This window comes from Salmo salar, chromosome ssa15, assembly GCF_905237065.1.
Source record: "Salmo salar chromosome ssa15, Ssal_v3.1, whole genome shotgun sequence".
NCBI lineage: Eukaryota > Metazoa > Chordata > Actinopteri > Salmoniformes > Salmonidae > Salmo > Salmo salar.
The window spans coordinates 99747331-99891509 of NC_059456.1; the positions used below are offsets into that span (position 1 = coordinate 99747331).

General features: G+C 45.9%; 1 protein-coding gene across 1 annotated transcript; it reads left to right on the plus strand.

Annotated features, from left to right (window-relative positions):
• Positions 1–6698: 6698 nt before the first annotated feature.
• LOC106572818 (ski oncogene) lies at positions 6699–111357 on the plus strand. The gene is made up of 6 exons (XM_014147322.2): positions 6699–8277; positions 99698–99924; positions 102171–102472; positions 102566–102921; positions 104392–104622; positions 105792–111357. Exons 1-6 carry the CDS (start codon positions 7372–7374, stop codon positions 105969–105971), a joined length of 2202 nt encoding a protein of 733 aa, XP_014002797.1. The 5' UTR covers positions 6699–7371; the 3' UTR covers positions 105972–111357.
• Positions 111358–144179: the final 32822 nt, after the last annotated feature.

A 144179-nucleotide genomic window follows, 5' to 3' on the forward strand; every position in this document is an offset into this window, starting at 1 on the left:
TAGACTAGATACCAGTGTTCAGTAGACTAGATACCAGTGTTCAGTAGACTAGATACCAGTGTTCAGTAGACTAGATACCAGTGTAACAGTAGACTAGATACCAGTGCTCAGTAGACTAGATACCAGTGTAACAGTAGACTAGATACCAGTGTAATAGTAGACTAGATACCAGTGTTCAGTTGACTAGATACCAGTGTAACAGTAGACTAGATACCAGTGTAATAGTAGACTAGATACCAGTGTTCAGTAGACTAGTTACCAGTGTTCAGTAGACTTGATACCAGTGTAACAGTAGACTAGATACCAGTGTTCAGTACACTGGATACCAGTGTTCAGTAGACTAGATACCAGTGTAACAGTAGACTAGATACGAGTGTTCAGTAGACTAGATACCAGTGTAACAGTAGACTGGATACCAGTGTTCAGTAGACTAGATACCAGTGTAACAGTAGACTAGATACCAATGTTCAGTAGACTAGATACCAGTGTAATAGTAGACTAGATACCAGTGTTCAGTAGACTAGATACCAGTGTTTAGTAGACTGGATACCAGTGTTCAGTAGTCTAGATACCAGTGTAAAAGTAGACTAGATACCAGTTTTCAGTAGTCTAGATACCAGTGTAACAGTAGACTAGATACCAGTGTTCAGTAGACTAGATACCAGTGTAACAGTAGACTAGATACCAGTGTTCAGTAGACTAGATACCAGTGTAACAGTAGACTAGATACCAGTGTTCAGTAGACTAGATACCAGTGTAACATTAGACTAGATACCAGTGTTCAGTAGACTAGATACCAGTGTAACAGTAGACTAGATACCAGTGTAATAGTAGACTAGACACCAGTGTTCAGTAGACTAGATACCAGTGTTCAGTTGACTAGATACCAGTGTAACAGTAGACTAGATACCAGTGTAATAGTAGACTAAATACCAGTGTTCAGTAGACTAGATACCAGTGTAACAGTAGACTAGATACCAGTGAAATAGTAGACTAGATACCAGTGTAACAGTAGACTAGATACCAGTGTTACAGTAGACTGGATACCAGTGTTCAGTAGACTAGACACCAGTGTAAGCGTAGACTGGATACCAGTGTTCAGTAGACTAGATACCAGTGTAACAGTAGACTAGATACCAGTTTAACAGTACATTTACATTTACATTTTAGTCATTTAGCAGACGCCTTATCCAGAGCGACTTACAGTACTGAATGCATACATTTCATACAATTTCATACATTTTTTTCTGTGCTGGCTAGATACCAGTGTAATAGTAGACTAGATACCATTGTTCAGTAGACTAAATACCAGTGTAATAGTAGACTAGATACCAGTGTTCAGTAGACGAGATACCAGTGTAACAGTAGACTAGATACCAGTGTTCAGTAGACTAGATACCAGTGTAATAGTAGACTAGATACCAGTGTTCAGTAGACTAGATACCAGTGTAACAGTAGACTGGATACCAGTGTTCAGTAGACTAGATACCAGTGTAACAGTAGACTAGATACCAGTGTAACAGTAAACTGACTAGATACCAGTGTAACAGTAGACTAGATACCAGTGTAACAGTAGACTAGATACCAGTGTAACAGTAGACTAGATACCAGTGAAATAGTAGACTAGATACCAGTGTAACAGTAGACTAGATACCAGTGTTACAGTAGACTAGATACCAGTGTTCAGTTGACTAGATACCAGTGTTCAGTAGACAAGATACCAGTGTTCAGTAGACTAGATACCAGTGTTCAGTAGACTAGATAAAAGTGTTCAGTAGACTAGATACCAGTGTTCAGTAGACTAGATACCAATGTTTAGAAGACTAGATACATTTTGTAACAGTAGACTAGATACCAGTGTTAAGTAGACTAGATACCTGTGTTCAGTAGACTAGATACCAGTGTAACAGTAGACTGGATACCAGTGCTCAGTAGACTAGATACCAGTGTAACAGTAGACTAGATACCAGTGTAATAGTAGACTAGATACCAGTGTTCAGTAGACTAGATACCAGTGTAACAGTAGACTAGATACCAGTGTAATAGTAGACTAGATACCAGTGTTCAGTAGACTAGTTACCAGTGTTCAGTAGACTAGATACCAGTGTAACAGTAGACTGGATACCAGTGTTCAGTAGACTAGATACCAGTGTAACAGTAGACTAGAAACCAGTGAAATAGTAGACTAGATACGAGTGTTCAGTAGACTAGATACCAGTGTTCAGTAGACTAGATACCAGTGTAACAGTAGACTAGATACCAGTGTTCAGTAGACTAGTTACCAGTGTTCAGTAGACTAGATACCAGTGTAATAGTAGAATAGATACGAGTGTTCAGTAGACGAGATACCAGTGTTCAGTAGACTAGATACCAGTGTAACAGTAGACTAGATACCAGTGTTCAGTAGACTAGATACCAGTGTAACAGTAGACTGGATACCAGTGTTCAGTAGACTAGATACCAGTGTAACAGTAGACTAGATACCAGTGTTCAGTAGACTAGATACCAGTGTAATAGTAGAATAGATACCAGTGTTCAGTAGACTAGATACCAGTGTTTAGTAGACTGGATACCAGTGTTCAGTAGTCTAGATACCAGTGTAACAGTAGACTAGATACCAGTGTAACAGCAGACTAGATACCAGTGTTCAGTAGACTAAATACCAGTGTTCAGTTGACTAGATACCAATGTTCAGTAGACTAGTTACCAGTGTAACAGTAGACTAGATACCAGTGTTACAGTAGACTAGATACCAGTGTAACAGTAGACTAGATACCAGTGTTCAGTAGACTAGATACCAGTGTAACAGTAGACTAGATACCAGTTTAACAGTACACTAATTTCAGATATCCAGAGCACTTACAGTACTGAATCATCCAATTTCATATCTTGGCTAGATACCAGTGTAATAGTAGACTAGATACCAGTGTTCAGTAGACTAGATACCAGTGTAACAGTAGACTAGATACCAGTGTTACAGTAGACTAGATACCAGTGTAACAGTAGACTAGATACCAGTGTTCAGTAGACTAGATACCAGTGTAATAGTAGACTAGATACCAGTGTTCAGTAGACTAGATACCAGTGTAACAGTAGACTAGATACCAGTGTAACAGTAGACTAGATACCAGTGTAACAGTAGACTAGATACCAGTGTAACAGTAGACTAGATAACAGTGTGACAGTAGACTAGATGCCAGTGAAATAGTAGACTAGATACCTGTGTTCAGTAGACTAGACACCAGTGTAATAGTAGACTAGATACCAGTGTTCAGTACACTACATACCAGTGTTCAGTAGACTAGATACCAGTGTAACAGTAGACTAGATACCAGTGTTCAGTAGACTAGATACCAGTGTTCAGTAGACTAGATACCAGTGTTCAGTAGACTAGATGCCAGTGTTCAGTAGACTAGATACCAATGTTCAGTAGACTAGATCATTTTGTAACAGTAGACTAGATACCAGTGTTTAGTATACTAGATACCAGGGTAACAGCAGACTAGAGACCAGTGTTCATTAGACTAGATACCAGTTTTCAGTAGACTAGATACCAGTGTTCAGTAGACTAGGTACCAGTGTTCAGTAGACTAGATACCAGTGTAACAGTAGACTAGATACCAGTGTTCAGTAGACTAGATACCAATGTTCAGTAGACTAGATCATTTTGTAACATTAGACTAGATACCAGTGTTCAGTAGACTAGATACCAGGGTAACAGCAGACTAGAGACCAGTGTTCATTAGACTAGATACCAGTTTTCAGTAGACTAGATACCAGTGTTCAGTAGACTAGATACCAGTGTAACAGTAGACTAGATACCAGTGTAACAGCAGACTAGATACTAGTGTTCAGCAGACTAGATACCAGTGTTCAGTAGACTAGATACCAGTGTTCAGTAGACCAGAGACCAGTGTTCAGTAGACTAGATACCAGTGTTCAGTAGACTAGATACCAGTGTTCAGTAGACTAGATACCAGTGCAATATTATAGGCATGTTGCCAAATAGATAAAGCCCCAGGCCACACCTGGCTCATTACAAAGGTCACTTTTCCTTCAGCCATGTTTGATATAGCTCGCCACCATAGCTCCAGATCTGGCAACCCCCCCTGACCAGTTGGCTACTCTGGATGGATTTTTTCGGAAAGTGGAATGACTAGCCTTTGTTATCATTCCACTCCTTGCCACTCCTTGTCATGTTTGGCATTGCAATGAGTTGACATGATAGCGCACCAACAGATATGGGACCAGGCTCGAAAAAAGACCCTTCTCTCAACCCAACTGTGTCATTGATGGTTCAAAATCTATCTTGTAGAATGAAACTTCATTTGTACAAGGCTACGTCCACTTGTATTCAAACATTGTCATAATTGTCATTTGTTTTAAAGACGATTGGACTGATCCATTGTGGAAAACGGTTGAGATTGTTGGTGTAGACTTCTTTAGCACTTGAATTGCCTATCTAGAGGGTAGCTTATGATTGGCGTATAAACTCCTTATAACAGATTGGTCATTGGTCTCTGGGTCAGAAGATCCATCACATTGACATTGATTCCTACTCATGATTGCGTTTTCTATATGCCAATATTGATTCAATTAATATCTGCAGTACTAATGTATGCCATAATTGATATTGTAATGACCTCTATGAGGGAGCATCTCTACAATTGCCATTAGGTTGCATTTACATTGCCTCATGGCTAGGGGGAGCTACAGTAACAGCAAACAATAGCCTCACCTTTCATTCTTGGCTCACATCACATCAAGTGTTATTTCTATTTTGTATTTATTTAACTAGGCAATTACACCGGCCAAGTCCTAACCCGGACAACACTAGGACCAATTGTGTGCCGCCCTATCACGGCCTGTTGTGATACAGCCTGGAATCGAACCAGGGTCTGTAGTGACTCTAATGACTCTATCACTGAGATGCAGTGCCTTGGAATGTTGGAGACAGGGGCGTCATGTACCCCAAAAATTTTAGGCGGCACAAAGTACATGAGGATGACAGTGGGGTGGTACGGAGGGGGGCTAGGCCCCTGACTGTAAATTGGAGAATTTAGCATTTTTAAAACAAATGAAACAGCTTTTTTCCTGCAATCTAGAGCCATAATTGTTATGCTTAATTCTGTGTAAAAAACCCATCTATATCTAAGCATACCTCTTGAGCTGTCTGTATCCTCTTGACTGGTGTTTCTTTTTTAAAGAACCTAAATATGCTTCTCTGCATCTCTGCTAAAATCTGGGTAAAATATTTAAAGGAATGTGAGTCTTAATCAGTAAATTTGGTTTTTTCTTGCTTTTCTAAAGTTTGCCAACCAATGTCAGCAGGTATGCCAGCTAAAATACACAAGCTAGCTACTCTAACTTGATTAAGAAGGGTTGGGTTAAATGCGGAAGACACATTTCAGTTGAATACATTCAGTTGTACAACTGATTAGGTATCCCCCTTTCCCTTATAGGCTGAAATGGCTTCTTGGTAGCTAGTAATGAGGTTGGCAACCTATCTGAGCTAGCTATAGCCAATTTCATAAAATTGCTAGGTGGCTAGCAGTATTTTTTAACAGGACAAATCCCCCCTATGCGCCATGACGCATCTGATTGGAGATAACAGCAAACAACAACAGAGCTGACCAAATGAACAAAATTGCAATGCCTGGTGCAGACTGGCATACAGTTAGTTTTATGAATCTGTTGAAGCCTTATATAAATTGTGTGTCATGTATTATTATGTAGCATAGGCTACTTCACATGGGGGGAACATGAAGACCTGTAATAAAAAGGTAGAGGTCTATTCTCCATAAATGTATTAGGCTGTATTAGTCATTCAATTACATTCATGGAAGAAATAGCCAAATTAACAAAGTTAATTACAGACCAGTAACAACGTACATTTTAAATGCACAGTGCAAATTCAGTTTGCAATTTGTTCACTTTTTCCAATTATTTTCAGCACAATAGGAATGATTAGCTGGACTTGATCGTAACCTAACACCCACTGACTGCACTGCTCAATTGTTCATAAGTTTGAAGTGTGCGTATTTCATCCCATGCCCTCGATGTTGCACATTATAATTAATTCTCAAAACCCAGGAGAAAAGTGACTCAAACATAATTGTTTCATTTCATAGACTGCGCTACTACTGTTGGGCAGCTCGTGAAGTATAGCCGCGCTTGTGCAATTAATTGGCACAACTATAGGTGTCACTTTATGCCTATGCGTAAAATAGGTGAGCCTATGCGTAAAATAGGTGAGCCTATGCGTAAAATAGTTGAGACTATGCGTAAAATAGGTGAGCCTATGCGTAAAATAGGTTAGCCTATGCGTAAAATGAATGGAATTGGTATGGTGCATGCATCCACATAATAATAATAAATACAAGTCATAATAATGATTATTGTAATTATCACAGATTATTAATTAATTATTATTATTAGTCATATGTTGCTATGTGCCCCTGATATCGATTTTTCCCTAGTTTCCGCCATTATAACAGTTTAAGCCAGCCTGAAAAAAATGGCCCTCAATAAATAAACCGCAGTCAGTCGTACAATTTGCATTTCCCCTCAAAGTCAAAATTTGACTGTCTGTTGCAAACTCCACCCATCCTCTTTCGGTTACAGCGTTCTTATTACACCTCAGTGGGTTACAGCCGTTCTTAGCTGTGAACCAATTGATTCACGCTTAAGCCTTGTGTTTTTTCCGACTTTACAAGGCTGCTTGGAAAAGTGGGGGAGTGACGACTTGTTCCTGGAAGAGCCAGCCTGCGGAGTCAGTCACATTTTTTTGGCTGGGATTCAATGACTGAGCCAGACACACACAAACACTGAGATAGGGGGCTGTGAGGGAGAGAGAGAGGGGCGAGTGAGCGAGCAAGCGCAACCCAGCTCACAGACTAGCCATCTCCAGTACACAGGCATATCAAACAGCAGGGGCAGACGGAGTGTATGCGTCCGGCTATACTGCAGTATTCCACAGTTTAAAGGAGGTTCCACGCGGGGTTTTACTGTTTTATACCGGATACATAGAGGGAGAAGGCTTTGCTTTATCGGTCGATACTTTTTCTGAAACTTCAAAAGCATTATTCATTTTTGGAGGAGTTTCAGAGGGACGCGTTTTAGATATGGACTGTCAGGAGTGTACTGCAGGGGAAGACTCGCCCGTGTCACCATTCGCTTAGTAGGCTCTTCAACGGAATTGGAAACTCACTGCTCGGGACTTTTTTGTGGATATTTGATGAAGCGCTTTCTGCACTTGGCTAATTCTCGGAGACCTTGGATTTACAAGGAACCGGAACCTATCGTGGCTTTCATTTGTTTTAGTTTGCCCCAGTTGAAAGGAACTCTCGCTTTCAAAGTCGTAGTGAAAACATGGAGACTGTAACTCGCCAAAGCTTCCAACCTCACCCAGGACTGCAACAAACTCTCAAGCAGTTTCATCTGAGTTCTATGAGCTCCCTTGGCGGACCGGCGGCGTTTTCTGCTCGATGGCCACATGACCTCCTGTTCAAGAAGGATGGGAAAGAGCCCGAGCCCGTGCTGCATCTTCCCATGCAGCCGCCGACAGTGATGCCGGGACCCCTCTTCATCCCCTCCGACCGCTCCACGGAGAGGTGCGAGACGGTCCTGGAGACCGAGACTGTCTCCTGTTTCGTGGTCGGCGGCGAGAAACGGCTGTGCTTGCCGCAGATCCTCAACACCGTACTGCGGGATTTCTCCCTTCAACAGATCAACTCGGTGTGCGACGACCTCCACATCTACTGCTCCAGGTGCACGGCAGAACAGCTGGAGATCCTCAAAGTCATGGGGATTCTCCCCTTCTCCGCGCCTTCCTGCGGACTCATCACCAAAACGGATGCGGAGCGCCTGTGCAATGCCCTGATTTACGGAGGCACCTACCCGCCGCACTGCAAGAAAGAGTTCACGGGCTCACTGGAGCTGGAGTTCACGGAGAAAAGCCTCAAAATATACCACGAGTGTTTCGGAAAGTGCAAGGGTCTCTTCGTCCCGGAGCTGTACACCAGCCCCAACGCAGCCTGCATCCAGTGCATGGACTGCAGACTCATGTACCCGACCCATAAGTTCGTGGTGCACAGTCACAAATCGTTGGAAAACAGGACTTGCCACTGGGGCTTCGACTCCGCCAACTGGAGGGCATACATCCTCTTGGGCCAGGATTACACGGGGAAAGAGGAGAAGGCGCGCCTGGAGCAGCATTTGGACGAGATTAAAGAGAAATTTGATTTCGCCAACAAGTATAAAAGGAAAGCATCCAGGGTGAGTTGAACTAGTTTGTTACAATGTTGTTACACAGTGTTGCAACTGTTATATTATACGAATGTTGTTACACTGCTGTCACAAAAACATGTACACTGTATTTAACGTTTTTTCTCCTTTATTTTACTTGTGTTTTGTTTTGTCTTCTTGCAAATACACTGTTATCTCTGACTAAGAGTCAAAGATTCGTATCTCGAGAACAGTATAGACTATTGGCGCAATGACTTGTCCCAGCCAGGATTGGGTTACTCTCCACATATTCTTACTAATTGTCCACCAAGAACAGCTAAACGGCTCTGGTGGCAATACAACCAGTATGTGCCTGTGACACACTTCTGCGTGTCAACGGCTCAATTATATTGACCTTACTGTAAATACAATCCCATTTACCAACAAATGGCCCAATAATGGTGTTACAACAACTGTCGAAACCCATGCAATGTATAAGGTCGAGGAAATAATGTAATAATTTCTAAAGTTGCAAAACACTGTTTGTAGGTGTATAGCTAAAAGTCCCCTCTGTCCTGCACGCATCCCCCTCCCCCCAGGCCTGCACGCATCCCCCTCCCCCCCAGGCCTGCACGCATCCCCCCTCCCACCAGGCCTGCACGCATCCCCCTCCCCCCAGTCCTGCACGCATCCCCCTCCCCCAGGCCTGCACGCATCCCCCTCCCCCCCAGGCCTGCACGCATCCCCCTCCCCCCCAGGCCTGCACGCATCCCCCTCCCCCCCCAGGCCTGCACGCATCCCCCTCCCCCCCAGGCCTGCACGCATCCCCCTCCCCCCAGGCCTGCACGCATCCCCCTCCCCCCAGGCCTGCACGCATCCCCCTCCCCCCCAGGCCTGCACGCATCCCCCTCCCCCCAGGCCTGCACGCATCCCCCTCCCCCCAGGCCTGCACGCATCCCCCTCCCCCCCAGGCCTGCACGCATCCCCCTCCCCCCCAGGCCTGCACGCATCCCCCCCCCAGGCCTGCACGCATCCCCCTCCCCCCAGGCCTGCACGCATCCCCCCAGGCCTTGCGGTGTGGGCTGCCGCTCGCTCATTCCGCACTTTGCTGCGTTTTGTGGCTTACTGGCTGTGTTTGAGAAACAGGTACTTCAAGGTGGATGTGTCACGGTGTCATTAACGAGGGGTTCATCCGTGCGTAGTGGCGTGGAGCTCCCATGAGGGTGGTTGGCGCGGCTGGATTTATTAGAGCACGGAGATATGTCAATTGTCTGCCTCGAGAGGCCATAACAGTAGCAGCAGTCTACTTTTTCAACTGAATAACCACTAGGCTACTACTACTAGGCTACTACTAGTAGGCTACTACTACTAGGCTACTACTACTAGGCTACTACTACTAGGCTACTACTAGTAGGCTACTACTACTAGGCTACTACTATTAGGCTACTACTACCCTTTTTATGTTTGTGTTTGTGGCAATGGGTTAGCCTACTATATGCTAGTAGTTTCAGATAAAGAACAGTCCTGTGCAACAGGAAAATATCAAATATTACCCATTTTTTAAATCTCCAAATGCAGTGTTTCTTGAAATTTCAGAGCAGTTATATTCTAATGAGAAGATGAGAGGGAGGGGGGAGACTGAACGATATACATAGCCAGCACTCTCTGCTAGCCATGATTTCTCTGGTGGATTCCCACTGCGCTTCCATGGCAGGCCATCAGACGAGCCCTAAATGATGCGGAGGGGAGTTTATCAAACATGCAAGAGGGGCTCAGTGTCGCCTCTCCTGTATGCCGCCCAAGCTAACATTTTTGAGGGTAATTGAGCTTGTGAACAGTATGGGGGCCTCTGGTGGCCTAACCCTGACTTTTACATTGGGGGCTAGGCTGTAGCCTAGCGCTGCTACTACAGCAGACAGAGAGACCTGATTCTAAATCCTATGGGGGGATTAGGTCTGTGCTTTGGGGTGGGCAGGCAGGCAAGCAGAGGGGGGGATCAGTCCCCCCTCCCTCCCCTCTTCCTCCAACTAAGACTGATAAAAGAGCCCCCTCCACAAATGAAAGGCAAGCATGCCCATTTGCATGAACTGTTACACATGAATAGAGTTGATGAAGCAGGGATAGGAGTATTGTGGTGGAAACATAATATGATCCCAACAAAGGAGAGCATTCACACACACACACATACACACACACACACTTCATTCCCTTCCCCCCAATTACCTACTCCGTTGCCCCTCTCGGCATGAAAGGAGGGTGAAAGAAGACTGGGTGATTATGTTAGGAGACTTTTCGGTGGGCCATACAAACAAAGTGGAAGTGTTTACCAACAGGGCTCTCACAATTCACTAGCACAGCCTTTACCCTTCTGTTTGTCAGTGTGTCAGGAGGGCCAGAGCCTTGTCATGCACTTGCTCTTGCCACTGTATTTCGGTTTGAGTGGGGGGACCTAAAGGACTTTAAAGGCCTCTTCTATTTTTACAGGGGCTCAAAAGACCCCTGTGTATTAGTAATTGTTAATATAATCACTCTCCTAAGCCTAGTTTAAATCCACTCTTTATTTAGGATTTTTGTTTATTTCCCTTAGTTTTTTTAAAGGAGGGGCTTGGTGAAAGCAATGCTACGGACATCATATTTGCAGAATTATGATCATATTGCTAAACTTCTCTCGCTATAGTAGCCAGATGAGGGTGGCATCTAATCCTCTGCTTTAGCAGAAACCTCCAGCGGCGTGTGTGCATTTACTCAATGTGTTTTTATAGTATTTATCAGCACATTTCACCTGGGGTGTTACCTTGAAATGTCTTTCACAGAAGAGAGAGACCAGAGTGGGCTTGTTGTGCTTGTCGGCATATAGAGAGCATGTCACTACTGAGTTTTGTTTGGCGCGGGGAACGGGTGGTTTTGTGGAGGTTTGTGAATGCAGCTAGCAGCCGTCTCACAGTCAGACACAGGAAGTGAGCTTGAAGGACTTCCTGTTCTCCAAGACTCTTTGCTTGTATGAGGTCATGGGCCCTGTAGAAGCAGTCTGTGCATTACACACACACACACACACACACACACACACACACACACACACACACACACACACACACACACACACACACACACACACACACACACACACACACACACACACACACACACACACACACACACACACACACCACAAGCACTTTGCATTATACCTTCCTTATTGCAGCATACTTCCCCGAATAAAAGGCTGTATTGGAATTTGTAGTAAAAGTGCATTATCCATTTGAATCTGAGACGTGAGAGCGCAGGTGTCGACTGTGGGAGTGCAAACAACAGTGAATGAGCAAGTGAGTTAGCTCAGGGAACTATTGAATGGGTTCAAAGGTTAAGAGTAGGGTGTGGAGCAGATGGCTAAGTCTCTAAGTTCACCATGTCAATGCTGGTTTCTGGCTGGTACACATTTGGGTCGCAAACATAATCAGTGGCTTTCCACTTCAGGAGGTTTTGATAAGGATGGCGGCCACATATTTAGTAGCTCACTAGGTTTTATTTCACCTCAAGACGGTGTGATTTATACACGCCCCATCTGTTGGGAGGAGATATAACTGAGAGAGGGAGCGAGAGAATGGGACAGAGCACATTTCCAGCCTCCAGTTGGGGCTTGGTTTATGCACAAGCAGTTTAGGTTTCCACCAACAAGTTTTGAGGCAGCAGCAGAGGCTTTTGGTTGTGTAAGTTGAAAAAAGGGAAATATAAAAACTTTCAGACTCGAACAACGCTGTCAATGGTTGTCTCTGCCTGGCGCTGTACTGTAGCTGGCTGGTTGCTTGCTGTCTGGTGTGGGAGGGCTATCAGACACTGTTTGGTGTTTTGACAGAAGCCACATTGGGGAAGCCAGCAGACAAGACTAGTAGTTAGTCTAGGCTGGGAGCAAGAGAGTTTCGACAGACGTTGCATTCCAGACTCGCCACACCCTGAGAGAGAGAGAGAGAGAGAGAGAGAGAGAGAGGGGGAAGAGAGAGAGAGAGAGAGAGAGAGAGAGGGGGGAGAGAGGAGACAAGCTCATAATGCAAGCCAACCCTCCTGAATGGGCATGAATGAAGCATGTACCCACACCTGCACAGCGCTGTTAAAGTCAATCCTCCACCGCTCAGGCTCTTGTCTCTCTTTCTCTCTTTTGTTTTCCCTCTGTTTCATTCTCACTCTGGGGTGGCGAGGAAGGGTTTTAGAGACAAAGAGCAGTTGTTAACTAAGGAGAGAGGCTGTGAAGGAGGGTGCATACATTTAGTTTTTCGGAAGTGGTGTGTTCGATGTTTCAATCTGTCATCTGAAGGACTTTTATGATGATGCTTTTGGTCTCCAGTTGCAATTTAGTTTGAAAATGTCCGAACCCTAAAACTAGTCTAAGTTTGTAGCCTCAAAAGGGTGGCGAAAGTGTAAAAAAGATGCCATTTTGTACAGTGCAAGCTAGGCAGCAGGCAGCCCCCCCTCTCTCTCACTCTGCAGAGTCAGCCCTTTAGCAAGGAGGTCTGGGGGCCTCGTTGTTTTCAAAAGTACTGCTCCCAAAGTGTGGCTGGGCTCCAGACCCCATTTCACAGGGGCTGAAACTTCCCTTCCACTGCCCAAAAATGTCCCAGTGCACCTTGGGATATCTGGCCTCCAGCTGAAGGGGTCGCTTGTTGGAGGGGGTGGGGGGGTAGGAAGTGAACTCCCTGAGTGAATAGAGGCCATGTCCTGTTTTATATTCAAGGCATAGGCCTTCTGACAGCGAGCCATACCCTCGCTGCGGACAGCACAACAGCTGGTAGCCATGCATATCAATGGCCACAGAGAGAATATCCCTCTTCACTGCTTTCAGGGGGTTTTCCAGTAGTGAAAATGCAGCAACTGCAGCTGAATGAAAATACTCTATACAGCTCAATTACAGCTATGGACTGGTCGTTTTGAGGTAGTGGTGATGATGTGGATTGATTTAAGAATGACTTTTTTGCTTTGTATTGTCATGAGGGTTGTTGTGATCGCTGAGGTGCGTGTGTGTCTGTGCATGGCAGAGAAAATGATCATATTCTCCAGAAGCCTGCATGGTCCAAGAAAAAGGAAGCCACTAATTCACTTAGGGCTTAGCTAAATGAGTCCGGCTCCAAGCCAATCTCTATCTCTGCACAGGCAGACTGTGACTAGTCTGTGCCGTCTGGGTACAGTGAGCCCTGCCTTGTTAGATCAGCTTGACGGGTCTGAGGGATCAATGGGATATCGACAGCCGGGTCTTCCCCTGTCAAGGGCGGCTGAAGACTCCATCACTCCTTCACCTCCACTACACAACTAGAAGAGACACAGGGATGCCTGTCTTCTCGTCTGACCTCAAATCAGTTCTATCTATGTATCTACCACACAGGGTGGTCGTGCAATGATCGTCTCGTCAGTGAATGTCTTGTTGCATGATTGTTTAATTATTGTGTTTAGCGGAGCTGTATGCAGGGCCTAACATTAACACCCGCCACCTGCCAAATACGGCTAGATTTTGGCATTGGCGTGTAAAATGTCTATTTCACCAACCACGTTGGCGGGTGGTCAGGTCTCCATAGTGCAAACATTTGAATCGCATTTGTGAATAAAAATAGTCAAGTATGATCACATTTATAGTCAAATAAATGCTGCAGTAGCTGTTTTCAAAGTATTTCTGCCGTTTTGTTTCATAGCTGGTAAATTAATCTCACAAAGTCAAAGAACTAGGAATCTTATATAGCCTATTACAACTCGCGCTGCATCACTGCCTGGCTGGGGGCCGTGTGCACGTGAAGAGCTGAATGAAATATTCATTTTTAGAAGCGCTGCGCACAGGCATAAAAGTTTGTCTAATTTACTTGAAATTAACTGAAGTGAGACTTTTTCCTTGTGTTTCTTGGCTATTTCCATTGTTTTGTTCACAAGCTAGGTTGTTTTTCTATGTTTGAGTTTCTACTGCTAGAGAAGATCTCCTGAGGGGTGCAGCAGTCTAAGACACTGTATTTCAGTGCTAGAGGCGTCACTACACACCCTGGTTCAATTCCAGGCTGTATCACAACCGGCCGTGATTGGGAGTCCCATAGGGTGGCACACAATTGTCCCAGCGTCGTCCGGGTTATGTTTTGGCCGGGGTAGGCCGACATTGTAAAAAATAATTTGTTCTTAACTGACATGCCTAGTTAAATAAAGGTTAAAAAAAAGAGAAGACAATGGTTCTACTGGTCAGACTCAATCTCACATGCACCAAAATTAACCGTCACGTTACCACGGTAACCTTCCGCCTTTAAAGGGGCAGGTTAACATTTTTATCTCATCTGTGATATTTTGGTTAAAAGACTCCGGTCACAAAAAATTTGATTAAATAATATACTACATTACTTCTTACCAGTAATACATGTATTGTTTTAGAAACATTACAAATGCATCCTCATCCATTTTTTTGTGTTTTGTTGGTGTAATTATAGCGGGGGAAAAAATCTATTTTGGCTGGTAAAAAATTTGAGTGGCTGGTATATTTCTTTAAAATCTACTTGCCACAGTGGCTATTGGACCAAAAAGTACATGTTATGTCCTGTGTATGTTGAGAGATACTGTATATGGTTCTAAATTTGTATACAGTATATACAGTACATTGTTATAAATGGCTCTGAATTTTAGCGCTATACTAAGTAAGAGTGGATTTCATACTGATAAACATCAGAGGAAAACATCCCTTTGACAATTTGGATGTTAGATTCTTTTTAGCTTGAATGGTATGCAAATGCAGGTCAATTACGTTTCTTATTTGAATTAGCAGTTAAGCTCATGTTAATTCATTTGCCACATGTGCCATTGATTTGCCGCACCACAAAGACAATAGGCCTAGATATCATCACAACATGGTCAACACGTCATCACAATACGCAGTATTACGAGAGGCAACCAGGTAATCACAGGTGACACGCTTGACTGTGGTGTCTGGGAAAATCTTCAAAAAAGTGCGATAACAGCGAGGGAGAATAAATTAAATGCGCCGATTCCTTTTATATCCACCCCGCCAGCAGCCATTTTAATTCACAGCCTTTTCTAGATGCACAATGCAGAAATCACTCCTTAATTTCCTGGTTGCTGATATGCTAATAGTTCACCTAGTTTCAGTTTATGTGACAAAGCAAGCAATTATTGTGTAGCGAATCATTGTACCATCTAAAATATTGTATTTTCAGCTGTTTGAAGCTGGTGTACAAAACCCAAAGTAAAAGACCCCAAAATGAAACTTATGAACGGGAAGCATAGAAATTAAGCACATACACCAAACTAAAATATAAACACAACATGTAAAGTGTTGGTCCCATGTTTTCATGAGCTGAAATAAAAGATACCAGAAATTTTCCAGACGCACAAAAAGCTTATTTCTCTAAAATGCTGTGCACAAATTTGTTTACATCCTTGTTAGTGAGTGTTTCTCCTTTGCCAAGATAATCCATCCACCTGACAGGTGTGCCATATCAGGAAGCTGATTAAACAGCATGGTCATTACACAGGTGCATCTTGTGCTGGGGACAATAAAAGGCCACTCTAAAATGTGCAGTTTTGTCACACAACACAATGCCACAGATGTCTCAAGTTTTGAGGGAGTATGCAACTGGCATGCTGACTGCAGGAATGTCCACCAGAGTTGTTGACAGATAATTTAATGTTAATTTCTCTACCATAAGCCGCATGCAACGTTGTTTTAGAGAATTTGGCAGTACGTCCAGCCGGCCTCAAAACCGCAGACTACTGTAACCACGCCAGCCAGACTGGCGTTGTGTGAGCGAGCGGTTTGCTGATGTTAACGTTGTGAACAGAGGGCCCCATGGTGGTGATGGGGTTATGGTATGGGCAGGCATAAGCTACAGACAACAAACACAATTACATTTTATCGATGGCAATTTCAATGCACAAAGATACACCATGATGAGATCCTGAGGCCCATTGTCGTGCCATTCATCTGCCGCCATCACTCATGTTTCAGCATGATAATGCATGGCCCCATGTCGCAAGGATCTGTACACAATTCCTGAAAGTTCTTACATGGCCTGCATACTCACCAGACATGTCACCCATTGAGCATGTTTGGGATGCTCTGGATCTACGTGTACGACAGCATGTTCCAGTTCCCGCCAATATCCAGCAACTTCACTCAGCCATTGAAGATGAGTGGTACAACATTCCACAATCAACAGCTTGATCAACTCCATGCGAAGGAGATGTGCTGGGCTGCATGAGGCAAATGGTGGTCACACCAGATACTGACTGGTTTTCTGATCCACAAACCTACCTTTTTTTTCAGCAGATGCACATCTGTATTCCCAGTGATGTGAAATCCATAGATTAGGGCCTAATGACATATGAACTGTAACTCAGTTAAATCTTTGAAATTGTTGCATTTATATTTTTGTTCAGTATAGAACAGCTCTACCGCTTCTTACATTTACCAGACACTCTTACCCAGAGCGACTCGTCATACTGGTCCCCCGTGGGAATTGAACCCACAACTTTGATGTTGCAAGCACCATGCTCTACCAACTGAGCCACACAGAACCTTTAGACTTGGTTTCAATGAGAATGACATATCTATAACTCACATTTCTATGTGAATTTGGTCAGGTCAACCAGAAAGTGACATATTGCAGCTTTAAAGTTAGTCTAACAAACAGGGCATCTGTCTGTATGAAAGGCTGATTGTTGGATAGACTTGACAAAACAACGGATCTGGAAGGGATCTAGGTTATGTTTCTTTATTTTTCGAATTGATTTTTTGTTGTTGTTGCATTTTCTGTTTGATTGCACAACTATGTATACATATGGCTAGTACACAGGGCTGTAGTTCTGACACATGAAGCATTATCTATGGAATTTACAGTATAATAATTAGTACATTATCATGTTAAGCTCCCAGGGATTTGGTGTTATTACTATGGCTGCTCTGTTGGTTGATTGTTTGATTCCATGAGTCTTCATTGTATTCTCCCTCTCTCCTTAGTGAGCTTTTCTAGAAGGTCACACTGCCTGCCACCCCTCCTCCACACACGGAAAATGGATATCTGGGGGGACGTGTTTAAGCGGCAGAGGCCAAGAGGTCTGGAGAGTGCATTATTATACCTGACTGCCTGAGTGACTGGGGAGCAGTGAACAGTGTGCTATGTCGCTCGGAAGGAAAAATGGAAGGGGAGGAGGAGGAGAGGAGAGGAGGAGGAGAGGATAATACAGGGGGAGGTCCCTGTAAATGTTAATGTCCACGGGTATCCCTCCTCTCCCCAAAGTGAAAGTAGTGCCAGCAGATTACCGCGGCTACTGATTTTGGTTTCTCTCGCACACAAGAACCCCATGACTTCTTCTTGATGTGTTTTTAATCAGTCCAGCACTTTTGATGCGAACGATAATGTGCCGTTATTTTGTTTCAAGCTATTTATTATTGATGGCCGATTACTGTAGGCAGCAAGGGCCTCCTTGCTTATTTAATGAGATAGCAGGATGACTTGGGGTTTGAAATATTCATAGACACATTGCTCTGCCATACAAACCACCGACCGCAGCCTCGTCCAATCGCCTCAGAGCTTCTACAGCCATCAGCCAATCAATGAGAATCTGATGTAGGGTTATTATTGGTGTAATGAAGCATGTATATGCCCGACATGAAAAACAAAGTCAAACCAAACGCATTGGTAACCAACAGTACTTGGTTCTGAATGGAATGCCCTATAATAATATTAGTGTTAAGCCAGACAGGGAAGTCTCATCAAGTATTTTTGTGTGCACGATAAACATCCAAGTCTATTTCCGTGTTCTCACAGTCGACAATCATCACCCTCCTTGGAGGGGATGCTGTTTATTTTGACTTGTGGCTTCATATCGCAGTATATCACAAGGCTAAAAACGAGGGGCCGGCATTCTCGCACGTCTGTGTGTGTGTGTAGATAAAGATAGATACAGTGTTTGGCGAGCCGCGGTGGTAGAGTAGTAGCACGTCCGGTATGCAGCTCTCTCTCTCTATATATATATATCTCCCTCTCTCTCTGCCTCTCTCTCTGCCTCTCTCTCTCTCTGCCTCTCTCTCTGCTTCTCTCTTTGCCTCTCTCTCTGCCTCTCTCTCTGCCTCTCTCTCTGCCTCTCTCTCTGCCTCTCTGAATCACAAATCACCCGCATCCAGCCATGACATGCCAATAAAGCCCTACCATTTTTTCTCTCTCTCTCTCTCTCTCTCTCTCTCTCTCTCTCTCTCTCTCTCTCTCTCTCTCTCTCATCAAGAAGTGACCCAGTTACAGGCACTGTCTTGTCATTGGCACACACTGGCACGCCGACACATCCCCTGCCCTAAGCATCCACTATGAATGACTCAATTGTAAGACAAGACTATACTATACTAATACAACTTGTAGTGAACAATCATATACTCTAGTGCAGCTGAAATTCCAGACTAATTGTCAAAAAGAAAGAAGGCAAGAAAATGCAGAAACATTTAGATTAGGATGCGTTGGTAAATGGTATGAATTGATGATGCTAGTTGAAGTCCTAGTGGTCCAATCCTGCGTGGGTTTGTAATGGGAAAACGTCTGGTTTTAGAAGGTAGCATATTGCTAAGGGAGGGAGAGGGAGAGGGAGAGGGAGAGAGAGAGAGAGAGAGAGAGAGAGAGTGAGAGAGAAAAAAGAGAGAGAGAGAGAGAGAGAGAGAGAGAGAGAGAGAGAGAGAAAGAGAGTGAGTGAGTGAGAGAAAAGGTAGGGCTTTATTGGCATGTCATGGCTGGATGCGGGTGATTTGTGATTCGTCAGCCCGGGGACCCTCTTTTGTGTGACAGCGCTTTGTCACATGACCTCCCTCCAAAAATGATGACCCCTATCGCCCTCTCACCTCTTTCAGCTTGTAAGCCAATAGTGTTCCTCAGAGCAGCTCTCACAGGGGCAGATGGCTGTCTAATGAAGGAAGCCACACACACACACACACACACAAACACACACACACTGCAGCATACAGACTGCAAATATAATGATTCTTATGATTATACAGCACTATCACAAATGCTCGTCACCAGTACAGTCATTTAAAGGTAAAGAAATCTACATTCTGTTTTGGTGAAAGAGTTTAAGATATGATGCTTCGCAGTGAGGTCTTTTTAACACTGATCTAATCATCTAATGTTTACATAGCCAAATACCTGACTGAGACAAAATGGAACATTTGAATAGGAATGGCCTATTCCGCTTCATTTGATGTGTGATGGGCTTAGGCAAGTGTGTGTTTGTGTTCTGTTGGAGGAGATTAGCATGAGCTCACTGCCTACTCATTTCCATCCCCATCTGCCTGTCTCCCACGGTGACGGAGGTTCGCCACTCCCCGCCTCCACTCCACACACACACACACACACACACACACACACACACACACACACACACACACACACACACACACACACACACACACACACACACACACACACACACACACACAGATTATTAGAGGGCTCACAAATTTCACCAATCACTGAATTAAACAGTCAAATCATCACAATATTATCACATAAAATGGAACCATCACCACATTACAAGAAAAAGATTAGGAATTTCAACCAATCATCGCACATTAACAGCATAGTATAATTCAATCAAGCCACATTTCAAAAATGTTTTCCCTTGTCAGGGGCGGCAGGTAGCCTAGTGGCTAGAGCGTTGGGCCAGTTACTGAAAGGTTGCTGAATCGAATCCCCGAGCTGACAAGGTAAAAATCTGTCGTTCTGCTCTTGAACCAGGCAGTTAACCCGCTGTTCCTAGGCCGTCATTGTAAATAAGAATTTGTTCTTAACTGACTTGCCTGGATAAAAAAATGTCAGGGTATTTTTTGCGATAAATTGGACAAGATCATTGGGGGAAGGAAATACTGAAGAGGGGTCATGCGAGCTTAGCTGCAGCCATGTCGAAGGGCAGCTCCCATGGGCTCTGGGAGGTATTCTTTCTGTGGAGGGCATCAGCTGGGACACTTGTCCCAAGCTTCCGAGTCAAATGACGACTAGAGATCTCGACTGCTTATGGTCGGAGCCCTCCTGCCTCCTACTACCTCTGTTTTCTCTTCTCTTCCTAGAGCTTCACTTCTATCAGTTGTCACCTCAATCATGGAAAGCTTGCTGTCAATGTGACTCCACCTGTTGTTGTGGCAGTCTTTTGTAGGACTCATGAAGTAGATATCGTCATTCTTGTTGACTGCCCAGCACCCAAAGGGTCTGCAACTGTAGCACTTCACACTTCGTGGCAATCCTGTCCAAGGAAAGGGCCTGGACCCTTGAAGCTAAGCTAAGACCCTTGTGCCAAGCTAAAGTGCCAAGAAGGGATAGGCCTACATGCAAAGAGTTGGAGTACATTGACACTGTATCACCATTAACGTTAATGTACTCCAACTCTATACAATATCTTATAGAGACACGATGTAGCCAGCTACAATGTAGCATATCCTCCCTTTTTTATCAAATAAAAAGGAAAGCAACATTTCCTCAGAAACATTGAATGTGTGGCTGTTTACTTTTGGCCAGTGCGGGAACTGTGTGGAGACAGAGGGCAGGGCAGAGATATCAATCAGTAAACGTCTGTGATCTTTGCTTTGTTTAGTCTACTGACTCACTGCGATGTCTGCCTGCTCACTGCCTGGGTTAATCACTGCGATGTCTGCCTGCTCACTGCCTGGGTTAATCACTGCGATGTCTGCCTGCTCACTGCCTGGGTTAATCACTGCGATGTCTGCCTGCTCACTGCCTGGGTTAATCACTGCGATGTCTGCCTGCTCACTGCCTGGGTTAATCACTGCGATGTCTGCCTGCTCACTGCCTGGGTTAATCTTGCACAAGATGAATCCGATTGGAGATGGACTTAATTGCCCTATCGATCCAACAAAGCACTTGTTGTGAACTTCGACCTGCGACTATGAATCACCACAGCTGTGCTACGTTTTGTAACATATGGAAAGATGCATATTCCTGTCTGAAATCCAAGCCTACTTACTTATAACCCTAGTATAGGCTACTATCCACTCTAGTTGTCAGCAGTACAGATGTACTACCTATCCATATCATGTGTCATGTTATACACTGACCCAACAAAATACTTGTTATGTTTTATTGGGCAGTTTTTGGTCATTATACCCATTCTAGATTTAAGTTATTATTTTTCAAAAAGAAGTATTAGATGTAGGACTTGGACTCCAAATGTATAGTTAGAAATGTAGAAAACTTATTGGATGCAAAAAGTCATCAACGTAAGGGAATTGGGAGGGTAGTGTGTTTTTATTGGTCACAGGGGAGGGTAGTGTGTTTTTATTGGTCACAGGGGAGGGTAGTGTGTTTTTATTGGTCACAGGGGAGGGTAGTGTGTTTTTATTGGTCACAGGGGAGGGTATTATGTCATCAACGTAAGGGAATTGGGAGGGTAGTGTGTCATCAACGTAAGGGAATTGGGAGGGTAGTGTGTCATCAACGTAAGGGAATTGGGAGGGTAGTGTGTCATCAACGTAAGGGAATTGGGAGGGTAGTGTGTCATCAACGTAAGGGAATTGGGAGGGTAGTGTGTCATCAACGTAAGGGAATTGGGAGGGTAGTGTGTCATCAACATAAGGGAATTGGGAGGGTAGTGTGTCATCAACGTAAGGGAATTGGGAGGGTAGTGTGTCATCAACGTAAGGGAATTGGGAGGGTAGTGTGTCATCAACATAAGGGAATTGGGAGGGTAGTGTGTCATCAACATAAGGGAATTGGGAGGGTAGTGTGTCATCAACGTAAGGGAATTGGGAGGGTAGTGTGTCATCAACATAAGGGAATTGGGAGGGTAGTGTGTCATCAACGTAAGGGAATTGCTTAATTTTTTCACCCAACTTTTAACCTAAATCCAATGTCATGGTGATATTTTTTGTTGATTTCATGTTAAATGCACGTTAGTTGACAACTCAACCAAACGTAAACATAGACGTTGAACTGACGTCTATGACCAGTGGGAAGTTGCAGTTAGAAGGGGGTTAGAGGAGAGAGACAGAAAGAGAGACTGAGAGAGAGAGAAGGGTGTTAGGGGAGAGAGAGAGACAGAGAGATAGAGAGCGAGAGAGAGAAGGGGGTTAGAGGACAGAGAGAGAGAGAGAGCGAGAGAGAGGAGGGGTTAGAGGTGAGAGCTAGAGAGAGAAGGGTGGTATTGTACTGTTGGTGGCTCACTCAGGGGATCAGAGATGAAATCCCAGTCCCAGGACACTATTCCCCCCAGTCTGCCAGGAGTCACTGGACAGGTTCCCAAAAAATGTTTGCCTGCAATTATCTACCTTACCTCTGTCAGTCAGTCAGTCAGTCAGTCAGCCAGCCAGTCAGCCAGTCAGCCAGCCAGCCAGCCAGCCAGCCAGCCCGTCAGTCAGTCAGTCAATCAATCAGTCAGTCAGTCAAGGAGAGCTTTGAGGATAAAGTTCAGACTGGAACTAGTGAGCAAATAGTTGGAATTTAGACTGGTTCAAGGAGCAAGGTAGTTCAATTTAGACTGATTAGAAAGCATGGGTTGGCTCAGTTTAGACTGATTAGAAAGCAAGGTTGGCTCAGTTTAGACTGATTAGAAAGCATGTGTTGGCTCAGTTTCGACTGATTAGACAGCATGGGTTGGCTCAGTTTAGACTGATTAGAAAGCATGGGTTGGCTCAGTTTAGACTGATTAGAAAGCATGGGTTGGCTCAGTTTAGACTGATTAGAAAGCATGGGTTGGCTCAGTTTAGACTGGAGTTAAAAATCTTTTTAGCTTTTTTTTGTTTAGGCTGCAGCTAGCCGACTGAGGCAGCAACAGAAACAAACTCGGCGGCCAGCCACACCTTGGCAGCTTTTTCCTGGCCCTGCCCCCAGATCAGTTTATGCCTCTGGAATGAAGTGTTGGAAAGAATGACTTGTCATTAACATCCTTCCTGCAGCCTCTTCCCCCACCTACATCTCCAATCATCCTTCCAGCAGCCTCTTCCTCCACCTCCAATCATCCTTCCTGCAGCCTCTTCCTCCACTTCCAATCATCCTTCCTGCAGCCTCTTCCTCCACCTCCAATCATCCTTCCTGCAGCCTCTTCCTCTACCTCCAATCATCCTTCCTGCAGCCTCTTCCCCCACCTACATCTCCAATCATCCTTCCAGCAGCCTCTTCCTCCAGCTCCAATCATCCTTCCTGCAGCCTCTTCCTCCACCTCCAATCATCCTTCCTGCAGCCTCTTCCCCCACCTCCACCTCCACCTCCAATCATCCTTCCTGCAGCCACTTCCTCCACCTCCAATCATCCTTCCTGCAGCCTCTTCCTCCAGCTCCAATCATCCTTCCTGCAGCCTCTTCCTCCAGCTCCAATCATCCTTCCTGCAGCCTCCACCTCCAATCATCCTTCCTGCAGCCTCTTCCTCCACCTCCAATCATCCTTCCTGCAGCCTCTTCCCCCACCTACATCTCCAATCATCCTTCCTGCAGCCGCTTCCTTCACCTCCAATCATCCTTCCTGCAGCCTCTTCCTCTACCTCCAATCATCCTTCCTGCAGCCTCTTCCCCCACCTACATCTCCAATCATCCTTCCTGCAGCCTCCACCTCCAATCATCCTTCCTGCAGCCTCTTCCTCCACCTCCAATCATCCTTACTGCAGCCTCTTCCTCCACCTCCAAGTCATTGATCTCCCCAAATAATTCCATTCCAGACCATTCTGGTACACAACTCCCTCATTCTTTCATTCTTTATTTCTTTCATTCTTTCAGTCTTTTTTTCTTTCCTCATCCCTCGGTTCTCGCTCTCTTCCTCTCTAGGCTTGAGTGAAACCCATTGATTTCAAGCCCCCTCTGCACGTGCACACACACACAAATAGATGCAGGCATGCACACACCCTCCAGTCAAACACACTCACCACCATTGAAACAAACACTCATAGCCATAGACTTAGCTACATACATTCATGTGCACACACTCAAACATCCTCACATGCTATTTACACACACTTACACCCCCAACACTCCCCCAGGGCAGACAATGCGTCTCTTGAAGCCCTTGTAATTCATGTAATTGTAGATGTGCAGACAGGGAAATGTGTGAGTGTAACAGCCTCCTCAGTGTAAAGTCTACCCAGGAGTACAAAGGCATTATTTCCCTGCTTCAGCCCCTCTCCCTGCCTGTTCATCAAAGTGGAGACTGTCAAGGCTATCTTCAGCAGTAGGACATCTGTTTATATAAAGCATACCGCCATTTATATCCGTCGCTGTCAATCTCTCTCCACATGCGTGTGTTGTGGGGTGCCTGTGGGGGAAAGCGGGTCGTCACCTTATTCTTATTCCGTCTCCTGTGACCTCTACCGCCTTCACTTGGCTCATCTGGTTGCCCTGTTTAATTATCTTCACACACACACACACGCACGCACGCACGCACGCACGCACACACACACACACACACAGGTCAGGCCTTACGCTGAACCTTGGCCTCTGAAACACACAGACCCACCCAGAGAATGATGGAAACCTCCCTCGTTCCTGTTCTCCCTTTCTATCCCCCTCTCCTCTCCTCTCTTCTCCTCTCCTCTCCTCTCCTGACCTGACCACTTGGGCCGTTTGCAAGGCTCTGTATTAAACAGACTCCTTTGTGTGTGTGTGTGTATTTGGTCTGTACAGCAGGCACTCTTTCACAAACAGCCCAGCAGATAGGCCTGCATGCTGCCGATACAAATGACTGAACTCTTTGTCCGTCAGAGTTTGTTGGACGGTCACAAAAGGAGGGAAAATTCTTGGCCCCGCTTCATGCCCGAGACTTTATTTATTTTACATTTGGAAATCCAATCTGTCTGTATTTTGCGGTAGGAATGATACCTTAGCGAGGTACGTTTTCATAGGTGCGAGGGAGAGAGAGGCTTGGGTTTTGTACATGTTGGATTTTCCAGTCACCGGCCAAGCCGGACGGTATTATTCTAAGAGAAAATGAGACACGGGGCGAGTGTTTAGTCTTTACCGAAGGACAGAGGGTGAGGTGTTGTGTCTCACACACACACACACACACACACACACACACACACACACACACACACACACACACACACACACACACACACACACACACACACACACACACACACACACACACAGGGATACTGCTATGCCTTGTCTTCAAACTCTCAGCAATTCACCCTGCGGAACTACAGTGCTAGCAGAGAAGCTAGCCCACTGGCTTTATTTCAGTGCTTATCCTATGTTAAATGCTAACAGTGCTAGGCTACGTGCTAATTTATTTCAGTGCTTATCCTATGCAAAATGCCAACAGTGCTAGGCTACGTGATAAACCCGTAACACTGGGCACTTTTGTGGCTAAGCCGTTCCAGAACGAACAAACAGCGGCAAGCTAAAAGAGAGTGAGCATGAAATGGAAGGATGGAGGGTTGGATGGATGGATGGTCCCCTCCCTCAGTGCAGCGGTAATGAAATGATAGATACCCAAAGCGAGCGGGCCAGAAGTGAAGGGATGACCTCACAGGCACCTAATCACCGCGGATGGAGAACTCAGTTGCTAATGTGGCCATTAGCATTCTCCTCCGCCGGAAAAACTAACGCAGTGAGGGGAGGGAGAAAAGATGGATGCAACGGAACGAAGGGAATGAACAGAACACATCTCCTCCTTCTTCAATGTACTCAGCTCATTTTTAACCCCATTTGACAACATTACTGCCAGACAAACTCCTGGATGGAATACTCCACTCTTGTGATGATGTTTGGTGGAGACTGATTTTTATTCGTATCAAGCTCTGGGTGAATGGAGTTAGCTTGGTTGCTTCAATGCTACGTTTTGGGGGGATTTTTATTGAATGAAGTTAGCTTCAACGCTACGCTAGCTGGTTGTGTGTATTTTGGTACGTTCCACCAGCAGGGATGTCAACTGCCATTGTTGTTTTCTTCCTCACGCCCGTGCGCGAGGCCGGCTGCAGTTCAAAGGTCATGGAGGTTGCTGATGCCAGAGTTTGCTCCGGTGGAGTGTCCCAGCTACCCCTTGTGCCCCCCTGTCCCCAAACAGTGGGCCGCCTGTGTGGGCGTGTCACGTGACCTGAGTGGGGTGATCGGCCGGTGGACTAACAGCAGCAGGGCCACGCGGGGACTAACGGTCCTTTAAAAAGAGACAGAGAGCACATGCTTTGTCACTGCCACACAACCCCCATCTGTCATAACACACACACACACACACACACACACACACACACACACACACACACACACACACACACACACACACACACACACACACACACACACACACACACAAAAATGACTGGTAACTAGGTGGATGTGGAAAAGAGAGGGAGAGAGTGGCTGATCCCCCCCACCCCCACACCAAAGACCCCTGCACCTTAACGCTCACATGGTGAAATGCGACACCCCTCCACTTCCTCCTCCTGTCTGACTAAGCAGAGTCAGCCTCAATAAGTCGGTGCTGCTGTTAGTCTGTGGTGTCTCACTGTCTCTCTTCCCCCTTCCTGGCAGCTGCTAGTCTGTGGTGTCTCACTGTCTCTCTTCCCCCTTCCTGGCAGCTGTTAGTCTGTGGTGTCTCACTGTCTCTCTTCCCCCTCTGCCTCCAGCTGTTAGTCTGTGGTTTCTCACTGTCACTCTTCCCCCTTCCTGGGAGCTGCTAGTCTGTGGTGTCTCACTGTCTCTCTTCCCCCTTCCTGGCAGCTGTTAGTCTGTGGTGTCTCACTGTCTCTCTTCCCCCTTCCTGGCAGCTGCTAGTCTGTGGTGTCTCACTGTCTCTCTTCCCCCTTCCTGGCAGCTGCTAGTCTGTGGTGTCTCACTGTCTCTCTTCCCCATTCCTGGCAGCTGCTAGTCTGTGGTGTCTCACTGTCTCTCTTCCCCATTTCTGGCAGCTGCTAGTCTGTGGTGTCTCACTGTCTCTCTTCCCCATTTCTGTCAGCTGCTAGTCTGTGGTGTCTCACTGTCTCTCTTCCCCCTTCCTGGCAGCTGTTAGTCTGTGGTGTCTCACTGTCTCTCTTCCCCCTTCCTGGCAGCTGCTAGTCTGTGGTGTCTCACTGTCTCTCTTCCCCATTTCTGGCAGCTGCTAGTCTGTGGTGTCTCACTGTCTCTCTTCCCCCTTCCTGGCAGCTGCTAGTCTGTGGTGTCTCACTGTCTCTCTTCCCCATTTCTGGCAGCTGCTAGTCTGTGGTGTCTCACTGTCTCTCTTCCCCATTCCTGGCAGCTTCTAGTCTAAGGTGTCACTCTTCCCCCTTCCTGGCAGCGGGGGAACGGAAACGCTGGTTTTGATGTAACACCACAGCGATTTCCTGTGCGACTGTGACACACCCAGGGTTGTTGTGACTCTACTTTTGACTGTCACTCAGGGAGTGTCACCTCTCCTGCATTTTATCAACTGTCTTCAACTGTCTTCTAGCTACTCCAGGCTTGGTGTGTTCCCAGGCAAGCTGGATTGTGAGTAAAGCATAGGCCTATCACACATTTCTAGACTACAGGACATAGTACTAGAGGCCTCAATCGTTCATTGAATGTTACCCGGATATTATTGTTCCTCAATTTGCCCCTCTTGTTTCTCTCATTTCCCCCCACCTTTCCCCCCTCCCTTCTCTCTCATTCCCTCTCTTTTTCCATCCTCTCTCTCTCTCTCTCTCTCTCTCCTCCCCATTCCCCCTCTCCTCCCTGTTGATACTTGGCCACTCTGAGCCCTTGTGATCTTGCCTTTGTGCTAAGACTCTCTCCCTCCCTCTCCCTGCCAGGGTTCAACTCATTTGGAACAAAATGTCCGGGGCTGAGGTGGAAAGGGCCAGCATGTGCTGGTCACCCCGGCTTGTTTGAGGCTGCCCAGCACCCTGCCTGAACTAAAGCACCTTTGTGCCTGGCCTCACAAAGATAGCCCTCCCAAAACAAAACAAACATCAGGGTTTTTAGCCAGGGTGCCTGCCTGCCTGCCTGCCTGCCTGCCTGCCTGCCTGCCTGCGCAGCAGGACTGTCAAAGTTACAAATAAAACAGTAAATGGTAAGAGTTTGCTGGAGAAAGGCCTGTTTCTGTTTTCCCATCATGGCCTACTAAGTCATGATGACCAAGCAACAGGGCAAATGAGGCTTCCTCTTGAGAGGGAGCCGAGGCTAGCCTAAGAACACCCTCTTCCATGTCTATTTTTTAACCAGGTATTATTTACTCAGTGTGTGTGCGTCTGTCTGCGCACGAGTGTGGGCCTGTGTGTAGACAGTGGCGCTGTCTGGTGAGCTTTGAACCCTTGCTCGTGGCTTTGGCCAGGTCTACAGTAGTAAACAGGACGTAGATAAATGTTTATTTAGCCTTCGATAACCACACAGTAGAGACCTGCGGGCCCCGACAGAGATCATTGCCGTGCAGTTGGCATTTGTCATCCTGCGGACAGGAGCGGGCAGTCAAACAGACCATTTTGTGATGAAAATATTTTTTGGGGTCCCGCAGATTATTTGCAAACGGTCATCTTTCTGCTTAGTATGCGTTATCCAACCTATTGTATTAAAAACAGCTCTCTGTCACGGCACTGCATTACTCACACACTCAGCATTCTGTGCTTCAAGTTCAGTAGCCTACCTCTTCTCTCCTAGTTGGGTGTGCCAGATCAAGTGCCCCTAAACCCGGGGTCTCAATGAAACAGAGTAGGCTGCCTATGCACCAGCGGAGAATCACATGGTCATTTTCAAGGAAAATAACAAAAAATCTGATTTGTTTACTACAGTGTCTGTTATTAAATATTGATAGGTCTAAGGGAAAGAAGGGGAGGGTGCTCAACCAATGGGAGTCGAGGTGCAATCAATAGTGAGCGAGTGTTGCACCTTTTCAATAAATATTGATGACGCATTTATTTGTCTCGGCCTGCTAATCGTCCCGATCTTGAAAGGTAGGCTGTATCCTAAAATGTAGGTTGTATACTAAAAGGTGGCTGTATCCTAAAAGGTAGGCTGTATCCCATAAGGAAGGCTGTATCCTAAAAGGTAGGCTGTATCCCATAAGGAAGGCTGTATCCTAAAAGGAAGGCTGTATCCTAAAAGGTAGGCTGTATCCTAAAATGTAGGCTGTATCCTAAAATGTAGGCTGTATCCTAAAAGGAAGGCTTTATCCTAAAAGGTAGGCTGTATCCCATAAGGAAGGCTGTATCCTATATGCAAAAGGTAGTGTCCACTCATAATTCCTGTTGCTTCAAGTTCAGTAGCCATACCTCTCCTCTCCTAGTTGGGTGCGCTTGTCGAAGAACCTATATGTATGGGCGGAGAAGCACAAGGCAGTTATCTTTCCAAGATAATGAACATCCTAAAATATGATCAGGCTATAGTTTACTACATTACCTTGAAATAAATGTTTATCACTCTATATTTGTCAGTTTGAAAATCGTCCCGCTCCTAAAAGGTGAGGCTATATATAAGATACAGATACTTTACTACCACACAACCAAGGCTGGTGGTGTGTGTTTATGGTACAGCATGGTAACTCTGACATGACCAATATACATACATATATATACACCCCCAGCCTCACCTCATACAACAAACATTCACCCACATTCATTTCAATGTTTACAGGGTTTACATTCACGACTGTACGAATGTGTTCCAAGCAGCTAGACTAACATCATCACAATTCATCAAAATAAATATCAAAAATGCATAAAGTCCATAGGGAGCCATAGGGAGTTCAATGTTCTGACTGCTGCGGGGAAATGTTCATTTTTTTTTAAACGTTCAGTTGTTTTGGGGGGGGGGGGTCAATGACCTGTAGCACATTACCAGAGGGGAGGGGCTGAAAGAGATAATTGGCTGGATGGGATATGCAAAACGTAGCTCAAGAGAAAGTGCAAGTGTCCACTCTCTCGCTCTCTTCAAACTTCGTCTAGCATGTTGCCTGGTACAGCCCAGTAATACAGATGGCTTAATATAATGGGTCACGTGAGAATCTATGGTAATTTAACCTATTTCTTAGGTTATTTTTGCACATTTTGACATTGCCTTTAGGGTGCAAAATTGCTGGGACCATGGCTGGCAAGCGAGCTGCATCACAGACGCCTAAAATAGCATTTTAGGAACTGAGGTTGTGTTCTGGACCAGTTCTTGCGGGAGCGGGTGGGAGTCAGACAGAAAGCCAACAGGTGCGGTATGAAAGAAAAGCTATGAGTGTGGATGGGAGCGGGAGGAAAATAATCTGTCCTCTACCACACAGTCTCTGGTACAGGAGGGCCGTCTGGTAATATTGCCTATGTGTAACATTGTCAAATCACTCAAACTCCCTTTCAGCCTTATAGTTATAACTGCAAAACCTGCCATAAGCCTATATAAGTACAATGACATTGATGACATTGATGACAGCTAGGCTATATATACGGCTATATATACGGCTATATATAAGGCTATATATACGGCTATATATACGGATATATATAAGGATATATATACGGCTATATATACTGCTATATATAAGGCTATATATAAGGCTATATATAAGGCTATATATAAGGCTATATATACGGCTATATATACGGCTATTTATACGGCTATTTACATGGCCCTATACGGCTTTTTACATGGCCCTATACACGGCTATATCCACGGCTATATACAAAGCTATATCCACGGCTATATACAAGGCTATATACAAGGCTATATACACTGCTATATACAAGGCTATATACAAGGCTATATATACGGCTATATACAAGGCTATATACAAGGCTATATACAAAGCTATATCCACGGCTATATACAAGGCTATATACAAGGCTATATACAAGGCTATATCCACGGCTATATACAAGGCTATATACAAGGCTATATACAAAGCTATATACACTACTATATACAAGGCTATATATAAGGCTATATACAAGGCTATATACAAGGCTATATGCAAGGCTATATGCAAGGCTATATACACTACTATATACACTACTATATACAAGGCTATTTACAAGGCTATATACAAGGCTATATGCAAGGCTATATACAAGGCTATATACAAGGCTATATATACGTCTATATACACTACTATATACAAGGCTATATACAAGGCTATATACAAGGCTATATATAAGGCTATATGCAAGGCTATATGCAAGGCTATATACAAGGCTATATACAAGGCTATATATACAAGGCTATATACAAGGCTATATATACAGCTATATACACGGCTATATATACGATATTGCTACAATTGAAGGAACTCCCATTGGAAGGGTGCATTTAGGTTTGACCTGAAGTTCAATGAACCAGAGTTCATTATAGAACTATAGTGGTGCAGTGCAGTGGTTGCATCCCAACTGGTAACCTATTCCCTATGTAGTGCACTGCCTTTGACCAGTGCACTATATCCCTATTCCCTATGTAGTGTACTACGTTTGACGAGTTGCCATTTGGGACACAGACAGTGTCCTCTGCTCAGAGAGAGCTTTCAGTACAGGGCTCCAGGGCAGCGGATCACACCAGCCAGGCTGGCAGAGGATTTCTATTTCAGGCTATTAGTTTGATGGGGTGGTGCAGACAGTCAGACACCTCTATGGAGGATGGGGGAGGGAAGGAGGGATGAGGGAGGGGGAGTGTGATAATGGATTTAGTTTAACGTGTGTGCCAAGGTGCTAGACAGCCGTAGTCGTCTGTGACAAACTCCCTCCCTGTCTGTCTCTCTTTCTCTTTCTCTCTCTCTGTCGCTCTCTGTCGCTCTCTCTCTCTTTCTCTCTCTCTCTCTGTCACTCTCTCTGTCACTCTCTCTCTCTTTGTTGCTCTCTCTGTCTTTCTCTCCCTTTATTTCCACCTCTCTCTCTCTTTCTCTCTGAGTGGAGACTGCGCTTAGTGACAGCTCAAGCATTAAGGGACAGGCATTCTTGTGTGACAAACGGTACTTCACCACACTCTCTCTATGTGTGTCTCTCTGTCTCTCTGTCTCTCTCTCTCTCTCTCTCTCCCTGTCTCTTTTTCTCTCTCTCTCTGTTTCTCTTGTGCTTGGAGAGAGCTGGAGCATTAAGGGAGAGGCAGTAGACTGTGTGTGTGTCTAACACGCCGCCCCCGCGCACGCTTGGCCCCACATTATCCCAAATGTCGCTGTGATTGGAGCGCTAATGTGGTTGCTAAGCAAATCTGCCCTTCCTGTGCTTATTAAGAATGGTTCGGCAGCTTCCTGGCTGGTGGGTTGGACTGGAGCGGCACACACACACACACACACACACACACACACACACACACACACACACACACACACACACACACACACACACACACACACACACACACACACACACACACACACACACACACACACACACACACACACACAATATGCACACACAGTTCATACACTGTACGTAGAGTAAGTGAATGCACACACGAAGGCGAACACACACACACACACGGCTACATGCAGGCTGAGCAAGCTGTGTCTGCATGCCTGTCTGTTTTCCCAGGCCTCAGGAAGCAGTCTATCACTCAGTCTGTCTCTGTCTGTCTGTCTGTTTTTGCTGCAGAAGCCCCCCAGGAAGCAGTCTGTCACTCAGTCTGTCTGTGTCTGTCTGTCTGTGCTGCAGAAGCCACGGCCCTCCAGGGAGCACAACAGGAAGCGTGGAGTTTCTCAATGAAATCACCCCAGTAATCATTACATAATAATCACAGGCTAATGCGCTAGTTCCTTTTTTCCCATCCCGAAGGGGTGAAGAGAGCCCAGGCCTAGCGTGCTAGCTAAGCTAGCCTATAGATGTAACTGTACCCTGGCTCGGGGCCACAACTGAGTCTATTTTTGGGTGGCCCAGCCGGTGGAACGTCCTCTTCGACTGGAGAGGAAGTTTTCTCTCAGCGTAGCCTAGCCCTCTCCCATTAGTTTTCAGCTAGGTTTTCTGTAAGCCGAGCCTGCAGGTGTGGGCCAACTCTCCGTCAGGGAGAGACGGGGTGCTGAGGGAGAAGGTGAAAGGGAAGGGTCAGTTCCTCAAGGCTCTTTAATTAAACAGGCAGACAGAGAGAACAGCCCAGGGGCTAGCGTTTAGCGCCTGGCTAGCATTCTGTCAGGAGACCCGAGACGGGCGGTGCAGCAATTAGCATAGCCAGAAGCCAAGAGGTGACGATATGACGCGAGAGGTATGACGCGAGAGGTATGACGCGAGAGGTGGAGAGCGAGATCCACTTTCAAACAAGTTTGTTTAGGATTGTGTGTGTGTGTGTGCGTGTGCGTGTGTGTGTGTGTGTCGTCTACTTTCCGCTTTTCAGTATTGTAGACTACTTTCCTTACCTTACTTCTCACACTGTTCCATATACAGCAGTGTACAGTAGTTTTCTAGAACACAGGTATTTTCTGTGTACAGTAGTCTTCTAGAACACAGGTATTTTCTGTGTACAGTAGTCTTCTAGAACACAGGTCTTTTCTGTGTACAGTAGTCTTCTAGAACACAGGTATTTTTTTGTGTACAGTAGTCTTCTAGAACAAAGGTATTTTTTGTGTACAGTAGTCTTCTAGAACAAAGGTATTTTTTGTGTACAGTAGTCTTCTACTCAGTCTCATAGTTGATATGTAGACTATCCCAGAGCTTCCCATTTCCCTTAGTGCAACGCTCCTACCGGCCTCCATGCAATGCTGCATTCATGCAGTTATATCAAAAATGGCTCGTACAAAAACAACTAGTACATATATATTTCCATTTGCTTGCACTGCTAGTGACGACACATAAATACACAAAATCCGTATAGAAAATGATGTCCTGTGGGACAGCTTTGTATAACGATGACTCACGTTATGGAGTTATAAGACCCCTATAAGACCCCTACCCCTAGAGTTATAAGACCCCTATCAGCATCATCATCATCATCATTGGGATTTTTCTTAAGTGCAGTTTCGAGCCATCTTTATTTGCTTTCCAAACACAAAAGGGCCTGAGAGAGAGAGGCGATGGGAACGTGTGAATGGCAGGCCACTGACTAGAGAGCTTTACTGTAGCCCAGTGAGGGGGGGTTCATGTGTGCCTGCTCTGACCTTATTCTAGTTGACATCGCGTGCGTGAGTAGAGAGCATCTCTCTCCTCTTTCTCTGTCTCTCTCACTCTTTCTCCCTTCCCCACTCCGTAGCTGCATTACAGTGTGCCGTAGTGACTCTGCAGCACAGCTCAGGCTAACACACTCCCAGCCTGGCCTAGCACGCTCCCCTCAGTAGCACTGAGCTGCTACTTACAGTACCGGCCAACTGGGTGGTGTATATCTACCTGGTATATCTACCCTGTAATATGGCAGTAAGGATATAGTCTGTTTTATATCAATAGACAATATTAGGACCCCCTTTGCCTCCAGAATATAATTCTTCAGGGCATGGATTCTACAAGGTTTTGGGAATGTTCATTTCTCAATTGGTATCAAGGGACCTAACGTGCCAGGAAAACCTTCTCCACACCAGTACCTCCACCAGCCTCTACCAGGCAGGATGGGTCCATGGACTCATGCTGCTTACACCAAATCCTGACTTCCCTTAGTGTGATGCAGCAGGAACCTGGATGTACCTCAATGGACTGTAAAGGAAATCACACTACAAACTAAAGTTAAGAGTTTTGATAGGGGACAGAATGCGGTCGACCCATCACATAATTGGTTTACACATTTCTCTTAAAGAATTTCCATGAGGGCGAGGATATTGGAAATGTAATCAAAGCCTACTGGATTACATTTTGTTTTAATCAAGACAGAATAAAGTATTGCTGACCTTTTCCTAGATAACATAGGTACAGCAGATCCCCTTATTGTATGGGACACTGTTAAATGTGCCTTTAGAGGCCATGCAATTCAGTACTCATATATTTTTTTTTATGTAAAAAAAAAATGTAGGTCAAAAGACTTCATCTTAAAAATAGACATAGAGGAACTAACAGTACAGTTAGATAGCAATAAAAACTGTACCATAGAGGCATAGAATAAGTTAGAGGAAAAACAAAATGGAATGGAGGAACTTATTCAAGGATTATCCAGTGTAATATATTATAAAAATAAAGCGAACTGGATGGAATATGGGGAAAATGCACACATTTTGGGAGGAATCTTCGACATAGAAATGCTACCAAAAGTAATGTATAGAAACTTGTTACAAATAGTGGTGTCATCCAAGATTCGCAAAACTGTGTAGCCTAGTGGTTAGAGCGTTGGACTAGTAACCAAAAGGCTGCAAGTTCAAATCCCCGAGCTGACAAGGTACAAATCTGTTGTTTTGCCCCTGAACAAGGTAGTTAACCCACTGTTCCTAAGCCGTCATTGAAAATAAGAATTTGTTCTTTACTGACTTGCCTAGTTAAATAAAGGTAAAATAAAAAATATTTGGAAAGAGGAAGCAAAGTACTTTAAGCATATGTTTTCATTTCTGTCTCTTCCATCTCCACAAACTGAAGTTCATTTTAAATATTTTTTTCTATTAATAGTGTCATATTAACAGCTATACAGAAATACTCATTTGAAGGCCTAATTATAGAGGACTAATTTCTAGATGCAACTCAAGTTTTCAAGTCCGGGAAAACCAGTTCAGGTATATCAAATATTTGTTTATGTACTCAAAGGTCCATAATTAACATGTTTTAACCACTCCTTTACAAATGGTAGACTATCAGATTCTCAGCAAGAAGGTCTGATTTCACTATGACTGAAACAGAACCCAGGTGGTAAATATAAAGATCCAGTCCACCTAAAAAAACTGGAGAACCCTTACACTTCAGTGTTGTGATGCCAAAATCCTAGAAAAATGCATAGCGCATAGATTTAAAAAGGTATTGTCGGATATTATTAATCCTAATCAGACAGGTTTTTTACATGGACGATACATTGGTAATTAATTAAGACAAGTACTGGAAACAATAGAACACTATAAAAAATCTGTATTCATAGCTGACTTTGAAAAGGCCTTTCATAAAGTACGAGTGGAATTTATATATAAATGCCTGGACTATTTTAATTTTGGAGAATCTCTTATACAATGGGTTAAAGTTATGTATAGTAACCCTAGGTGTAAAATAGTAAATAATGGCTACTTTTCAGAAAGTGGCTACTTTTCAGAAAGAAACTGTCAAGAGGAGAGAAACAAGGTTGTCCATTATTGGCATATATATTTATTATGGCCATCGAAATGTTAGCTATTGAAATCAGATCCAACAATAATATCAAGGGGCTAGAAATCCATGGCTTAAAAACAAAGGTGTCATTGTACACTGATTATTCATGTTTCCTTTCAAATCCACAATTTGGATCCCTTCACAGCCTCATTGAGGATCTACGTACTTTTCCTAACCCCTGGATTAAAACCTAATTATGTAATATGGTGCACATATTACGTAACTTTTACATTACCATGTACTTTACCAATAAAATGGCCTGACGGTGAAGTGGACATACTCTGTATTCATATCTGAAAGAAAGAAATTATCTCACTATAATACATTTGAATAGAAACTTTGCCAAATTAGATATGATTTTATAACCATGGAAAGGACACCACCTGTCTGTTTGTGGGAAAATCGCCTTGATTAATTCTTTAGTCATATCCCAGTTTACCCATTTACTTATGGCCCTGCCTTCACCTAATGACTTGTTTTTAAAATGATATGACCAAAACATATTCCACTTGATTTGGAACAGATTTATGAACTGATTTTCAATTTAAATTATTATACGAAATTCTTGCAACCAATAGAATGTTATACAGTGCCTTCAGAAAGTATTCAGACCCCTTGACTTTTCCCACATTTTGTTAGGTTACAGCCTTATTCTAAAATGTATTAAATAGTTTTTTCCCCCTCATCAATCTGCACACATTACCCCATAATGACAAAGCAAAAACTTGTTTTTAGAAATGTTTGCTAATATATAATAAATATCACATTTACATAAGTATTCTGACCCTTTACTCAGCACCTTTGGCAGCAATTACAGCCTCGAGTCATCTTGGGTATGACGCTACAAGCTTGGCATACCTGTATTTGGGGAGTTTCTCCCATTCTTCTCTGCATATCCTCTCAAGCTCTGTCAGGTTGGATGGGGGGGCATTTCTGCACAGCTATTTTCTGGTCTCTCCAGATATGTTTGATCGGGTTCAAGTCCGGGCTCTGGCTGGGCCCCTCAAGGACATTCAGAGGCTTGTTCCGAAGCCACTCCTGCGTTGTCTTGGCTGTGTTGTTAGGGTCGTTGTCCTGTTAGAAGGTGAACCTTCAACCCAGTCTTAAGTCCTGAGCGCTCTGGAGCAGGTTTTCATCAAGGATCTCTCTGTACTTTGCCCGTTCATCTTTGCCTTGATCCTGACTAGTCTCCCAGGACCTGCCGCTGAAAAACATCCCCACAGCATGATGCTGCCACCACCATACTTCACCGTAGGGATGGTGCCAGGTTTCCTCCAGACGTGACGCTTGGCATTCAGGCCAAAGAGTTGAATCTTGATTTCATCAGACCAGAGAATCTTGTTTCTCATGGTCTGAGAGTCTTTAGGTGCGTTTTGCCGAACTCCAAGCGGGCTGTCATGTGCCTTTTACTGAGGAGTGGCTTCTGTCTGGCCACTCTACCATAAAGGCTTGATTGGTGGAGTACTGCAGAGATGGTTGTCCTTTTGGAAGGTTCTCCCATCTCCACAGACGAACTCGAGAGCTCTTTCAGAGTGACCATCAGGTTCTTGGTCCCCTCCCTGACCAAGGCCTTTCTCCCCCTATTGCTTAGTTTGCCCATGCGGCCAGCTCTATGAAGAGTCTTGGTGGTTACAAACTTCTTCCATTTAAGAAGGATGGAGGCCATTGTTGTTCTTGGGGACCGTCAATGCTGCAGACATTTTTTAGTATCCTTCCCCAGATCTGTGCCTCGACACAATCCTGTCTCGACCTCATGGCTTGGTTTTTGCTCTGACATGCACTGTCAACTATGGGACCTTATATAGACAGATGTGGACTCCAATCAAGTTGTAGAAACATCTCAAGGATGATCAATGGTAACAGGATGCACCTGAGCTCAATTTTGAGTTTCATAGCAAAAGGTCTGAGTACTTATGTAAATAAGTTATTTTTGTTTTTAATACATTTGCTAAAATGTCAAAAAACATGTTTTCGCTTTGTCATTATGGGTTATTGTGTGTAGATTGCTGAGGATTTATTTTTATTTAATCCAATTTAGAATAAGGCTGTTACATAACAAAATGTAAAGGGGTCAAGGGGTCTGAGTACTTACCGAAGGCACTGTATATATATATGGGGGATACAACCATCCCAGCTCTGCAGATTTGGCTGTGAAGAGACAGAACCATTAGATCAATTGTTTTGGCACTGCCCATATGTAGCTTGTTTTTGGTCGCAGGTTCAGGAATGGCTGAAAAATGCTGGGTGATTTGAAAAGTCATAGTCAATCGATCAATACTATAATAATACTCTTAGCAAAAACGTTTATCTTTAATTAACGATCTGTAGAAACTGTGAGAATAGAAAGGTTCAGAACTTTTGTGAAACTTCACATTACACTGGAAAAATATATGGCAGCTAGAAAGCTGGATGGTTTTCAGAGATAGATGGGATAGGTTGAGGGTAGCTGAAGGGTTGGACTAAAAACCAAAAAGATTACTAATGTAAAATATACTGTCCGTAAAATGTATATATTATGTATCAGCTGGAAGTAGAAGTAGAAGTGTTGTTGTTTATTCGTTTACTCCAATTAGGGGAGGGGTGGTAGGGTTAGGGGAATATAATAAAAAAGGAAAATATATTTAAACAAAAATATACAGTATATTTAAAATATATATATATATATATATATATATATATATATATATATATATATATATATATATATATATTTTACAAACAAATATATATTTGGGGGATTGTAAATAATGCAGACAACTGCATTGCTAGAAGCCACAATCTATCTGCAATATTAAAGCTGATTTACCCCCTGAAAAATAAATAATAATAAATAAAAAACATGAACTGGGATTCGTCGGATCAGACGATGTTTTTAGACTCCTCAATTGTCCAGTATTGGTGATCACGTGCCCACTGGAGCCGCTTCTTGTTTTCAGCTGATAGGAACCTGGTGTGGTCGTCTGCTGCAATAGCCCATCTGTCTGTTTGTAGCCCGCCTGTTAGCTTGCACGATTCTTGCCATTCTCCTTCAACCTCTCATCAACGAGCTGTTTTTGGCAACAGGACTGCCGCTGACTGGATGTTTTTGTTTGTCGCACCATTCTCGGGAAAACCCTAGACACTGCTGTGCGTGAAAAGCCCAGGTGGGCGGCCGGCCTGTGGCGTGCCTGGCATTCCACGCTCAAATATTTTTGCCCATTCTAACATTTAATTGAACAGTAACTGGATGCCTCAATGCCTGTCTGCTGGCTTTATATAACAAGCCACGGCCACGTGATTCACTGTCTGTAGGAGCAATCCATTTTCGTGAATGGGGTGGTGTACCTAATAAACTGTATAATGATACAAAAGGACAATTATACTAAACAAAAATATAAATAAAACAAATAAAATGTCTGTCCCATTTGTTTCATGACCTGAAAAAAAAGACCCCAGAAATGTTCCAGACGCACAAAAAGCTTATTTCTCTCAAATTTTGTGCACAAATTAGTTTACATCCCAGTTAGTAAGCATTTCTCCTTTGCCAAGATAATCCTTCCACCTGACAGGTGTGGCATATCAGGAAGCTGATTAAACAGCATGGTCATTACACAGGTGCACCTTGCACTGTGGTCAATAAAAGGCCACTCTAAAATGTGCAGATTTGTCACACAACACAATGCCACAGATGTCTCAAGTTTTGAGGGAGTGTGGAATTGGCATGCTGACTGCAGGAATGTCCAAAAGAGATGTTTTCAGAGAATTTTATGTTAATTTCTCTACCATAATCCATCTCCCACGTCGTTTTAGAGAATTTGGCAGTACATCCAACCGGCCTCACAACCGAAGACCACCTGTAACCACGCCAGCCCAGGACCTCCACATCCGGCATCTTCACCAGCGGGATCATCTGAGGAGGGGGAGGGGGTTGTTGAAGAGTATTTCTGTCTTTAATAAAGACCTTTTGTGGAGAAAAACTCATTCTGGTTGGCTGGGCCTGGCTCCCCAGTTGGTGGACCTGGCTCCCAAGTGGGTGGGCCAATGCCCTCCCAGGCCCACCCATGGCTGCGCCCCTGCCCAGTCATGGGAAATCCATAGATTAGGGCCTAATTCATTTATTTCAATTGACTGATTTCCTTCTATGAACGGTAACTCAGTAAAATCTTTGAAATTGTTGCATGTTGCTTTCATATTTTTATTCAGTATACATAATTGCTTCTACTTACAAAACAGCAATTATTCTCTCAATTCAATTCTCTCTCTCTCTCTCTCTCTCTCTCTCTCTCTCTCTCTCTCTGTCCCTGCATGGAGTGGGTGCATGGTGTCTGAGGGAGCCTGGCCTTATTTCCAGACCCAGCCATGTCTGCACTCTCTCAGGAGGTGCAGACATTAAAATAGAGCCAGCTCCACCAACTCCTCACTGCAGCGGGCATGCCTCGTTGTGCTTGAATTAGCACTAAGCGCTATTAGCATCCCTAGGAACCTGGCAAGGGCGAAGGAGGGAGAGGAGAGAGAAGGTAGAGAGAGGAGAGAGAAGGTGGAGAGAGAAGGTAGAGAGAGGAGAGAGAAGGTAGAGAGTGGACAGAGAAGGTAGAGAGAGGACAGAGAAGAGAGAGAAGGTAGAGAGAGGAGAGCCGTCCACCACCACGTCGTATATCTTGTAACAACTCTCAAGCGGCTTTTCAGATTAGCATCACACAAACTAGGTAATCGGCCGGCCCCACGGCACGAAGAGGCTAATCAGCTGCAGAGTGCGCACATGATTGTGTCGTGCTAGTTGCAGTGTGTGTGTGTGTGTGTGTGTGTGTGTGTGTGTGTGTGTGTGTGTGTGTGTGTGTGTGTGTGTGTGTGTGTGTGTGTGTGTGTTCATTATTGTGTTTCTTTATTTGGAGTAGTCTCTGTTTGTAGATGTGTGTGAGTGAGTGACTCAGTGACCGAGTGTGAGTGTGTGTGTGTGTATGTGTGTATCGGCTGGTGCTCTCACCTCTCTCGTGGCCTTTACCTAACTTACGGTGGCAGGCATGACTCGCATTGAGACAGTGTTAAGACACCGGTAGAGAGAGAGAGAGAGAGAGAGAGACAGACAGACAGACAGACAGACAGACAGACAGACAGACAGACAGACAGACAGACAGACAGACAGACAGACAGACAGACAGACATGCAGATGCACAGGAAACGTGCCAGTGTAGCGTTCTCGCTCTGTCACATGAGAGGAGCTGAAACACGGGAAATGGGGTTTGTTTCATTACACAAGCTTATCTGGCCAGAGTGAAATGAAGCTTCCATTGAGTTGGGGCTTCCACAGCAGCCCCAACTAACTGCATTAGACAGTTGATTTCCTGCAACTACAGAATTATCTTCATGAATGGCGAGTAGCCTGTTTGTATGTATATGTGTGTGTGTGTGTGTGTGTGTGTGTGTGTGTGTGTGTGTGTGTGTGTGTGTGTGTGTGTGTGTGTGTGTGTGTGTGTGTGTGTGTGTGTGTGTGTGTGTGTGTGTGTGTGTGTGTGTGTGTGTGTGTGAGTGTGTGTGTGAGTGAGTGTGAGAGTGTGTGGGTGTGTCCGTGCACAACAGTGTTTATCAGCAATTATTTGTATGTCACAATATTATGTGTAGTTTCAAAAGGTTAGAGAACAAAAATATATCAACCCCTGTCCTCGTCTGCCATTTTGGGGCCTTGTGAGCGCCAGTGGCTATAAGATAGAGGGGTGGGGGTGTGGCACCTGTCAATGCCCATTCAATTTAAGCACGGTCAGCTGTTTCAGAAGAGTGTAAAATAACTGAATGAAAAGTTTGTGAAAAACAAAATGTTTGGCAGGTCATGCAGGTGAGATTATACTGTGTTCAATGGGGAAGGGAATCTTCCATTTGTGTAGCAGCACAGAGCTGTGTTTGATATGGGGGGGTGGGGGGGGCTTTGGAAAAAGTGAGAGTAGAAAGTTCTGGCAGATAAGTGGTTTTCTGGTTCTAATGATCCCCCCTCATGTGTTTCCTATCAGGCAGTAGGGTACACATGACATCAGTGCCTGAGCACAAGAGGGGTGTGTGTGAGGGGTAGGCAGGGGGCTGGCAGAGATGCCAGTCCTGCTTTCCAGATGTTATCAGAAAAGGAGGGAAACTAGGATAGCGGAGAATGGAAAAAAAGGACTTTAGCAAATATTTATCTCAAGGCGACAATTTTTTTACTGATTGGCTTTGGCTCCAGTGACAGTTCACTCACTGGCTCGTTACAGTGTTGTGGGGTGTCACACAGATATGTCATTACAACCCCTCACCTTAATTTACCCCCCACGCCTCTGCGAAGCTTCCAGTTCCACCATCCTCTGGAGGTGACCCAAGGTTTCTGGCCCTGTTATTCAACCCCGAGGGCCCCTGGCTCCTCCAGCCCGGCCGTTAAGGAGGCTGTGACTGGCGTCATTAAAAGACATTTGTCGTCACTAAGCTTTAAGTGTCCCTCCTTTGATTACTTCTCAAGATAGTGTTAAAGAGCCAGTCTACATTTCTAAAGAAACAGCCAGACGACCCCCCCAACCCTTCCCCCCCCTTTTTAAAATTGTTTACAGTGGTCTAGACCGGTCTAGACCATTTCAGAGTGAGGTCAGTGAGGGTCGTGAACCCTCCATGACACCCAGGGTTCTTGTATTGCTTATCTAATCAAGCATCATCATGAGGGTCACTGATAAGGTGTCAGCCTAATGAGTAGACAACATATTTCAGTGCCATCGACAATCACGTGTACGTGGCTATTAAGAGAGTAACTGTGGATCACAGACTGGATATGCCACCAATCCTATAGTCCAATTGTATATCATGTCTGTATAATATTATGATTCCAGAATTCACCTGGCCTTCAACCCAGTCTCTGTATTCCCCTCTCATTGTGCATAGAGAAAACACTCCACTCTACACCCATTTTAGCTTCAGAGAACAGCTCTGTAGTGCGCACCAAACCATGAGTTAAAATGGCGGCAGACGGGAGGGAGGGAAATGTTTAAAGACAGAGCAGGTTGGTCTCCTTGTGTCACCGACTGACTGACTGGCTGGCTGGCTGGCTGGCAGACTGACTGGCTGGCTGGCTGGCTGGCTGGCAGGCTGACTGACTGACTGACTGGCTGGCTGGCTGGCTGGCAGACTGACTGGCTGGCTGGCTGGCTGGCTGGCTGGCTGGCTGGCAGACTGGCTGGCTGGCTGGCTGGCTGGCTGGCTGGCTGGCAGGCTGACTGACTGGCTGACTGGCTGACGTGATGTGTCTTGCAGTTGGAGCCATGTTGTCTTAGACGCCAGGTTTATATGGTCCCAGGGTCAACTGGTCAGTCTTTTACAGGGGTGGAGGTTAGTTCACATGCAGCCCAGGCCCCTCTCAAGCCATCTGGCAGCCAGAAAGATATCTCAGTAAGCCTGACTTTTGTGCTCTTTAATGGGACTTTTTGGGGGGTGAGAGAGGGAAGGGAGAGGGAGAAGAAGTGATCTCCTGGGTTGCCCTTGCTTGGCTTCTCACCTTCTTTCAGAGTTGTACACAGCTACACTCCTCCAAACCTGGAAAGTTAAGAGGGTCAAAAGTTCAGATTTGCTCTCTGTTTGTTTTCGGTCCAAAAGGAAGTGTTTTCCAGACATGTTTTGTCTGGGTGGCGTTGTTCACCGGGGAAAGAGAGGAGGATGTAAAAAGTGTGTCACCAGGTTGTCACGTGAAAGAGTAAAACATGCGACTGACGATGATGAGCTCTTGTCATTATTTCTATTCTTTGGGGGCTGTTGAATGGCTGCAGAAGGTTGCGAGGAGTACGAAACATTTCACACTGCTGTCACTTTCTTTTCTGCTGAAAGAGAGAACTCTGTTTGATAGACAACTCACAGGAACAGGTGTTTCTCCCCTCTTTCTTCCTCTTTCTCTCTCTCTGCCTTAAAGGGGAATGGAAACACCAGGATTTAAAATGCCAGCTAACTGTAACTGTAAATCTCCATATTGGCATTGTTGCATCACTGACAGGAGAGAACATTTTGGAACTCCCCAAAATGTCTGAATTTACCGAGTCGCTCCGAGACTGAGAATGAGTTTATAACAGATTATGAAATAACTTTAGTTAGGGAACCAATAAACCTACTGAAGCCGCTCATGTTTGAGCCAAACGTTGTCCCAGATCAAAGAGTTCGTTCTCGTAGAAGTAACAACACAGATATGCTAGTTTAGTATTAGTGGATTGAATACATCTCTTTGCTTATATTTACTTCCTAAAGTGTTTCCATTCCCCTTTAACACCATCGCCTTCATTCTTCACTTGACTAGACCATATACACAGGCAGAAAGGAAACATGTTAACATTCAGCACCGCCAGAGGTAGAATATGCAGAAATTGCAGCAGGCCCAGTTGAAAGGTCACGCAGAGATAAAGGAAACGGTCATCCCTTTCCTAGCTTTCCCTCCAAAGATAAAAGAGAAGTAATATGCAGTCAGATAATCAGATATATGTTTATGTCTTGTGTTGTTTCTGCTGAAAGTGTGTATGTGTGAATTTGTATTTGTTTGTGTTAGTTGAATGTGTGACAGTGTGTTGTGTGTGCTAGGGCTCATGCTCACATTCATGAAGAAAGTTAATTTAGGGGGGAGCCCCACCACCATAGTTGTGGTCCCCCCTCCCTCTCCCCTACTTTATAGAAGGAGATGGGGTCCTTTATATGCAGCTGTTCTCAAAGCAATTACTGCCCTTAATGAGCCTGTCTGGAATTTCACAGGCCCTCTTCGCCATGTCACTTTAGCTGACCGTAGGAAAAATAAAACAACTACTGAAAAAGCTGCCGCCCATCGAGTAGCAGATGCAACAAATAAAATAAAAAGCCCATCTTTCATGATATGTGTATGTCTTTGTATTTTCCATATCGATTGATCACTGGGATATTTAAGCAATAAGGCATGAGGGGGGGGGGGGTGTAGTATATGGCCATTATACCACGGCTATGGGCTGTTCTTATGCACGACGCAGCGCGGAGTACCTGGATACAGCCCTTAGCCGTGGTATGTTGGCCATATACCACAAACCCCCGAGGTGCCTTATTGCTATTATAAACTGGTTACAAGTGTAATTAGAACAGGAAAAATACATGTTTTGTCATACCCGTGGTATACGGTTTGAAATACCACGGCTTTCAGCCAATCAGCGTTCAGGGCTTAAACCACCCAGTTTCTAATATCATGTAACTAATCTTCTGCTTTTTCTATTTCTTCCATGTCTCCTTGGCGCTGCCCGTGGTCCTTAATAGGTGAGTGTCTTTCATTCCAATTCTTCTATTTTATGCCAAGTCAAGGTTTACATTGAGTCTTTCCTTTAAGTGAGACCGCGACTGTGCTGCCATCCACACACAGAGTAGTCTTACCTGCAGGCAGCACACCACATAACACATATTACCTTCCAAGACCACACACGTCATTTCAGGAAGTATTTCACACATCTAAGACCTTATCTGTAAGATACTTTTCTAAAGGTTGTCAGACAGGAGAGTGTGATGGACACCTCACTGTACCATCTCAACAGCTGAATCTGATGCAGCCTACTTTTCATGAATTACATTCCCGTCTTCTCAAAATGAATTCCTGTGTATGCAGAGCTTCGTCTGATAACGCTCAGTACTGCTGTTTGGTTGAAGGGAGGTACTAAGTAGAGAGAGCCGTTGTGGTGAGAGGGGTAGGGGTGCCTGCACACCACAGTACTGAAACCCCGGCGCAGACCGACCTCGGCTTACCAAAACCAAAATGACCACCAACCTCAGTCTCTCCAAAAGAGGAGGCCAGTAGGGTTTACCGCGTGGCTCGGGTTATTTTCCACAAGCACTCTGTGGCAAAATATCTCCAAGCAGGGCTGCTTTGATGCAACAGACCCAAAACACACATAAAGGTACTACACAACAAAGTCATGTTTGCTTGATAGTCTGTTGAAGTGAAGTTTGTGTACATTTAACCTCCCCCACTCCTCTCTATGTTTCTATTGTTGAAGTATACTGTCGTTAATACAAGGCATCATTTTGGAAAGTGCCAGTGTTGGACTATCTGCATAGCATCTGTACCATAACATGTTGTCCTGGCTATAGATGATGGTTGTTACCTGCCCATAACATGCTGTCCTGGCTATAGATGATGGTTGTACCTGCCCATAACATGCTGTCCTGGCTATAGATGATGGTTGTACCTGCCCATAACATGCTGTCCTGGCTATAGATGATGGTTGTACCTGCCCATAACATGTTGTCCTGGCTATAGATGATGGTTGTACCTGCCCATAACATGCTGTCCTAGCTATAGATGATGGTTGTACCTGCCCATAACATGCTGTCCTAGCTATAGATGATGGTTGTTACCTGCCCATAACATGCTGTCCTGGCTATAGATGATGGTTGTACCTGCCCATAACATGCTGTCCTGGCTATAGATGATGGTTGTACCTGCCCATAACATGTTGTCCTGGCTATAGATGATGGTTGTACCTGCCCATAACATGCTGTCCTGGCTATAGATGATGGTTGTACCTGCCCATAACATGTTGTCCTGGCTATAGATGATGGTTGTTACCTGCCCATAACATGCTGTCCTGGCTACAGATAATGGTTGTATTATTCAAAACATGACTTGACATGACGAGAGCTGCATTGCCCCTCAATGTACATTCTTGTAAGCAGCCAGACTGTACTCATACTGTACTCAGCCAGAGAGTACTCAGCCAGACAGTACCCAGCCAGACAGTACTCAGCCAGACTGTACTCAGCCAGACAGTACCCAGCCAGACAGTACCCAGCCAGACTGTACTCAGCCAGACTGTACTCAGCCAGACAGTACTCAGCCAGACTGTACTCAGCCAGACAGTACCCAGACAGACAGTACTCAGCCAGACAGTACTCAGCCAGACTGTACTCAGCCAGACTGTACTCAGCCAGACAGTACCCAGCCAGACAGTACTCAGCCAGACTGTACTCAGCCAGACTGTACTCAGCCAGACAGTACTCAGCCAGACAGTACTCAGCCAGACTGTACTCAGCCAGCCAGTACTCAGCCAGACTGTACTCAGCCAGACTGTACTCAGCCAGACTGTACTCAGCCAGACAGTACTCAGCCATTTTCTTCCACCAGAATTTCTGACGACCCAATCCCACCCCAGATCTAATAAAACAACCTTCAAATCTGCACATTTCTATTTTAACATTAACAAATAACCTTCAGTTCATTACATTTTCATCTCCCAACCTAGGGAGAGAGCCACATCTGTGGGAGACTAGGGGAAGGGACAAGAAAAGGTCAAGGGTTATAAGTGGCCCTTGGAAGGAGGGTGGGACTCCAGAGGGGGGCGGGACATGCAGCGCAGAATGGCCTCCAAAATGCATACAAACACCTGGGTTGTTGGAGTGGCGTTCCCCAGGGGACTTGTGGGGGAAATATTGTCACGGTGGGTCTCCCGGCACGGGGGTGAAAGGACATGTCCTTTAGTTGAGGACACGCCAAGGAGAAACCAGTCAGGACCAGTTGAGAGACGAGAGACGAGAGAGAGAGAGAGAGAGAGAGAGAGAGAGAGAGAGAGAAGGGGGGGGCTTCTCTGGAAGAAGGGATGTAAAGTTGTGAGATGAGCAGAAGGGGAAGATAGGTGGAGGGGGAGTGTGGTTCAAGTCCCCACAGAGCACAGCAGCAATGAGTGAAGCAGGAGAAAAGTTAACGCCTGTGTCACACGATGAGACAAAGACATGGAGAGAGAGGAGTAGAGATGCACACCTTACCTTTCCCCATACTGTACACGTTGGCTCTAAGTCAGTAATCATGATATACGTGATGCACTACAGCAGCATTCTATTTTTGGGTGATACTGGTTAGACCGAATAACATAAACTCTCTCTTTCACTTTCTCTCTCTCACTTTGGGTCTTTTTAGGTGGATGTCTCAGGTATTGTTCAGAGAGAGAGAGAGAAGGAGAGGAGAGAGAGCGGATCGGAGAAAGGGAAAGAGAGATAGGGAGAGAGGTAGAGGGAGGGAGGGAAAGCGCTGACGTCTGGGAGAAGCAGAGTGAGTGTGTTTGGCGGGCGGTACGTCCTTGCAGGTTTCTCTATCACTCAGCTCCTATTAATTTTTAATTGCTTCCTCCTTCTGCCTTGCACACAGCTCCACTTTTCACTCACTGAGCAGAAACACCAAACTCCCCAGCAGAGGAGAAGAAGAAAAGAGAGGGATGGGAGGAGGAGGGGGGAAGTGATGAGAAAGAAGAGAGGAGGGGAAAGGAGTTTGGAAGAAAGGAGAGAAGAAGAGAGGAGGGGAAACCAGATGATAGTTGAGGAGGGGATGGTAAAAGCAAGGATGAAAAATAAAAATAGATGTTTTATTGTCTTATTCACCTGATAGGTGAGGTGAAATGTTTTGTTTTACAGGGTCAGCCATAGTAGTAGAGTAGAGGAGATGAAAGAAGATGATGGCGCAGTCTATACTGTATACCAGTGTTTCCATCCTCCAGTTCCCCCAACAGCACACATTTTTGTTGTACTTCACTCCTCTACTTTAGTCTGTAGTACTTCACTTTCCTACATTAGTCTGTAGTACATCACTCCTCTACTTTAGTCTGTAGTACTTCACCCTCCTACTTTAGTCTGTAGTACTTCACTCTGCTACTTTAGTGTGTAGTACTTCACTCCACTACTTTAGCCTGTAGTACTTCACTCTGCTATTTTAGTCTATAGTTTTTCACCTTTCTACTTTAGTTTGTATTACTTCACTCTCTTACGTTAGCCTGTAGTACTTCACTCTATTTACTTGAGTCTATAGTACTTCACTCTCCTACTTTAGTCCATAGTACTTCACTCCCTTACTTTAGTCTGTAGTACTTCACTCTGCTACTTTACCCTGTAGTACTTCAGTCCTCTACTTTAGCTGGTAGTACTTCACTTTTCTACTTTACCCTGTAGTGCTTCACTCCTACTTTAAACTGTAGTTCTTCACTCTGCTACTTTAGCTTGTGGTACTTCACTCTCCTACTTTAAACTGTAGTACTTCACCCTTCTACTTTAAACTGTAGTTCTTCACTCTGCTACTTTAAACTGTAGTACTTCACCCGTCTACTTTAAACTGTAGTTCTTCACTCTTCTACTTTAAACTGTAGTACTTCACCATGCTACTTTAAACTGTAGTTCTTCACTCTTCTACTTTAAACTGTAGTACTTCACTCTGCTACTTTAAACTGTAGTTCTTCACTCTCCTACTTTACACTGTAGTGCTTCACTCTTCTACTTTAAACTGTAGTGCTTCGCTCTGCTACTTTAAACTGTAGTACTTCACCACCTACTTTAGCTTGTGGTACTTCACTCTGCTACTTTAGCTTGTGGTACTTCACTCTCCTACTTTAAACTGTAGTACTTCACTCTGCTACTTTAAACTGTAGTTTTTCACTCTGCTACTTTAAACTGTAGTTCTTCACTCTGCTACTTTAAACTGTAGTACTTCACTCTTCTACTTTAAACTGTAGTACTTCACTCTCCTACTTTAGCTTGTGGTACTTCACCCTGCTATTTTAAACTGTAGTGCTTCATCAGTGCAATGAGGAAAAAGAAGAAAGACCCATAAAGCCTTTGATGAAAACAGAGGAGTTTCAGCACACTCGACACTTCTACTACTTTCCCTTTTTCACTCGCTCTTTAAATGAAAGATCAAAAGGAAGCCCTCGACGACGTGCTTTCACTCTCCGCCAGCAGCACCGCCACCGCGCTCCATTTTTTGAAAGTTGCTGACACATTTCACACCCAATGTCCCTTTCTCCGCTCTCCTCTCGCCCACCCATCTGTAGTGGGTCTCTTGAGTTTTTAAGAGAGGGGGCCTGAAACATAGAGAAGGACCATGCGAGAGACAGAGAGAGAAAGGCTGAGGGAGGGAAAATAATGCTGCCTCTGTTAGTTAGCAGTGGTGTCTAATTGAAGCGATTTCAAGGGGGAAATGCACCGCCTGGCCCTTTAAGAGAGAGAGCGAAAGAGAGCCCAGACCCAGCCTGCCTGCAGAATGCATTAGTGCTGTGGAGCGGATAGGCAGAGGGAGGGAGGGAGGGGGTAGGAGCAGAGCCAGTCTGCTAAGGGGGGAGGGAGCACGAGAGGATGGAACAGCTGCAGTCTGGGCCTCCAGCCTCCTGGCTAGACTGCTGAAAGTTATTATCGAGTTCCTGAGCAGTGGCTCCCCACCCTCCCTCCCTCCCTCCCTCCCTCCCTCCCTCCCTCCCTCCCTCCCTCCCTCAGGGTGAGAGAGAGAGAGAGAGAGAGAGAGAGAGAGAGAGAGAGAGAGAGAATTCTTGCCATGCCCTTTCTTAGTGAGCTTGCTAGCACATCAGATTTTTTCTCTCTTTCGAAAAGGTGAGCATTTTTTGGTTCGCTCTGTATTTCTGTCGGTCTGGACATAGCCGCAACATTCATGTTCAAATATGAAATTCTGTGTCAAATATGAAATTCTATGTTTATACTCAACAACCATTCTCAAATTTAGATTCAGATGAATCTATTCACATTGTGAATTTTAGGGGTCACACAATTATATAGATATTTCAAGTACAGGGATGCAAACTTGTCTCTTTTTGGCGATATTTGCTGTTTTGATCTCAAAATAGGTAATGGAAAATAGGTCTGACGAAAAGTGTGCAGACACTGAGTGGAGTGTAACTGGCCGTGATTGGGAGTCCCATAGGGTGGCACACAATTGGCCCAGTGTCATCCGGGTTTGGCCGGGGTAGGGCCGTCATTGTAAAAAATAATTTGTGCTTAACTGACTTGCCTAGTTAAAAGAAGGTAAAAAAAAAAAAGATAATTAAAAATACTCCTTGCATCCTTTTTCTGAACTCCTTCTCAAAACCCATTGGAGGAGAAGGTTCGGAAGGGAGGGACCTCTGGCTTTTTCATCCAATGGGGTTTGAGGAGAGAGGACGCAAAGAGTGTGCAGTTGAGATTCTTCCACTGTATGCTCACTAATGTTACTTTCTCTGGTTGCTTTGTCATCACGCACTCCACGCAACAAACTTTGTTCCTTACCGGGAAATGTGGAATGCAACTCAAGGTAAGCAACGTGTGTTCGAAATAATGCTGCGGGTATACTGTAGTTGATAAGAAGGACATTATAGTTGCATGCATGTGTCAATAGTGCAACTTGTAGAATAATAGTGAGGACATCACAACTATGAAATAACACATATGGAATCATGTAGTAACAAAAAAAGTGTTAAACAAATCAAAATATATTTAATATTTTAGATTCTTCAAAGTAGCCACCCTTTGCCTTGATGACAGCTTTTCACACTATTGGCATTCTCTCAACCAGCTTCATGAGGAATGCTTTTCCAGCAGTCTTGAGGACCACCACAGCATAAGAAGACCCATAGTTACCTCTGCTGCAGAAGATAAGTTCATTAGAGTTACCAGCCTCAGAAATTGCAGCCCAAATAAATGCTTCACAGAGTTCAAGAAACAGACACATCTCAACATCAACTGTTCAGAGGAGACTGTGTGAATAAGGCCTTCATGGTTCGAATTGCCTCAAAGAAACCACTACTAAAGGACACCAATAAGAAGACGAGACTTGCTTGGGCCAAGAAACATGAGCAATGGACATTAGACTGGTGGAAATCTGTCCTTTGGCCTGAGTCCAAATTTGCGATTTTTGGTTCCAACTGCCATGTCCTTGTGAGACGCAGAGTAGGTGAACGGATGATCTCCGCATGTGTGGTTCCCCTTCGTGAAGCATGGAGGAGGAGATGAGATGGTGTGGTGGTGCTTTGCTGGTGACAATGTCTGTGATAAATGTAGTATTTAAGACACACTTTATCAGCATGGCTACCACAGCATTCTGCAGCGATACACCATCCCATCTGGTCAGTGGCGGTTCTAGCTTGTATGGCTCCCTGGGCAAACCCCCCCTTCAGCGCACCACTGTGACTACCAGTGCTATCACTGTGACTACCACTGTGACTACCACTGTGACTACCACTGCTACCTCTCTCTCTCTCTCTCTCTCTCTCTCTCTCTCTCTCTCTCTCTCTCTATCTATCCCTGTCTCTCTCACACACCCTCGATCGGAAGTGAGTCATTGCAGTGTTGCCGTGCCGACTGAGGCAGATGGCACGTGGAGCGTTAAAGGGCAGTGGCGCCCAGTCCGCTCTAAGCCCCCACCCCCTTCCATGCCAACCCCCACCTGGGTGCCACCTGCTTCCTTCGTCTTACGCACCCCAGCTGACCCCTCCTCCAGCTTGGCACACGCACACACGCACACACACACACACACACACACACACACACACACACACACACACACACACACACACACACACACACACACGTGTTAAACTAACCTTGTGGGGACACACAATTGATTCCCATTCAAAATCCTATTTTCTTTAACCCCTAAACCTAACCTTAACCTGAAAACCTTAACCCTAACTTTTAACCCAAACCTTTAACCCCTAACCCTAATTCTAACACTAACACTAATTTTAACCTTAACCCTAAACCCCTTAGAAATAGTATTTTTCCATGTGGGGAAGAACAAAATGTCCCGATTAGTTTACTGTTCTTGTGAACACACACACACACACACACACACACACACACACACACACACCAAAAAGTCTGAAGTTGTTTGCTGAAGCTAGCTACTACGCTAGCTGGTAGCTATCAGTATCAATCTAGCAGGGTTTCCCACGAACAACTTGAACACAGGCCACGACGCGGTTAGCCCTTGTGGCTGAGACTGCGTAGGTGTCCCACGTGAATTGTAGCTGTATTCCATGCTGCTTTTTCTCTGCAACCTGACCTGGCTGGACCTGCATTGTATAGCTACCAACGTTAGCCGATGCAGCTACCAACAGTACGTGCAAAGACACTGCTTTCGTGCTCACCGCTGTGGGACACATACTTCTGCTCCTTTGGATTTTGCAGTTTGTGTGTGCTCTTTTTGTTCACTTCATTGAGAATTCCATGTAAGGAGAGAGACACGGAAGCCCAGCTAGCCTAGCTATCCTAGCTGGCCAGCAGTCTCAAATGGAAGTCCCTATTGAACGGTTTCAATGCTGCAGGAGCTGTGTTTATTTTGCTTTATTCAGGGACAATGTGGACTGCTCGGACTTTCAATGTAGCAATTGTTTGCTTGCAGAGGACTACAAGTGGCTACTCTTAGCGAACAAGTAACAAACCTACACAAGCTACTGGGGAACCACGCCTGCCTACTTTTTCTTTCTCTTCTTCTCCAGTAGCCGGACGCCGCTCTGGCCTGGTGGAAATGTCGCTGCCGTGTCGGCTCTCCACAGCCAACTGACCGGTACTCTGCAGGGATCCCCCCCGAAGGGGTCTTCCCTTTCCCTGGAGAACGGAGCTAGTTGGATGCTCCGGGATGACTTGGTGGATGTTCCTGTTCTTGACCCAACCAGCCATGGAGATATGTCACTCGCCGTGGAAGTAGAAAACCGCGTCCTTTGGCAACGGGGGCCTCCTTGGAGATGTTAAGCCAGGATCGGACACAGACCAGAAACAGCTTTGCCGTCTTGGATCCAGAGTTTCTGGCGCGTTCTTCCCAGGGGGCTTCCGATTCAAGATCAGATCCGGAGGTACCTGTGCCTTTGTCCTCTGTTCTGTCTCCCTCTCCGGTGGCTTCTACCTCGGGTTCAGGTCCTCAGAGATCCCACCCTCATCAGACAGTGAGGCTGTCGGAGACTCCGGCCCGTTCATCATCCACGATGGATACTACAGCTGGCTCGGGTCCATCGAGCCCCACCGCCCTTCGATCCTTGAGGGGTTTGCGAAACCCCTCGAGGCGAAACAACGGCCGGACCTCCTCAACCTTTTCACCAGCTGTTGTCTTCGGCAGTTCTATTGTAAGAAACGTGTTGGTTCCCGGGGCAAGTACAGAACATTACAAGGCTGCTTCCGACCATTCTACGACAGATACCAGGAGCTGATGCTGTCGTAGTCCGTGTGGGGCAAATTATATCAGGAGGGCTAGCTCAGAACTTCTGAAAATGGATTTTAAAGAACTGATTCTAGCACTGAAATATTGTAAAAAACGGCACATTATTTCAGGTCCGGTACCATCGTTGAGCTGCGGGTGGGAAAGATTCAGCAGGCTACTGGCATTACACACCTGGCTAAAAGATTACTGTAGCTCTGTTGGAATCACTTTTATAGATAACTTCAACACCTTCTGGAAACAGAAGATGTTCTATAGGAATGATGGCGTACATCCAAATCATCTTGGTTACTGGACTCTGTCTATGCATTTAAAGGCTGCATTTTGACAATGACTTATCAATGACCCAAGACCAGCTCAGTTTAATCCCCTCCATTGTGTCGTTGAGTTGTCATAATGCTGCAGAAAATGTAGATTATACTAGGGGCGTTGGCAGACACAATGTAAGTAACTTAATGTATGTCCCTCTAACTGCCCTGAATGCCTCTGCTGATCCTACAGCTATTGAATGCAGTAATCATATGCCTATAAACCTGAGTTATACTGTTAACACTGAGGCAGTGTGCCCTAGTAGGAAGTCCACTGGGTGCAGCTCATTCTGCACTATCAGCTCAAATATAAATAACATGAGCATGTCTACTTCTGATAAGCTTCCCAGTAAAGCAATAAATACAATCAAGCATCCCGGAAAAGTGCAAAACAATTTCCCACATTAACATATGTAGCCTAAGAAACAAGGTTCATGAAGTCAATAACTTGCTAGTAACAGATGACATTCCTATTCTGACTATCTCTGAAACTAACTTAGATCATACCTTTGATGATACAGTGGTAGCAATACATGGTTATAACATCTACAGAAAATACATAAATTACAATGGGGGTGATGTTGCAGTCTATATTAAGAACCACATTGATGTAAAGCTTAGAGAGGATCTCATGTTAAATAATATGGCTACAAGTTCATCTGCCTCACCTAAAGCCTATTCTTGTTGGACGCTGCTGTAGACCACCAAGTGCTAACAGTCAGTATCTGGATAATATGTGTGAAATTCTTGATAATGTATTTGATATCAACAAAGAGGTATGTTTTCTGGGTGATTTCAATATTGGCTGGTTCAGGTTATCAGTCAACCTACCAGGGTAGTTGCAAACAGCACAGTATTGATCACATCTTTACTAATGCCGCAGAATTTGCTTTAAAGCAGTATCCAAATCCATCGGATGTAGTGATCACAATATAGTAGCCATATCTAGGAAAACAAAGTTCGAAAGGCTGGGCCTAATATAGTGTATGAGGTCATACAATAAGTTTTGTAGTGATTCTTATGTTGATGATGTAAAGAATATTTGTTGGTCTGTGGTGTGTAATGAGGAACAACCAGATGCTGCACTTGACACATTTATGAAATTGCTTATTCCAGTTACTAATAAGCTCGCATTCATTAAGAAAATGACAGTAAAAACTGTTAAATCCCCTTGGATTGATGAGGAATTAAAAAAATGTTATGGTTGGGTGGAATGAGGCAAAAGGTATGTGTCACAGTTGTTGAAATTGACGGACCAAGGCGCAGCGTGTTGAGTTCCACATCTTTATTAGCAGTGAAACTTCCAGAAAAAACTATAAACCAACAACGAAACGTAAACGTAGTGGTGCAACATGCACAACACAAAACCAATATCCCACAATGCAGGTGGGAACAGGGACTCCTTAAGTATGATCCCCAATTAGAGACAACGATAATCAGCTGCCTCTAATTGGGAACCATACTCAAACCCAAACATAGAAATATAATTGACTAGAACACCCCCTAGTCACGCCCTGACCTACAACACCATAGAGAACCAAGGGCTCTCTATGGTCAGGGCGTGACAGTATGGCAAATAAGTCTGTCAGCACAACCGATTGGCAAATGTACTACAAATTGAGAAATCATGTGACTAAACTGAATAAAAAGAAGAAGAAACTATACTATGAAACAAAGATAAATGATGTAAAGAATGACAGTAAAAAGTATTTTTTTCCCCATAAAGTGAGTGTGGATGAGATGAAGAAATTGTTGTCTAACAATAATGACAAGCCACCAGGGTCTGACAATTTGGATGGAAAATTACTGAGAATAGCTGACGATAGTGCCTCTCCTATTTGCCATATCTTCAATTTAAGCCTACTAGAAAGTGTGTTCCCTCAGGCCTGGAGGGAGGCAAAAGTCATTCCACTACCTAAGAATAGTAAAGTTCCCTTTACTGCCTCAAATAGCCAACCAATCAGCCTGTTACCAACCCTTAGTACACTTTTGGGAAAAATTGTGTTTGACCAGATACAATACTATTTTACAGTAAACAAATTGACAACAGACTTTCAGCACGCTTATAGGGAAGGACATTCAACAAGCACAGGACTTATACAAATGATTGATGTTTGGTTGAGAGAAATTTATGATAAAAAAATTGCGGGGGCTGTTTTGTTAGACATCAGTGTGGCTTTTGACATTATCGATCATAGTCTGGTGCTGGAAAATGTATGTGTTATGGCTTTACACACCCTGCTATATTGTGGATAAGGAGATACCTGTCTAACACAACATAGAGGGTGTTCTTTAATGGAAGCCTCTCCAACATTATCCAGGTAGAATCAGGAATTCCCCAGGACAGCTCTCTAGGCCCCTTACTTTTTTCAATCTTTACTAATGACATGCCACTGGCCTTGAGTAAAGCCAATGTGTCCATGTATGCGGATGACACAACACTATACACATCATCTACAACAGCGAGTGAAATCACTGAAACACTTAACAAAGAGCTGCAGTTAGTTTCAGAATGGGTGGCAAGGAATAAGTTAGTCCTAAATATTTCAAAAACTAAAAGCATTGTATTTGGGACAAATCATTCAATAAACCCTAAACCCCAACTAAATCTTGTAATATATATTGTGGTAATTGAGCAAGTTGAGGTGACTAAACTGATTGGAGTAACCCTGGATTGTAAACTGTCATGGTCAAAACATGTTGATATAACAGTAGCTAAGAATGGGAGGTCTGCCCATAATAAAGCACTGCTCTGCCTTCGTAACAGCATTATCAAAAAGGCAGGTCTCACAGACTCTAATTTTCTCCCACCTGGGCTAATGTTCAGTCGTGTGGTCAGGTGCCACAAAGAGGGACTTCGGAAAATTACAATGGGCTCAGAACAAGGCAGCACGGCTGACCCTTAAATGTACACGGAGAGCTAACATTAATAATATTCAAGTCAATCTCTCATGGCTCAAAGTAGAGGAGAGATCGACTTCATCACCACTTGGTTTTGTAAGAAGTGTTGACAAGCTGAATGCACCGAGCTGTTTGTTTAATCTGTCTAACACAGCTCAGACAACCATGCCACATGGCATGCCACCAGAGGTCTCTTCACAATCCCCAAGTCCAGAACAGACTGTGACAGAGGCACAGTACTACATAGAGCCATGACTACATGGAACTCTATTCCACATCAGGTAACTGATGCAAGCAGTAGAATCAGTTTTCTTTTTTAAATGACAAAAATACACCTTATGGAACAGCAAGGACTGTGAAGAGACACACACAGGTACAGACACACATACGCACAAAAACGCTAGCACACGCACTCTACACACAGGTACATTGTAATATAGTTGTATGATGGTATTATACATGTTGAATTGTAGATATGTAGTGGTGTAATAAAGTTATGTGATGTACTGTTTTGTCTTTTGTTTTATATGTAGTGTAAGTGCCTTAATGAATACAAATACTTGCCAGGTTAAGAGCCAGGACATCCATGATCACAGGTGGCGGTGCCAGAGTGCCAGGTCTCGGACCAACAGGCAGCTTTTATCTCCAAGCAATGAGACTTTTAAACAGATAGACAATAGCTGTCCACCTCCACCAAGGACTATATGCACTGACTATATGCTCACTCACAGGTCTCTACCCACATACTCACACACGCCTACAGTGACACTCTTTTGCGCACGCACGCACGCACGCACGCACGCACACACACACACACACACACACACACACACCAAGCCTAACCCATATATAGGGGCCTAGATGCCAGACCAATGTGATGCGTTTGAGTCACCCCCTCCCTCCTCGTGTGTATAAGTGGTCTTATTGGTCCTGCTAACTGTCTGGTACTAACGCCAAGCTGGCCCTAACGCCAAGCTGGTACTAACGCCAAGCTGGTACTAACGCCAAGCTGGCACTAACGCCAAGCTGGTACTAACGCCAAGCTGGTACTAACGCCAAGCTGGTACTAACACCAAGCTCTTGCCTTCAAAGTATTGCATTTCTAAAGCCTCGCTAAGAGTTTGTGGCTGCACTCTGCACTCTGCACTCTTCAGATACACAATACTCCAGCCCAGAACATAAACAGGAAGCCACATAACGGGAGGCCCTCTCTGCCTTTTGGCCCCGCTAACTAGCATTAGTGTTAGCATGTGTTGGTGAGCGAACCGGGAACGTGGTAGTTACGAGCTACACTGCTAACGACATGCATATTACACAGCATGACTATTCTGTATGTGGGTCGTTCGCTTGCTCGCGGTGCATGCTTCAGTAAGGCAGATTGTTCCAGATGTGGTGATAGTGGTGCTGCTCAGGAGAATGAGCTCATTGTTTACAGTAGAACCTGGTGCTAATCTTTTATGAAAACGCTAACAGCTGCCTGACTCCTAGCTCCCCCCTGGGCTCGTGGGTGTGTGTGTGTGTGTCTATGTGTGCCCTCTGCCAGACTAGGCAGGCGCCTTATGCCCCACCCCTCCACCCCCCTCTCACAAGTAGCATTGATGCGAGCCTGTGTACTGCCCCAAATTGAATCTGCTCAATGAAATGGATCTGTGTAGCTAGCTGCCTACACACACACCAACAGAGCCCTGCTAGTGTTGGGTTGCTGAAGCCCTTACACCAGGGGGCTTGGTGTTGAGTCACGCTTGGGATTACTCCAACATAGACAAGATATAACACACCTCTTTGGCTTCTACACAATAGACGTTCCTGTACATGGCCACAACATCGTGGAGGGTAAAGTGACGCTCGCGGGTCACAGTGGTTGAGATGCACTCTACAGTAGGTTTCCCTCACAATCCAGGTAGCTCTTTAGCTAACACAGGCTCAGTCCATACACTGTGAAAGCTTGCACAAACACCTTCCTAACTCTTTAAGTGTAGAACACTACAGTATCTTTTGGTGTACAACTCATCCTAGAAAAGATTGTCTATTATATTAACAAAATATTTGAGGGAACAGTCTAACAATGGAAATACATGTCCTCAAAGATGGAAGGCTGGCGGAAGGAGGCAAGATCAGGTGGGACCATTGGAGCCAATGAGAGAGCAGATACGCGTGTGAACAACAAGCCACGGCGATAGATAGAGGACTCATCTTTTTATCTTTGCCATTATAGCATCTGTGACAGCATGGGCAGCACCATTGAGGCGATCTCCATTTTAAAGTAGCACATTTTCTTCTACTTCATTGCTGATTGCTCCCAACTCATAGGAATCCTCATCGAGGTGACTACTTTAAAATGGTGAAAGCCCTCAGTGGCAATGTCCATGATGAGTTCTCTATGTCTATGACAACAGGCACAACTTCGATATAAAGTCATTTTTTGGGTAATTTGCTGAAATGCCACATGCGTCCACTTCCAGTGCATTTGGAAAGTATTCAGACCCCTTGACTTTTTCCACATTTAGTTACGTTACAGCCTTATTCTAAAATGGATTTAAATTAAAAAGATCCTCATCAATCTACACACAATACCCCATAATGACAAAGCAAAAACAGATTTTTTTGAAATTTTTGCTAACATATTAAAGATAAAAAACAGATACCTTATTTACATAAGTATTCAGACCCTTTGCTACGAGACTCGAAATTGAGCTCAGGTGCATCCTGTTTCCATTGATCATCCTTGAGATGTTGATTGGAGTCCACCTGTGGTAAATTCAATTGATTGGACATGATTTGGAAAGGCACACACCTGTCTATATAAGGTCCCACAGTTGACAGTGCATGTCAGAGCAAAAACCTAAGCCATGAGGTCAAAGGAGTTGTCCGTAGAGCTCCGAGGCAGGATTGTGTCGAGGCACAGATCCGGGGAAGGGTACCAACATATTTCTGCATCATTGAAGGTCCCCAAGAACACAGTGGCCTCCATCATTCTTAAATTGAAGAAGTTTAGAACCACCAAGACTCTTCCTAGAGCTAACCGTCCGGTCAAACTGAGCAATCGGGGGAGAAGGGCTTTGGTTAGGGAGGTGACCAAGAACCTCATGGTCAGACGGAAGCCACTTCTCAGTAAAAGGCACGACAGCCAAAAGGCACCTAAAGGACTTTCAGATCACGAGAAACAAGATTCTCTAGTCTGATGAAACCAAGATCTAACTATTTGGCTTGAATGCCAAGCGTCATGTCTGGAAGAAACCTGGCACCATCCCTACGGTGAAGCATGGTGGTGGCAGCATCATGCTGTTGGGATGTTTTTCAGCGGCAGGAACTAGGAGACTAGTCAGGATTGAGGGAAAGATGAAGGGAGCAAAGTACAGAGAGATCCTTGATGAAAACCTGCTCCAGAGCGCTCAGGACCTCAGACTGGGGGCGAAGGTTCACCTTCCAACAGGACAACGACCCTAAGCACACAGCCAAGTCAAACCAGGAGTGGCTTCGGGACAAGTCTCTGAATGTCCTTGAGTGGCCCAGCCAGAGCCCGGACTTCAACCCAATCGAACATCTATGGAGAGACCAGAAAATAGCTGTGCAGCAACGCTCCCCATCCAACCTGAAAGATCTTGAGAGGATCTGCAGAGAAGAATGGGAGAAACTCCCCAATTACAGGCGTGCCAAGCTTGTAGCATCATACCCAGGAAGACTTGAGGCTGTAATCGCTGCCAAAGGTGCTTCAACAAAGTACTGAGTAAAGGGTCTGAATACTTATGTAAATGTGATTTTGAAGTTTTTAGCAACATAAAAAGAAAACAGTTTTTGCTTTGTCATTATGAAATATTTTGTGTAGATTGATGAGAAAAATGAAACAATTTAATACATTTTAGAATAAGGATGTAACCTAACAAAATGTGGAAAAAGTTAAGGGGTCTGAATACTGTGTAGCACTATGCACTCTATGCACTGTATATGCACTGTATAGTCCATTCGTAACAAGCTAAACATTATGAAACTTCTATTAGATCAAATAAGCCTCACAAAGCAAATTACCAATTCCATTTTTTCTTGACAGAATTTGACACTCATTGACCTCCATATAAAAATTCCTCACTTATTTTCGTGGACCGATGCTGGGTGGCGTAAAACCTTATGCTTCGCCTCTTCCTCTCTGTCCTAGACCATTCAGTGTTTCTATCTCACCTGCTGCAGGAACGGATATGTGAATTTGCACTTTTCTAATGTATATTTTATGACCATATATATGATGGGGGAAATGCAGGCCTTGTTTGCAGCAAGCTGCAGAGCAGGGAAGGTTTTATGTTAATTTCCGCAGCACTTCCTGCTTCTCCTCTGATGCATATTTTATTTTTCTTCTTTAGTGTTTTTCTCTCTTTTTTCTCTCATATTCCCTCCTTTTACATTTGCCTTCCCTCTCCTGTCTCTTCGTCTCGGCTGGTAGGTTATGGAACTGTGTCTTCTGCCCCTCATCTAGCCAAGATGCAGAGCATGAAAGAAGTGTAGGAAACGCCCCCTCACTTTTGCTCTCTCTGGCTAGGTCAGTGTGAGTGCTCTGTATGACTTAGTTGGAGAGAGAGAGAGAGAGAGAGAGAGAGAGAGAGAGAGAGAGAAAGGGAGAACCAGAGAGAACAGCTAATGACTCTCCTTGTTCCACAGGCCTCCCCTCCTGTCTGAAGGCCTAGCAGAGAGAAATGAACATATACTCTCTGACACACACAGGGAGACAGAGAAGAGAAACCTTGGGGAAAAATGTCAGTCGAAAAAATCTCGGGGCCTAGCTCTGGAGAGAACACTTGTATTTCCTCCCTTCTCAGAGAGGGACAGCTGTTTTCCTTTTCTGCTCTCCTACTTAGGCCATTTCCCTCTGTGCGCGGCCTATAGAGGCGTCACCGGGGACAAATTAGCCCAAACATCAGTTCCTGGCACTAGACTGGAGTTCCTGGCCCGAGCTACAGTCGTGTTGATGGGCTTGTGTCAGAAAGAAAGCTGAATATTTAATGGAAGAGGTTAGAGATAGCCAGCTACTTTTCCTTCGTAACCTATACTAGCATATAAGCTAACACTAACTACTTTTACTTCCTAACCTATACTAGCATATAAGCTAACACTAACTACTTTTCCTTCGTAACCTATACTAGCATATAAGCTAACACTAACTACTTTTCCTTCCTAATCTATACTAGCATATAAGCTAACACTAACTACTTTTCCTTCCTAACCTATACTAGCATATAAGCTAACACTAACTACTTTTCCTTCCTAACCTATACTAGCATATAAGCTAACACTAACTACTTTTCCTTCCTAACCTATACTAGCATATCAGCTAACACTAACATTCCTTCACACAATGAAGATTGGATCAGGGACTCGGTCATCTCTCATTCGTTTGAGTGAGCAAGAGGGGCAGATTAACTCTGTGTGCCTAGTACTGGAACAAACAGATTGTTTTGGGATGTGATGCAAACCCCGGAACAAAATACTCAATGGGAAAGAAAGAGACCTAATTGAAAAGAGAGAGAAATAAGGAGAGATAAAGAGAGGGAGAAAGCGATAGATAATGGAAGAGAGACTGAGAGCTGACAAAGTAGCGGAGCTATGACATCTTCCTATAGCTTGTCTGTGTGTCACCTCCACTTCCAACCAAACCCACCGATCACAATCTTGAAGGACACATTATTCAGAGATTGGCTGAGGGCAGAGAGGTGATTGGTTGGAGGGACATACGACTGTTTGACTGGGGCCTGCACTGGCCAATGCCAACTGACATTATTCACTGCTACAAGCACATACATAAATAAACACACACTGTAGCCTACTTATGACAAACACAAATTACACTGTTGTTGTGTGTTCTGCACATAGGTACTGTATAAGTCCTTATATGTACTGTAAACGACTTGGTCTGACAGTCAGGATGAAAGATTTTCACATAGCTTTAGATGTTTTGGGTTTTAGTGCCACTGAAGTAGAATAAAGTAGAATTGTAGGGAGAGAACTTATGTAACTAAAACACAAATCCACGTTTTAGGGGGAATCACATCATAAACTAATCAAATGGAAAAGCTATTTTCCACCTGAACGACTAAGTTAATTGTGTTAGCGGTCGGGAAGGTGTGCTCGACGCCAAGTTTAAACCAGATTCACACTTGGGAAGTGAAAGAGATGATTTCATCTTTCATTTACCCCCTTTTTTTCTTCATGTGGATTGGTGTTTTTTTCAGACTCCGACACTTTAAAAACCCCTTCCTTCCCGGTGATGGTCTTGGCGAATGACGTCTTTGTTACAAATTTTAACCCACCCACAATCCCCTACCAAACCTCCCAACTCTAAACTATAGCACGAGTTTCCATTGGGAAAAAAATTCCCTTACGCACAGAGCGACTGGATGAGAGATTTTATTTGGTTCTGTTTGCAGAGCTCGAGCTTAGCTGTGTCGGTCTGTTATGTCGGTTTCTATGGTGAATAACACAGGCCATGCCAGACTACGAAGAGTACAAGGAATAAAAAAAAACACATGTAGGAAAGAAAAAGTGGAAACTCAATCCAAGAATTTGCAGGGCGTGGAGCGAGAGATGCAGAGAGAGAGAGTTAGAAAGAGACTGAAGTGAGTGACTGAGGAGTAACAGCCTCCCTCAGACAGTGGATGAAAAATGGAGCCTGACAGAAACAAAATGGCTGCCATCTCACTCAGCAGACTCCAGCTCTGAAAAGGAAGAGTCATGTTTTTGCTGGCACAGATCACCTCAAATATTTGGTGTCGAGAAAACAACTCAAGCAAAGCCAAGCTGGAACGCGCCACCATAAGACCTCTCAGTGCATTCGAATACTATAATTATCGTTTTTTTTGTAGTTACATTTTTTCATACGATTTTTTTCCATTCTAAATCTGTGCTGGCCCTAACCTAATGACATTCCATTGTATGCCAAGGAGTGCTTATCAGACATTTTAGTATGAACAGAATTATTGCTTATTCATGCTTTCCCCCCACCCATTAATGAAAGATGAGATGCATTAGTACATGGGGCCACGTGATTGATAGTGTGTGTATGTGTGTGTGAGAGATTAGGTATATTAGTCCTGACAGACTGTGGATTGATGGGGTGCGTTTTATTTAACAGATTGAGATGAGTGAAAGATCAGAGTAGAGTGCACGGCTGCTACCACTCTGCCATTTCCTTGATTGGTGTGTGTGTGTGTGTTTGTTTGCGTCTGTCTGTGAGTCTCTGTGTGTGTTTTACCTAATGTTTAGACTAAATCAGGGATATTATGTTACCTCATTTGTGTACACAAACAGCTGCATTACGTTTTTTACAGGGACAAGAGTCTGAAGGCACAGCCAGGAATGACAACAGTCACACAGGGTTTTCCACTGTGATTTGCATGGGCACAAAACTGATGAAAAGAAGTCTCAGCCAGGCCCATACATCTGCTTCTCACCCGACCTCCAAACCACCTATTCATTTAGCTTTCATCGCCTGCAATAAAGTAGGGCTTTGCCCCGTAACTGTGAGCTACTAGGAGTACCCATAAACTTCACCCTCCCATAGCCTCCGCCCCTTCCCACCCTCCCTCCCTCCTCTAGTTCCTCCCTCATTTCTGAACATGTTTGCAGTAAACCCATCTCCCCTCGGGCAGTCACATAAAACCAATCCCTTTTAATTAAGACAGATTCCAGTGAGGAAAAGATAGCGTCAACTTTTTCTCTCGTTCTTTTTTCCCCTTTCCCTCCGTTCTTTCCTCAACCACAACATCCTGTCTTTTTTTTCTCCCTTTCTATCCTCCCCTCTTCTCAGCTGTTATTTCTTTCTGCACACTTCCTGTCCTTGTTGTGTGGGGTAACACTAGCTAGTGCTTCTTCTGACTCAATGATAGCATTTCATGGTAAGGTCTACACATGGTAAGGTCTACACATGGTAAGGTCTACACAAATACCTGTTGTATTTGATTCCATTTTGGATTTCAGGTTGTTTGTTGGATGGGGGGGGTTCTACTTCTTGAACTTCCTGGTAGAGCAGATGTGAATCCTAAACAGGATTAAAGGAGAAGGCTCCTGGGCTGACCTGAGCGAGGAAGACATGGGGGGCTTGACCTGAAGCTGCTCTCTCCCTAACCCCAGTGTTGATGGGCTAGTTGGTTCCCACATGGCTTGTTTTTTCTTCTTTGTTTACGGCCGCCGCCTTTGGTTTGTGACCCGCCCGAGAGCAGTGGGATAGAATGGAGGACCTACCAACCCAATAGTGGCTATAAACTTCAGACTTGTTTACAGCACCGGTCTGCTCGCTCACCTTCTGGGTGAACTCCCGCAACAGACCCAAATATCTCCCTGCCAGGCAAAACAACACGACCCCAACTTCACCCCCTGTCCCTGCTCCTGCCTCTATAGCAGGACTTCAATGGGATGACTCAGTATACTGTCTGTCTACCTGTCTACCTGCCTGCCTGCCTGCCTGCCTGCCTGCCTGCCTGTCTGTCTGTCTGTCTGTCTGTCTGTCTGTCTGTCTGTCTGTCTGTCTGTCTGTCTGTCTGTCTGTCTGTCTGTCTGCCCATCTGTCTGTCTACCTGCCTGCCTGTCTACCTGCCTGCCTGTCTGCCTGCCTGTCTGTCTGTCTGTCTGTCTGTCTGTCTGTCTGTCTGTCTGTCTGTCTGTCTGTCTGTCTGTCTGTCTGTCTGTCTACCTGCTTGTCTACCTGCCTGTCTGTCTGTACCTGCCTGTCTGCCCGTCTGTCTGTCTACCTGCCTGTATGTCTACCTGCCTGTATGTCTACCTGCCTGTCTGTCTACCTGCCTGTCTGTCTGTCTACTTGCCTGTCTGTCTACCTGCCTGTCTGTCTACCTGCCTGTCTGTCTGTCTACTTGCCTGTCTGTCTACCTGCCTGTCTGTCTGTCTACTTGCCTGTCTGTCTGTCTACCTGCCTGTCTGTCTGTCTGTCTGTCTGTCTACTTGCCTGTCTGTCTACTTGCCTGTCTGTCTACCTGCCTGTCTGTCTACCTGCCTGTCTGTCTACCTGCCTGTCTGTCTGTCTACCTGCCTGTCTGTCTGTCTACTTGCCTGTCTGTCTACCTGCCTGTCTGTCTACCTGCCTTTCTCTCTGATGGTGTATGGAACAACAGCAGCCAAACAGGAACCCTCGTCTCCAGGAATGTTTGGTCCCGCCACAATCCAAAACCCTAACAGGATGTTGACTTATGACCTCGTCTTTCCTTAACCCACATAGCCCAGCCATGATCCACTATCCAATTATGTTGATTTGGGGGTTTGACCTGGGCACGTGTCATAGTTGATTGGTTGGTGTGTCGGATGTCTGTGGTTCTCAAAAGGCTCAACAAATCATCGACAAATCATCGACAAATCATCGACAAATCATCGACAAATCATCGACAAATCATCGACAAATCATCAACAAATCATCAACAAATCATCGACAAATCATCGACAAATCATCAACAAATCATCAACATATCATCAACAAATCATCAACAAATCATCAACATATCATCGACATATCATCAACAAATCATCAACAAATCATCAACAAATCATCAACATATCATCAACAAATCATCGACATATCATCAACAAATCATCAACAAATCATCAACAAATCATCAACAAATCATCAACATATCATCAACAAATCATCGACATATCATCAACATATCATCAAATGTGAATCCATTTTCCCGACTTGATTTTTCCTGGCGGACTCCAAACGTGTGGTAATTGTCTTAGCGCTCCAGTTTATTTGGGTTGGCGAGAGGTGAGCCGCTGAACATGTTTATGTAGTCACTACCCATCTGCCCCTCTGTTGTTGAACTGCATATCTGAGGGATTAAATCAGGAGGGACAGCATCGCGTGAGATATCCCTGCAGTGGTGTAAACACACACACATATACACACACACCCTTTGCATTCTCTCCTAATCTGTATCCATCTCTCACACACGCACACGCAGCAATGCGCACACACACCCTGGTAGCAGTGAGCGTGTCTCCCATTTCCCAAGTACAGTAGGAATGTGGGCCATTGACTGTCTGACTGTCCCTCCTCACGGTTGGCCCAGACTGCCAGATGACCTTCCCCCCAGTGGCTAAAGGCCTGATTATAATTTTATTGTTACATGTCATTGGGCTGATGGTATCAACAGAAATGAATTGGCTGTCCATTGATTTACAATAACCCTCCCTCCCCCTGGTGGTGCTGCTCATTGATTTGTCCATCAAGTCCGCTGCTCTCCCTCCCACTACTGGCTGGTGGAGTAGACTTCAACCAATAATAGGCTACAGTGTAGACGTAAGGGTTTGACAGACAGACTGGTAGACTAGAGATGTAATGTAAGATGCGTTAGTTCCATCTATGTCTAACAGAAGGGAAGGGCAAGGGCCTCCCGAGTGGCGCAGCAGTCTAATGCACTGCATCACAGTGCTGAGGCGCAACTACAGCCTCGGGTTCGATTCCATAGCCGGCTGGAACCGTGTCAAACGTGTAACCAGGAGATCCATGGGGTGGCGCACAATTAGCCCAGCGCCGTCCGGGTTAGGGGAGGGTTTGGCCGGACAGGATTTCCTTGTCTCATTGTGCTCTAGCGACTTCTTGTGGCAGGCCAGGAGCCTGCAAGCTGACTTCGGTCGTCAGTTGTACGGTGTTTCCTCCAACACATTGGTGCGGCTGGCTTCCGGGTTAAGAGAGCAGTGTGTCAAGAAGCAGTGTGGCTTGGCAGGGTCGTGTTTCAGAGGACGCATGGCTCTCGACCTTCGCCTCTCCTGAGACCGTAGGGGAGTTGCAGTGATGAGACAAGATGGTAACTACCAGTTGGGGAGAAAAGGGGGGTGAAGTAAAAAAAGCAAGGAAAGGCAAAACAACGTTGTTACCATGACACTGATAAGACGTAAACTTAAAAGGTTTTTATAGACATGAATTAAGTGTAAATATTGCCCCATAGATATGGTTTACAACAGGGATATTTGGTTAAGAACAAAGCCTTATTTAAAGTGTATTAGCGTAGACACAGTTCTAACTTGGACATCTATCTCCCCACTAGCATTTACTTTGGGTGAGCTCATGGACTGCCAGGCTGCTGCTTGTTGGCAAGGCTGGTTAAATTGTATGGTACATTGATTGGGAAGGGAGAGGGCATGATTAGTGGGCTTGTGTTTGAAAGCTGTCAGGAATGTTCCATCAGACCAACGTTGGTCGCTAACCCCCCCTCTCTCTGAGATTTCCTGACCCCATGCAGGTAGTGACCTAACGTCTCTCGGCTTTGCCTACTTCCCCATTTCAGCTTAGCGATGGCCAGCTTCCTGTCTGACAGTCTACCATTTATCAGGGGTTTTGGGCGACTTCAGACGCTCCTGCTTTCTAGTGGTTTGCAAATGAGATGGCAGTCACTGTCAAAATTACAGTGGCGCGACCATACATGTCTTGCCCCTTCCCTTCCATAAAAAGTCAACCTCACGCCGCAGGAGCTGGCCACGATATGCAAAAGCCGCCCATGGCTTAATTTCCATAGCGTTTGACTGTTTGAGGGTAGGTAAATAACTGTCTGGCCACCACATTGAGCGTTTTGTCATGACAGTTGTGGACAAGTGCTCTCATTGTCATGGTATTTAAAGTGATAGAAACGGCACTAATGCTAAAGTACTGGCTAATGCTAAAGTACTGGCTAATGCTAAAGTACTGGCTAATGCTAAAGTAGCCTACTAGCGTTTGATAGCCTGTCCTAGGCAAGTCTGTTGAGGTTAGGAGAGGGGAGGACTAGGGGTGGCTGCAGCTGCTCCACTATTGACTGTCTTGTGCTCTAAATGGGAAGGGAAGGGGAAAGGCTGGCTCTGCGGTAGCGGGAGTTTAACTAGTGCATTGCTGGACTAAACATACAGGGAGGGACCCAGTACAATGTTCCATTTGCTACAATACATATTTCAGATTGTAATTTAAGTGGCTCGACGTGATATCTGAATTATCTTTGAAAACATGCGTCACATTGTCAACGTTTTTCCCAGCAAGGCCCTAGCTCTACAACGGCATGTAATTGTGTAATTGTTCAAAATGTTTTCTGGCTGCATCTCCCTGTCGTTCTGCTGCATCTCCCTGTCGTTCTGCTGCACCTCCCTGTCGTTCTGCTGCACCTCCCTGTCATTCTCCTGCATCTCCCTGTCGTTCTGCTGCATCTCCCTGTCGTTCTGCTGCACCTCCCTGTCGTTCTGCTGCACCTCCCTGTCGTTCTGCTGCATCTCCCTGTCGTTCTGCTGCATCTCCCTGTCGTTCTGCTGCATCTCCCTGTCGTTCTGCTGCACCTCCCTGTCGTTCTGCTGCACCTCCCTGTCGTTCTGCTGCATCTCCCTGTCGTTCTGCTGCACCTCCCTGTTGTTCTGCTGCATCTCCCTGTCGTTCTGCTGCATCTCCCTGTCGTTCTGCTGCACAGTCATACATTACCTTCATCCGCTAGTCGCTATGGAACTCAACACAGCATGCTCCGTTCATTTTATCCACGCTCCAGCCTCCCCTCCCTCGTCCTTGTTTTGGCCAGCCTCCCCTCCCTCGTCCTTGTTTTGGCCAGCCTCCCCTCCCTCGTCCTTGTTTTGGCCAGCCTCCCCTCCCTCGTCCTTGTTTTGGCCAGCCTCCCCCTCCCTCCTCCTTGTTTTGGCCAGCCTCCCCTCCCTTGTCCTTGTTTTGGCCAGCCTCCCCTCCCTCGTCCTTGTTTTGGCCAGCCTCCCCTCCCTTGTCCTTGTTTTGGCCAGCCTCCCCTCCCTCGTCCTTGTTTTGGCCAGCCTCCCCTCCCTTGTCCTTGTTTTGGCCAGCCTCCCCTCCCTCCTCCTTGTTTTGGCCAGCCTCCCCCTCCCTCCTCCTTGTTTTGGCCAGCCTCCCTCCCCTCGTCCTTGTTTTGGCCAGCCTCCCCTCCCTTGTCCTTGTTTTGGCCAGCCTCCCCCTCCCTCGTCCTTGTTTTGGCCAGCCTCCCCCTCCCTCCTCCTTGTTTTGGCCAGCCCCCCTCCCTCGTCCTTGTTTTGGCCAGCCTCCACTCCCTCGTCCTTGTTTTGGACAGCCTCCCCTCTCTATTCCTTGTTTTGGCCAGCCCCCCCTCCCTCTTCCTTGTTTTGGCCAGCCTCCCCTCTCTATTCCTTGTTTTGGCCAGCCTCCCCCGCCCTCGTCCTTGTTGTGGCCAGCCTCCCCTCCCTCATCCTTGTTTTGGCCAGCCTCCCCTCCCCTCGTCCTTGTTTTGGCCAGCCTCCCCCTCCCTCCTCCTTGTTTTGGCCAGCCTCCCCTCCCTTGTCCTTGTTTTGGCCAGCCTCCCCTCCCTCGTCCTTGTTTTGACCAGCCTCCCCTCCCTTGTCCTTGTTTTGGCCAGCCTCCCCTCCCTCCTCCTTGTTTTGGCCAGCCTCCCCCTCCCTCCTCCTTGTTTTGGCCAGCCTTCCCTCCCTCGTCCTTGTTTTGGCCAGCCTCCCCTCCCTTGTCTTTGTTTTGGCCAGCCTCCCCCTCCCTCGTCCTTGTTTTGGCCAGCCTCCCCCTCCCTCCTCCTTGTTTTGGCCAGCCTCCCCTCCCTCGTCCTTGTTTTGGCCAGCCTCCCCCTCCCTCGTCCTTGTTTTGGCCAGCCTCCCCCTCCCTCCTCCTTGTTTTGGCCAGCCTCCCCTCCCTCGTCCTTGTTTTGGCCAGCCTCCACTCCCTCGTCCTTGTTTTGGCCAGCCTCCCCCTCCCCCTCCCTCTTCCCTCTCTATTCCTTGTTTTGGCCAGCCCCCCCTCCCTCTTCCTTGTTTTGGCCAGCCCCCCTCCCTCTTCCTTGTTTTGGCCAGCCCCCCTCCCTCTTCCTTGTTTTGGCCAGCCTCCCATCTCTATTCCTTGTTGTGGCCAGCCCCCCCCTCCCTCTTCCTTGTTTTGGCCAGCCTCCCCTCTCTATTCCTTGTTTTGGCCAGCCCCCCTCCCTCTTCCTTGTTTTGGCCAGCCTCCCCTCTCTATTCCTTGTTTTGGCCAGCCTCCCCCTCCCTCGTCCTTGTTGTGGCCAGCCTCCCCTCCCTCATCCTTGTTTTGGCCAGCCTCCCCTCCCTTGTCCTTGTTTTGGCCAGCCTCCCCTCCCTCCTCCTTGTTTTGGCCAGCCTCCCCCTCCCTCCTCCTTGTTTTGGCCAGCCTCCCCTCCCTCGTCCTTGTTTTGGCCAGCCTCCCCTCCCTCCTCCTTGTTTTGGCCAGCCTCCCCTCCCTTGTCCTTGTTTTGGCCAGCCTCCCCTCCCTCGTCCTTGTTTTGACCAGCCTCCCCTCCCTTGTCCTTGTTTTGGCCAGCCTCCCCTCCCTCCTCCTTGTTTTGGCCAGCCTCCCCCTCCCTCCTCCTTGTTTTGGCCAGCCTCCCCTCCCTCGTCCTTGTTTTGGCCAGCCTCCCCTCCCTTGTCCTTGTTTTGGCCAGCCTCCCTCGTCCTTGTTTTGGCCAGCCTCCCCCTCCCTCCTCCTTGTTTTGGCCAGCCTCCCCTCCCTCGTCCTTGTTTTGGCCAGCCTCCACTCCCTCGTCCTTGTTTTGGCCAGCCTCCTCTCCCTCGTCCTTGTTTTGGCAAGTCTTCCCCTCCCTTTTCCTTGTTTTGGCCAGCCTCCCCTCCCTCGTCCTTGTTTTGGCCAGCCTCCACTCCCTCGTCCTTGTTTTGGCCAGCCTCCCCCTCCCTCCTCCTTGTTTTGGCCAGCCTCCCCTCCCTCGTCCTTGTTTTGGCCAGCCTCCTCTCCCTCGTCCTTGTTTTGGCCAGCCTCCTCTCCCTCGTCCTTGTTTTGGCCAGCCTCCCTCTCCCTCGTCCTTGTTTTGGCCATCCTCCTCTCCCTCGTCCTTGTTTTGGCCAGTCTTCCCCTCCCTTTTCCTTGTTTTGGCCAGCCTCCCCCTCCCTCTTCCCTCTCTATTCCTTGTTTTTGCCAGCCTCCCCCTCCCTCTTCCTTGTTTTGGCCAGCCCCCCTCCCTCTTCCTTGTTTTGGCCAGCCCCCCTTTCTCTTCCTTGTTTTGGCCAGCCTCCCCTCTCTATTCCTTGTTGTGGCCAGCCCCCCCTCCCTCTTCCTTGTTTTGGCCAGCCTCCCCTCTCTATTCCTTGTTTTGGCCAGCCCCCCTCCCTCTTCCTTGTTTTGGCCAGCCTCCCCTCTCTATTCCTTGTTTTGGCCAGCCTCCCCTCCCTCGTCCTTGTTGTGGCCAGCCTCCCCCTCCCTCGTCCTTGTTGTGGCCTCTCCATATAGTGGAGGCCCCCCACGTCAGACCTACTATGCGCCGATGATGATGTACTCAGCATGGTCCATCTATTGACCCGCATGTCTGCGAACGCATTACCGTAGCCACGAGCAGCCCACTTAATGCTCAACTATAAAAAACACAGCCATCAGTGAACACAGCCCACCTTTTGTACGCTGGAGTGGCTGTGTGTTCGCTACGCACGGCTGTGCGCCCCTCCCCCGGTGGGTAAGCGCAAGCGAGACCCGTTTGTTGTGTCAGACACTCCTCTTCTTCTATCATGAGAAGATGCCAGGTTTTTAATCAAGAGGATCGAGCAGACATCTTAGCCCTTCCTGAGACTTGGCCCTCTAACTGACCTCCCTCCCTATCCCAGTCTCAATCCCCAAAGAGCCTAACACTTCCTCTCTAACTGACCTCCCTCCCTATCCCAGTCTCAATCCCCAAAGAGCCTAATCCAGCCACTTCCTCTCTAACTGACCTCCCTCCCTATCCCAGTCTCAATCCCCAAAGAGCCTAATCCAGCCACTTCCTCTCTAACTGACCTCCCTCCCTATCCCAGTCTCAATCCCCAAAGAGCCTAATCCAGCCACTTCCTCTCTAACTGACCTCCCTCCCTATCCCAGTCTCAATCCCCAAAGAGCCTAATCCAGCCACTTCCTCTCTAACTGACCTCCCTCCCTATCCCAGTCTCAATCCCCAAAGAGCCTAATCCAGCCACTTCCTCTCTAACTGACCTCCCTCCCTATCCCAGTCTCAATCCCCAAAGAGCCTAATCCAGCCACATCCGGTTTTATCCCAACATCCTCCAGAAAGAACAGGACAAACTGGAAGGAAAACGGTAGGCTGGGAGCCATAAAATCTCTATTCTGACCAGGGTAGTGAATTAAAATGTCAAAAGATGAAAAGGACAGTGGCTCCCGGTAGAGTTTGAGCCACTTTATTTGGAGAGTGGCTCCGGGTTTCTAGGGAGAAGGAGGTAGAGAGAGGATTGGCTGGATTTTCTTATGGAAATTAGAGCCGGCACTGTCACTGTAGTCGCTGCTGCTGCCGCAGTCCTGCAGGAGGGAGAGAGAGAGCGTGACATGGCCAGAGCACCAGTATATATATCTGAGTCAGTCCAACACACGCAAGCACACGCATGCACGCACGCACGCACACACACACACACTCTCTCCAGCTCAGACTACAGCAGATGCAGGCAGAGGGGAGAGAGGGTTCCTGCTCTTTGACTAGCCTCCCTCCCTCCCTCCATGTCTGTCTGTCTGTCTGTCTGTCTGCCTGTCCGTCCATCTGTCTGTCTGTCTGCCCGTCCGTCCGTCCGTCCGTCTGTCTGTCTGTCTGTCTGCCTGTCCGTCCATCTGTCTGTCTGTCTGTCTGTCTGCCCGTCCGTCCGTCTGTCTGTCTGTCTGTCCGTCTGCCTGCCTGCCTGCCTGCCTGTCTGTCTACTCTATACAGGCTAACCTGTCTCTCTGGTTTCACACACTGGAATGACATCACAGTGCCAACAGTTTAACAGTTGGTGAACAACCTGTAATACTTCAGAACGCTGGTCCCTACACACACACTGAAGTTCACATAAACAAACTACTAATGCACACACACAGACCCCCATCTGTTTGAATGAAACACACACATTTCTCCAGCTTGTTATGGACATGAGTAGTCCCTTCCTACAGGTTGTGGAGTAGGGTTACTAGGGAACCCTAGAATACTCCCACTTCATCATGTGGAGTAGGGTTACTAGAGAACTATAGAATACTCCCACTTCATCATGTGGAGTAGGGTTACTAGAGAACCCTAGAATACTCCCACTTCATCATGTGGAGTAGGGTTACTAGAGAACCCTAGAATACTCCCACTTCATCATGTGGAGTAGGGTTACTAGAGAACTATAGAATACTCCCACTTCATCATGTGGAGTAGGGTTACTAGGGAACCCTAGAATACTCCCACTTCATCATGTGGAGTAGGGTTACTAGGGAACCCTAGAATACTCCCACTTCATCATGTGGAGTAGGGTTACTAGGGAACCCTAGAATACTCCCACTTCATCATATGGAGTAGGGTTACTAGGGAACCCTAGAATACTCCCACTTCATCATGTGGAGTAGGGTTACTAGGGAACCATAGAATACTCCGACTTCATCATGTGGAGTAGGGTTACTAGGGAACCCTAGAATACTCCCACTTCATCATGTGGAGTAGGGTTACTAGGGAACCCTAGAATACTCCCACTTCATCATGTGGAGTAGGGTTACTAGAGAACTATAGAATACTCCCACTTCATCATGTGGAGTAGGGTTACTAGAGAACCCTAGAATACTCCCACTTCATCATGTGGAGTAGGGTTACTAGGGAACCCTAGAATACTCCCACTTCATCATGTGGAGTAGGGTTACTAGGGAACCCTAGAATACTCCCACTTCATCATGTGGAGTAGGGTTACTAGGGAACCCTAGAATACTCCCACTTCATCATGTGGAGTAGGGTTACTAGGGAACCCTAGAATACTCCCACTTCATCATGTGGAGTAGGGTTACTAGAGAACTATAGAATACTCCCACTTCATCATGTGGAGTAGGGTTACTAGGGAACCCTAGAATACTCCCACTTCATCATGTGGAGTAGGGTTACTAGAGAACTATAGAATACTCCCACTTCATCATGTGGAGTAGGGTTACTAGGGAACCCTAGAATACTCCCACTTCATCATGTGGAGTAGGGTTACTAGGGAACCCTAGAATACTCCCACTTCATCATGTGGAGTAGGGTTACTAGGGAACCCTAGAATACTCCCACTTCATCATGTGGAGTAGGGTTACTAGGGAACCCTAGAATACTCCCACTTCATCATGTGGAGTAGGGTTACTAGAGAACCCTAGAATACTCCCACTTCATCATGTGGAGTAGGGTTACTAGGGAACCCTAGAATACTCCCACTTCATCATGTGGAGTAGGGTTACTGGAGAACTATAGAATACTCCCACTTCATCATGTGGAGTAGGGTTACTAGGGAACCCTAGAATACTCCCACTTCATCATGTGGAGTAGGGTTACTAGGGAACCCTAGAATACTCCCACTTCATCATGTGGAGTAGGGTTACTCGAGAACTATAGAATACTCCCACTTCATCATGTGGAGTAGGGTTACTAGAGAACTATAGAATACTCCCACTTCATCATGTGGAGTAGGGTTACTAGAGAACTATAGAATACTCCCACTTCATCATGTGGAGTAGGGTTACTAGAGAACCCTAGAATACTCCCACTTCATCATGTGGAGTAGGGTTACTAGAGAACTATAGAATACTCCCACTTCATCATGTGGAGTAGGGTTACTAGAGATCTATAGAATACTCCCACTTCATCATGTGGAGTAGGGTTACTAGAGATCTATAGAATACTCCCACTTCATCATGTGGAGTAGGGTTACTAGAAAACTATAGAATACTCCCACTTCATCATGTGGAGTAGGGTTACTAGAGAACTATAGAATACTCCCACTTCATCATGTGGAGTAGGGTTACTAGGGAACCCTAGAATACTCCCACTTCATCATCTGGAGTAGGGTTACTAGAGAACCCTAGAATACTCCCACTTCATCATGTGGAGTAGGGTTACTAGAGAACTATAGAATACTCCCACTTCATCATGTGGAGTAGGGTTACTAGGGAAGCTAGACTACTCCCACTTCATCATGTGGAGTAGGGTTACTAGAGATCTATAGAATACTCCCACTTCATCATGTGGAGTAGGGTTACTAGAGAACTATAGAATACTCCCACTTCATCATGTGGAGTAGGGTTACTAGAGAACTATAGAATACTCCCACTTCATCATGTGGAGTAGGGTTACTAGAGAACCCTAGAATACTCCCACTTCATCATGTGGAGTAGGGTTACTAGAGAACTATAGAATACTCCCACTTCATCATGTGGAGTAGGGTTACTAGAGATCTATAGAATACTCCCACTTCATCATGTGGAGTAGGGTTACTAGAGATCTATAGAATACTCCCACTTCATCATGTGGAGTAGGGTTACTAGAAAACTATAGAATACTCCCACTTCATCATGTGGAGTAGGGTTACTAGAGAACTATAGAATACTCCCACTTCATCATGTGGAGTAGGGTTACTAGGGAACCCTAGAATACTCCCACTTCATCATGTGGAGTAGGGTTACTAGAGAACCCTAGAATACTCCCACTTCATCATGTGGAGTAGGGTTACTAGAGAACTATAGAATACTCCCACTTCATCATGTGGAGTAGGGTTACTAGGGAAGCTAGACTACTCCCACTTCATCATGTGGAGTAGGGTTACTAGAGAACCCTAGAATACTCCCACTTCATCATGTGGAGTAGGGTTACTAGAGAACCCTAGAATACTCCCACTTCATCATGTGGAGTAGGGTTACTAGAGAACTATAGAATACTCCCACTTCGTTCTATTCATAACTTTCATAATTTTCCTACCTTGTATTATCCTCAGTGTCTCGAGGGCCACCGACTCCGTCTCCGATTCATTCGGCACAGTATCCACCTATTTCATCAACAGACCACACCATCTATAAGTGATCACTTCAAGGACCTCTTTCTCCACGTTGATATCCATATAGAAGCTACTAGAAGGAATCAAGGTACCTTAGTCCAAGTTTAGTCAGCCCCTATGATCCCAAATCCATAGTAGCATACCGCTTGCATCGAATCTAAAGTATTGTGGTGTGTCAGTATGGATATTGGAACATAGTTCAGGTGCTGGAATATATGGACAGACAGCTGTAGAACTACTTCTGTACTCTTACGTCAATTTCTATAATGGCTGTCTCCTCTTCCTGACTCTGAAGAGGAGACGGCTATGGATCATCTCAAGATCCCCCCCTCCCCGATCCCCGCGACGGGGCAGCACGTGATCCCTTCGGTAGACGGCGGGGAGAGAGAAGGGGAGGGAGCGGGTCGAAAGGACAAAGCAGCAAAGCGGATTTGTGTGAGAGCGAGGTTAAGATTGTAATTGGTCGTCTGTCCTCATCCCTGGTAGTGTCAGGCTCCAGGGAAGGGCTTTAGCAGGCATAATGACTCCTTAATGATGGGGGGATTGTGACGTCTCATCACCAGCCTGACTAAATCCCCCTCCCTCTATGGTGGCAGGCAGCGCAAGGATTCATCACGCCTGGGCCTTAGTGGAGCACACAGACCGACACTCAGACAGACAGACAGACAAACACTTAGGCAGACAGGCAGGCAGGCAGACAAACACTTAGACAGACAGACAGACAGACAGACAGACAGACAGACAGACAGACAGACAGACAGACAGACACACACACACACACACACACACACACACAGACACACAGACAGACAAACACTCAGACAAACAGACAGACAGACAGACAGACAGACAGACAGACAGACAGACAGACAGACAGACAGACAGACATGTTGGCAGACATGTTGACAGACAGACAGACAGACAGACAGACAGACAGACAGACAGACAGACAGACAGACAGACACTCATGTTGACAGACAGACAGACAGACAGACAGACAGACAGACAGACAGACAGACAGACAGACAGACAGACAGACAGACAGACAGACACTTAGGCAGACAGGCAGGCAGACAGACAGACAAACACTTAGACAGACAGACAGACAGACAGACAGACATGTTGGCAGACATGTTGACAGACAGACAGACAGACAGACAGACAGACAGACAGACAGACAGACAGACAGACAGACAGACAGACAGACAGACAGACACTCATGTTGACAGACAGACAGACAGACAGACAGACAGACAGACAGACAGACAGACAGACAGACAGACAGACAGACAGACAGACACTTAGGCAGACAGGCAGGCAGACAGACAGACAAACACTTAGACAGACAAACACTTAGACAGACAGACAGACAGACAGACAGACAGACAGACAGACAGACAGACAGACAGACAGACAGAACTCAGACAGACAGACAGACAGACAGACAGACAGACAGACAGACAGACAGACAGACAGACAGACAGACAGACAGACAGACAGACAGACAGACAGACAGACAGACAGACAGACAGACAGACAGACAGACAGACAGACAGACAGACACTTAGACAGACAGACAAACACTTAGACAGACAGACAGACAGACAGACAGACAGACAGACAGACAGACAGACAGACAGACAGACAGACAGACAGACAGAGACATTCAGACAGACAGACAGACAGACAGACAGACAGACAGACAGACAGACAGACAGACACTCATGTTGACAGACAGACAGACAGACAGACAAACACTTAGACAGACAGACAGACAGACAGACAGACAGACAGACAGACAGACAGACAGACAGACAGACAGACAGACAGACAGACAGACAGACAGACAGACAGAGACACTCAGACACACACAGACAGACAAACACTCTGGCAGACAGACAGACAGACAACAACGCAGGTAGACAGACAGACAGACAGACAGACAGACAGACAGACAGACAGACAGACAGACAGGCAGACAGACAGGCAGGCAGGCAGGCAGGCAGGCAGGCAGACACATGGGCAGACAGACAGGCAGATGCACAGGCAGATAGGCAGACAGCCAGACAGACAGACATGCAGAGTGACACAAACACACAGAGAAAGGAGGCTGGCTGCTCAGCTGTTGTGAATGCAGCTCTGTGTAATAATTTGAAGCAGTTCAAACTAGATTAGAACCAGACAGACACACTGTATGGGGATAGTCCTGTGGCTGGACTCAACTACTTAACAAACGCCACCCTCCTTCCTGCCATCCAATGGCGATCACTGATCTAACGTGATAACTTCAAGGTAGAACACCTAGTTTTAAATCTATCCCAATCCTGGAGGAAGGAGGGTTAAGGAGGAACGCCTGTTTCAAGTATTGAGACGGGGCTTAACGTTATCTCTGTGACTGCAGGGAACCCCGTGGTGTGTTATGTTTGGGGTGTCTATAGAAGTGCAGTTGGTTAGTTTGTTTAAGCTGCTCAGATCTGTGATTTATTGGTATGGGATGAGGCTTGTCTCCACAGTTTAACCCCACACTACAGCTCTCTGAAGTGTGGGAGTGGGTGTTTGCTTTTGTGTGTGTGAAAGAGTGTGGACTTTGTGTGTTTGTGTAATTTGACATGAGTGTGTAAACATGCTTGTGTGTGTGTAGCAGTGTGCGCTTGCACGGTGCTCGCTGGTGATTGTGTCTGTGTGTATGGTAGGTTAAGGGGTCACATGTCGAGGCATGTGCAGCAGTAGTCTTGGCTAGGACACTGCCTGCTGGTGCTCCACTGCCCTGTAAGTAATACTTGGAAATCAAACTACCGGTGTGTGTTGGTGTCCTCTGCGCCAGCTAGCTCCAGCTTGCCATGCCCACACACACACCCCTCGCTGCTATTAATGTATTTACCCAGCCAAGCGGCTTAACCCTTTCACAGACAACCTCAACCTGGGGGGCGTGCTGTCACCCCCCACACACACACACACTGTCTCTTCGCCTCGTTACTCACAATCCACATCTGCTCCTGTGAAAACGGCCGTAGTTTTGCACAGATGCTTGAAAAACAAAAATCTCCCTCAGCGGATTCCTCTCCTCCAGCTCTCTCTCTCCTCGTCTCAGCCGTTCGCTAACCAGAGCCAACCTTTACGAGGCTGTAAACGCTCTCAGAGTATTCTGTATCAAGTGGAGGTTGTTTGACTCCGAAGAAACTATCTGGACTGTGAAGCCCCGATGTAACCAATGGCAATTAACCCCCATCTAAAATGGCTGACATGCCTTTTAGGAATGTTGTCGTTTCTCTAGTAGGCAAGATATTAGCTTAGCATCCAAGTACAATGAGCAGACCGGTGATATTTATTTTATTTGAATTATTAAACTTTATTTAAATACGCAAGTCAGTTAAGAACAAATTCTTATTTACAATGACGGCCTACCCCGGCCAAACCCTCCCCTAACCCGGACGACGCTGGGCCAGTTGTGCACCGCCCTATGGGACTCCCGATCACGGCCGGTTGTGATACAGCCCGGGATCGAAACCGGGTCTGTAGTGACGCCTCTAGCAGACCTCTGCGCCACTCAGGATCCCTGTATGAAGACAGGGTCAGATGACCGTGTTGTTTGAAGATGGATTAGATGTGTTGTGTATGAAGACAGGGTCAGATGACCGTGTTGTTTGAAGATGGATTAGATGTGTTGTGTATGAAGACAGGGTCAGATGACCGTGTTGTTTGAAGATGGATTAGATGTGTTGTGTATGAAGACAGGGTCAGATGACCGTGTTGTTTGAAGATGGATTAGATGTGTTGTTTGATGGTTATTTACTGTTATCATTAAGATCAGGATTACTACATCCATGGCAAGGAAGGAGGAGATGTGCACACACACACACACACACACACACACACACACACACACACACACACACACACACACACACACACACACACACACACACACACACACACACACACACACACACACACACACACAGAGGCAGATCGATAAAACTGTCCATTAGAGTGTGGGCAGGGATTAGAACAACGTTTAGAACATAGTCAATTGAATTAACTTGCTTTTAGATGGCTATGAAACATTTGTTGTCTTGGATAGTAAGGCAGACATTGGATTATTTTCCAGAACTGTGTGACCATTTGAAAATAGCTGCTCTGCTCTAGGCCCATCTTCCTTGGCCAGGGGCCAATGAAGTCAAAAGCAACGGTGTTCTTTGTCCAAATATTTAGTTGTAATATTTGAGTCTTCCAATACTTTTCTTACTTGGCCGCTACCCGCTGGTGCAGAAACACATGAGGTGACATAGGTGGCTTTAAAGGTTTCACAAAGGCTACATACGGCTTCATAAGGCTACGTAAGTCAGACATCATTCCATGCTTTTTAGCAAGGTATGTTCATAAGCCAGTTATGAAATGTAGGGTTACATAACACGGCATCCATTGTGTGGTGTTAACTTTTGGCTAGCAATTGATCCCTCAACAAACAGCTAGCAAGCTTCAGCTAGCTAGCTCTCATGTTTTTACTTGGCACGGGGGGGATGGAGGATGGAAAAGTCCAGCTGTATTTGCTTACCACGGCCACCCCCCGTGCTTGGACCCTTCCTCCAGTGCGGGCCGATCCCTCTCTGGTTTAGGGGAACCGGTCTCGCACCATTCCCACGGAAACAGTTGCCAAAGCAAATTTAGCCAGAGGAAATGGAGCCCTCTCTCTCTCTCTCTCTCTCTCTCTCTCTCTCTCTCTCTCTCTCTCTCTCTCTCTCTCTCTCCAGGTTTAGACTAGTCTGAAGTGCTGGCGCTGCGCCAGGCCTGTGTGTGTCAGAGAGTATATGTTCATTTCTCTCTGCTAGGCCTTCAGACAGGAGGGGAGGCCTGTGGAACAAGGAGAGTCATTAGCTGTTCTCTCTGGTTCTCCCTTTCTTTTTTTCATTCTCTCTCTCTCTCTCTCTCTCTCTCTCTCTCTCTCTCTCTCTCTCTCTCTCTCTCTCATGCACACAGCATATATTTGCGTATAAGGGAGAGTTGCTGAAGTTTGCTTAAATTTGATTCCTAGCCATGCAGTGGTTATCTTGCCTCTTTGGCTGTAACTTCAGACTTTCCTTCCCCTTTCGCTCCCTCCCTCTCTCTCCATCTCTGATGTGGCTAGGGTGTGTGAGCCTGCTGTCCCTTTGGGACCCTGGCCTAATGTAGCCGCGGCTAGCTAGCCTGCTCTCCCCATGTTGTGCTGTCCCTAGCCTCTAACCTAGCCTAGCATAGTTTAACCACATAGGAGGGGCTGTTATGTCTGGCTTTGTGGACTCTTCCTGGAAGTGGAAACCTCAACTCGAGGAGGAACAGCACCAGACCACATTCTGTTCTGGGAAACCCCAAGTGTATCAGTCGTATCAGAAACAAAGATAATCATTTTCCCTAATTTGTAGTTTCTCGAAGATATCACCTTGAGAGATCGCTGCCAGGAGCAGTGTCTTGTCTGTGGACTAGCATGAGGGATGGATAGAACTAGTGATGCACCAATATGACATTTTTGGCAACAGAGTTAAGTTGCTGACTAGCTATTTATTTTCATGAACTGAAGTTCAATTTCAATAGGCGAACAACAAGTGGCAACCTACGACAGATTTGTACGCTCTAACCACTAGGCTACGCTGCCGCCCCAATGGATTTCGTCTTTGAGTTGTCTCGCTGAAATTTTGTTACTCTTTCGAATGACTGCTCGATCCACACAGCGGACATTGTGGGCTAGTTTAGGAATGCTGTGTTGCACGTATAGTGCAAAATTTTACATGGCGTCATTACATCATGTACCTACGTTATATACAGTTGAAGTCGGAAGTTTTCATACACTTAGGTTAGAGTCATTAAAACTCGTTTTTCAACCACCCCACAAATTTCTTGTTAACAAATTATAGTTTTGGCAAGTCGGTTAGGACATCTACCTTGTGCATGACACAAGTAATTTTTCCAACAATTGTTTACAGACAGATTATTTCACTTATATCACAATTTCAGTGGGTCAGAAGTTTACATACACTGCCTTTAAACAGATTGGAAAATTCCCGAAAATGATGTCATGGCTTTTCTGATAGGCTAATTGACATCATTTGAGTCAATTGGAGGTGTACCTGTGGATGTATTTCAAGTCCTACCTTCATGCTCAGTGCCTCTTTGCTTGACATCATGGGAAAATAAAAAGAAATCAGTCAAGACCTCAGTAAACATTTTGTAGACCTCCACAAGTCTGGTTCATCCTTGGGAGCAACTTCCAAACTCCTGAAGGTACCACGTTCATCTGTACAACAATAGTACGCAAGTATAAACACCATGGGACTACGCAGCCGTCATACCGCTCAGGAAGGAGACGCATTCTGTCTCCTAGAGATGAACGTACTTTGGTGCGAAAAGTGCAAATCAATCCCAGAGCAACAGCAAATGACCTTGTGAAGATGCTGGAGGAAACAGGTACAAAAGTATTTATATCCACAGTAAAACAAGTCCTATATTGACATAACCTGAAAGGCCGCGCGCGCGCACGCGGCAGGTAAGTGTCAGTCACCCCTAACTATTTTAGAATGGGGATGTTGGATCAAACTTAATACACACTCTATACAGCACAGCAGCCGAACTGGGACTAAACATTCCCACTTAACTGCTGAGCACAGAGAAAGTGTTCCTCAGTATACAGTATCAAAGTGAATACTAAATTAGGTACTTTCAAGTTTAGTCAGAAAAGCAAAGCAAAGTACAATCTCCAAAATGCACATATCCCATCTACACTGTACTTAGATATTTCAATACTTATTGTATAGAGTAGACAAATAAGAGGAATTGAAACTAGTCTTCAGTGTTGATATTGTGTTGGAGTAACTCAAAAACCTTTGTTTAGCTATTTACCTCACTAAGTACAGAGGTCAATTTGTTGTCTGAGAATACATAGCCAAAGGGACTGCAATGGGATGAACTGGTTGCCAAAACTGTGAGAGAAACGTGTCGTCTGACAATTGTTTGTTTGCCAGCAGATGTAGACTTTAGGTTTCTGCAGTTTGGGCGCAGTGAGAAGTCTCTCTCTGCATGTATTTTTACGAGCTAGCAGCGAGCACTAGGCTAGGCAACTAGGCTAGCTTCCCTGAAGGCCTTCCTTTCCTGCAGTCACAGTCTAGCCCCTCCATCAAGGACACCTCCTTTCCTACAGTCACAGTCTAGCCCCTCCATCAAGGACACCTCCTTTCCTACAGTCACAGTCTAGCCCCTCCATCAAGGACACCTCCTTTCCTACAGTCACAGTCTAGCCCCTCCATCAAGGACACCTCCTTTCCTACAGTCACAGTCTAGCCCCTCCATCAAGGACACCTCCTTTCCTACAGTCACAGTCTAGCCCCTCCATCAAGGAGACCTCCTTTCCTACAGTCACAGTCTAGCCCCTCCATCAAGGACACCTCCTTTCCTGCAGTCACAGTCTAGCCCCTCCATCAAGGACACCTCCTTTCCTACAGTCACAGTCTAGCCCCTCCATCAAGGAGACCCCTTCCTACAGTCACAGTCTAGCCCCTCCATCAAGGACACCTCTTTTCCTACAGTCACAGTCTAGCCCCTCCATCAAGGAGACCTCCTTTCCTACAGTCACAGTCTAGCCCCTCCATCAAGGACACCTCCTTTCCTGCAGTCACAGTCTAGCCCCTCCATCAAGGACACCTCCTTTCCTACAGTCACAGTCTAGCCCCTCCCATCAAGGAGACCAAAGACAGGTCACAGGCAGGGTGTGGCTCACTAGCTAGATACAGAAAGAGAGAAAACAGGTTGTTTACTCTTTCATCTCTCCTTCGTCTGAGAGGATGTTAGCTGTTCGCTAGCTAAGACAACCTGTTTGGTGCCACCCACACACAACCTAGCGCCACAGGCCATTCTTCAATCTCTGACACACCCATTACACTTTTGACACGGTGTCACACTTAGGCTACAAACTCAATATGGAAGTGAGGTCGTCAGGCTAAACAGGAAGTGAGGTCAGTAATGTGGTCAATGTCATGGTTAGGGTATGCCTAGACAAGCCAGATGTAGTTGAACCACATCGGCAGATAATGGCAGCCATTTTGTTTTGTTTTGAGCGTGAGATTGGGTTCATATACGATTGGCAGTTCACCCCCGACAGTTTGTTTGTACCTCTCGTGTTCAGTCTGGCTTCGTGTTGCTTGTTTGCTTTTGTTGAATGGAATTCTGCTTGCTTGGAGAGGACATCCTGAAAACTGTGTCACAGGAAATGGAGTGTTGGAGAGCGACAGAAGAACAGGCAGAGGGGGAGGGAGGGAGAGAGAGACTGAGGGGGAGAGCAATAGAAATTACAGATTGTGTTATGGGAGTGTGAGTTCTACCTCTTGAGAAAACAGACAATCTATCTAATGTACCACAAAGATGGGACTTTTTTGGCTAGGAGGATTTTTGTTCAATGCTTTTTTTGATGTTCGTTTTAGATCCAACAATTCCGTCTTAGTTCTCCCATCGAAATTGCCTGAGGAAGTTTCAGTTTAGTCAAACACATTTTTTCTGTCTCAGTTTTCAGAAGAAAGCAATCTTTCTTTTACTTTTTTTTGTTACTTACTAAGAATTTGACACGTAATAATACCCTTTTTATTTGAAGCCCTAGTGCAATACACAGAATCTCTCAATGAACTGTCTCCCTATTGGCTCATTAGCAGCCAAAACATCTGTGAACTTCCCCCTCATTGGATGTTTGGTAACATGCACTGTAAAAAGTAACTGTCTAACTCATTAAAGAAATTGAGTAGTGTCTACTCAAACATCTCCAAAGGTCAGTAGAACTCAAATCATAAAAGTGGTACTAACTCATATGTCAATAAGATTTCTTATCACTTATGTTTTTGAGTACTGTTAACACATCTTAGGTTATTGAGTAAGTATAACTTCATTTTTCAGAGTTCTGCTTAAGTTATTGCATTTTTACAAGTTATGATTACTTAATATTTGAAATTGAATCTAACATTTATTAAATAAGTTGTTCTTACTTGAGTCTTTTATGTTTTACATCTGTACTTAAAATAATAAAGTAGTAGTCAGACACATTGATATTTGAGTAAAAAACACTTGATTTATCTGTGTTGTGCTGATATAGAAGTATTCTGTTTTTGCAAGATATAAATACTTAATAGTGCCACGTGGCTCTGTTTTTAGAGGATTTAAAAAAATAACTTTATGATACTTTTACACAATGTTCTATGCATGTTTGAAGAAAGAAAAGTACATTTCTAAAATAGTTTGTTGTGCTATGAGGTGTAATTGATTATGATCAACGGATATCAAAACCGTCAGGCAAATTGATGTTCAATAATGATACAAGCCCTTCACACCATCAACAAGGCCATGGTGCACCACTCTTACCCTTTAACAGGCAGCTCAACCAGGCGTTTGAGCTGATTTTGACAACCAATTTTAAATGAAATTAAACATATGAATTTTGTTTGGCATATTCTTTTATCTCAACCAATGCCATTTGGTAAAATGATCATTATCGGACTCCCATATTTTTTAAAATATCCATTCAAAGATGGTTGAAAACCAGGAAGTGTGAGTACCAAAAATGTTTCGTACTAATTGTGTATAAACTGCAACATAAATAAAGAATGATAAAATTACTAATATGTTGTTGAGTTTAAGAACTCTTGAAAAAGAAGCTTTACCAGGCGGATGAGTTGCCCATTTAAGAAATGCTATTAAGTCAAAGATAGTGATAATGGACAATAGATAAATATTATGGTTCGAAAAAAAAGAATCCTTTAAAATCCTTATCATTATTTACTGTCTGCCTGTTATCTTAAATATGTTTCACAATATCATTCAGCACATGTCATGTTACTGGTATTCTAAGCATATAAACTGTAAATGCATTAATTTACATGCATTTTAATATACATATTTTGAAAGTATGTATCATTCTATTAATATTTGATATCTGCCTGTGTAGCCTTTGGTTCCTCATCTGCTACTAGCGTTAGCCTCAGCGCTAGCAAGCCATAGCATGACTGTTATCTTAGCTATGCTAACCATATGGTGAAAGTTACATTAGCTGGCAGTGGCACCGGTTTTCTACTGTGTTTTGACTGTGCTAGCCGTTCGATACATTGGTGATTGTTAGCAGACATAGAAACTTAAAAGAGTTTCACACAGGGCACAGAGAGGCCTTGACTGAACGTGACTGGCAGAGTGTGGCGTCCCCTACCCACACTGGCAGAATGTGGTGTTCCCTACCCACACTGGCAGAATGTGGCGTCCCTTACCCACACTGGCAGAATGTGGCGTCCCCTACCCACACTGGCAGATTGTGGTGGTCCCTACCCACACTGGCAGAATGTGGTGTTCCCTACCCACACTGGCAGAATGTGGTGTCCCCTACCCACACTGGCAGATTGTGGTGGACCCTACCCACACTGGCAGAATGTGGTGTTCCCTACCCACACTGGCAGAATGTGGTGTCCCCTACCCACACTGGCAGATTGTGGTGGTCCCTACCCACACTGGCAGAATGTGGCGTCCCCTACCCACACTGGCAGAATGTGGTGTTCCCTACCCACACTGATAGAATGTGGTGTTCCCTACCCACACTGGCAGAATGTGGTGTTCCCTACCCACACTGGTAGAATGTGGCGTTCCCTACCCACACTGGCAGAGTGTGGCGTCCCCTACCCACACTGGCAGAATGTGGCGTCCCCTACCCACACTGGCAGAATGTGGTGTTCCCTACCCACACTGATAGAATGTGGTTGTCCCTACCCACACTGGCAGAATGTGGTGTTCCCTACCCACACTGGTAGAATGTGGTGTTCCCTACCCACACTGGCAGAGTGTGGCGTCCCCTACCCACACTGGCAGAATGTGGTGTTCCCTACCCACACTGGCAGAATGTGGTGTCCCCTACCCACACTGGCAGAATGTGGCGTCCCCTACCCACACTGGCAGAATGTGGTGTGCCCTACCCACACTGGCAGAATGTGGTGTCCCCTACCCACACTGGCAGAATGTGGTGTCCCCTACCCACACTGGCAGAATGTGGCGTCCCCTACCCACACTGGCAGAATGTGGTGTCCCCTACCCACACTGGCAGATTGTGGTGGTCCCTACCCACACTGGCAGAATGTGGCGTCCCCTACCCACACTGGCAGAATGTGGTGTTCCCTACCCACACTGATAGAATGTGGTGTTCCCTACCCACACTGGCAGAATGTGGTGTTCCCTACCCACACTGGTAGAATGTGGTGTTCCCTACCCACACTGGCAGAGTGTGGCGTCCCCTACCCACACTGGCAGAATGTGGCGTCCCCTACCCACACTGGCAGAGTGTGGCGTCCCCTACCCACACTGGCAGAATGTGGAGTCTCCTACCCACACTGGCAGAATGTGGTGTCTCCTACACACACTGGCAGAATGTGGCGTCCCCTACCCACACTGGCAGAGTGTGGTGTCCCCTACCCACACTGGCAGAGTGTGGCGTCCCCTACCCACACTGGCAGAGTGTGGCGTCCCCTACCCACACTGGCAGAATGTGGTGTCCCCTACCCACACTGGCAGAATGTGGCGTCCCCTACCCACACTGGCAGAATGTGGTGTCCCCTACCCACACTGGCAGATTGTGGTGGTCCCTACCCACACTGGCATAATGTGGCGTCCCCTACCCACACTGGCAGAATGTGGTGTTCCCTACCCACACTGATAGAATGTGGTGTTCCCTACCCACACTGGCAGAATGTGGTGTTCCCTACCCACACTGGTAGAATGTGGTGTTCCCTACCCACACTGGCAGAGTGTGGCGTCCCCCACCCACACTGGCAGAATGTGGCGTCCCCTACCCACACTGGCAGAATGTGGCGTCCCCTACCCACACTGGCAGAATGTGGCGTCCCCTACCCACACTGGCAGAATGTGGTGTGCCCTACCCACACTGGCAGAATGTGGCGTCCCCTACCCACACTGGCAGAGTGTGGTGTCCCCTACCCACACTGGCAGAATGTGGCGTCCCCTACCCACACTGGCAGAGTGTGGCGTCCCGCTACCCACACTGGCAGAATGTGGTGTCCCCTACCCACACTGGCAGAATGTGGTGTCCCCTACCCACACTGGCAGAGTGTGGTGTCCCCTACCCACACTGGCAGATTGTGGCGTCCCCTACCCACACTGGCAGAGTGTGGCGTCCCCTACCCACACTGGCAGAATGTGGTGTCCCCTACCCACACTGGCAGAATGTGGCGTCCCCTACCCACACTGGCAGAATGTGGTGTTCCCTACCCACACTGGCAGGATGTGGCGTCCCCCTACCCACACTGGCAGAATGTGGCGTCCCCTACCCACACTGGCAGAATGTGGCGTCCCCTACCCACACTGGCAGAATGTGGCGTCCCCTACCCACACTGGCAGAGTGTGGCGTCCCCTACCCACACTGGCAGAGTGTGGCGTCCCCTACCCACACTGGCAGAATGTGGCGTCCCCTACCCACACTGGCAGAATGTGGCGTCCCCTACCCACACTGGCAGAGTGTGGCGTCCCCTACCCACACTGGCAGAATGTGGTGTCTCCTACCCACACTGGCAGAATGTGGTGTGCCCTACCCACACTGGCAGAGTGTGGTGTGCCCTACCCACACTGGCAGAGTGTGGCGTCCCCTACCCACACTGGCAGAATGTGGCGTCCCCTACCCACACTGGCAGAGTGAGGCGTCCCCTACCCACACTGGCAGAATGTGGTGTCTCCTACCCACACTGGCAGAATGTGGCGTCCCCTACCCACACTGGCAGAGTGTGGTGTCCCCTACCCACACTGGCAGAGTGTGGCGTCCCCTACCCACACTGGCAGAGTGTGGCGTCCCCTACCCACACTGGCAGAATGTGGTGTCCCCTACCCACACTGGCAGAATGTGGCGTCCCCTACCCACACTGGCAGAATGTGGTGTCCCCTACCCACACTGGCAGATTGTTGTGGTCCCTACCCACACTGGCATAATGTGGCGTCCCCTACCCACACTGGCAGAATGTGGTGTTCCCTACCCACACTGATAGAATGTGGTGTTCCCTACCCACACTGGCAGAATGTGGTGTTCCCTACCCACACTGGTAGAATGTGGTGTTCCCTACCCACACTGGCAGAGTGTGGCGTCCCCCACCCACACTGGCAGAATGTGGTGTCCCCTACCTACACTGGCAGAATGTGGTGTCCCCTACCCACACTGGCAGAATGTGGCGTCCCCTACCCACACTGGCAGAATGTGGTGTGCCCTACCCACACTGGCAGAATGTGGTGTCCCCTACCCACACTGGCAGAATGTGGTGTCCCCTACCCACACTGGCAGAATGTGGCGTCCCCTACCCACACTGGCAGAGTGTGGCGTCCCCTACCCACACTGGCAGAATGTGGTGTCTCCTACCCACACTGGCAGAATGTGGCGTCCCCTACCCACACTGGCAGAGTGTGGTGTGCCCTACCCACACTGGCAGAGTGTGGCGTCCCCTACCCACACTGGCAGAGTGTGGCGTCCCCTACCCACACTGGCAGAATGTGGTGTCCCCTACCCACACTGGCAGAATGTGGCGTCCCCTACCCACACTGGCAGAATGTGGTGTTCCCTACCCACACTGGCAGTATGTGGCGTCCCCTACCCACACTGGCAGAATGTGGCGTCCCCTACCCACACTGGCAGAATGTGGCGTCCCCTACCCACACTGGCAGAATGTGGCGTCCCCTACCCACACTGGCAGAATGTGGCGTCCCCTACCCACACTGGCAGAATGTGGTGTTTCCTACCCACACTGGCAGAGTGTGGCGTACCCTACCCACACTGGCAGAATGTGGTGTTCCCTACCCACACTGGCAGAATGTGGCATCCCCTACCCACACTGGCAGAATGTGGTGTTTCCTACCGACACTGGCAGAATGTGGTGTCCCCTACCCACACTGGCAGAATGTGGTGTCCCCTACCCACACTGGCAGAATGTGGTGTTCCCTACCCACACTGGCAGAATGTGGTGTCCCCTACCCACACTGGCAGAATGTGGTGTTCCCTACCCACACTGGCAGAATGTGGTGTCCCCTACCCACACTGGCAGAATGTGGTGTTCCCTACCCACACTGGCAGAATGTGGCGTCCCCTACCCACACTGGCAGAATGTGGTGTTCCCTACCCACACTGGCAGAATGTGGTGTCCCCTACCCACACTGGCAGAATGTGGTGTCCCCTACCCACACTGGCAGAGTGTGGCGTCCCCTACCCACACTGGCAGAATGTGGTGTTCCCTACCCACACTGGCAGAATGTGGTGTTCCCTACCCACACTGGCATAATGTGGTGTTCCCTACCCACACTGGCATAATGTGGTGTCCCCTACCCATACTGGCAGAATGTGGTAGTCCCTACCCACACTGGCAGAATGTGGTGTTCCCTACCCACACTGGCAGAGTGTGGCGTCCCCTACCCACACTGGCAGAATGTGGTGTCTCCTACCCACACTGGCAGAATGTGGCGTCCCCTACCCACACTGGCAGAGTGTGGTGTGCCCTACCCACACTGGCAGAGTGTGGCGTCCCCTACCCACACTGGCAGAGTGTGGCGTCCCCTACCCACACTGGCAGAATGTGGTGTCCCCTACCCACACTGGCAGAATGTGGCGTCCCCTACCCACACTGGCAGAATGTGGTGTTCCCTACCCACACTGGCAGGATGTGGCGTCCCCTACCCACACTGGCAGAATGTGGCGTCCCCTACCCACACTGGCAGAATGTGGCGTCCCCTACCCACACTGGCAGAATGTGGCGTCCCCTACCCACACTGGCAGAATGTGGCGTCCCCTACCCACACTGGCAGAATGTGGTGTTTCCTACCCACACTGGCAGAGTGTGGCGTACCCTACCCACACTGGCAGAATGTGGTGTTCCCTACCCACACTGGCAGAATGTGGCATCCCCTACCCACACTGGCAGAATGTGGTGTTTCCTACCGACACTGGCAGAATGTGGTGTCCCCTACCCACACTGGCAGAATGTGGTGTCCCCTACCCACACTGGCAGAATGTGGTGTTCCCTACCCACACTGGCAGAATGTGGTGTCCCCTACCCACACTGGCAGAATGTGGTGTTCCCTACCCACACTGGCAGAATGTGGTGTCCCCTACCCACACTGGCAGAATGTGGTGTTCCCTACCCACACTGGCAGAATGTGGCGTCCCCTACCCACACTGGCAGAATGTGGTGTTCCCTACCCACACTGGCAGAATGTGGTGTCCCCTACCCACACTGGCAGAATGTGGTGTCCCCTACCCACACTGGCAGAGTGTGGCGTCCCCTACCCACACTGGCAGAATGTGGTGTTCCCTACCCACACTGGCAGAATGTGGTGTTCCCTACCCACACTGGCATAATGTGGTGTTCCCTACCCACACTGGCATAATGTGGTGTCCCCTACCCATACTGGCAGAATGTGGTAGTCCCTACCCACACTGGCAGAATGTGGTGTTCCCTACCCACACTGGCAGAATGTGGTGTTCCCTACCCACACTGGCAGAATGTGGTGTCCCCTACCCACACTGGCAGACACAGGCGGAGGACCCCTGGCAGCTGAACATACCCTGCTGCCTACTCTCTATCTTCTCCCTCTCTATTTTCTCCTTCCCTCCATCCCTCATAAATAGAGGCTTTGTCACTCTCTCAACCCTGGGTTATTCCTAGGCAGATACTAGGACACCACTGAGGTGTGAGATTCCAAAAGCGGGTATTTTCTGTGCGCTGCGGCGCTTGTCTGGGCATGTATCTCACCCAGCTCGGCTAATCGAAAGGCCTTATCTTCGAGGTGTGACATCCTGTCTATGCTGTGTAATCCACACCGGATCATAAAGACAAGCCTCACCCCCCCCCCTCTCTCATCTACCTATCTACACTACACTACACTACACTACACTACCCTACCCTACACTACACTACACTACCCTACCCTACCCTACCCTACCCTACCCTACCCTACACTAGTTGGTCCCCCTACCCTACACTAGTTGGAGTTGGTCCCCCCTTCGCTGCTATAACAGCCTCCACTCTTCTGGGAAGGCTTTCCACTAGATGTTGGAACATTACTGCAAGTACTTGTTTCCATTCAGCCACAAGAGCATTAGTGATGTCGGGCACTGATATTGGGCGATTAGGCCTGGCTCGCAGTCAGTGTTCCAATTCATCCCAAAGATGTTTGATGGGGTTGAGGTCAGGGCTCTGTGCAGGCCAGTCAAGTTCTTCCACACTGATCTTGACAAACCATTTATGTATGGACCTCGCTTTGTGCAAGGGGACATTGTCATGCTGAAACAGGACAGGGCCTTCTCCAAACTGTTGCCACAACGTTGGAAGCACAGAATTGTCTAGAATGTCATTGTATGCTGTTGTGTTAAGATTTCCTTTCACTGGAACTAAGGGGCCTACCAGACCATTATTCCTCCTCCACCAAACTTTACAGTTGACACAATGTATTGGGGCAGGTAGCGTTCTCCTGGAATTTGCCAAACCCAGATTCGTTCGTCAGACTGACAGATGGTGAAACGTGATTTATCACTCCAGAGAACGCGTTTCCACTGCTCCAGAGTCCAATGGCGGTGAGCTTTACACCACTTCAGCCGACACTTGGCATTGCGCATGGTGATCTTAGGCTTGTGTACAGCTGCTCGGCCATGGAAAGCCATTTCATGATGCTCCCGACAAACAGTTCTTGTGCTGACGTTGCTTCCAGAGGCAGTGTTGAACTCGGTAGTGATTGTTGCAACCGAGGACAGACGATTTTTACGCACTTCAGCTCTTGGCGGTCCCGTTATGTGAGCTTGTGTGGCCTACCACTTCGCGGCTGAGCCGTTTTGCTCCTAGACGTTTCCACTTCACAATAACAGCACTTACATTTGAACGGGGCAGCTCTAGCAGGGCAGAAATTTGATAAACTGACTTGTTGGAAAGGTGGTATCCTATGACGGTGCCACGTTGAAAGTCACTGAGCTCTTCAGTAAGGCCATTCTGCTGCCAATGTTTGTCTATGGAGATTGCATGGCGGTGTGTGCTTGATTTTATAGACCTGACCGCAACGGGTGTGGCTGAAATAGGCGAATCCACTAATTTGAAGGGGTGTCCACATACACTATATATAGAAAAGTATCTCTCTCTCTAGTACTCTCTCTGAAGATATTGTTATACTCATTGGTATTGGCAAAGATTGTCTATTATATTGACAAGATAGTCGAGTGACCGCTCAAACAATGGAAATACTGTACATGTCCTTAAAGATGGAAAGCAGGCGGGAGGAGGCGAGATCCGGTGGGACCATTCTAGCCAAAGAGAGGGCAGATACGCATGAAAAAAGGCCATAGAGATAGATAGAGCACTCATCTTTGTATCTGTGCCATTATAGCATCTGTTACAGCATGGGTAACGCCATTGAGGCTATATTCATTTTAAAGTAGTACATTTTCCTGTTCTTCATTGGCTGATTGCTCCCAACTCATAGGAATCCCCACCTAGTTGACTACTTTAAAATGGTGGAAGCCATCAATGGCAATGTCCGTGCTAAAACATGTTATATACACAACAACAGGCACAACTCGTTTTTTGGTTAAGTAGCCAAAATGTTATGTGCGTCCACTTATATCAGTTCAAGCTAACCATTATGAAACTTCTATTTGATCAAATAAGCCCCACGTACCAAATTTGCAATTAAATTTTTTTGTTGACCAATTTTGACACTCAGCGATCACCATATAGAAATTACTCACTTCGTGGGCTCATTTTGGTGGACAGATTTTGGGCAGAATAAAACTTGTCGCTTCACCTCTTCCTCTTTGGTATTGGCAAGCCTGTTGCAATGCAGTGGCCTATCAGCAAAGGGCTGTCGGCTTTCTATTGAAAGGTGATGTTTCCCACCGGCCTTGGACACACACACACACACACACACACACACACACACACACACACACACTTAGAGTTGGTAGTCAGCAGTGTCACATTCCACCTCGGCCCATCCTTCAGATTTCACTTCCTTCCACAAAGCACTGCTCCCAGCAGTTCCTGTTTGGGCTGGAGGACCCTGGCAGGTGTCCAGATGAGTACACACACACACACACACACACACACACACACACACACACACACACACACACACACACACACACACACACACACACACACACACACACACACGGGGCAGAGCTCTGGTTAGGTGGTCAGGTAGACGGAAGCTAAATGCCTGCTCCACTCAGACACATTGGCAACGTCCCAATATTCCAAAGTGGCTTTCCTTCCTATGTCCTAGCTCCTATTTCCTCACCCTAGGACATTTGAGTAGATTTTCTAATGGAAGTCCTGTCTGTCACTGTCTGTGAGTGGCTCTGGAGCTCCCTGATAGAGCAAAGCCCGTTTTGGATTCAGAAATGAAGTATCACATATGCTCCTTCTTAGTTCATTGTTGAACATTCTACATTCTTTCCCCGTAGTCCAATCAAAGACACCTAAAGATCAACCCCCTCTCACATCCTTCTCTCTCTCTCTCTCTCTCTCTCTCTCTCTCTCTCTCTCTCTCTCTCTCTCTCTCTCTCTCTCTCTCTCTCTCTCTCTCTCTCTCTCTCTCTCTCTCTCTGTCTCTCTCTGTCTCTCTCTCTCTCTGTCTCTCTGTGTCTCTCTCTGTGTCTCTCTCTCTCTGTCTCTCGCTCTGTCTCTCTCGCTCTGTCTCTCTCGCTCTGTCTCTCTCGCTCTGTCTCTGTCTCTCTCTCTCTGTGTGTCTCTCTCTGTGTGTCTCTCTCTCTGTCTCTCTCGCTCTGTCTCTCTCTCTCTGTCTCTCTCTCTGTGTCTCTCTCTCTGTGTCTCTCTCTGTGTCTCTCTCTGCTCTGTCTCTCTCGCTCTGTCTCTCTCTCTCTCTCTCTCTCTCTCTGTCTCTCTCTCTCTCTCTGTCTCTCTCTGTCTCTGTCTCTATCGCTCTCTCTCTCTGTCTCTCTCTCTCTCTATCTCTCTCTCTCTATCTGTCTCTCTTTCTCTCTCCCTCCCTCCATCTCTCTCTCTCTCCCTGTCCATCTCTCTCCCTGTCCATCTCTCTCCCTGTCCATCTCTCTCCCTGTCCATCTCTTTGCAGAAAATCTCTATTCAAGATTACGGCGGGTGGTGGGAGGGTAACGGATTACGGCGGGTGGTGGGAGGGTAAGAGATTACGGCGGGTGGTGGGAGGGTAATGGATTACGGCGGGTGGTGGGAGGGTAACAGATTACGGCGGGTGGTGGGAGTGTAATAGATTACGGCGGGTGGTGGGAGGGTAATAGATTACGGCGGGTGGTTGGAGGGTAACAGATTACGGCGGGTGGTGGGAGGGTAATAGATTACGGCGGGTGGTGGGAGGGTAATAGATTACGGCGGGTGGTGGGAGGGTAATAGATTACGGCGGGTGGTGGGAGGGTAATAGATTACGTCGGGTGGTGGGAGGGTGATAGATTACGGCGGGTGGTGGGAGGGTAATAGATTACGGCGGGTGGTGGGAGGGTAACAGATTACGGCGGGTGGTGGGAGGGTAATAGATTACGGTGGGTGGTGGGAGGGTAATAGATTACGGCGGGTGGTGGGAGGGTAATAGATTACGGCGGGTGGTGGGAGGGTAATAGATTACAGCGGGTGGTGGGAGGGTAATCGATTACGGCAGGATTTCCAGCCAATTTGACACAACTGTGGGAAGCTTTGAGGTCAACATGGACCAGCATCCCTGTGGAACGCTTTAGCCACCTTGTAGAGTCCATGCCCTGAAACATGTAGGCTGTTCTGAGGACAAAAGGGGATGCAACTCAATATTAGGAAGGTGTTCCTAATGTTTGGTATAGTCAGTGTATTTTCCAAGCAGCAATTGCTTTGTGTTATGATGCTAACAATGAGGAATCATGGAGATATTATACAATGATCTAGAATGTCCAGATTCTCAGACGTCATTCACTCTCAATACAACTATTAACATTTGAATTGCAAAAAAATCATCTTTATCTCTTTTTAAAGAACGTTCAGATCATGTTTATCTCTTTTTTTTTAAACGTTAAGATCATGTTTATCTCTTTTTAAAGAACGTTAAGATCATGTTTATCTCTTTTAAAGAACGTTAAGATCATGTTTATCTCTTTTTTAAAGAACGTTAAGATCATGTTTATCTCTTTTTAAAGAACGTTAAGATCATGTTTATCTCTTTTTAAAGAACGTTAAGATCATGTTTATCTCTTTTTAAAGAACGTTAAGATCATATTTATCTCTTTTTAAAGAACGTTAAGATCATGTTTATCTCTTTTTAAAGAACGTTAAGATCATGTTTATCTCTTTTTAAAGAACGTTAAGATCATGTTTATCTCTTTTAAAGAACGTTAAGATCATGTTTATCTCTTTTAAAGAACGTTAAGATCATGTTTATCTCTTTTAAAGAACGTTAAGATCATGTTTATCTCTTTTAAAGAACGTTAAGATCATGTTTATCTCTTTTAAAGAACGTTAAGATCATGTTTATCTCTTTTTAAAGAACGTTAAGATCATGTTTATCTCTTTTTAAAGAACGTTAAGATCATGTTTATCTCTTTTTAAAGAACGTTAAGATCATGTTTATCTCTTTTTAAAGAACGTTAAGATCATGTTTATCTCTTTTTAAAGAACGTTAAGATCATGTTTATCTCTTTTAAAGAACGTTAAGATCATGTTTATCTCTTTTTAAAGAACGTTAAGATCATGTTTATCTCTTTTAAAAAAAATGTTAAGATCATGTTTATCTCTTTTTAAAGAACGTTAAGATCATGATGTCTCTCTGGTCGACTCGAGAGATTGAGAGAATGAGAAAAGGAGGGATAGGAGAGACAGAGACGTGTGATGAGGAAAGCTGCGAGGGAGGGGGGTGCTGCGAGGGAGGGGGGTGCTGCGAGGGAGGGGGGTGCTGGGGGGGGCTAGTGACAGACACAGCTTGGAGAGGCTGATGTCATGGCAGTCCAGAACACAGACCTGCCCTTGTCTGCGTTTTAAAGACTCCCTCAGCTCAGAGGCAGAAATAGAGAGAGACACAGAGAGAGAGACAGAAGTCTCACCTCTGCTGAAATACACAGTGTGGAAAGTAATACAGTTGTCTGGAGTACTGGCATGTGCAGAATGTGTGTGTGTGTGTGTGTGTGTGTGTGTGTGTGTGTGTGTGTGTGTGTGTGTGTGTGTGTGTGTGTGTGTGTGTGTGTGTGTGTGTGTGTGTGTGTGTGTGTGTGTGTGTGTGTGTGTGTGTGTGTGTGTGTGCTGTAAGTGTTTGAAGCGATGTAGCTTCACTGTTGACATGTTGTTATTGTTTTTTGTACAAAACAAGCTCAACCTCAAGTCAATATACCAGGGTGTTATGAAGGGCTTGTGTTGTCTAGCACCTTAATAACCCCCAGTCACCTCCACCGCTAGCAAACACACACACTCTGACAACACCCCTCTAAATGTACACACTCACACTCTGACAACACCCCTCTTAAATGTACACACACACACACTCTGCCAACACCCCTCTAAATGTACACACTCACACACACTCACACTGCCAACACCCCTCTTAAATGTACACACACACACACTCTGCCAACACCCCTCTAAATGTACACACACACACACTCTGCCAACACCCCCCTAAATGTACACACACACACTGCCAACACCCCTCTTAAATGTACACACACACACACTCTGCCAACACCCCTCTAAATGTACACACTCACACTGCCAACACCCCTCTAAATGTACACACACACACTGCCAACACCCCTCTAAATGTACACACTCACACTGCCAACACCCCTCTAAATGTACACACACACTCTGCCAACACCCCTCTTAAATGTACACACACACACACACACTGCCAACACCCCTCTAAATGTACACACACACACACTCTGCCAACACCCCTCTAAATGTACACACTCACACTGCCAACACCCCTCTAAATGTACACACACTCACTGCCAACACCCCTCTTAAATGTACACACTCACACTGCCAACACCCCTCTTAAATGTACACTCACACACACTCTGCCAACACCCCTCCTACATTTACACACACTCACACTCTGCCAACACCCCTCCTACATTTACACACACTCACTCACACTGCCAACACCCCTCCTACATTTACACACACTCACACTCTGCCAACACCCCTCCTACATTTACACACACTCACTCACACTCTGCCAACACCCCTCCTACATTTACACACACTCACACTCTGCCAACACCCCTCCTACATTTACACACACTCACACTCCGAATTGTCAGACGCCTTTTCCGCGACACCTGTCTGGAGGAGTTATTGTTGATTTTGGCTCTATTTATACTGGGATCATTCTCTATCTCTCTCACACACACGCATGCACGCACGCGCTGGCTAGAGCCGCCTGACACCTCTGGGTGCGTTGTTCTGTCCAGACTGGCAGGCCAGTGAGGATGCCCTCCGCTGGACAAAGGAAAGGGCCCCTCTCAGAATAGAACGTAGACTTGACCTAACATGATATTTTCTCTTCTCTCCAGGGGTCGGATCCCATTCCAGCCAAGAAGTCTAAACATGAAGACTTCCCATCGCTATCCCTGTCCGAGAAGCAACCCGATTGGCTCCGATCCCTCTCGGCTTCGGCCAATAAGGGGCTCAACTGCTTCCAGCCTAGACAGAGGCCCTCGGCTTTCAGGCCCTGGTCCCCTAACCTCTCAGCTGGGGACAAAGACATGCCCAGCCGTCCTCTGGCTCTCCTGAGAGACAGGTGAGCACAATATTCTCACAACAACAACAAACTACCCTGAAAACAAATAGAACACCAAGTCCAAGCTGTTATCACAGGTCAACATAGAACACCAAGTCCAAGCTGTTAACACAGGTCAACATAGAACACCAAGTCCAAGCTGTTAACACAGGTCAACATAGAACACCAAGTCCAAGCTGTTAACACAGGTCAACATAGAACACCAAGTCCAAGCTGTTAACACAGGTCAACATAGAACACCAAGTCCAAGCTGTTAACACAGATCAACATAGAACACCAAGTCCAAGCTGTTAACACAGGTCAACATAGAACACCAAGTCCAAGCTGTTATCACAGGTCAACATAGAACACCAAGTCCAAGCTGTTAACACAGGTCAACATAGAACACCAAGTCCAAGCTGTTAACACAGGTCAACATAGAACACCAAGTCCAAGCTGTTAACACAGGTCAACATAGAACACCAAGTCCAAGCTGTTAACACAGGTCAACATAGAACACCAAGTCCAAGCTGTTAACACAGGTCAACATAGAACACCAAGTCCAAGCTGTTAACACAGGTCAACATAGAACACCAAGTCCAAGCTGTTAACACAGGTCAACATAGAACACCAAGTCCAAGCTGTTAACACAGGTCAACATAGAACACCAAGTCCAAGCTGTTATCACAGGTCAACATAGAACACCAAGTCCAAGCTGTTAACACAGGTCAACATAGAACACCAAGTCCAAGCTGTTAACACAGGTCAACATAGAACACCAAGTCCAAGCTGTTAACACAAGTGAACATAGAACACCAAGTCCAAGCTGTTAACACAGGTCAACATAGAACACCAAGTCCAAGCTGTTAACACAGGTCAACATAGAACACCAAGTCCAAGCTGTTAACACAGGTCAACATAGAACACCAAGTCCAAGCTGTTAACACAGGTCAACATAGAACACCAAGTCCAAGCTGTTATCACAGGTCAACATAGAACACCAAGTCCAAGCTGTTAACACAGGTCAACATAGAACACCAAGTCCAAGCTGTTAACACAGGTCAACATAGAACACCAAGTCCAAGCTGTTAACACAGGTCAACATAGAACACCAAGTCCAAGCTGTTATCACAGGTCAACATAGAACACCAAGTCCAAGCTGTTAACACAGGTCAACATAGAACACCAAGTCCAAGCTGTTAACACAGGTCAACATAGAACACCAAGTCCAAGCTGTTATCACAGGTCAACATAGAACACCAAGTCCAAGCTGTTAACACAGGTCAACATAGAACACCAAGTCCAAGCTGTTAACACAGGTCAACATAGAACACCAAGTCCAAGCTGTTAACACAGGTCAACATAGAACACCAAGTCCAAGCTGTTAACACAGGTCAACATAGAACACCAAGTCCAAGCTGTTAACACAGGTCAACATAGAACACCAAGTCCAAGCTGTTATCACAGGTCAACATAGAACACCAAGTCCAAGCTGTTAACACAGGTCAACATAGAACACCAAGTCCAAGCTGTTAACACAGGTCAACATAGAACACCAAGTCCAAGCTGTTATCACAGGTCAACATAGAACACCAAGTCCAAGCTGTTAACACAGGTCAACATAGAACACCAAGTCCAAGCTGTTAACACAGGTCAACATAGAACACCAAGTCCAAGCTGTTAACACAGGTCAACATAGAACACCAAGTCCAAGCTGTTAACACAGGTCAACATAGAACAACAGGTCAACATGTTGTGCTCATGTTATTGATGGATGTGCTCCCTCCCAGCATGCCTCACTATCAAGAGGGACCACCTGCTTGTCTGGGTGGGCTGAGGTTAGAGGGGCAGGTCTGATGGTACTGCTCCTTCCCACATGGCACCACTCACACACACTCAACCGTGTGTGAATCACCACACACACATAACAACATTACACACATCACATTCACACAGGAGCACACACATTTGATCTGATCCATGTTTCACTCAGTAGGAGTGAATATCCAACGGAATATTACAAGTGGCTCTGGAGCTCCTGATAGAGCAAAGCCCGTTTTGGATTCAGAAATAAAGTATCACATATGCTCCTTCTTAGTTCATTGTTGAACATTCTACATTCTTTCCCCGTAGTCCAATCAAAGACACCTAAAGATCAACCCCCTCTCACATCCTTTTCTCTCTCTCTCTCTCTCTCTCTCTCTCTCTCTCTCTCTCTCTCTCTCTCTCTCTCTCTCTCTCTCTCTCTCTCTCTCTCACCCTCTCAGCCTTTACAACTTCAAGACCATGGAGAACGCTGTGTCCCCAAATGTGGCCCTCACACCCCCACCCCTGACAAAGACAGGGCCCCTGTCCCCGTCCGTGCCTAGCACCTCCCACCCCAGTGCCAGCAAGGCCCCAGGAAAGGGCGCCAGCCCCATATCCAGGACCCGGAAGAGGAGGGCCACAGGGGAGCTCCCGCACCCAGGCCACGAGCCCCCCTGCTCCCCATCGGCTGCAGCCAGCAAGCTCCCACCCCAGGAGGACAAGGACTCGGAAGTGGAGATCGAGGTGGAGAGCCGAGAGGAATGTGAGTAACTCAGAAACATTTTATGTTTGAAGTGAAAACCTCTTACTCTGACACAAAACGTAACCTTACACTCTCTCTCCTCTCTTTCCCCAGTCACTTCGTCCCTGTCCTCCCTCTCCTCCCCATCCTTCACCTCCTCCAGCTCTGCCAAGGACATAAGCTCGCCCGGCGCCCAGGTCCCAGTGTGTACGGTGACGTCGGCGATGTTGAGCCCCGAGGACGGCCCTCTCGCTGGGGTAGCGGCAGCAGCAATGGCGGTGGTGTTGGCCCCTGAGGGCCCCGGGCCGGGGGGTCTGGAGTCAGAGTTGGAGATCCTGAGGCAGGCGCTGGACAGCGGGCTGGACTCCAAGGAGTCTAAGGAGAAGTTCCTGCATGAGATCGTCAAGATGCGGGTGAAGCAGGAGGAGAAGCTGGGCTCAGCCCTGCAGGCCAAACGCAGCCTTCAACAGGTACAGAGACCCATCAATCAACTATCCTATACCCCAATTCACAAATATATAATCAAATATCCATGTATAGGTATAAAATATACATATATGCATTACAAAGAAAGGCTGAAAAACTATCCCTGTGTGCTGGGGCACCTTGGCTAAGATCCGAGGACCCAGAGATAATGCCTAGGCTTTAGCCCTGTTTTTACTAATGCCAGTGTGTCTTCAGTTCCTCAAACTCTTAAGTGCTAGACAGAGGGGAAAGTGTTAAGAAATGGGAATGTACTGTACACGCATTAAGCAACTAACACAGAAGTGCTCTAACTCAGAGGCCTGGCAGCTTACACCATGACTTGGCAAAAAAAACGACAAACGGATGTTGCTGCAAAAGCAGACGGGGCAGACTTCCATTTTATTTGGTCTTGGAAAGATACCAATAATTGTTTTTTGAAACGAGCGACAACTGTGTGTGTGCGATGGTACACAATGTGCATCCTCCCAAGACGAAACATTCTTGAGTGACTGCGTTCCACTTGGCTTACATTAAGTCATTGTCTGGAGATAGAGATGAGTAACACTAACAAAACAAACGTCCTAGTTTAAAATAGCAGCCAGTTGAGAGTAAGCAAGCACTTTTGTTCAAAAGTTGTACTTAATTTACCAGACAAGACATTTAGTAAATTGAGCAAGAAGTAGACCGGAGGATTGTAGTTGGGTTCTTTTCATCATACTTTAACGAGGGAGCTAACAAAGCTTGATGACAGATACGCTTGTCCTGGCAGTTAGGTTCCCATGACAAGTGAGTTTCCACACGCACGCACACACACACACACACACACACACACACACACACACACACACACACACACACACACACACACACACACACACACACACACACACAAGAAATCTGTTAGTCTCTCAGTTTCAAAGAGGAAGGAAACCTCACTTCTGTTCGCCCTCTCATCTCCTTAACTCTTGACCTCTAGTAAACACTGGGCTGTGGTATATTAGAACAAGTTGTTTCTTGTAAAGCTCTGTTCTGTTTCTTGATCTTCATATGAATTTATTATTGACTGAAACCACTGCCGCCCTTGACTTGACTTGTACTACTTATAACATGTCTTATAAAACAGTTGTATGCGCTGTGCAGAACAATGTCTTCCACAATCGTAACCTTACATTATGCTTACATTGTGTTTGGGTTGAGCTTTCATAACCTTTTGTTTAACGATAGCTCTTTATCTGTTTTCCAGGAGTTCGCTATGACTTTCAGAAGGTTCAAAGTTCAACAGGGTTTCCCCAGGCTCAATGTCAACAGCTAGCTTGTTGTTTGATGTTAGCGTCCTTGAATAAGTTTAATGCCAACTCTTCCTCTGTAGGCTTATGCTAATTAGGTTACGCTAAACTGTACTCAGGAATGCTAATGCGTTAACGCCAACTCAGTAATGCTACCTGTATTTAGCTCATGTGTGAACTGTTCCCTAGGAGTTGGAGTTCCTGCGACTGGCTAAGAAAGAGAAGCTCAGGGAGGCCACGGAGGCCAAGCGGAACCTGAGGAAGGAGATTGAGCGCCTTCGCGCCGAGAGCGAGAAAAAGATAAAGGAGGCAAACGAGTCGCGCGTGCATCTGAAGAGGGAGCTAGAGCATGTCCGGCAGCTCAGAGTGTGTGACAAGGGCTGCGAGGCAGGCCGCCTGCGCGCCAAGTACTCGACACAGGTGAGGACACACACAACACACACACAACACACACACAGGCTACTCAAACCCAGACAGAGCAATGTCTGTAGTCTGAGTCCGATTACATAAACACTCGGAACGGAGGTTAGCCCTCAGAGTAATTGCATCATTTTTGTCTAACACCAAGGCTAAGTCTTCTCATGGTCAATGGGGAAAGAGAAAAAATGTTTCCTCCGTCAAAAATAAATGGGTGTAACTCAAAGAGGAAACAGGAAGAGATGTCTAGTTCCTGTTAAGCATCATGGGAAATGTAGATTAGACAAAACAAAGGGGAGGTACACTGGATTCCCGTCTGTAGTTTCTCTAAAAAGAACAATTCACTTTCCAGCCCTGTCATAAAGCCCTGTCATAACAACCTGCCATAAAAGCCTTTATTTGAGTGAATGTTTAAAATGTTTATTGTTTTTATAGTGTTTGCAGGCTTTGGGGAGACAGCTAAGTTAGGTCTATGTCAGGGCTCGTCCCAATGTTCACTGTTGTGTGTCTGGGTTAGGGTTAGGGCTAGTCTTAATGTGTGTCTGGGTTAGGGTTAGGGCTAGTCTTAATGTGTGTCTGGGTTAGGGTTAGTGCTAGTCTTAATGTGTGTCTGGGTTAGGGTTAGGGCTAGTCTTAATGTGTGTCTGGGCAGGATGTGGAGAGACTTAGAGGTTTGCATGCTCAGAGGGAAGGATGTGGCCACTGGCTGTGTATGTATGTGAGTGTGTGTGTTTTAAAAGTTCAAAGCATGATATTAGGTAGTTAACAAGAAATGACAGAAAATGATGAAAGTAGACACACCAGTCATATAGCCTGGGTCCTCAGCTCAACCCTTCCCTGAAAGTAGACACATCAGTCATATAGCCTGGGTCCTCAGCTCAACCCTTCCCTGAAAGTAGACACATCAGTCATATAGCCTGGGTTCTCAGCTCAACCCTTCCCTGAAAGTAGACACATCAGTCATATAGCCTGGGTTCTCAGCTCAACCCTTCCCTGAAAGTAGACACATCATTCATATAGCCTGGGTTCTCAGCTCAACCCTTCCCTGAAAGTAGACACATCAGTCATATAGCCTGGGTCCTCAGCTCAACCCTTCCCTGAAAGTAGACACATCAGTCATATAGCCTGGGTCCTCAGCTCAACCCTTCATGGTGCTTTTTGCTTGGTTCCAGATCGAGGACCTGCAGATGAAGCTCCAGCATGCCGAGGCGGATCGCGAGCAGCTCCGGGCAGACCTACTGCAAGAGCGGGAAGCCAGGGAACACCTGGAGAGAGTGGTCAAGGAGCTGCAGCAGCAGCTGTGGCCCAAGGAGCAGGACATGCCTACCGAGGACACCCCCGTCAACAACTAACCCTTCCCATGACCAACCCCCCGCCAATCCCCCACTATCAGCACCCGAAACAAAACTACGCCTGAGACCACAGAAACAGAAAAGCAGAAATATCAACCCTCTATGTGTGCGTGTATCCATCCTCACAAAAATTGTATGAGTGCTTAGATGCATCCTTGGAGAGAGAAAGCCTGCAAGTCAAACTTGGTATTTGTACATGGACCAAGTTGTTACTAGTTGTTGGTATTTGTACATGGACCAAGTTGTTACTAGGACAAGCACTGAAACGCACCTCTCCTCCACAAACAGAAAATTGGATCGGAAGAAAAAAAAAATATAGCACAAAATATAGTTGTGCCTGTATTTTCTGAGACAGAAACTGGTGACCCTTTTGGATAAAACATTTTCTATGATAAAAAAAAAGATAATACAATAATTTTTCAACTGGCCTGTTTAGAGACAAAATGGAGGGCTGTCAAAATGGCAGAGGAGCCGGGAAGTAGGACTGGACTCCTCAGACGTGCCCCAGCAGGGCTTCTGCTCCGTTTCCCGTGAAGAAGTTGGAGAATTTCATGACCTTATAAGCTATTTAAGAGACTGCATAGCGATATGTAAAAAATGTAACGCAAACATTCTCTTTGCTTCTTTGTGCTATAAGAGCTTGGAGACAAAAAAATATGGATTTACAAAAAATATTAACAGACAGCAAGCAAGACAAACTACCAGCAGTGTCATCATGGTTAGTTGGTGTGTAGAGGAGGCCATTCTGATCCACTGAGGAAAAGTATAAAGGTTGTTCTACTATTCCATTAATACATCATAAAGTTTACTATGGAAGGGGTCAGAGGATTGCATTGGACTAGATGTTTTCTCTCTTTGACACAGGCCCTGTATCTGTGTGTTCTGGCACACCTCTTAGAGTGAGCATTTCATTTAGATATTAACAACAAGAGATGTTCACACATATACACCGAAACAGCATACATACTTGTCTTCATTATGTGTTCGTGAGCATTTGGGTTAAAACCCAAAAGTTTATCTTATAAAGATAAACTTTGTGATCATTTAGTATCTGGGTGCAATCTGAAGCCCAGATTTGTACACAAGCCTTCTGCTGGGTTTCCCCTGGGACTGTTGGTTAAAACTAGTTTACCCGGCTTTACTGCTTTTCATTTGATTAGCGAGAGGTGGCATGACTTGCTCAGATGAAGATCGAAAATACAATTTTTGAATACTATGATTTTAGGGCTGGAAGTGGCGCCTTTAGCCAGAACCACAACATTTTATTTTTTAATTAAATGATGGTATGTAAATATATATATATATATGTGTTTTTTTTTTTTTTTTTTTACAATAATGAATCGCACTTTGTCATTACAAAATACTGTTATAATGCCTTATACTCCCATTATTGTCTTCAATCTTACGTTGGAGAGGATATATCCATGACAACAACAATACAAATCCAAGTGAGCATTTTGTTATTATATGCAACTCATTTAAATGCAATGTAATCATGTGTTTAAGACAAAATATTGTAAATAAAATGAGAGAAAAGGGGTCTACATGCTTGCTGATACAGTTTGGGCTGTTGAGAAATGTAATTCCAATCTTTTTTGGCACTAATTATACAATTTTTGTTGTCAATTAACACTCATCAAAATAGAAAGACAGTGGGATGTAGGATTGCAAAAGCCAAAATGGCATAGGCGCCCAACTCTCCTAAAATGTTGGTATTTATTAATAGGACAATGATTCATCCACGTTCCAAGGTGTGAAATAGTGCTTTTAGACCATTCATGGGAAAGCAGTGATTATAACAGTCTGAAGACATATTGCTCATATATTTACCAGAAAAAAATATAAAGAGGATTAATAAAAAATATATAGATGATTAATAAAAAAATACATTTTATAATGCTCCACTACAGAGTGGGAACAATGCAAATTAGAATGTACATTGTGTTTATGCTTTTTTCCTTTGGTTGTTGATGTTGTTGTTTTAAATGTGGGATATTTTTATGGCTTGTTTCTTATGTTCCTTTTTCCAATAGAAAACTCATATATTTTCATTCATATGCATGACATTTGAGAAGGTTTGCCATACATATAGTCATTATTGGGCATTGATACTGTACATGTAAGGATTTTATTGTGTTGTACAGCAAACCTGTCTTTTTTAGAGGAATCTAACCATGTTTATTACATAGTTGAAGAAAAATAACTTTACACGTACACGCAAAAAACACAACCTGAAGTTCAAACACAATGCTGGACAACCTGAAGTGCCTGAATGTGGGCAGAGGGTTTTCCAGATCAGGAACACTGACGATGAAGTAAATGTTTGTATTTGGCCTCAGTAGGAACGTGCTCAAGAGTCAACTCCACCATGGGATGTCATTACCGTCACAGTGCAGATGTCACGCCCGTCACACAGTGCAGACACTGTCGACGGAGGGGCCATTTTCATTCTCTCTTCTCTCTGCACTATCCCTCTGGATAGGCCTGACTTGACTACATTGCTCAAGCTACAAGATACAGCTTTTCCCCCAGTATTTCTAACCCAATGCAGTTTAAGGCGGTAATTACATTTACTCTTCTTTTTGAGCAGAAACAATTTAACGACTTGTAATTGTAAAAAATAAATAATCTAATAAGGCATTTTGAATGATACCTTTAATTCATTCAGAAATGTTCTTTTAGAGATATGCATGTCAAAAATAATTCTAGGTATCAACAGATACCATAGCTATGTGGTATTATGAGGTTATCTCTTGGTTGTAGAAAAAGATGACCTACCATTTTTATGTGATTTGGTCTGTCTATCCAAAGGTGGACATCTCTAACTAGTGAAGAGGGCATTATGTCCAAGCCCCATGTCTTAACCAACATTAGAAAGGCCAATGTTACTTAGAGACTGACACTGAGTCTGTGACTTGCAGACCTAAAATTGGTACATTTTATAGTTGTTTTTACACTCGAGTGAATTGATATTTGTAGTTTCCTTTTCATGGTTTTCTACAAAAAAAAGGAGAAAATGACAACATTGGCTCTTTGCTCCCAAGTAAAAGAAAAAAAGCAGATAAATGATTTATTCTTTTTTAAATCAGAACCATTTTGCTAAGTGGAGGACAAAGAAGAAGCAATAACAGTAGAACATAGACAACTAGCCCGTGTGAAGATTTAAAAAGAAGAATTTACAAGTGTAAATAATCTTTCATTTTTACAATATTGTATTATATATGTACATGGTGTTTCCTTTTTATCCAAAACACATCTTTTCTTACAGCTGTCTTGTTTTGTTTTGCTTTGTGTTTTAACCAAGAACATCTTTCAAAAACAATTATTGCATTGCATTAGAGAATATTCCCTACATAAACATGTTGTTTATCCAATTATTTAGATTTTTATTTTACTGTAAGGTCTTTATATTGAAATACTTTTTTCACCAGTTCATATATTTTTTACAATATATTCAATATCAGATAGTGCACAGCGCCTTCAGAAAGTATTCATAACCCTTGACTTATTCCACATTTTGTTGTGTTCCAGCCTGAATAAAAAATGTTTAAAATATAGTTTTTGTCTCACCCATCTACTCACAAAACCCGATAATGACAAAGTGAAAACATGTTTTAGACAATTCTGCTAATTTATTGAAAATGAAATACAGAAATATCTTAATTTACATAAGTATTCTCATCCCTGAGTCAATACTTTGTAGAAGTACCTTTGGCAGCAATTACAGCTGTGAATCTTTCTGGGTAAGTCTCTAAGAGCTTACCACACCTGGATTATGCCACATTTGCCCATCATTATTTTTTAAAATCTTCAAGCTCGGTCAAATGGGGTGTTGATCATTGCTAGACAACCATTTTCAGGTCTTGCCATAGATTTTCAAGTAGATTTAAGTCAAAACTGACTCGGTCATTCAGGAACATTCAATGTTTTCTTAGTTAGCAACTCCAGTGTAGATTTGACCTTGTGTTTTAGGTTATTGTCCTGCTGAAAGGGGAATTCATCTCCCAGTGTGTGGTGGAAAGCAGACTGAACCAGATTTTCCTTTAGGATTTTGCTTGTGCTTAGAACCATTCTGTTTCTTTTTTATCCTGAAAAGTCCTTAACGATTATAAGCATACCCATAACATGATGCAGCCACACTATGCTTGAAAATATGGAGAATTGTACTCAGTAATATGTTGTATTCAGGACAAAAAGTTAATTCACTCTGTCAATTAGGTTAGTACTGTGGAGAACTACAATATTGTTGATCCATCCTCAGATTTCTCCTATCACAGCCATTAAACTCTGTACTTTTTTAAAAGTCACCATTGGCCTCATGGTGTAATCCTAGAGTGGTTTCTTTCCTCTCCGTCATCTGAGTTATGAAGGATGCCTCTTTGTAGTGACTGGGTGTATTGATACACCATCCAAAGTGTAATTAATATGCTCAAAGGGATATTCAATGTCTGGGATATTCAATGTCTGTTTTTTTACCCATCTACCAATAGGTGCCCTTTGTGAGGCATTGAAAAACCTCCCTGGTCTTTGTGGTTGAATCTGTGTTTGAATTTCACTGCTTAAATGAGGGACCTTACACATAATTGTATGTGTGGGGTACAGAGATAGGGTAGTCATTAAAAAATCATGTTTAACACTATTATTGCACACAGAGTAAGTCCATGCAACTTATTATGTGACTTGTTAAGCAAAGTTTTACTCCTGAATTTATTTAGGCTTGCCATGACAAAGGGGTTGAATACTTATTGACTCAAGACATTTCATCTTTTCGTTTCTAATTTGTAAAAATTTCTGAAAACATAATTCCGCTTTGACATTATGGGGTATTGTGTGACAAAAAAATTCTAAATGTAATCAATTTTAAATTCAGGCTGTCACAACAAAATGTGGAAAAAGTCAAGGGGTGTGAATACTTTCTGAAGGCACTGTATGAATGTGTTATTCAATGTGTTTCTATGGGTTAATAGCAGTAAGGCCAAATTCAATGTTTCATCAAGTAATGGTAAAAATGGGACACACAAGAACTACCGCCATCTCGCAGGTTTTTTCTCCATCCTCATGTATATTTTAGCCCTACGCTGCTGCTAATACTATATCAACTTTACAATTCTAGAAATATTTTTATGTAAGAGGTAAATGTATGCTTTCTCGTTTATTAATGACGCATATATAGTATGAGAAAAACGCTTGGCTTATTTATCTATTCCTTCCTCTCCCTTGTCCCCCCGCCCCCATTCATCGGCACCCTCTCACAACACGGACTATATTGTAAAGTAAAGGACTTTATGAGATTATGTTTGAAAATAGCTATGCTTATATACCACAGTGACTGAATGTACAGTGTATAGATGCATTACCAGAAATAAAGTTGTTTGTCCAGATTAAATGACCCACATTTCTTTCTTATAACAGCTGTTATGTTTCTTGCTTGTGACCATCAGTTTGGCTGACATGAATTCAAACCCCTGCCTCGGGCGTCACAGTTTCTACACATCGCAATGACTTAGAATAATAATAATCATAATAATAATTGATATTATAATAATATATAATAATAATAATATATAATGTAATAGCTATACTGTTCACGCTCTTATGAACATGCTATGAGCATGACTCTGTTTTGTATTATTCTGCACAAGCGTTTCCCACCTTTTGCAAAGAAACGTATGGACAGTATAGGGAGCATTACTCAATTCACTCCACGATGATCAGTGGTACTTCGGCAGAGTTACAAAGCCATGTAAATGGTGGTTAGTCATTGAGTCATTGTGTCTTACTGAATAGGTCATGAATTGAACATTAAATGCATCAAATTCAAAGATAAGAGGACGACGTTTGCTCTTAAGGAATCAGACAGAGAGTTAAAACCATTCAGTTACAGTCCTGGTTGTGGCAGAATCACCGTTATAATGTATCTAGCTCAACCAATCAAGATTCTACTTTTCTAAGGAAACATTTGACCGTTTTTCTTATTCAAGTGTTCATACAACAAGTGATATAGACTGATAAGGTGAATCCAGGTGATTGCTAATGATCCCTTATTGATGTCACTTGTTAAATCCACTTCAATCTGTGTAGATGAAGGGGAGGAGACAGGTTAAATAAATATTTTTAAGCTTAAGATTTAAGTGCCTCTGAGTGGGGTATTGTAGTAGGTGCCAGGCGCACCGGTTTGTGTCAAGAACTGCAACGCTGCTGAGTTTTTCACGCTCAACAGTTTTCCGTGTATATCAACAATGGTCCACCACCCAAAGGACACGCTGTAACACCACCCAAAGGACACGCTGTAACACCACCCAAAGGACACGCTGCAACGCCACACAAAGGACACGCTGCAACGCCACCCAAAGGACACGCTGTAACGCCACCCAAAGGACACGCTGTAACGCCACCCAAAGGACACGCTGCAACACCACCCAAAGGACACGCTGCAACACCACCCAAAGGACACGCTGTAACGTTACCCAAAGGACACGCTGTAACGCCACCCAAAGGACACGCTGTAACACCACCCAAAGGACACGCTGCAACGCCACCCAAAGGACACGCTGTAACGCCACCCAAAGGACACGCTGTAACACTACCCAAAGGACACGCTGCAACGCCACCCAAAGGACACTCTGTAACACCATCCAAAGGACACGCTGTAACACCACCCAAAGGACACGCTGCAACGCCACCCAAAGGACACTCTGTAACACCATCCAAAGGACACGCTGTAACACCACCCAAAGGACACGCTGTAACGCCACCCAAAGGACACGCTGTAACGCCACCCAAAGGACACGCTGTAACACCACGCAAAGGACACGCTGTAACACCACGCAAAGGACACGCTGTAACACCACCCAAAGGACACGCTGTAACGCCACCCAAAGGACACGCTGTAACGCCACCCAAAGGACACGCTGTAACGCCACCCAAAGGACACGCTGTAACGCCACCCAAAGGACACGCTGTAACGCTACCCAAAGGACACGCTGTAACGCCACCCAAAGGACACGCTGTAACACCACCCAAAGGACACGCTGTAACGCCACCCAAAGGACACGCTGTAACGTCACCCAAAGGACACGCTGTAACGCCACCCAAAGGACACGCTGTAACGCTACCCAAAGGACACGCTGTAACGCCACCCAAAGGACACGCTGTAACGCCACCCAAAGGACACGCTGTAACGCCACCCAAAGCACACGCTGTAACACTACCCAAAGGACACGCTGTAACGCCACCCAAAGGACACGCTGTAACGCTACCCAAAGGACACGCTGTAACGCCACCCAAAGGACACGCTGTAACGCTACCCAAAGGACACGCTGTAACGCCACCCAAAGGACACGCTGTAACACTACATTTCCGCGATAAGGATGGAATAGAGCCCCTAAAGGAACAGCCCATGTTTTTGCTTAGGGCCGGCTCTGACTGAATGTGTGGTTATTGATGTGGGTACGCAAACCCGCGAGCCACTTTGGCCGCTCATGACCAGTTCCAATTTTTGTTGTGGCCCCCACTCCCATCAAAGTTGACCATCCCTGTAGTAGGACATTGTACAATTTGATGTAAACATTCATTAAATGTACACACACACCCTTGCATACCAGACGTGTGCATGTGGCTTCACTGCACGCTTTATCATACCCTTACTATACTGCTGTGTCTCTGCATGTCAGGCTTTTGTCCTAAACAGTGTTTGCAGTAGTAGGGCATTGTACTCTGGTGTGTAAGATGTGGTTTCATGTCACGGTACAGGCTTTTATTTCTAGCTTTGAGTTGAGAGTCTCTCTCTCTCTCTGGTAGTCTGTCAGGTCCATGATGACAACTCGTACACGTCACTTCGGTTTATTGTGGGTTCTTGAATAGCTCAGGAGTCCGAGTTTTGAAGCGCAGACTCCAAGGCATGTGGGACAGACGTCCTGGTGTTGTTGGTCCAGTTGTGCAGGAGTGATGCTTTGGGACAGACGTGCTGGTGTTGGGACAGACGTCCTGGGACAGACGTCCTGGTGTTGTTGGTCCAGTTGTGCAGGAGTGATGCTTTGGGACAGACGTGCTGGTGTTGGGACAGACGTCCTGGGACAGACGTCCTGGTATTGTTGGTCCAGTTGTGCAGGAGTGATGCTTTGCTCTGGCTGCAGTTAGATGGTGGTGTCTGTCCTGCTCTAAGGGTTCTATTCAATCAGCATCATGGAAGTTCAGCTTTACAGCATGATTTAAATTTAAAAGGTAATGTTCCCGCTTTAGTGGAGACTGCCTTCACGGTAAACGCTGCTTATGTCAGCTTAATTGGAAATCCCCTTTACATTTCTATCACGGAATCTGTAACGCTTCCGTTTTGCAGATTAAATAGAGCCCTAAATTGTCAACTTCTATGAGGGTTTTGGAGTGCCAGGTAGATCGGTTAGAGGCAACGTCTGTGAATTGGCTAGGCTGGATTTGGCTAAACTTGAGGTTGTGTTTCAGGTTGTCTTTGAATCATTGTTTTTTTAGTGGTCGCCTTGTCTTCTGGTGTAGCTCATCTTGGGAGGCGGTGTTGAGACATTCTGATGGTGTGGTGGTGTGATGGTGTGGACGGTCCATCCTGGTGGTGTGGTGGTGTTGCGACATCCTGATGGTGTGGTGGTGTTGAGACATCCTGATGGTGTGGTGGTGTGATGGTGTTGAGACATTCTGATGGTGTGGTGGTGTGATGGTGTGGACCGTCCATCCTGGTGGTGTGGTGGTGTTGAGACATCCTGATGGTGTGGTGGTGTTGAGACATCCTGATGGTGTGGTGGTGTGATGGTGTGGACGGTCCATCCTGGTGGTGTGGTGGTGTTGAGACATCCTGATGGTGTGGTGGTGTTGAGACATCCTGGTGATGTTGTGGTGTGGTGGTGTTGAGACATTCTGATGTTGTGGTGGTGTTGAGACATCCTGATGTTGTGGTGGTGTTGACACATTCTGATGGTGTGGTGGTGTTGAGACATCCTGGTGGTGTGGTGGTGTTGAGACATCCTGGTGGTGTGGTGGTGTTGAGACATCCTGGTGGTGTGGTGGTGTTGAGACATCCTGGTGGTGTGGTGGTGTTGAGACATTCTGATGGTGTGGTGGTGTTGAGACATCCTGGTGGTGTGGTGGTGTGATGGTGTTGAGACATTCTGGTGGTGTGGTGGTGTTGAGACATCCTGGTGGTGTGGTGGTATTGAGACATCCTGGTGGTGTTGAGACAGCCTGATGTTGTGGTGGTGTTGAGACATCTTGATGCTGTGGTGGTGTTGAGACATCCTGATGGTGTGGTGGTGTGGTGGTGTTGAGACATCCTGATGATGTGGTGGTGTTGAGACATCCTGGTGGTTTTGAGACATCCTGATGTTGTGGTGGTGTTGAGACATCCTGTTGGTGTGGTGGTGTGGTGGTGTTGAGACATCCTGATGGTGTGGTGGTGTTGAGACATCCTGATGGTGTGGTGGTGTGATGGTGTTGAGACATCCTGATGGTGTGGTGGTGTTGCGACATCCTGATGGTGTGGGTGTGTTGAGACATCCTGATGGTGTGGTGGTGTTGAGACATCCTGGTGGTGTTGAGACATCCTGGTGGTGTGGTGGTATTGAGACATCCTGATGGTGTGGTGGTGTTGAGACATCCTGGTGGTGTGGTGGTGTTGAGACATCCTGATGGTGTGGTGGTGTTGAGACATCCTGGTGGTGTGGTGGTGTTGAGACATCCTGATGTTGTGGTGGTGTTGAGACATCCTGATGGTGTGGTGGTGTTGAGACATCCTGATGTTGTGGTGTGTTGAGACATCCTGATGGTGTGGTGGTATTGAGACATCCTGATGGTGTGGTGGTGTTGAGACATCCTGGTGGTGTGGTGGTGTTGAGACATCCTGATGGTGTGGTGGTGTTGAGACATCCTGATGGTGTGGTGGTGTTGCGACTTCCTGATGGTGTGGTGGTGTTGAGACATCCTGATGTTGTGGTGGTGTTGAGACATCCTGATGGTGTGGTAGTGTTGAGACATCCTGGTGGTGTGATGGTGTTGAGACATCCTGATGGTGTGGTGGTGTTGAGACATCCGTGTGGTGTGGTGGTGTTGAGACATCCTGATGGTGTGGTGGTGTTGAGACATTCTGTTGGTGTGGTGGTGTTGAGACATCCTGATGTTGTGGTGGTGTTGAGACATCCTGATGGTGTGATGGTGTTGAGACATCCTGATGGTGTGGTGGTGTTGAGACATCCTGGTGGTGTGGTGGTGTTGAGACATCCTGATGGTGTGGTGGTGTTGAGACATCCTGATGGTGTGGTGGTGTTGAGACATCCTGATGGTGTGATGGTGTTGAGACATCCTGATGGTGTGGTGGTGTTGAGACATCCTGGTGGTGTTGAGACATCCTGATGATGTGATGGTGTTGAGACATCCTGGTGGTGTGGTGGTGTTGAGACATCCTGATGGTGTGGTGGTGTTGAGACATCCGTGTGGTGTGGTGGTGTTGAGACATCCTGATGTTGTGGTGATGTTGAGACATGCTGATGGTGTGGTGGTGTTGAGACATCCTGGTGATGTTGTGGTGTGGTGGTGTTGAGACATTCTGATGTTGTGGTGGTGTTGAGACATCCTGATGGTGTGGTGATGTTGAGACATGCTGATGGTGTGGTGGTGTTGAGACATCCTGGTGGTGTGGTGGTGTTGAGACATCCTGGTGATGTTGTGGTGGTGTTGAGACATCCTTTTGGTGTGGTGGTGTTGAGACATCCTGATGGTATGGTGGTGTTGAGACATCCTGATGGTGTGGTGGTGTGGTGGTGTTGAGACATCCTGGTGGTGTGGTGGTGTTGAGACATCCTGATGGTGTGATGGTGTTGAGACATCCTGGTGTGGTGGCGTTCAGACATTCTGATGGTGTGGTGGTGTTGAGACATCCTGGTGGTGTTGAGACATCCTAGTGGTGTGTTGGTGTTGAGACATCCTGGTGGTGTGGTGGTGTGGTGGTGTTTAGACATCCTGATGGTGTGGCCAGTCCATTCTGATGGTATGATGGTTTGACGGTGTGATGGTGTGGTGGTGTGATGGTGTGATGGTGTGGTGGTTTGACGGTGTGATGGTGTGGTGGTGTGATGGTGTGATTGTTTGATGGTTTGATGGTGTGATGATGTGGCCAGTCCATCCTGATGGTGTGGTGGTGTGATGGTGTGGCCAGTCCATCCTGATGGTGTGATTGTGTGATGGTGTGGCCAGTCCATCCTGATGGTGTCATGGTGTGATGGTGTGGCCTGTCCATCCTGATGGTGTGGTGGTGTGATGGTGTGGCCAATCCATCCTGATGGTTTGATGATGTAGCCAGTCCATCCTGATTGTGTGGTGGTGTGATGGTGAGGCCAGTCCATCCTGATGGCTTGATGGTGTGATGGTGAGGCCAGTCCATCCTGATGGTGTGATGGTGTGGCCGGTCCATCCTGATGGTGTGATGGTGAGGCCAGTCCTTCCTGATGATGTGATGGTGTGGCCAGTCCATCCTGATGGTGTGATGGTGTGGCGAGTCCATCCTGATGGTTTGATGGTGTGATGAAGTGGCCGGTCCATCCTGATGACGTGGACGGTCCATCCTGATGGCGTGTCCGGTCCATCCTGATGCTGTGATGGCGTGGCCGGTCCACCCTGATGGCGTGTCCGGTCCATCCTGATGGCGTGGACGGTCCATCCTGATGGCGTGGCCGGTCCACCCTGATGGCATGTCCGGTCCACCCTGATGGCGTGTCCGGTCCATCCTGATGACGTTGTCGTGTCTTTGGCTATGCCGGATTAAGTGATATGACATGCTAACCTATAAAATCCTTTCTCTGTAATTAATATTACCTGACTAAGCTAATCATGTAAATGTAATTAACTAGAAAGTCGGGGCACCACGGAAGAACGTTTATAGAGCCGTTATCTTCCGAATAAACTCTTAAAATACTTAGTCATATTTTACATCGATAGCAGTCAATATTAACCCTTATCTTATTTTCAGTCTCATAATGAAAGTTGTAAATTCTTGGCGAACCCTGGCGAACCCTTCTTCATGAACCCTGGCTAACAAGTTGAATCAGCAATACAAAATTGGGTTTAATTATTTATTTACTAAATACCTAAACTAATCACACAGAATTACATATACACAGAATACAAATGATGTCATACAGAAAACATCCTGGTGGACGGAACCTGTATCATGGCTGGTTACACAAAGGAAAGGGGGTTGGGCTTGAATGAAAGAGCAGGAAGACTTAGGAACGAAGAAACAGCAGCTATGCTATCGTAAATACATTATCTTATGCATTCTAAATTACCGCCCATTTGGAAAAGGAAAATGCAATAAATATTTACTCTGAGCTGCGCTTCGGTAGATTGGTCGTAGATGCTGGCCAACAGATCTTCCTGTCCTCGGAAGAATGTCTCTGGTGGTAAATTGGGTACGTGGTGGTATCTTCGTCTGGTTGTTAGACTGGATCCGTCGTCCGTCCTTTCCTAGCCCACGTCTACAGCGGCCGCTGCTAACTCAACGGCTAGGAGCTTAGTGAATAAGCTCAAAGTTCATACCATTTGCCACCAAAGCTCACGCCGAGGTTGGCTTAGTTCTGTACTTGACGTGTGTCCTTCTAACGTAGAGGCTGCAGACCTCACGTACTGGAACAACGTGGTTATCTTTTCGTCAAAGGCTTATATAGTGGAGAGGGGGAAGGATGTGTTTCATCGTTTATAACCCCTCCTCTTCACAGGGGTGGGCCACTGATCAAGCAGGGCACTTTCCTTATGAAAACCCAATTCTCTCATTTGGAAGCTAAAATTACATTTAATCTCCTAACAAACTATTTCAATATCAAACATTTCAATTGCATAACAATTCCATGTTACTCTGATAACTAGAGGGTGTATACTTTCTCAGGTACAGTTTATGTCGTCCTGTCATCAGTCATAATGTCTCAGATGACAACCGAACTGACATCCATACCCATTACGTTCCCAAGCATATTTCCAACTGGTTTTATTACCAAAATATGGTTCCTTTTCCCCATTTGTTTGATGTTCCCAGACTCTCTATATTTAACACAGGCTATTCAAGTCCTTCAGTAGGGTTAGAAGAGAGGGGAAGGGAGAAAGGTATTTATGGGGGAGTCATAAACCTTACCCACAGGCCAACGTCATGACAGTCCCCCCATGTTGGGTTCAATCTTGCGATTAACCTGCATGTTGTAAACCAACATAAAAATGAACGTGGGTTGTCCTGGTTGTGGATCATCGTTGTGGTCCCCATCTGGCGGTCGACCCGGGTAGGGTGTCTGCAAATGAAGAAGTCCGCTCCAAGGCTGGGCAGCAGATGTCCAGTTGGTGGTTGCTATTGCAGTCCCCTCTCTGGTGGTCGACCCGGGTAGGGTCTCTGCAAATGAAGAAGTCCGTTCCATGGCTCGGCAGCGGATGTCCGGATTGGGATCGCCGTTCCGGACCCGTCGTCTGGTCATCCAGACTGGAATATCTGGGCAGTAACTTAGGCAGATGTTAACAACGCACACACACTCATGAAATATATCATTACATTTCCTCCCAAATGAGCGGCGTTGTGGCACTAACTGATGGTTGTATGGGGGAGTTGTTTATGGCTTTATCACTTTCTATGTGCCGAAGAAAATGAAACAAAATGAATGAAAGCATAAACAAAACAAAATATAGTTATGCCACCTTAATCATCTAATTGGACTGTATTCTATCTACGTCCTTGGTCTTGGCAAAATGACCCTATCATGGCATTGTCTATTGTCATATTTAGGGCTTTCCTAATTTGCGGGGTGGCGCTTAGGGTACTATCCTAAGTTGACAACTATATGATAAGTCTACAGCTGTAAGGCGCTAGTTTTGGGCAGTCTACAGGGATGACCTATGGACTTCTGGTTAGAAAACTGGTGAGTGCTGTAGAGTCAAAGGCCTAGAAGTAAATGTTCAACTTTACTAAGGCTGGTATTTTGCTTGGACCCTTAAGTGATCCTAGCATAAATCCTAATTGGATGTTCCGTTGTGCATGTGCGTTTATGCTTACACAATCGCGCATGTCAAGGGAAGAAAACCAAGTATCCTGGCAGATTACAACTTGTTCAGAATGAGTCTGATGTAGTCAGGTAATTTTCAGGTCAATGCCTGGAGGTCAGTCAGAATTGGTGTCAAGGGAGTCTGTAGTAGTTTTCTACAAGTCACGGTGTCTTCCACTATTGTAGTGGCGGTAGGTATGAAGTCTATTTCATAGCTATGTTATCCACGGAGGAGCTAACCTCACGACGGAAGTACTCTAAGTATTAGACCAGTCATACGTGGTGTGATCATGGTTCATGACTTCTAATAACTTTTCTCCTGAACGGAGGGTTCTATTTATTAGTGGCATGTGTTAACCATTGGAAGAGTGCAATGGAGATTCCCTTCCCCATGTTGCACTCTGAGTGACTCCTATGTCGCTATTATCAATAGCAATTTAACTTGTGAGGTTACTAATCCTCTTACTGAGTGTTGCTGGACTGACTGTGGTATTGGTACTGGTATTCAAGGGGTCCAGTTGTCCTACCGATTTATTCTGAAATATTATCTACCGGAACACATGATTGGAGCATATTACTAGTTGTATTGTAGTTGAACCTACACATGGCAAGGAATGATTATTGTTGCCATTTGTTTTGGAGGTGGACAAGTCCATTGGACTTCCTTTACAACCAGTGTGGTACACCTCAGTACTATCTTAGATGTGTTCTAAGATAATCCCCGTCTAGGGGCCTGTCTGCTCCTCACTGTTCTCATAGGGGAGTTTACAACTAGATTTGATTTATGCTCTGGTGGCCTCGTACCGTGTTGTCCGTAGTCTCGACCCCCCCACCGGCCTCGATGAGGCTCATCATGGGTCTGGGCTACTATTCCCCCCCTTTGTGTCTCGGGACCCCCCCACCAGCGGATGGTGTTGGTGTCCGAGGCGCAAACGAAAAGGTCGGACCCTATGTACGAGTTGTCAGTGGCCGCGTTATTATGCGAATGGCTGTAACCTTTCAACCAAATCTCCTGGTGTTTGTGCGTCAACACCCTCAGTGGCTGTCGAGGTCTGTCAGTCATCACCGCGTCCGTGTGTGGCAACCTTTTCAGTACCTGCAAACTGAGACGAGGATATCGGTCTGTGATATCGCAAAGTGTTTCACCAGTGAGAGTCATCGGGTCATTTGCTGGACTGATGCCATTAGTGTCATTCTAAGGTGTGACAGTCCCCAACAAAGAAGAAGGTGTATCATCGGAAGCAGAGTGTACTCTGCGCATCAATGTTTTTCTTGCTGAGACGGCCGCAGTGCTTGCGGAAGTGTCCGAAGGGCAAGAGAAGTTCATCTCAACTACCGTATTGCACGACTGCAAGGAGGAGGGAAGTTGCTCATTCACAGAGACAGCTGGCTCGAAATCATGAAAAGAATGGTCAATCAGATTGGCTGATGGAATGTGTTGAGATATCGTAATATCTCCTTGGGTCGGATTCTGCACCAAGAGGTTTCTAAATGTCTTTTTCCCAAGGGGTGCTTTCGACAGATACCCCTCGTGAATGACTGCGTTGCAGCTAGCGTTAGGGGAAGACAGTGTGGTCAGTGGAGAAGGCACTGTGGCCTGTGACCATACCTGGTTGGTTTTCCAATCCATCAATGGGAGTAACCGATCCATCAAGTCTGCTCCAAGTAGCAGGGGTACAGTTTCGAGGCTGGTAACATACACAGGGTGAACGAGCGATACGTCCTTGAAGTGTAGTTTCAGCATGACTCTCAACGTGAGAGGCGAGGTAGTCTGAGTGACCCCTCGAAGTGTAGTTTCGCATCGCTCCACTTTTAACCAACGTTTAGTTGGCTTCAAAGCCCTTTTGAGATCATCAAACAATGTTTGAGAGATGAGTGATATTGTCACACCCGAATCAATTAGCGCATGACAAGTTAAGCAGTCCTCCAGGACTGTTTCCAGGTATGGCCGTTTAGATTCGTGGTTAGTGGACATATTCCCCACAAAGTGGAGTGGTCGTTCGCAACGACGTGATGTGCCATTTCTGTTCAAGGTGGAAGCAGATTGACTTTTCCGATTTTGAGTGGGCTTGGCTTTAACGAAGCGTTTGACCTTTTTCTTCTTCATTTTTGTATCAGAGTCTACAGACAAAGCCCAGGGGCTTGTTTCTTGATCAAGCGGGCCCTGGATAGGGTCTTGAATGAGAGCGGGAGAAATTTGAACTTTAACGTCCTTGTTATGGGTGTTAACCTCTATGGGCTAGGTGGGACGCTTGCGCTCTCTCTCTCCCTCTCTCTCTCTCTCTCTCTCTCAGCTGTCATTTCCCAGCTCTGCTGACATGAGGGCAGCCTCAGATGACACATTTTTCCCCTCCCATCACTTTCTCTCTCTCTCTCTCTCTCTCTCTCTCTCTCTCTCTCTCTCTCTCTCTCTCTCTCTCTCTCTCTCTCTCTCTCTCTCTCTCTCTCTCTCTCTCTCTCTCTCTCTCTCTCTCTCTCTCTCTCTCTCTCTCTCTCTCTCTCAATTTCTGTATCCTCCTGTCTCAATGTCTGTATCCTCTTCTCTCTCTCTCTCTCTTAACCTCTCTAGGGTCGGCGGGACGAAATCGTCCCACCTACTCAACAGCCAGTTGAATACCTTAGAAATGCTATTACTTCAATTTCTCAAACATATGACTATTTTACACCATTTTAAAGACAAGACTCTCGTTAATCTAACCACACTGTCCGATTTCAGAAAGGCTTTACAACGAAAGCAAAACATTAGATTATGTCAGCAGAGTACCCAGCCAGAAATAATCAGACACCCATTTTTCAAGCTAGCATATAATGTCACATAAACCCAAACCACAGCTAAATGCAGCACTAACCTTTGATGATCTTCATCAGATGACAACCCTAGGACATTATGTTATACAATACATGCATGTTTTGTTCAATCAAGTTCATATTTATATCAAAAACCAGCTTTTTACATTAGCATGTGACTAGCATGTGACTAGCATTCCCACCGAACACTGCCGGTGAATTTACTAAATTACTCACGATAAACGTTCACAAAAAACATAACAATTATTTTAAGAATTATAGATACAGAACTCCTCTATGCACTCGATATGTCCGATTTTAAAATAGCTTTTCGGTGAAAGCACATTTTGCAATATTCTCAGTAGATAGCCCGGCATCACAGGGCTAGCTATTTAGACACCCAGCAATATTCCATTACCGTACTTCGAAGCATGTCAACCGCTGTTTAAAATACATTTTTATGCCATTTTTCTCGTAAAAAAGCTATAATATTCCGACCGGGAATCTGCGTTTAGGTAAAAAGAGGAAAGAAAATAAAGCACGGGGTCGACTCGTGCACACGCCTAAGCCCATTGTCCTCTGATCGGCCACTTGCCGAACGCGATAATGTGTTTCAGCCAGAGGCTGCCTCGATATCATTCAGCTTTTTCCCGGGCTCTGAGAGCCTATGGAAGCCGTAGGAAGTGTCACGTTACAGCAAAGATCCTCAGTCTTCAATAAAAAGAGCCAAGATGAACAACAACTTGTCAGACAGGCCACTTCCTGTTCAGAATCTTCTCAGGTTTTTGCCTGCCATATGAGTTCTGTTATACTCACAGACACCATTCAAACAGTTTTAGAAACTTTAGGGTGTTTTCTATCCAAAGCCAATAATTATATGCATATTCTAGTTACTGGGCAGGAGTAGTAACCAGATTAAATCGGGTACGTTTTTTTATCCGGCCGTGTCAATACTGCCCCCTAGCCCTAACAGGTTATACAATACATGCATGTTTTGTTCAATCAAGTTCATATTTATATCAAAAACCAGCTTTTTACATTAGCATGTGACGTTCAGAACTAGCATACCCCCCGCAAACTTCCGGTGAATTTACTAAATTACTCACGATAAACGTTCACAAAAAACATAACAATTATTTTAAGAATTATAGATACAGAACTCCTCTATGCACTCGCTATGTCCGATTTTAAAATAGCTTTTCGGTGAAAGCACATTTTGCAATATTCTGAGTAGATAGCCCGGCATCACAGGGCTAGCTATTTAGACACCCAACAAGTTTAGCACTCACCAAATTCAGACTTACTATAAGAAAAATGTTATTACCTTTGCTGTTCTTCATCAGAATGCACTCCCAGGACTTCTACTTCAATAACAAATGTTGGTTTGGTTCAAAATAATCCATTGTTATATCCAAATAGCGGCGTTTTGTTCGTGCGTTCAAGACACTATCCGAAGTGTAAATAAGGGTCACGCGCACGATGCATTTCGTGACAAAAAAATTCGAAATATTCCATTACCGTACTTCGAAGCATGTCAACCGCTGTTTAAAATCAATTTTTATGCCATTTTTCTCGTAAAAATGCGATAATATTCCGACCGGGAGTGGTGGTTTTCCTTCAAAGAGAGAGAAAGTAAACATTGAGTCGACTCGGGCACGCGCGCCCCGTCCCATTGTCCTCAGATTGGCCACTTACAAAATGCGCTAATGTTTTTCAGCCATGGGCTGCAAAGCCACGATTCAGCTTTCTGGCGCCTTCTGAGAGCCTATGGGAGCGTTAGAAAATGTCACGTCATGCCAGAGATCCCCTGTTTTTGTTAGAGATGATCAATATTCGTTTCCTGTTTCCGGTCACAACTTGCAGACTTGTTTACGCTGCTGTGCGTTTTTGTTGCCGATCTTACTTTGATACCTGACGGTTTTTTACTTTTTCATTACCGTATATTTTTACTTTTTCCCTCACTCAACTTTTTTCATTCAACTTTTTTACCCCGGAGGTTTTATCTGGACATGGTTCGTCAGGACTTCAAACAGCCGAAGCTAAGTAACATTAACATGATGCCTTCTAATTGCAGTCGTTGTACTTATAATATACAGGAGAACGATCGCCTTACGGCAAGGATAGCTGTGCTGCAAGCCCAGCTTCAGACGCGATCGTTAGGCAAGGGTAATTTCAGTGTAGGAAAGGATGAAACAGCGTCTGTGCCACCAGTAAGTACAGATAGTAACGTTAGTATAAACCCCCTCGCACGGTCCCCGCAGCCGGACATCTTTCTCATGGCTTCTGGAGGGAAACGCTGTAGGAATGCTCAACCGGTGTCGCTTATTCAGCCGACAGAAACTTTCAACCGGTTCTCCCCATTAAGCGAGTCGGAGTCGGAGGCCGAGACTTCTCTGGTCTCTACTCCTCCCGTTGTGGGGTCTGAGACGCCGACGGGTCCCACCATTAGCTCTGACAAATTGAAAACCCTAGTCATTGGCGACTCCATTACCCGCAGTATTAGACTTAAAACTAATCATCCAGCGATCATACACTGTTTACCAGGGGGCAGGGCTACCGACGTTAAGGCTAATCTAAAGACGGTGCTGGCTAAAGCTAAAACTGGCGAGTGTAGAGAGTATAGAGATATTGTTATCCACGTCGGCACCAACGATGTTAGGATGAAACAGTCAGAGGTCACCAAGCGCAACATAGCTTCAGCGTGTAAATCAGCTAGAAAGATGTGTCGGCATCGATTAATTGTCTCTGGCCCCCCTCCCAGTTAGGGGGAGTGATGAGCTCTACAGCAGAGTCTCACAACTCAATCGCTGGTTGAAAACTGTTTTCTGCCCCTCCCAAAAGATAGAATTTGTAGATAATTGGCCCTCTTTCTGGGACTCACCCACAAACAGGACCAAGCCTGGCCTGTTGAGGAGTGACGGACTCCATCCTAGCTGGAGGGGTGCTCTCATCTTATCTACGAACATAGACAGGGCTCTAACTCCTCTAGCTCCACAATGAAATAGGGTGCAGGCCAGGCAGCAGGCTGTTAGCCAGCCTGCCAGCTTAGTGGAGTCTGCCACTAGCACAGTCAGCGTAGTCAGCTCAGCTTTCCCCATTGAGACCGTGTCTGTGCCTCGATCTAGGTTGGGCAAAATTAAAAATGGCGGTGTTCGCTTTAGCAATCTCACTAGTATAAAGACCTCCTCCATTCCTGCCATTATTGAAAGAGATTGTGATACCTCACATCTCAAAATTGGGTTACTTAATGTTAGATCCCTCACTTCCAAGGCAGTTATAGTCAATGAACTAATCACTGATAATAATCTTGATGTGATTGGCCTGACTGAAACATGGCTTAAGCCTGATGAATTTACTGTGTTAAATGAGGCCTCACCCCCTGGTTACATTAGTGACCATACCCCCCGTGCATCCGGCAAAGGCGGAGGTGTTGCTAACATTTACGATAGCAAATTTCAATTTACAAAACCAAAAAACAACAATGACGTTTTCGTCTTTTGAGCTTCTAGTCATGAAATCTATGCAGCCTACTCACTCACTTTTTATAGCTACTGTTTATAGGCCTCCTGGGCCATATGCAGTGTTCCTCACTGAGTTCCCTGAATTCCTATCGGATCTTGTAGTCATAGCAGATAATATTCTAATTTTTGGTGACTTTAACATTCACATGGAAAAGTCCACAGACCCACTCCAAAAGGCTTTCGGAGCCATCATCGACTCAGTGGGTTTTGTCCAACATGTCTCTGGACCTACTCACTGCCACAGTCATACTCTGGACCTAGTTTTGTCCCATGGAATAAATGTTGTGGATCTTAATGTTTTTCCCTCATAATCCTGGACTATCGGACCACCATTTTATTACGTTTGCAATTGCAACAAATAATCTGCTCAGACCCCAACCAAGGAGCATTAAAAGTCATGCTATAAATTCTCAGACAACCCAAAGATTCCTTGATGCCCTTCCAGACTGCCTCTGCCTACCCAAGGACGTCAGAGGACAAAAATTAGTTAACCACCTAACCGAGGAACTCAATTTAACCTTGCGCAATACCCTAGATGCAGTTGCACCCCTAAAAACTAAAAACATCTGTCATAAGAAACTAGCTCCCTGGTATACAGAAAATACACGAGCTCTGAAGCAAGCTTCCAGAAAATTGGAACGGAAATGGCGCCACACCAAACTGGAAGTCTTCCGACTAGCTTGGAAAGACAGTACCGTGCAGTATCGAAGAGCCCTCACTGCTGCTCGATCATCCTATTTTTCCAACTTAATTGAGGAAAATAAGAACAATCCGAAATTTCTTTTTGATACTGTCGCAAAGCTAACTAAAAAGCAGCCTTCGCAAATGGAGGATGGATTTCACTTCAGCAGTAATAAATTTATGAACTTCTTTGAGGAAAAGATCATGATCATTAGAAAGCAAATTACAGACTCCTCTTTAAATCTGGGTATTCCTCCAAAGCTCCATTGTCCTGAGTCTACACAACTCTGCCAGGACCTAGGATCAAGGGAGATACTAAAGTGTTTTAGTACTATATCTCTTGACACAATGATGAAAATAATCATGGCCTCCAAACCCTCAAGCTGCATACTGGATCCTATTCCAACTAAACTACTGAAAGAGCTGCTTCCTGTGCTTGGCCCTCCTATGTTGAACATAATAAACGGCTCTCTATCCACCGGATGTGTACCAAGCTCAATAAAAGTGGCAGTAATAAAGCCTCTCTTGAAAAAGCCGAATCTTGATCCAGAAATTATAAAAAACTATCGGCCTATATCGAATCTTCCATTCCTCTCAAAATTTTTAGAAAAAGCTGTTGCACAGCAACTCACTGCCTTCCTGAAGACAAACAATGTATACGAAACGCTTCAGTCTGGTTTTAGACCCCATCATAGCACTGAGACTGCACTTGTGAAGGTGGTAAATGACCTTTTAATGACGTCAGACCGAGGCTCTGCATCTGTCCTCGTGCTCCTAGATCTTAGTGCCGCTTTTGATACCATCGATCACCACATTCTTTTGGAGAGATTGGAAACCCAAATTGGTCTACATGGACAAGTTCTGGCCTGGTTTAGATCTTATCTGTCGGAAAGATATCAGTTTGTCACTGTGAATGGTTTGTCCTCTGACAAATCAATTGTAAATTTCGGTGTTCCTCAAGGTTCCGTTTTAGGACCACTATTGTTTTCACTATATATTTTACCTCTTGGGGATGTCATTCGAAAACATAATGTTAAATTTCACTGCTATGCGGACGACACACAGCTGTACATTTCAATGAAACATGGTGCAGCCCCAAAATTGCCCTCGCTAGAAGCCTGTGTTTCAGACATAAAGAAGTGGATGGCTGCAAACTTTCTACTTTTAAACTCGGACAAAACAGAGATGCTTGTTCTAGGTCCCAAGAAACAAAGAGATCTTCTGTTGAATCTGAAAATTAATCTGGATGGTTGTACAGTCGTCTCAAATAAAACTGTGAAGGACCTCGGCGTTACTCTGGACCCTGATATCTCTTTTGAAGAACATATCAAGACTGTTTCAAGGACAGCTTTTTTCCATCTACGTAACATTGCAAAAATCAGAAATTTTCTGTCCAAAAATGACGCAGAAAAATTCCTCCATGCTTTTGTTACTTCTAGGCTGGACTACTGCAATGCTCTACTTTCCGGCTACCCGGATAAAGCACTAAATAAACTTCAGTTAGTGCTAAATACGGCTGCTAGAATCCTGACTAGAACCAAAAAATTTGATCATATTACTCCAGTGCTAGCCTCCCTACACTGGCTTCCTGTTAAGGCAAGGGCTGATTTCAAGGTTTTACTGCTAACCTACAAAGCATTACATGGGCTTGCTCCTACCTATCTTTCCGATTTGGTCCTGCCGTACATACCTACACGTACGCTACGGTCACAAGACGCAGGCCTCCTAATTGTCCCTAGAATTTCTAAGCAAACGGCTGGAGGTAGGGCTTTCTCCTATAGAGCTCCATTTTTATGGAATGGTCTGCCTACCAATGTGAGAGACGCAGACTCAGTCTCAACCTTTAAGTCTTTACTGAAGACTTATCTCTTCAGTAGGTCCTATGATTAAGTATAGTCTGGCCCAGGAGTGTGAAGGTGAACGGAAAGGCTGGAGCAACGAACCGCCCTTGCTGTCTCTGCCTTGCCGGTTCCCCTCTTTCCACTGGGATTCTTTGCCTCTAACCCTTTTACAGGGGCTGAGTCACTGGCCTACTGGTGTTCTTCCATGCCGTCCATGGGAGGGGTGCGTCACTTGAGTGGGTTGAGTCACTGACGTGGTCTTCCTGTCTGGGTTGGCGCCCCCCCTTGGGTTGTGCCATGGCGGAGATCGTTGTGGGCTATACTCGGCCTTGTCTTAGGACGGTAAGTTGGTGGTTGGAGACATCCCTCTAGTGGTGTGGGGGCTGTGCTTTGGCAAAGTGGGTGGGGTTATATCCTGCCTGTTTGGCCCTGTCCGGGGTATCATCGGATGGGGCCACAGTGTCTTCTGATCCCTCCTGTCTCAGCCTCCAGTATTTATGCTGCAGTAGTTTATGTGTCGGGGGCTAGGGTCAGTCTGTTACATCTGGAGTATTTCTCTTGTCTTATCCGGTGTCCTGTGTGAATTTAAATATGCTCTCTCTAATTCTCTCTTTCTCTCTTTCTGTCTTTCTCTCGGAGGACCTGAGCCCTAGGACCATGCCTCAGGACTACCTGGTATGATGACTCCTTGCTGTCCCCAGTCCACCTGGCCGTGCTGCTGCTCCAGTTTCAACTGTTCTGCCTGCGGCTATGGAACCCTGACCTGTTCACCGGACGTGCTTGTTGCACCCTCGACAACTACTATGATTATTATTATTTGACCATGCTGGTCATTTATGAACATTTTAACATTTTAACATTTTGACCATGTTCTGTTATAATATCCACCCTGCACAGCCAGAAGAGGACTGGCCACCCCTCATAGCCTGGTTCCTCTCTAGGTTTCTTCCTAGGTTTTTGGCCTTTCTAGGGAGTTTTTCCTAGGGAGTTTTTCCTAGCCACCGTGCTTCTTTCACATGCTTTGCTTGCTGTTTGGGGTTTTAGGCTGGGTTTCTGTACAGCACTTTGAGAATATCAGCTGATGTACGAAGGGCTATATAAAAATAAATTTGATTTGATTTGATTTTGAATAAGGCAATGAAATGGTCAGAGAGAGCGCTTCCTGTTTGGAATCTTCTCAGGTTTTGGCCTGCCAAATGAGTTCTGTTATACTCACAGACACCATTCAAACAGTTTTAGAAACTTTAGGGTGTTTTCTATCCAAATCAAACAATTATATGCATATTCTAGTTACTGGGCAGGAGTAGTAACCAGATTAAATCGGTACGTTTTTTTATACGGCCGTGCATATACTGCCCCCTATCCCCAACAGGTTAATTTCTGCGGACCTGGTGTCCGGTAATTCCCCGTCTAGTCCTTGTGACTTATCTTTTACCCTTTTCTCAAATTGTTCTCGCTTTAGTTCTTCCCGTAGTGGGACTTCTGGAGAACATTGGTCTACGTTTTGATCGTCCTTCAACCCTTTGTTACCCTTGTGCTCTGACACTTTGTGTGGGTTGGGTGCAGGAACGTAGCGAACAGGTCGATTGTAGCGGTAGTTGTTTTGAAGGCGACATACTTTACAGTTATTTCGACCGCGGCGGTTATTGGAATCATGGTTTCGTGGTAGAAACTGTTGTTGTGCGTCATCTCTCGACACTCCAATACCTGATAATGCACCCTCTAACTGGAGTGAGTGCTCCTGGTCAAACTTCAAAACCGAGTGGTCAGGGCTCTTAGAGTTGCGAGCTTTTGATGCCTCAAAAGCTGTGCTTGCAAGCTCTCGGAGTTGTAAGATAGGCAAGCCAATGTGGGCTGCAGGGCCCAAGTAGGTAATGAAGGTGGGATACATGTTCGACAGAAACATTTGTTTGAATGTTAACAGCTCTTTCATTCCTGTTTCCGTGAGTAGGCCAAAGTAAGCTGAACGAAGCCTATGATAAAACGCTTGTGGGTGTTCGTTCCGAGCTTGTTTGACCGTGTTAGCCAGTGAGCTATCGTGTTTGCGAGTCGCAGAACCACTGAATTCTAATTTCAAAGCTGTGGCAAGTTTAGCGTAGTCATTTAGCACGTGTTGCTGTTGTAGACGAATGAACCTTGTCACGTGTCTATTCGACGTTCGCTTCAACAGGTAAACCCTGTCAGAACCCGTAGCATTCGGGTAGCCACCCAACGCGTCCTCCATGTCAGCTAGGAACGTCTCAGTATCGTTTGGCTGACCTGGAACGGGGTCAAAGGTGGGGAAATTCTTGACGAGTTTGTCAAGGTATTCCGCGCCAAGCGGGCTGAGAGGGTTAGCTTCATCCTGTGGAGAAATTGGGGCCGACAGGCCAAGAGGAGAAGCCAAGCTTTGGCTTTGTTGGCCAAGAGGCTCCATATTACTCAGTGCCGAATGGCCAAGAGGAGAAGACTGAGGGACACATGATGGAGGCAATGTCTGAAACCTATCGTCTTCACTCCTTTGAGTACCGGAGTCCGGTTGCTTGGATGGGTAGTCATGCTGTAGAGCGTGACCATTCTGGACTTCCTCCAGATGGTACCTAAGGGTGGTCTTCTGCTGCATTGCAGAGTCCACTTGAGCGCTTAGAGTACCAATTTTGGACACGTGAGTGTCACACCTGCTCCTTTCGGTCTCAAACTTATATGTCATGGTTTGCAGATAGAGGTCTCGAGTACGGAGCGAGAGATTCAGTGATGAGATTTCCTCTGCTTGCTTAGAAATCAATATTTCCATCCTCATCACCTGAGTTCTCTCATCATTCATTTGGTCAGCAACTTCAATAAGTTCTGCTGATTTGTCATCCAACTTTGTCATTGTGTTCATCAAATGATCGTCTTTGGTCTGCAGAATTTGGAGTAGAACATTGTTACCTTGAGTAACGTTCAACAAAACTGCCTGCATGTTATCAAATTGCGCGTTCCTGTTTGTAGATAACTCAACAGATTTATCTAGTTTGGCGTGGACTACATCGCATTTAGTTTTGGCTAAATCGAGTTGTTCCTGCAGACGATGATTTTGTTGGAGAGTTTGTGCTCGTTCATCGTCATATGTATTTGCAATTACTTTTAATTCTTCCGATTTCAAACGCAGTTCCTCGACTAGCAGAATGTTTTCATTTCCTGCTTTTGTCAATAGTTGCTCAGTTCTCTCCACCTTTGCCCTCATGTTAGCCATGTCTTGCACGTGCTTCAGCTGTGCACTGTGGTATTGGATCGATGCCAACCTTTGATGGCGATACATAAGTGCTAAAGTGGAGAGAACCGTCACAAAGCCTGTGTTTGATGGTTGATTTTGGAGAGCGTTCGCAATTTCGGCTGTGTTTTCGCTAATGTCATAAATAGGGTTGGTATCCCTGCTGAGGTCAGAGATAAATCCTTTTATGGGTTGAGGTTCACTAATTAGCAGAGGAGTGGTGACCACCTCCTTTGGTAGCTTGCACATTATTAGAAAAATTTAGAGGAAAAATTTTCCTATTTTTTTTTTCAATGTTTGGGTTTGGAATTCATTGGAAGCTGCAAAGACAAGTTTAATCTATTCATAGATGTTGACGAACCATCAGTACTGTACCAGTAATGTGGAAGTTGGACGTGAATGAATTTGCAAAAGCAAATTGAATTAATTAATCAATGCCAATGATTAATCCTACCTGGGTAGGCTATCTGGGTATTAAACTTGAATTAACCTGAGAGGTTGCTTCATCCAGGTTAATATGGGAAGTTTAAAAGTGTCTCATTTGATTGCAAGAACATTAAGGTATGTTCAACAATTTAATTTATTAAATTGAATGAGATGATAATCCATACAATCTCCATTGATTGGATATCATAAGTGTAAACAGTAGTTCAAATGTTGGGAACACTCCCCACTATGGTACACTTCTTCCTTGGGCCGAAGCCACATGGGATTCCCGCTGGGGCGGGACTTCTGTCAGTACTGGATTACTGAATGGGTTTTGCAAAAACCAAATTTTACTGATTGATCAATTTTAATGATATTATTTGGGATTTAAACTTTAATTAACCTGAGAGGTTTATTCATCTAGGTTAATGTGGGAATAAGATTACAATGTCTCATTTAGAAAACTCATCAATTTGGATATTATTTAAAAGATCCACTTGAGAATGTAAATCTGGCAATTTCACTTATTAGTTCAATTGAATAAGACATCGATATCAGTCTGGATATCATGAGTAACGACTTGAGTGTCACCTGACTAATTCTTCTTGAAGGAAAGTACTGGTGACTCTTCAGAGGTCCCTGCTGGCACACGCTGAAATCAAGCGGAAGTACCCAGGGCGGGACTTCCGTTCAGCAAGGCGGAGGATTTACAATGTGGCACATAACAAAATGGCTGTTTTCCCTTTTGTTAGCTTAGCATCTCGAGCAAGCTAATGCTACTTTATACCTGAAAAATGCACAACATAGGATTCCCTTGGCAAGGGAAAGGTTTTACTTATAACGTATTATGTTCAAACCCTTTTCGGCGATATTTGACGATGTTTTAACTGGAACTCGCGGCAAACAACGAAATGCACCGTGGTCTACTCGCATCAAAACGCGATAGACAGAGAGATACTTATCGCTGGTCAAGCTAATCTCTCCTAAATTTCAATCGGCTGGCTCTTTGTCCTCGCTCAAGAAATTAATAATGACCTAGCCAACACGCGTCTGAAACGTGCGAGGCAGAAATAGCCCAGCGTTTGGCCAAACGCGCTATTTCTCAGATAGCTTTATCAGCCCTCATACAGAACTGTATAGCTTATGCTCGCCACTGACTACGTCAGAGCACAACACGGAGGCGATTCTCCAGAGCACACACGCACCAATAATTCCGGTCTACAATTCCCATAATGTATATAATAAACTTGGTATATTATGTAATCTGCTTTTCAATTTTATATAGGCTGAATCAAAATGAAAGCGTCATCCTATCTTAGATTCCTCGCACGGGGCGTCATATTATTATCAAATTGACCCAACGTCCGTCTTAGTTTTAGAGTCCTCACAGGGTGCGCCAAATATGTCTGTTCAGACCCTTTTTGGATCATTGAACAATGTTCAATTCTTAGGAAGCAGAGTATACTCATGGCTAACAAGTGGAGAAGGCACTGTAAAATTGGGTTTAATTATTTATTTACTAAATACCTAAACTAATCACACAGAATTACATATACACAGAATACAAATGATGTCATACAGAAAACGTCCTGGTGGACGGAACCTGTATCATGGCTGGTTACACAAAGGAAAGGGGGTTGGGCTTGAATGAAAGAGCGGGAAGACTTAGGAACGAAGAAACAGCAGCTATGCTATCGTAAATACATTATCTTATGCATTCTAAATTACCGCCCATTTGGAAAAGGAAAATGCAATAAATATTTACTCTGAGCTGCGCTTCGGTAGATTGGTCGTAGATGCTGGCCGGGTTGGCCAACAGATCTTCCTGTCCTCGGAAGAATGTCTCTGGTAGTAAATTGGATACGTGGTGGTATCTTCGTCTGGTTGTTAGACTGGATCCGTCGTCCGTCCTTTCCTAGCCCACGTCTACAGCGGCCGCTGCTAACTCAACGGCTAGGAAGTATCACTTCTGTAGTGAATAAGCTCAAAGTTCATACCATTCGCCACCAAAGCTCACGCCGAGGTTGGCTTAGTTCTGTACTTGACGTGTGTCCTTCTAACGTAGAGGCTGCAGACCTCACGTACTGGAACAACGTGGTTATCTTTTCGTCAAAGGCTTATATAGTGGAGAGGGGGAAGGATGTGTTTCATCGTTTATAACCCCTCCTCTTCACAGGGGTGGGCCACTGATCAAGCAGGGCACTTTCCTTATGAAAACCCAATTCTCTCATTTGGAAGCTAAAATTACATTTAATCTCCTAACAAACAATTTCAATATCAAACATTTCAATTGCATAACAATTCCATGTTACTCTGATAACTAGAGGGTGTATACTTTCTCAGGTACAGTTTATGTCGTCCTGTCATCAGTCATAATGTCTCAGATGACAACCGAACTGACATCCATACCCATTACGTTCCAAAGCATATTTCCAACTGGTTTTATTACCAAAATATGGTTCCTTTTCCCCATTTGTTTGATGTTCCCAGACTCTCTATATTTAACACAGGGTATTCAAGTCCTTCAGTAGGGTCAGAAGAGAGGGGAAGGGAGAAAGGTATTTATGGGGGAGTCATAAACCTTACCCACAGGCCAACGTCATGACAATGTGGACGGTCCATCCTGATGACGTGGCCGGTCCGCCAGAGCTGTGCCTTTAAGATCTTAGCCTCAATGCTGGTGTTGTTGACTTTCTGCATTGCTTTCAGGTTGGAAATCTTGTCATACCACTTGATACCCATAACAGATCTCAAAGATCGTATATGGAATGTCACCAGCTGTTTGACATTGGGACTGTACAGAGTCCAAGTTTCACAGCCATACAGGTGTGAATAGTGATTGTATTCCAATAGAAATGCTGGAAGAACTTAATTGAAAAAATGAACACTGCATCCAGATATTAGTATTTATTTGAGGGGATGAAATGGAAGCTATGCACTTCTAGCATTCACAAAGCTGTACCAATACACTCAGTCCAAACCCATATGGCATGAGACAAACGCTCACAATTTTCAATATGATATGACACAGGTCACTTCTCATATGAGAAGTGATGTGTGTCGAACAATGTCGTGATGAACATGAAGCCAGTGAAAAAGAAACCAATGTAAGACAATAAACCATTTTGGAACTCCATCCCATGTTTTCCCATTAGCCCAGCTTGGTGTATCACAGTGGCTCGCCCACCCACCACTGACCGGGTGACCGGTGTGTTCTCAGTGTAGGGTGAACCATGGACCGTCTTACTCCATGACGCCAGGCCAGGCCAGGCTGGTGTTGCCTCCCTCCCTGCCTGCTACTATGGCCCACATTCCCCACCATGGTGAGGATTCTCATCAGACACTTAACTCCTCTGCTACGCTGTGCTCTCTCCAGCTTAGCTCTCCCCAGCCAGCCGCCCTCCCAGCTGCATGGGGCTATTGACTGACCCAATTACCAGGTTACCAGGCAGTTACATGGATGGCCAGAGAACAGGGCCTGCGGTAAGCTCATTAGACTGTGGTGCCTCTCTCTTTCTCTCTCGCTCCCTATTTCTCTTTGTGTCTGCATCGCTCGCTCTCTCACGCTCCCTCTCTCCCTCTCGTGCATACAGTTTGTTATTTAGTCATGTCTAATAAATTTTATTATTAGTAATTTAACATTTCTGGCTCCTACCAGAACTTTCCTATCCCCTTACTTCATAGAATGAATCGATATTCAGAACATAGCCGAGCAGTGTACTGAACGCTTTTGATTCTGTCAAATAAAGATTATAGTCTATGACTGCTGTCTTTCAATAACTACTACTGCTACTATTACTCCTACCTCTATTAATATTACTACTACGTATTTCAGATGGCTACTTTTTCACACAACGTGGAAATCTGCCACCTCGTTAGAAATTGTCACGCCCTGATCTGTTTCACCTGTCTTTGTGATTGTCTCCACCCCCTCAAGGTGACACTCATCTTCCCCATTATCCCCTGTGTATTTATACCTGTGTTTTCTGTCTGTCTGTTGCCAGTTCGTCTTGATTGTTCAAGCCTACCAGCGTTTTTGTCTCAGCTCCTGGTTTTCCCTAGTCTCTCTTTTTCCTCGTCCTCCTGGTTTTTGACCTTTGCCTATCCTGACCCTGTACCCGCCCACCTGACCACTGCCTGTCTCTGACCCTGAGCCTGCCTGCAGTCCTATACCTTTGCTCCTGCTCTGGATTACCGACCTCTGCCTGACATGACCCTGCCTGCCGTCCTGTACCTTGGCCTCTGCTCTGGATTATCGACGCCTGCCTGACCTGACCCTGCCTGCCGTCCTGTACCTTGGCCTCTGCTCTGGATTATCGACCCCTGCCTGACCTGAGCCTGCCTGCCGTCCTGTACCTTGGCCTCTGCTCTGGATTATCGACCCCTGCCTGACCTGAGCCTGCCTGCCGTCCTGTACCTTGGCCTCTGCTCTGGATTATCGACGCCTGCCTGACCTGAGCCTGCCTGCCGTCCTGTACCTTGGCCTCTGCTCTGGATTATCAACCGCTGCCTGCCTTGATCTGTGTTTGCCTGCCCCTGTGTTTACAATAAACATTGTTACTTCACACAGTCTGCACTTGGGTCTTACCTTGATTCCTGATAGTACGAACTGGCCATGACTGACCCAGCAGACTTGGACCAGCTCTGCAACGCCATCTCCTCTCAAGGAGCCCTCATTGGTAGACACAAGGAGATGCTTCGTGGTCTGATGGAAGGGTTCCAGGAGGTGGCAGAACGTCACGCCCTAGCATTGGATGCTTTGCGGGAGCAATTCCATGGGTTGCCTACTAGGCAGCCTACCACGACGGTAACCTCTCAGTAACCCGGCTGGTAGCAGCGCCATCACCCCGGTTTCCCGGGAACCCCGCTTACCTCTCTCCCGGTGTCCGGGAGAGAGGCTGCCCAGAAGTTACTCCAGCTTCGGCAGGGCTCCCTCAGTGTGGCAGACTATGGAGTGGAGTTCCGCATGCTGGCAGAGGAGGGTACCAGGAACCGCTGAAGTGCTGTTTGACACATTCCTGCACGGATTGTTGGCGGGGGTAAAGGACGAGCTTGCAGTCTGGGAACTACCAACGGATTTAGACTCACTCATTGCCTTAATCATTCGGATCGATAGACGGTTACGGGAGGATCCCATCTCGCATCTGATGAACTCCGGAAGTCCCCGAGAGGATCCGGTTTTACCAAAGTTCCTCCATGAGCCTCTGAAGACTGCCGAGTTGCCTCTTCCCGAGCCGATGCAGCTCGGCAGGGCTAGGCTGCCTCCAGCTGAACACGTACACAGACTGAACACCCAGAGATATCTGCATTGCGGTACTGTCTGTCATTATGTGTCTACCTGTCCCTTCAAGAGACCCAGCTCATTCGTTGGAGTGAGTACTCTGGTGAGTCTTAAAGATAATTGTTCTTCTCCCCTTACTCACCCCCCTCTCCACGCCACCCTGCTGTGTGGCGACCAGTCCAAGTCTCTCCAGGTACTCATCGACTCGGGGGCCGATGTGAGTCTCATGGACGTTACCCTGGCATTACTCTGAGCTGGGCATCCCCACTCAACTCCTCTCCATTCCAATGGGTGTAGGAGCGCTGGACGGGCGCTCTGTAGGCCGGGTCACCCACCAGACCACCCCCGTCAACCTATGAGTGTCGGGGAACCACAGCGAGACGATCCAATTCCTGCTGGTTGAGTCTCCGCCAGTTGCCGTGGTATTGGGATTCTCTTGGCTCCAGCGACACAATCCCTCCATTGACTGGGCTACTGGTGTCATCGTGGGCTGGAGCCCGTCCTGCCACACTCATTGCCTGAGGTCAGCTCTGCCTGCTCTGGGACGTCTTCCTGGGGGCTTGGAAATTGCCCCGGACCCCTCCGCCTGCTCCGCAGAGTACCATGACCCCTGGGAGGGGTTCAGTAAGGCCCGGGCCACTTCGATTCCGCAGCACCAACCGGTATCCAAGAAGGTCAAACCTGAGGCGCTGGCACGCCGCTATAGTGCCACGGCTACTACACCAGAAGCCGAGACGTTTCCCCCCCGCTCCAAGATCATTAGCCCTTCTGCTGTTCATCCTCTGTTGCCCCATACCCTCTGTATTTTTCCTAACTTTTCTGTGTCTAGAGTTAAAACCATGTCTGACTGCCCGTTGTCTCCTGTTTCCAGGCCCACCCCTCTCCCTCGTCTCATCGACCGGCGTACATGAAACGCCTCCTGAAGGTTCGACCTCGGGCCAGGGGATTCCAGTACCTGGTTGACTGGGAGGGTTATGGCCCAGAGGAGAGGTGCTGGGTCTCCGCTAGGGACATCCTGGACCCAGGCTTCATCTCTGAGTTCCAGCGCCGGCACCCTGCTCAACCAGGCATGCGCCCAGGTAGGACGTCCCTAGAGAGGGGGGTACTGTCATGCCCTGATGTTTCACTTGTGCTTGTCTCCACCCCCTCAAGGTGTCGCTCATCTTCCCCAATATTCCCTGTGTATTTCTACCTGTGTTTTCTGTCTGTTGCCAGTTTGTCTTGTTTGTTCAAGCCTACCAGCGTTTTATCTCAGATCCTGTTTTTCCCTAGTCTCTCTTTTACTCGTTCTCCTGGTTTTTGACCTTTGCCTATCCTGACCCTGTACCCGTCCACCTGACCACTGCCTTTTTCTGAGCCTGCCTTCCATCCTGTACCTTTGCTCTTGCTCTGGATTACCGATCTCTGCCTGACCTGAGCCTGCCTGCCATGACCTGTCGTTTGCCTGCCCTGGTGGTTACAATAAACATTGTTACTTCACAGTCTGCACTTGGGTCTTACCTTGATTCCTGATAGAAATGTCTACTGGACATTTTGTATCACTGAATGTGGGAATATAAGAAACATTTTCAAATCAAATGCTAATTGCATGTTCGCCTTTCTATTGTGGTGCTGGGAATCAAAAGCAAATCCACTACTTAGTCATCAATAATCATTGTTGTCAATATGCTAATATTTCCAAAGACCGAACAAGAATACAGAGGGGTCAAATGTTCGATTTAGTCCGAAGTGGTGTGAAAACAATAATGAGAAATTAAAGAATGAACCACAGTAGATCTGGGGCCATTCCAGGGGCTGTATCTTGGGCCATTCCAGGGGCTGTATCTGGGGCCATTCCAGGGGCTGTATCTGGGGCCATTACAGGGGCTGTATCTGGGGTCATTACAGGGGCCATTCCAGGGGTTATATCTGGGGCCATTACAGGGGCTGTATCTGGGACCATTCCAGGGGCCATTCCAGGGGCTGTATCTGGGGCCATTCCAGGGGCTATATCTGGGGCCATTCCAGGGCCATTCCATGGGCTGTATCTGGGGCCATTCCAAGGGTAGTAACTGGGCTGCTGATCTTCTCTGCCTTCTCCCTTTTTCTATCAGCTGAGTTCTTTGCTCCTCTTTCAACACGACTCAACACAACATGATGCGACACAACACAACACAATGCAACACATAACGATCACAAAAACCCACTGAGAAATCCCACTTTATTGAGCATACAATCTCTCTGTTTTCAATTGTGAATCTTGATTCAAATCGATGATGATTCACATTTACAAAGACATGACAATGTTATGAGGGCAGCCAAAAGGGTATATTTACAGGGGGTGGGGTTGGGAACGCATTTTTGCAAACATGAATAGGAGTACACAATGCCCAGTTGTTCGGTAAAAAGACATCGACTGCCATTTTCATTGTCTCGACCCACATGCCTCGCTGACATGATGGAGGTTGATTGAGAGCTCTCTCTGTGTGTGTGTGGCCGTGCGTGTGTGCATGTGTGTGTGGTGGGGAGGTATATTACTCATTCCTCCCCAGGTCCTTTCTGCCTTTTCAAAAACCAAGCCATAATGTCGAAGGAATTGTCCGTAGAGCTCCGGGACAGGATTGTGTAGAGGCACAGATCTGAGGAAGGGTACCAAAACATTTCTGCAACATTGAACGTCCCCCAGAACACAGTATTCTCCATCATTCTTAAATGGAAGAAGTTTGGAACCACCAGACTCTTCCTAGAGCTGGCCACCCGGCGAAATCGGGGGAGAAGGGCCTTGGTCAGGGAGGTGACCAAGAATCCGATGTCACTCTGACAGAGCTCCAGCGTTCCTCTGTGGAGATGGGAGAACCTTCCAGAAGGACAACCATCTCTGCAGCACTCCAGCAATCAGGCCTTTATGGTAGAGTGACCAGATGGAAGCCACTCCTCAGTAAAAGACACATGACAGCCTGCTTGGAGCTTGCCAAAAGGCACCTAAAGGACTCTCTTGGCTCCATGAGAAACAAGATTCTCTGGTCTGATGAAACCAAGATTCAACTATTTGGCCTGAATGCCAAGCGTCACATCTGGAGGAAACCTGGCACCATCCCTACAGTGAGGCATGGTGGTGGCAGCATCATGCTGTGGGGATGTTTTTCAGCAGCAGGGACTGGGAGACTAGTCAGGATCGAGGTAAAGATGAACGGAGCAAAGTACAGAGAGATCCTTGATGAAAACCTGCTGCAGAGCGCTCAGGACCTAAGACTGGGGGCGAAGGTTCACCTTCCAACAGGAAAACGACCCTAAGCACACAGCCAAGACAATGCAGGAATGGCTTCGGGACAAGTCTCTGAATGTCCTTGAGTGGCCCATCCAGAGGCCGTACTTGAACTCGATCTAACATCTCTGGAGATTCCTGAGAATAGCTGTGCAGCGACGCTCCCCATCCATCCTGACAGAGTTTGAGATGTTCTGCAGAGAAGAATGGGAAAAACTCCCAAATACAAGTGTGCCAAGCTTGTAGCATCATACCCAAGAAGACTGGAGGCTGTAATTTCTGCCAAAGGTGCTTCAACAAAGTGCTGAGTAAAGTGTCTGAATAATTATGTAAATGTGATATTTATGTTTTTGCTTTGCACTTATGGGGTATTGTGTGTAGATTAATGAGGGGGGGAAATGATTTAATCCCATTTAGAATAAGGCTGGAACGTAACAAAATGTGGAAAAGGTCAAGGGGTCTGAATACTTTCCGAATGCACTGTATTACAGTGAACTACTATATGTCAAGAATCTAGTAAACAGTATAAATACACAGTGTGTATAAACCGTGTTAAAAAAATGCAATTTACAACAGTAGATATATTTAAACGAGCTATGTCAAGAATCCAGTACATAAATACACAGTGTGAAAAATAGAATGAAATCAATGTCCAGTATAATTCATTAATAAGGCCCTAGGGGGTGTGGTATATGACTAATATAACACGGCTAAGGGCTGTTCTTAGGCACGGCGCAAACCCCTGTCGAACAGATTGATGGTCTGGTAATAGAAGCTGTTCAACAGTCTGATGGTGATAGAAGCTGTTCAACAGTCTGATGGTCTGGTGATAGAAGCTGTTCAACAGTCTGATGGTGATAGAAGCTGTTCAACAGTCTGATGGTGATAGAAGCTGTTCAACAGTCTGATGGTAATAGAAGCTGTTCAACAGTCTGATGGTGATAGAAGCTGTTCAACAGTCTGATGGTCTGGTAATAGAAGCTGTTTCACAGTCTGGTGGTCTGTTAATGGAAGCTGTTCAACAGTATGATGGTCTGGTGATAGAAGCTGTTCAACAGTCTGATGGTAATAGAAGCTGGTCAACAGTATGATGGTCTGGTGATAGAAGCTGTTCAACAGTCTGATGGTAATAGAAGCTGTTCAACAGTCTGATGGTCTGGTGATAGAAGCTATTCAACAGTCTGATGGCCTGGTGATAGAAGCTGTTCAACAGTCTGATGGCCTGGTGATAGAAGCTGTTCAACAGTCTGATGGCCTGGTGATAGAAGCTGTTCAACAGTCTGATGGTCTGGTAATAGAAGCTGTTCAACAGTCTGATGGTCTGGTGATAGAAGCTGTTCAACAGTCTGATGGTAATAGAAGCTGTTCAACAGTCTGATGTTGATAGAAGCTGTTCAACAGTCTGATGGTAATAGAAGCTGTTCAACAGTCTGATGGTAATAGAAGCTGTTTAACAGTCTGATGGTAATAGAAGCTGTTCAACAGTCTGATGGCCTGGTGACAGAAGCTGTTCAACAGTCTGAAGGTAATAGAAGCTGTTTAACAGTCTGATGGTAATAGAAGCTGTTCAACAGTCTGATGGTCTGGTAATAGAAGCTGTTCAACAGTCTGATGGTAATAGAAGCTGTTCAACAGTCTGATGGTAATAGAAGCTGTTCAACAGTCTGATGGCTTGGTGATAGAAGCTGTTCCACAGTCTGATGGTAATAGAAGCTGTTCAACAGTCTGATGGCCTGGTGACAGAAGCTGTTCAACAGTCTGATGGTAATAGAAGCTGTTTAACAGTCTGATGGTAATAGAAGCTGTTCAACAGTCTGATGGTCTGGTGATAGAAGCTATTCAACAGTCTGATGGCCTGGTGATAGAAGCTGTTCAACAGTCTGATGGTAATAGAAGCTGTTCAACAGTCTGATGGTGATAGAAGCTGTTCAACAGTCTGATGGCCTGGTGATAGAAGCTGTTCAACAGTCTGATGGTCTGGTAATAGAAGCTGTTCAACAGTCTGATGGTCTGGTGATAGAAGCTGTTCAACAGTCTGATGGTAATAGAAGCTGTTCAACAGTCTGATGTTGATAGAAGCTGTTCAACAGTCTGATGGTAATAGAAGCTGTTCAACAGTCTGATGGTAATAGAAGCTGTTCAACAGTCTGATGGTAATAGAAGCTGTTCAACAGTCTGATGGCCTGGTGACAGAAGCTGTTCAACAGTCTGAAGGTAACAGAAGCTGTTTAACAGTCTGATGGTAATAGAAGCTGTTCAACAGTCTGATGGTCTGGTAATAGAAGCTGTTCAACAGTCTGATGGTAATAGAAGCTGTTCAACAGTCTGATGGTAATAGAAGCTGTTCAACAGTCTGATGGCTTGGTGATAGAAGCTGTTTAACAGTCTGATGGTAATAGAAGCTGTTCAACAGTCTGATGGCCTGGTGACAGAAGCTGTTCAACAGTCTGATGGTAATAGAAGCTGTTTAACAGTCTGATGGTAATAGAAGCTGTTCAACAGTCTGATGGTCTGGTGATAGAAGCTGTTCAACAGTCTGATGGTAATAGAAGCTGTTCAACAGTCTGATGTTGATAGAAGCTGTTCAACAGTCTGATGTTGATAGAAGCTTTTCAACAGTCTGATGGTAATAGAAGCTGTTCAACAGTCTGGTAATAGAAGCTGTTTAACAGTCTGATGGCCTGGTGATAGAAGCTGTTCAACAGTCTGATGGCCTGGTGATAGAAGCTGTTCAACAGTCTGATGGTCTGGTAATAGAAGCTGTTCAACAGTCTGATGGCCTGGTGATAGAAGCTGTTCAACAGTCTGATGGTAATAGAAGCTGTTCAACAGTCTGATGGCCTGGTGATAGAAGCTGTTCAACATTCTAATGGCCTGGTGATAGAAGCTGTTCAACAGTCTGATGGTAATAGAAGCTGTTTAACAGTCTGATGGTAATAGAAGCTGTTCAACAGTCTGATGGCCTGGTAATAGAAGCTGTTCAACAGTCTGATGGTCTGGTAATAGAAGCTGTTCAACAGTCTGATGGTAATAGAAGCTGTTCAACAGTCTGATGGTAATAGAAGCTGTTCAACAGTCTGATGGCTTGGTGATAGAAGCTGTTCAACAGTCTGATGGTAATAGAAGCTGTTCAACAGTCTGATGGCCTGGTGACAGAAG

Coding starts and splice junctions, on each gene's coding strand:
- LOC106572818 (XM_014147322.2), top strand. CDS start 7,372: ATGGAGACTGTAACTCGCCAAAGCTTCCAACCTCACCCAGGACTGCAA. Junction 99,925..102,170: donor CTGGCTCTCCTGAGAGACAG/GTGAGCACAATA, acceptor TCACCCTCTCAG/CCTTTACAACTTCAAGACCA. Junction 102,922..104,391: donor CCAAACGCAGCCTTCAACAG/GTACAGAGACCC, acceptor ACTGTTCCCTAG/GAGTTGGAGTTCCTGCGACT.